The 110,228-nt window shown below is 33.2% G+C and overlaps 9 protein-coding genes and 1 long non-coding RNA gene across 24 annotated transcripts; 3 read left to right on the forward strand and 7 right to left on the reverse strand.

The window, feature by feature from the left end:
* Positions 1-310: 310 nt before the first annotated feature.
* LOC108453463 (alanine aminotransferase 1, mitochondrial) lies at positions 311-5,947 on the reverse strand. The gene is made up of 15 exons (XM_017751576.2): positions 5,551-5,947; positions 4,674-4,724; positions 4,340-4,390; positions 3,837-3,902; positions 3,691-3,752; positions 3,316-3,394; positions 3,129-3,233; positions 2,939-3,049; positions 2,529-2,666; positions 2,362-2,436; positions 2,138-2,258; positions 1,872-2,026; positions 1,405-1,479; positions 880-1,083; positions 311-656 (listed from the first exon to the last, which is right to left on the reverse strand). The coding sequence occupies exons 1-15, from the start codon at positions 5,740-5,742 to the stop codon at positions 540-542; spliced, it is 1,602 nt and encodes a 533-aa protein (XP_017607065.1). The 5' UTR covers positions 5,743-5,947; the 3' UTR covers positions 311-539.
* An 11,826-nt stretch (positions 5,948-17,773) lies between these two features.
* On the reverse strand, positions 17,774-20,616 carry LOC108450121 (pectinesterase 3-like). The gene is made up of 2 exons (XM_017747598.2): positions 19,250-20,616; positions 17,774-18,614 (listed from the first exon to the last, which is right to left on the reverse strand). Exons 1-2 carry the CDS (start codon positions 20,331-20,333, stop codon positions 17,935-17,937), a joined length of 1,764 nt encoding a protein of 587 aa, XP_017603087.1. The 5' UTR covers positions 20,334-20,616; the 3' UTR covers positions 17,774-17,934.
* Positions 20,617-23,837: 3,221 nt separating this feature from the next.
* LOC108453119 (pectinesterase-like) lies at positions 23,838-27,760 on the reverse strand. Its single transcript, XM_053028971.1, has 2 exons — positions 26,590-27,760; positions 23,838-24,668 (listed from the first exon to the last, which is right to left on the reverse strand). The coding sequence occupies exons 1-2, from the start codon at positions 27,644-27,646 to the stop codon at positions 23,977-23,979; spliced, it is 1,749 nt and encodes a 582-aa protein (XP_052884931.1). The 5' UTR covers positions 27,647-27,760; the 3' UTR covers positions 23,838-23,976.
* Positions 27,761-34,046: 6,286 nt separating this feature from the next.
* On the forward strand, positions 34,047-41,173 carry LOC108453191 (pumilio homolog 23). 8 transcript variants are annotated; one of them, XM_053028966.1, is made up of 13 exons: positions 34,052-34,144; positions 34,257-34,361; positions 34,917-35,205; positions 35,573-35,740; positions 35,823-36,186; positions 36,407-36,713; positions 37,229-37,389; positions 38,128-38,271; positions 38,515-38,634; positions 38,808-38,993; positions 39,628-39,776; positions 40,028-40,210; positions 40,533-41,173. In XM_053028966.1, exons 4-13 carry the CDS (start codon positions 35,586-35,588, stop codon positions 40,909-40,911), a joined length of 2,148 nt encoding a protein of 715 aa, XP_052884926.1. In that variant the 5' UTR covers positions 34,052-34,144; positions 34,257-34,361; positions 34,917-35,205; positions 35,573-35,585; the 3' UTR covers positions 40,912-41,173. The 8 variants fall into 8 exon arrangements, with proteins under 8 accessions (XP_052884930.1, XP_052884928.1, XP_052884929.1 ...); XM_053028970.1 differs by having other exon boundaries at positions 34,047-34,361; positions 35,830-36,186; XM_053028968.1 differs by having other exon boundaries at positions 34,048-34,361; positions 36,407-36,709; positions 37,225-37,389.
* Positions 41,174-44,285: 3,112 nt separating this feature from the next.
* On the reverse strand, positions 44,286-46,237 carry LOC108450794 (RING-H2 finger protein ATL3). The gene has a single exon (XM_017748565.2). The coding sequence runs from the start codon at positions 45,508-45,510 to the stop codon at positions 44,620-44,622; it is 891 nt and encodes a 296-aa protein (XP_017604054.1). The 5' UTR covers positions 45,511-46,237; the 3' UTR covers positions 44,286-44,619.
* Positions 46,238-58,060: 11,823 nt separating this feature from the next.
* Positions 58,061-62,216, forward strand: LOC108453776 (uncharacterized). Of its 3 annotated transcripts, none has more exons than XM_053028972.1 (7): positions 58,061-58,184; positions 58,768-59,160; positions 59,253-59,305; positions 60,013-60,050; positions 60,243-60,561; positions 60,895-61,208; positions 61,328-62,216. In XM_053028972.1, the coding sequence occupies exons 2-7, from the start codon at positions 59,097-59,099 to the stop codon at positions 61,914-61,916; spliced, it is 1,377 nt and encodes a 458-aa protein (XP_052884932.1). In that variant the 5' UTR covers positions 58,061-58,184; positions 58,768-59,096; the 3' UTR covers positions 61,917-62,216. The 3 variants fall into 3 exon arrangements, with proteins under 3 accessions (XP_052884932.1, XP_017607556.1, XP_052884933.1); XM_017752067.2 differs by having other exon boundaries at positions 58,180-58,459; XM_053028973.1 differs by lacking the exon at positions 58,061-58,184 and adding an exon at positions 58,191-58,459 and having other exon boundaries at positions 58,713-59,160.
* A 5,357-nt stretch (positions 62,217-67,573) lies between these two features.
* On the reverse strand, positions 67,574-71,311 carry LOC108489927 (26S proteasome regulatory subunit 7A). Its single transcript, XM_017794674.2, has 10 exons — positions 71,082-71,311; positions 70,728-70,809; positions 70,058-70,149; positions 69,903-69,980; positions 69,698-69,759; positions 69,022-69,166; positions 68,678-68,896; positions 68,394-68,575; positions 68,019-68,194; positions 67,574-67,915 (listed from the first exon to the last, which is right to left on the reverse strand). Exons 1-10 carry the CDS (start codon positions 71,166-71,168, stop codon positions 67,758-67,760), a joined length of 1,281 nt encoding a protein of 426 aa, XP_017650163.1. The 5' UTR covers positions 71,169-71,311; the 3' UTR covers positions 67,574-67,757.
* Positions 71,312-72,578: 1,267 nt separating this feature from the next.
* Positions 72,579-78,367, reverse strand: LOC108453848 (protein STRUBBELIG-RECEPTOR FAMILY 6-like). Of its 3 annotated transcripts, none has more exons than XM_017752193.2 (16): positions 77,687-78,367; positions 77,061-77,193; positions 76,896-76,967; positions 76,731-76,796; positions 76,563-76,634; positions 76,395-76,466; positions 76,213-76,284; positions 76,065-76,130; positions 75,894-75,956; positions 75,485-75,804; positions 74,660-74,952; positions 74,048-74,319; positions 73,822-73,954; positions 73,508-73,647; positions 73,263-73,419; positions 72,579-73,003 (listed from the first exon to the last, which is right to left on the reverse strand). In XM_017752193.2, the coding sequence occupies exons 1-16, from the start codon at positions 77,784-77,786 to the stop codon at positions 72,848-72,850; spliced, it is 2,187 nt and encodes a 728-aa protein (XP_017607682.1). In that variant the 5' UTR covers positions 77,787-78,367; the 3' UTR covers positions 72,579-72,847. The 3 variants fall into 3 exon arrangements, with proteins under 3 accessions (XP_017607682.1, XP_052884922.1, XP_052884923.1); XM_053028962.1 differs by having other exon boundaries at positions 77,920-78,279; XM_053028963.1 differs by lacking the exon at positions 77,687-78,367 and adding an exon at positions 77,501-77,602.
* Positions 78,368-82,337: 3,970 nt separating this feature from the next.
* On the forward strand, positions 82,338-86,979 carry LOC128293239 (uncharacterized). 4 transcript variants are annotated; one of them, XR_008283384.1, is made up of 4 exons: positions 82,338-82,926; positions 84,526-84,578; positions 85,062-85,150; positions 86,548-86,979. It is a non-coding gene; the product is annotated as an uncharacterized LOC128293239 (long non-coding RNA). The 4 variants fall into 4 exon arrangements; XR_008283385.1 differs by lacking the exon at positions 84,526-84,578; XR_008283386.1 differs by lacking the exons at positions 84,526-84,578; positions 85,062-85,150 and having other exon boundaries at positions 86,548-86,918.
* A 3,121-nt stretch (positions 86,980-90,100) lies between these two features.
* Positions 90,101-93,353, reverse strand: LOC108449951 (4-coumarate--CoA ligase 2-like). The gene is made up of 5 exons (XM_017747349.2): positions 92,247-93,353; positions 91,079-91,277; positions 90,779-90,992; positions 90,572-90,674; positions 90,101-90,457 (listed from the first exon to the last, which is right to left on the reverse strand). Exons 1-5 carry the CDS (start codon positions 93,243-93,245, stop codon positions 90,341-90,343), a joined length of 1,632 nt encoding a protein of 543 aa, XP_017602838.1. The 5' UTR covers positions 93,246-93,353; the 3' UTR covers positions 90,101-90,340.
* Between the last annotated feature and the right edge of the window lie 16,875 nt (positions 93,354-110,228).

The raw sequence follows: 110,228 nt of genomic DNA on the forward strand, positions 1-110,228 counted from the left end.
CTTTTCGACCTTTCGTTTTTTATTTTTACTTAATTTTAATTTAATATTAAACTGTAAAATTTTGTTTAACTAAAATCTAATTAGTTCAAAGGGGTTTTTTTAAAACAAAGTAATGGTACCAATTCTCAATAGCTTTGATGGTTTTGTTAGGGATGTATGTAATGACATACTGAGTTTTATTAGGGATTAAATCTAATAGCCTTGATGTCAGTCCAATCTCATTTATGAGATATCAATGTTATAGGGTCATAATTATGTAGATTCGTTTGATGGTTCAACGGAGTCTCCTACTCAGAATACCTTATTAATGTTTTTATGGCATCAAACATCACCTTTCAGCATTTGCATTAAATTAGAACTTCTACTGTCAGCATGAGCAGCAACAAATAGCATATTTTGACATATTGACCCCTAGATAGCAACAACAGTTCCAGCTACAGTTGAAGACTTGGGTGTACAAGCATTAACACAGGGTCGATTTATTCTGTATGAAAAGGAAAAGAGACACGTCTGATTCAGCTGAATTCTTTCCCTTAGACTCAGCCTCTGAATTCATCCATGAAACTTTTATGGAAATCTGTTAGACGGGTGACGATTGCTGGAATCTTTTCTTCTTGTGGGAGTATTGTGCACCTAAAATGCCAAGTGCCAGGAACCTATGGAAAAAATATACAAAAAGGGCATATCAACTGGCATTAAAATGTAAAATAAAATAAATTCTTGATGAACCAAAGAAATAATGATAATTATCAAGTAATAGAGACGTCGAGGAGCCTTAAAATATTTGCTAACTTCTGAAAGCAGAAAACAACTGCAATTTTAAGTGTCCACAAAGCACCTAACCGGATAAAGGCAATGTAATTGCAATAACCAACTCACCTGCCCAAAGCCAGAACCAGGAACCAAAACAATTCCAGTAGCAGCAAGGAGGCGTTGACAGTAGTATGCATCAGGTGCTTTTTTTGCAGCTTCAGCAGCTTTGATTGCCTTTTCAGGAAGGTCAATTCTGGGGAACAGATACATTGCACCTTCTGCCTTATTGCATGTTACACCTTCCAATTTGTTGAATGCATCTTCCAGTGTCTGCAATTGGAATAACAACCGTTGTAACAAAAACATATCAAGCTGATATGAATGGATGTAATTGAAGAACGGGTGAAAAGGGACAATGAATAGAAAAAATGCCAACTATTTCATTTGAGTATGACTTAATTGAAATAATTTTGCTGGTAATATAATTTAGATCAGACTCTGCTACAACGGCTATCAACTTCAAGTTTCCAAAATTTGTTGGTTAAGCACCATATAAGAATGTGGAATTTTGCATTCACTTTTGCTACAATTAAATATTAAGGCCCCTTTGCTCATATAAATTAAATGAATCAAACCTAAGAGAGGCCTAACCTTTGCACGCCTGGCTAAAGATGAGAGGATTCCATCTCTTTCAGCACTGTATGATTCATAGGATTCATCTCCAACCTGCAAGTGTCATTTTCTTTATTATTGGCTACAAATATCACATGCATATACAAGGTATGCATGACATAGTTCAATCAACATGAGCTTTTACATTCCACCCATCTAAACATAATATTTCACTCCATTATCCAAGGAAAGCCCTTCCCTAAAGCCCAAATTGTGTACCACACAGCCTCCAAATTACCAACCAACCACGATAAAGGACACCAGTTCAAAGACTTAATGTTATTGGCAAGTATGAGTTTCTTCTATAAGAACCAATGCTTACAAGCAGCCAGGCAAAGCTCTCAATTCGTCCTACCAATGGCCTCTTATATTCTTATATTTATATCAAACATCCAATGTTATTAGAATAAACACAGAAAATTGATTTTAAATGGCAAAAGATTGACCTTTGGTGGACTCATGACAAGACTGGCAAGAATTTGACCCGAGATGTTGGAACACAGATTCACAGATGCCACTTTGTATATTTGCTCCCTGACATCAACTCCAAACCCAGTTACCTCCATATAACCTCCCCTTTTTCCACACTCCCCGTAGTAACCTGAAGGCAGTAAAAAATTGTATATTCATTATCTCAAAAGTCCAAATTTTGCATATGCTCTCTTACCTTCTGTAACTGCGATAATAGAAGTAAGACAAAACAGAATTTTACCTTTGGAGACTGACTGAAAAGATACTAAGGCTATATCCTTCTCACCATAACCCATGGACCGGGAAACCTTCTTAAAAGAATGGAATTTCTTTTCAGGTACATAGACATTTTCCTGATAAACCTGTAAAACCATAGGTGGTTAATATCACCCTTGGGACTCAAACCTAGAAAGAAAAGCCATTGGCAAGAAATGGCAAAGCCAGAATATATAGAAATTGATCTACCTCATCTGCCAGCAGAACAAGACCTTCTTGTTTGCAGAACTCCACAATTGCCTTCTGGTTTTCCTCAGCAAGAACCTGCAACCACAATGAGAATAAAATCAAGTAAAAATGAAACTTAGGACTCCTCTTCATCTAAATATAATTTTGAAAAACATGTTAACTGTTACCTGTCCTGTTGGGTTGCCAGGATTTATTACAACCAAGGCCCTAACGGTGATGCCCTTGGACCTAGAAGTCTCAAGTTGTTTCTTTAGCTCAGATACTTCCAAACCCCATCCTGTGGCTTCATCAAGATAGTATGGAACCTGCACAAGCCAAAAGAAAGCTATAAACACAAGAACTTGTCAATCAACAACAAATCTTTGAATAATAAAAGAATTCTCTATTTCCAAGTATTGTACAAGTCCTACAAAGGAAGGCAGATAAAAACTAATCCTCAAGAAACATAAATCAACTTGATTTTGGTCAATTAAAGCTTGGCCAATAACCAGCAAAAAGTACTTCAGTGACAGCTAAATCCAGCTAGCTTATAAATACCTAAAATTCTAAACAATACATGGACATATAAAATGCATACCAAAGTTCCACCATGCAGAGCAATTGAAGCAGAGTATAGAGGATACTGAGGGATGGGACAGAGAATTCCATCCTTCTCAGATCTTATCAGCAGCTGCATCATCATGTGCACCTGTAGATGAGATAAAATCCATTCCGTTATACAAGTTTTCATGAAAAACTCGTCATTCAGCGTTGAGATAGAAACTTACTGCAGGGCTCGCACCATCAGTCAAGAAAATATCATTTGGATCAGCAGGAAAACCATCACGAACCTCAATTCCGGCAGCAATAGTATCTCGTAATCCCTTGATACCCTGACAGCGAAAAAATGGAAAATTAAGAAAAACGTGCAAGCATAAATTGTCAAAGTTCCAAGATGTGAGCAATGATCACAACCTGGCTATGACTGTAGGCACCAGTTGCCCTTCCAGGAATTTGATCAAGAATTTGCCAAGCACGTTCAATGGAGTCAGCACTGCAAAAGGCCACAAGCCAAATTACATGAGGCAAAGGAACAATCGTCAAAGAGAACTTGTAGTCTGCCAAAGTAAAGATTCTACAGTTAGCAAAAGAGACCCTTGCTTTATATTTTGCCTTTTCACCGGGCTCAATGAATAAGCCAAATTAAGAGTAACTAAAGCCACGGATAAGCCAAATTAAACACCCATCACAAACCTGAAATCTTTATCAGGTCAAAGAAAACAAATGAAACAATAATAGAATTTAAAAGAAACAACCACAAAGCTGACGGCCAATAGTAATTCTCTGTACCTGAATAAACCCTGTGTCTCACTTTTGTCCAAAATGGCTGGATGGTCGCATAATGCAAGAACCTATTGCAGAGATGTCCTAGTTAGAATGGCTTCATTAACATGCAACTTTATTGTAATGAATATCACCTACTAACAAAAAACAACCTCTCGGAAAAAAGTTATTGGCTGCTGACCAAGAGATTGTGGATTTCCAATGTTGCAGTACAGTATCTGTAAAAGATGATTAACATTTAATGCCAAATAAATAAAATAATAAAACTAGAAGTGTCAAATAAACATTCTTGTATTACAATCAACCCCCCAAAAAAAAAAAAAATCCACTTCTCTAGAGGACCTTTATTGTTCAGATACACCTAATTACTTCTTTTTGAGAACACCATCCAGCCAACAGAGTTCCACAACCATCTATGTTGGCCAGATGAAATCCAAAACACCAACATAAGAAGTCTCTTTATAGTACTGCAACTGTAGCAAAGCTTTGCAGAATCCATCATTCACAAATGGTAATATGATATCAGCATGACATTGCTATTCAACCATGGAGAACAAAAGTAAAGTGGAGGAGAATATTGTCTCAAAGAAAGTATAAATGAGACTGATTCTCCAAGTGTCCACTACAAAAGTGTCAAGGAATTAAAAAAATATACCTCTTCAAAGGGATGAGCATCTGGCTTAGTCTGTATCTCTTCTTGCAATTTCTGAAAAAGGTATTAAGAAAATATAATTAAAGCACTATGCCATACATTTTACACTAAATACATCCAGCTTATATACAAGACTATATCAGCAGCATTTACATAAAATTCTCTAAAAACGTAATGAAAACAGTCTATCAACATTAACACCAATGGCTAATTACCCAAAAGTCACCTTTTAATCCATTCTCCAATTATACTCGGATGTGAACACAAGCATGAGAATATATCTTTAAAGAAATAAATTGTAAAAATACATCAAAGATGAAGCAGATTAGCAAACTACCTGTGCAAGGGTGACAATCTCACCACGGACAGCATACTCGCACTCTATGACCTGATGATAAAGAGAAAATTAGCCATAAGAAAAGACTGACCATAAAAAAAGTATGAAGCTGGCTCAAACTAGAACGAGAATATTCTATATCCTAAACGAAAACACATAAGTGTTCAGAAACTTGATTCTCCACTTAATGCCATTACTTTTTTTTTCTTAAAATCACAAAAATTAGCAAATCCATTTCTAATAAGCAAATGGTGAGCTTTAACAGAATTGGCGTGCTAAATAGACACTATAAAGATTGATTTGAACTCAAAAGGAGTACATCAGTTCAGTGCATGTACCAAAAATAGATCCCTGCTCATTGTAAAGCGACCATCATATACATGCAAGAGAAAGAAAAAAAAAATGAACCATTCCTTTGACAGACAAATACTACAAAAGGAAGAGGAATTAAAGGATACTTGCACATCAATACTCAATAGAAAAGGTAACGAATAAACAAGCACAACATTAATATCATCGTTTGAGTACTAAAAGATGGCTATAAGAAACCAGTGATTAGAAAGGGAAAACTCCCCTGACTCCTTAAGCAACTCGATTGCTGCCTCTTAGTTAACAGATAACAAAAAGAACGAAGAGCTGAGAATGGGATAGGAATGAAACAAATAGTCAAAGATATAGACTTTTAGAAATAACAAGATAAACACAATACACGAAGCATAAAACCCAGATTCGGAAACACGAAAAGAAGAAAAAAAAATCAATACCCAACATCAATCAAATCAAACCCAACATCAATCAAATCAAACAAAAGAAAGAAAGAAACCCAGATTCAGAAACGCTCCAAATGAAATAAAAAAAGGTTAAAAAGAGAGTATACCTTGGGGTTAATAGTACTAAGAGAAACTAGATGAGCCATTGTTGAAGAGGAAGAAGAAGAAGAGGGGGAATCAGCAGCAGGAGAGGAGGATAAGAAACGATATGAAGAAGAGAGTATAGACCGTTCAAACTGATACTTTTGACGCGAACTTTCAATGAGGTTTCTAGCACTGCCAATCACAAATCTCCGCATATCTGTCTATTTATATAGACAAATCCACACTCGTCAACAAAATCAGAGACGAGGCAATTTGGAAGTAGGGAAAGAGATATAGAGATTTTATGCTGTCCTTTTATGAGCAATTTGGGGCAACTTTTTTCGAAAGAATCGAAACTATAGTTAAACCTTAGAATTTTGATTCTCCCTGAGCCCAAGTAGCTTGTTCGAGTTGGCTTATTTTTTTTACCATTTACCAAATTTAATGAGAACTGATAGTACGTGGTAAATTTGACCCTACATATTTATTTAGCATAGAATTAAAGTAACGAAGGCTGATGATCTGTTTTATTGAGTTAGAATAAGAATGCAAGTCCAAGGCATTTATTTTATCCGGCCTAATCCTTAACTTCCCATTGTGAATCAGAAGAAATAATCCGTGAATTTGTGGTGTGGAATATTGCAGTGCATCAATTTTATCAACACGACCAAAAACTGAGCAAGCTTTTCTTTGGTCCCTGCAGCCAATCTTTTTGACAAGTCCAATATCATTATTACAAATGGCTAGGAAATGCATTAAACTTGTGGACGATGAACTAGAGATTTAAGGGTCGTTTTTATTTTTCCTTTTTTTATTCAATAAATGCAAAGACCTTTCACCCAAGTTGTAAAGCTCGTCACTCTTGACATGCCTAACATCTTAGCTTTGACAGATTAAAGATATAAAATGGATGAAATTGATTTAGCCATAGTTGGAAACGGATTAGGATGTATTTCTTTGCCAGATCCACATAAGAAGATAAACTCTTAATTAAAAAAACAAACTAAGGAATGAGATAAGAACAAAGTGAATAAACAACTAAATTCTTTTAGGACAATTCTATCTTTTGCCCGAGTCATTCTTGAGAATTTATGATATGGTGTCCAAATATTAATCTACTCAGCTTTATAACCTTATCTGATGTCACAGCCTTTTTGTATAGATTACAAAGGAGGAGGGATTATCAATGTTGGGATTGGGTTCCAAACATGCTGTATTCTGATTTTGCAGCTTCGATATCAAATAAATGAAGCATCAATTAGAGTTGATGCATCTGTTTAAGGGAAATGCTTCTTCTTTCTTGGTCATGAATTAGGATGTATTCGTTTGCTCTTCACCAGATGCATAATAAAAGCATTATTTAAGAACACATTAACAATTAGGTTAAACTATCAAAATAGTCATTTTTGTTTAACTCAAGTTACATTTTAGTCACTTATGTTTGAAATGTTACGTTTTAATCACTTACGTTAACGTGTTGTAGCATTTTAGTCACTGAACTATTAATTGCCGTTAACAGTATAACGGTAGGCTGACGTTGCACATTAAATCCTCATTCAAACAAAAATTTTAAGTTAAATTATACAATTGGTCCCCATATTTTTTTAATTTTGAGCAAATTTTTTTCTTTTATGTTCCTTTAAATTTTTTTTTTTTTATTTTTCATTCACTTCTCTCTCTGTTTTCCTCTTTCTCTATCTCTTTTAATGTAATTTTTCTATATTTTTCTTTTGTTAAAACTAAAAGGGAGAAGAAAAGGAAAATAAATAAATAAAAAGAAACAATTAAATTGTTCAAAAATAAAAGTATAGGGATTGGTTTTCACAAATGGAAAACATAGAAAAATTACGTTAAAAAAGACGGAGAAGAGAGGAAAACAAAGGGAGAAACAAAAGAGAATGAAAAATAAAGAGAAAATAAAGAAAAAAAATTAAAAGGATATAAAAGTAAAAAATTAAATTGCTCGAAACGAAAAAATATGGGGACCAATTGTAAAACCTAAAATTTTTGTTTAAAATGATAATTTAACGTATTATATCAGCTTACCGTTACACTGTTAACAGTAATTAAAGGCTCAATGACTAAAATATTAGAACACGTTGATGTAAGTGATTAAAACATAACATTTCAAACATAAACATAAGTGACTAAAATATAATTTGAGGTAAACAAAAATGACTATTTTAATAGTTTACCCTAACAATTAACTACTGTAACGCCCCTTACCCGAGACCGTTGCCGGAGTCGAGCACAAGGCACTACTAAACTTATTTGAGCACTTAACCAAATTTAGATAATTTATATAATACTTTTTAGACAAGTTGTCCAACTGTGTCATAGTTGCTAAATAATTCATATCTCGAGTTATAAAACTCGAAATCCAAATCCGTAAATTTTCTCTGAATTTATACTCATATATCTACTTACCAATTTTTTTCTAGAATTTTTGATCAAGCCAATTAGTACAGTTTATTATTTAAAATCTCCCCTGTTTCAGGGTTTGACTACTCTGACCTTTGTGTATTACGAATCAGATATCTCTCTGTACAGAGCTTCAATGACTATGCCGTTTGTCTCTAATAAAACTAGACTCAATAAAGAATCTGTACATATAAAGTATGACTTCTAATTATCTTTGTAAAATTTATGGTGAATTTCCAAAGTCAGAACAGGGGATCCAGAAATCGCTCTAGCCCTGTTTCACAAAAATTTAAACATCTCATAAAATATAGCTCATATACCTGTTTTGCTTCTTCCATATGAAAATAGACTCATCAATATTCGATTCCATAATTTATTCATTATTTAATTCCATTTCTACTATTTTTAGTGATTTTTCAAAGTCAAACTACTGCTACTTACCGAAAACTGTTTTAGTACAAATATTGTTAACTAGTTTATAACATCTTTACTTCAATTCATTCAAACTCTATACATGCCATATAAATTGTTAAACATAAAACAAAAAATACCGGAATTGATCTGAATAGTGTGCCTTGTTGTGTTGATCCGATCTACCCACTTCACTTCAAGTCAATCTACATAAAAATATTAAACACACACAAGTAAGCTTATTGAAGCTTAGTAAGCTCATAGGCATATAAACACAAATCATATCAAATATCGTACACAATCATATATCTATTAGTTTAACTATTTCATCCTCCAAATCACAATTTCATTAATAACTCATTGGAATAATTTCCATATGGCAACTCACAATTTAACTCCCTTAGGCCCATTTCTCATTTACTTCATTGTCAAATTAGGGAACAATAAGGAATTGAGTGCTTCATTATCACATTGCCATAGTAAACCATGGACTTTCACATTGATACGCATCACACACGAAGCCATAGCCTTGCCATAGTCTTACACGGTTCACATATCATACGAAGCCATATCCTGCATATGGTCTTATACGGAATCACATTATCACATTATACCGATGCCATAGCCCACTATGGTCTTATCTGAGTCACATTATCACATTTCACCGATGCCATAGCCCAACTATGGTCTTAAACGGGCACACTTGTCATATATGTTTCAATCAACTCTTCGTGGTCACGAATAGAAGCACTCAAATCCATTGTTCCTACTAATTTGTACTTTTAGTTACACATTATTCATTAGTTAATGCAAATTGATAGTATTCATCAACAATAAAATACTTTAACAATCATAATATTTTCATATCAAAACATTGAACTTTGCCATATGAACTTACCTGGACTAATTTGTAAAAGTCGAGAAATTGGGACTATTCTTGAATTTTCTCCTTTCCACGATTCATTCGTTTTCTTGATCTATAATTATAAAATCATTCCTTCATTAGCATCCATTTCAATTCTATTTCACTTCACAATTTATGCTGTTCAAATTTCGAAATTGCTCTTTTACCCCAAAATTTACAATTTTCACAATTTAGTCCCTTCTCAATTCACCCATCAATTGAACTAATTTTTCTCAATTAACACTTTATTTTATCATTATAAACTATTTCAAAACCTTTTATATTCTTAATTTCAACAGAAACCTTCAATTCACAACTTTTTCACAATTAGGTCCTAAATATCATTTCCTATCAAAATCACTTAATAAAACCACCTTAATATAAAATTAGAACTTAAATTTCATAATAATTCATCATAAAATTCCTTATCCATCTAGGGTAACTTCCAATTTCACCCATAAAATCAAAAACTAATGAATTCTACAAGTGGACCTAATTGTAAAAGTCATAAAAACATAAAATTATCAAGAAAAGTAAGAATTAAACTCACATGATGTAAAATATGAAAAATCAGCTTTCTCCAGACCTTCTATGGCGTTTTATCTGAGAAAATATGAAGAAATGTCTAGATTTTTCAATTACATCATTATTTAACTATTAACTTTTATGCTATTTCCAATTTTGCCCTTGTTCACATTGTTTTCTTGCTTATTTCATACCCAAACCGTCCAGCCATTAACCTTTGGGTCTAATTGCTCTTTAAATCCATCTTTTAAATACTTAAGCTATTTACTCACAATTTAACAAATTTTGCGCTATTTTCAATTTAGTCCTTTTTAATTAATTAGCCATCCAAACGTTAAAATTTTCTAACGAAACTTTAATACTAACTCAATGACACTCCATAAATATTTATAAAAATATTTATAGCTCGATTTTCAACTTTGAGGTCTCGATACCTCATTTTTGACCCGCTTGACCTAATAAATTCTTTTAATTCACTAATTTCACCATTTCACAAATTCTTCTAAATTCTTACTTGACTCATAAATATTAAATTACTATCTTGTTCAATCTTATTTGTCGAATTTAGTGATCTCAAATCACCATTTCCGACACCACTTGAAAATTAGGTAGTTATAACTCTCCCCTTTAAAAATTTCGTCCTCGAAATTTGTTACACAACAATTTTGGATATTGTGATCTCATTGACTCCTCTGTTTCCCAGGTTGCCTCCTCCAATCCATGTCGATGCCATAACACTTTTACTAACGGTTTTCGTTTATTCCGTAGTTCTTTAACTTCCCGAGCTAATACTTTCACCGGTTCCTCCAAATAAGTCATATCGATTGTAGCTCTATCTCAAGATGAGAGGAATCACATGTGAAGGGTCTGATCTATATCGTCTCAACATAGATACATGAAATACATTATGGATTTTCTCAAGTTCGGAGGCAAGGCCAATCTATAAGCTACCGGACCGATCCTCTTAATGATTTCAGATGGTCCGATAAATCGTGGACTAAGCTTTCCTTTTCTACCAAACCGTAAAACTTTCTTCCACGGAGAAACTTTCAAGAACACACGATCACCCACATTGAACTCTATATCTCTTCTTTTCAAATCAGCATACGACTTTTGACGATCGGAAGCGACTTTCAAGCTTTCCGAATAATCTGAACTTTCTCTTTAGTTTCCGAATTAAATCCACTCAGACTAATTTCGATTCACTTAGTTCGACCAATACAACGGGTTCTCGCACTTCCTTCCATACTGAGCTTCAAACGGTGCCATTTTGATACTAGCTTGATAACTGTTATTATAAGCAAATTCAATTTAAAGGTAAGTACCTTTCCCACCGCCATCGAACTCAGTATACAACACCTTAACATATCTTCCAAAATCTGAATCACTTGCTCTGATTGTCCATTTGTCTGAGGGTAAAAAGCTGTACTAAATTTTAACTTAGTACCTAAAGCTTCCTGTAGTTTATTCCAAAATCTCGAAGTAAACCTCGGATCTCGATCAGAAATAATTGATGTCGGCACCCTATGTAATCTCACAATTTCTGACACATATAATTCCGCTAACTTATCAAGTGAAAAATCTGCTCGACCGGAATAAAATGCTACCGATTTAGTTAATCATCTACTATCACCCAAATCGAATCTTTTTCTTGAGTCACCGGCAATCCAGATACAAAATCCATCGTCACATGTTCCCACTTACATTCTGGAATCATTACGGGTTGTAACAAACCTGTAGGCACTTGATGTTTAGCTTTTACCTGCTGATGATTAAACATTTTGCCACAAATTCACAAATTTCCCGTTTCATACCAGGCCACCAATACAATTTTTCAAATCACAATACATCTTCGTACTACCCGGATGAATCGAGTACATACTACTATGAGCCTCTGATAAGATATCCTTCTTCAATTCTAGATTATTCGGGACACAAATTCTATTACGATGGTATAACATACCACTATTATCAATAGAGTAATCTAAGTTCAAATTATCCCGAACCATTTGTCGTTTCAACACCAACTTCGGATCTTCATCTTGCAATTCCCGAATTCGTTGAAAGAATACTGGTTTTGTCTTTAATTCAACTAATATAGAACCATTTTCATTAATAGACAAATGAGCATTTAACGCCCGAAGAGCAAATAATGATGATTTCCGACTAAGTGCATCTGCCACTACATTTGCCTTACCCGGATGATAATCAATGATAAGATCGTAATCTTTCAACAGCTCTAACCATCGCCTCTGTCTCAAATTCAGCTCTTTCTGCGACATTAAATATTTCAAACTTTTATGGTCTGTATACACATAACATTTCTCTCCATATAGGTAGTGTCTCCAAATTTTTAAAGCAAATACTATGGCAGCTAACTCAAGATCATGTGTAGGGTAGTTCCTCTCATGTGGTTTCAACTGTCGAGAAGCATATGCTACAACTTTTCCTAACTGCATCAATACACAACCTAAACCATTCAGAGACGCATCACTATATACTACATATGGCACACCTGATTCAGGCTGAGTTAACACCGGAGCCTCTGTCAACATTTTCTTTAATTGATCAAAACTTTGTTGGCACTCATCAGACCATACAAACTCAACATTCTTCTGTAATAATTTAGTTATCGGTGAAGCAATCAGTGAAAAATCTTTCACAAATCGACGATAGTAACCAGCTAATCCAAGGAAACTTCGCACTTCCGTAACATTCTTTGGAGTTTTCCAATTAATCACCGCTGACACCTTACTCGGATCTACCCGTATACCATCAACCCGACACAATGTGACCCAAGAATCCCACTTCATGAAGCCAAAATTCACATTTACTAAATTTTGCATATAACTGTTTTTCCTTAATATCGTAGTACAATTCTCAAGTGCTGAGCATGCTCAGATTCTGTCTTTGAATAGATCAGTATATCGTCAATAAACACAACCACAAATCTATCTAGGTAAGACTGGAAAATTCGATTCATTAAATCCATAAAAGCAGCAGGAGCATTTGTCAAATCGAATGGCATAACTAAGAACTCATAATGACCATACCGAGTTCTAAAAGCTGTTTTCGGTACATCACATTCCTTTACCTTTAACTGATAATACCCAGATCTGAGATCTATTTTTGAAAACACTGTAGCATCCTTGTTGATCGAATAAATCATCAATACGAGGCAAAGGATATTTATTTTTAATTGTTACCTTATTCAGCTGCCTGTAATCTATGCACAGCCTCAATGAACCATCCTTCTTTTTCACAAATAAGACAGGTGCACCCCACGGCGACATACTCGGTCTGATAAACCCTTTGTCTAACAGCTCTTGCAACTGCGTTTTTAACTCTCTTAATTCTGCTGGAGCCATTCTATACGGTGTCACCGATATGGGAGCTATTCCCGGAAGCACATCTATCACGAACTCAACTTCTCTATCGGGTGGTAACCCTGGTAATTCAGCAATTACATCTGGAGCTGTTGCTTCTTCTCTCGCTCGAATGGCATAAGTACGAGCAGGAGCCCTAACTTCTGATCAGCTAGCAGTATCTTTCATACCCGAACGAGTAGGCCTCAGAAGCATCTTTCTCCGACGAGCGTCTTCCTTTTTGAGGAAGAATTTTCGGTTTCTCCCTCTGTTCCACTTCTTCTACTTGTAATTGGGGACAATCACGAATAAAGTGATCAGTGGCCCCACATTTATAACAAGCCCCTAATTTACTTCTACATTCACCGGGGTGACTTCTTCCACAATGTTGACACTTGGGCCTTTGGGTATTTTGTACACTACCCACACTAATAGCAGGTCTGTCAGATGCTTTGTAATCAGATTGTCTTGGCCTACTTTTTCCTGATCTTTCTGGTACTGAAGTGGCTCGACTGAATTCCTCTTTAGATTTCTTCACTGGTAAAGCCGAAAATGACTTAGATGCACTTCTTTTGAAAGATTCTTTACTTCTTCTATCTCGTTGCATCTTTTTATTATATACTTCTTCAAGCTTCTGAGCACGATCTGATAGAACAACAAATTCTCGTATCTCAATGCCCCCTATCATCATTTTAATCTCATCATTAAGCCCTTCTTCAAATCTGATACACATTTCTTCTTCAGTGGGTACTATATCTCGAGCATATTTGCTCAGATAAACAAATTCTCTTTCATATTCAGCCACTGACTTGTTTCCCTGTCGCAAGTCGAGAAATTCTCTTTTCTTCTTATCCAGATATCTTCTACCGACATATTTCTTCTTAAATTCATTTTGAAAAATTCCCAAGTGATCTTCTCAACCGCATAAATGACTTCTATTGTTTCCCACCGTTATAAGCTTCTTCTTTCAATAATGACACAAGACATATTAAGTAATCATCTGGTGAGCACGCCATTTGCTTAAAACCCTCATTATACTTTGTAACCAATATTCACTTTAACGAGGTCATCGTCTGTTCTTCCCAAAATTCTTCATTTCATGTTTTCGAGCTTTTCAAATGGAGAACGCTTGCGATTCAGTTGTCGGAGGAGGTGGAGGAGCAACCGGGGGTACTACAGATGTTGAGATAGGGGGAGGAGGTTGCGGAGTCTGATTTCTTTCTCGCACATTCTCATTATACCACTGATTCATGAATCCATAAATCATATTTTTGAGTTCTTGTTCTCGCATCAATGAAATCGAGCTTCACTACTTGTTCCTTGTTCGAGATTTGTACTCGCTATTAACTTCTTCTTGCTCAGTTTGTTCGGTCTATCTAATATCTTTTCAAATCGAAGATAATCTATAATAAAACAATGATTAGATCGGATCATACACAAGACACTATCACGATTTATATGGCATGTAATTCTAGACACTTTTCACATCATACATATTCCGAGAATCAGCTAAACCGAAGCTCTGATACCAATAAATGTAACGCCCCTTACCCGAGACCGTTGCCGGAGTCGAGCACAAGGCACTACTAAACTTATTTGAGCACTTAACCAAATTTAGATAATTTATATAATACTTTTCAGACAAGCTGTCCAACTGTGTCATAGTTGCTAAATAATTCATATCTCGAGTTATAAAACTCGAAATCCAAATCCGTAAATTTTTTCTGAATTTATACTCATATATCTAATTATCAATTTTTTTCTAGAATTTTTGGTCAAGCCAATTAGTACAGTTTATTATTTAAAATCTCCCCTGTTTCAGGGTTTGACTACTCTGACCTTTGTGTATTACGAATCAGATATCTCTCTGTACAGAGCTTCAATGACTATGCCGTTTGTCTCTAATAAAACTAGACTCAATAAATAATCTGTACATATAAAGTATGACTTCTAATTATCTTTGTAAAATTTATGGTGAATTTCCAAAGTCAGAACAGGGGATCCAGAAATCGCTCTAGCCCTGTTTCACAAAAATTTAAACATGTCATAAAATATAGCTCATATACCTGTTTTGCTTCTTCCATATGAAAATAGACTCATCGATATTCGATTCCATAATTTATTCATTATTTAATTCCATTTCTACTATTTTTAGTGATTTTTCAAAGTCAAACTACTGCTACTTACCGAAAACTGTTTTAGTACAAATATTGTTAACTAGTTTATAACATCTTTACTTCAATTCATTCAAACTCTATACATGCCATATAAATATTTAAACATAAAACAAAAACTACCGAATTGATCTGAATAGTGTGCCCTGTTGTGTTGATCCGATCTACCCACTTCACTTCAAGTCAATCTACATAAAAATATTAAACACACACAAGTAAGCTTATTGAAGCTTAGTAAGCTCATAGGCATATAAACACAAATCATATCAAATATCGTACACAATCATATATCTATTAGTTTAACTATTTCATCCTCCAAATCACAATTTCATTAATAACTCATTGGAATAATTTCCATATGGCAACTCACAATTTAACTCCCTTAGGCCCGCTTCTCATTTACTTCATTGTCAAATTAGGGAACAATAAGGGAATTGAGTGCTTCATTATCACATTGCCATAGTAAACCATGGACTTTCACATTGATACGCATCACACACCGAAGCCATAGCCTTGCCATGGTCTTACACGGTTCACATATCATACCGAAGCCATATCCTGCATATGGTCTTATACTAATCACATTATCACATTATACTGATGCCATAGCCCACTATGGTCTTATACTGAGTCACATTATCACATTGCACCGATGCCATAGCCCAGCTATGGTCTTAAACGGGCACACTTGTCATATATGTTTCATCAACTCATCGAGGTCACGTAATAGAAGCACTCAAATCCATTGTTCCTACTAATTTGTACTTTTAGTTACACATTATTCATTAGTTAATGCAAATTGATAGTATTCATCAACAATAAAATACTTTAACAATCATAATATTTTCATATCAAAACATTGAACTTTTCCATATGAACTTACCTGGACTAATTTGTAAAAGTCGTAGAAATTGGGGACTATTCTTGAATTTTCTCCTTTCCACGATTCGATTCGTTTTCTTGATCTATAATTATAAAATCATTCCTTCATTAGCATCCATTTCAATTCTATTTCACTTCACAATTTATGCTGTTCAAATTTCAAAATTGCACTTTTACCCCAAAATTTACAATTTTCACAATTTAGTCCCTTCTCAATTCACCCATCAATTGAACTAATTTTTCTCAATTAACACTTTATTTTATCATTATAAACTATTTCAAAACCTTTTATATTCTTAATTTCAACAGAAACCTTCAATTCACAACTTTTTCACAATTAGGTCCTAAATATCATTTCCTATCAAAATCACTTAATAAAACCACCTTAATATAAAATTAGAACTTAAATTTCATAATAATTCATCATAAAATTCCCTTATCCATCCAGGGTAACTTCCAATTTCACCCATAAAATCAAAAACTAATGAATTCTACAAGTGGACCTAATTGTAAAAGTCATAAAAACATAAAATTATCAAGAAAAGTAAGAATTAAACTCACATGATGTAAAATATGAAAAACAGCTTTCTCCAGACCTTCTATGGCGTTTTAGCTGAGAAAATATGAAGAAATGTCTAGATTTTTCAATTACATCATTATTTAACTATTAACTTTTATGCTATTTCTAATTTTGCCCTTGTTCACATTGTTTTCTTGCTTATTTCATACCCAAACCGTCCAGCCATTAACCTTTGGGTCTAATTGCTCTTTAAATCCATCTTTTAAATACTTAAGCTATTTACTCACAATTTAACAAATTTTGCGCTATTTTCAATTTAGTCCTTTTAATTAATTAGCCATCCAAACGTTAAAATTTTCTAACGAAACTTTAATACTAACTCAATGACACTCCATAAATATTTATAAAAATATTTATAGCTCGATTTTCAACTTTGAGGTCTCGATACCTCATTTTTGACCCGTTTGACCTAATAAATTCTTTTAATTCACTAATTTCACCATTTCACAAATTCTTCTAAATTCTTACTTGACTCATAAATATTAAATTACTATCTTGTTCAATCTTATTTGTCGAATTTAGTGATCTCAAATCACCATTTCCGAAACCACTGAAAATTAGGCCGTTACAACTACTTTCTCTAAGGAAAATTTATTATTTTCTGGTAATTGCAGACGGATACAATTTTTATTGGTTTGACAAAATCATTCCACTCTCCTTCCTACGTATGCACATTATGCCAATTGCATCTCAGAGAGGAATTTCATTCTATCACGTAGCTTTTAACCTTCCACCTCATCCCCAAACTACAACCCTCATTTGGCTTTGCTTCCTTTTTCCACAAAGAAAGTTTACAGAGTGGGCATTGATTTTGCAGTTTTGGGGACCAAAATTTTCATCATCCATTTTCATAGTTAAATATGAAAGTTGTTATTACTTGGTTCAGTATAATGAACAAAGGCTGCTAACTCAGCTAGCTCATCCATCCATGTATCCTTATCACAAAATGCTTTGTTCAATCTTTATGGTTCAATATATTGCAAATTTATGGTATGTAAACCTCCTCTTTGTGTCATTTGAGTTAAACATATAATATATAGGTCTACAGAGCAATTTTAATGTCAAAAAAAGGGTAAATAAAAACACCATCTTAATATTTGATCTTCGACCTTTTCACAACCCTACCCTTGAATCTATTATGAAAATCATAAAGCTGGTTCATACGCTACAGTGGCAGCAGGCAGCCAATCTTCACCTTGTATAAAGTTAGCCACTGTGAACTTTCCAGCATCAGCTTCTGAGAGAGTGGACCTATAACCAGCCCATTTTACCCTTTGATCCACGGTTGATCCAGGTCCAGTGTTTTGATATTCTGCATACAAAATTGTGCTGGGTGGATCAACATTAGTGACCCATTCTCTCCAGCCCACAGGGTTCAAGAACGCCCCAATGTTGGACTGCATAATAACGGTGGTGGAGAATTCTTTCCAGGGCCTGCCGAGGTAAGTATTGGCAGTAAGGTTGCCAAATGGAGTTATTGTACACTTCTGAATTGAGATGCCAGTATTTTGGTTAGGGTCTTTTTTGCCTTGAGCTGTGATGGTGTTGAACTGGTTAGGCAAAGGCTGCCTGGGCTGGATGTTGCAGTTTTGGAAGACAACAGCTGCATTCCCAAAAATGAAGTCAATTGTACCCAAAATGTCACATTCTCTGTAAAACTGACGATTGGAATGAGCATAGAGAGTGTCCTGGTAGGCATCGAATGCACAGCTGTAGAATACCGAGCGGTCAGAACCGGACCGCATAGCCACTGCTTGGTGCTTTGCTGCACCTGCTGTGTTTTCGAACTTTATGTCCTTTGCAATGAATCCCCTTCCTGCCACAGCTGGTGATTCACAGAAGAGCTATCATATTCTTCATTCATCTAATTAAAAGCAAGCTATTCAAACCCTTTTTCAGGCTTCCAATGACATCATGTAAAAGTGAGCAATTGGCTATCAGCATAATACAAATTGATCAGTTTAGATCTTCTATCTAATGGATGGGACTTGAGGGGAGCATTGAAGAAAAATTAACATTAGATACATCAATACCCTAGTCATTTATCTTTAAATACACCAAGACCTAGTCATATGGTAGTATGTATCAGTTGCAGGCCTTTTAAATTATTTAGATCAGTGGGACCACATGGCCAGATCTTTGTAAAGACAGGCACATGGTGGGGTGCAACCAACTTTAAAGTGGGAAAAGCAGAATTCTTTTGGGAAGTATAGCCCAACAATTCCACATGATAACACGCAAGCACAATGTGTGTGTGTGTGTGTGTTTTAAATCTGTATTCATAATCTACCACACATTCTGCTGATTCAAGCTTCATCGTGGTTTATAAAGTTTCAGAAATTGAGGGTTTGCTTTTGGATATCGATTAATGTCTTTCAAGGACAATAACGATTATCAAATCTAATTGAAACTAAAGATCTAAACAGTATCATGGTAAATGAAGATTGAAAAATTACTTACTGAAAGTTGCTGTATCAAAGGTGGCAGTTCCATCAACAAAGTTGCGGCTGCCGGAAATTATAGTCTTAGTTTTGCCATCACCGTAAATCATGACATTCCACCTGTGTTTATCCAGATTCACATTCTCAACATACTTGCCTTCCTTCACATAGATCACGAATCTCGATTGGTTCTTCTTTCCCACCAATTGCACCGCCTCGTTAATGGTCCTGAAATGGCCGGAACCGTCTTTAGCCACAATTACATTTGGGGTAGGCTTGGACTCCTGCAACAGTCTCCTTTCAGTGGGACTAACCCAAGCTGGGAACTCTGAAGGTGCAGCTTTTTGGAACCCAAGCAACCTCCGGTGAATCGGGATACGGAAATTGGTCAACAAACCCAAGATTTTAGCAGCGATGGCCAAACTGTTGCTGGCATACTCACTTGAGTTCTGCATGGCGGCTTTCAGTTCTTCGAACAGTGTGGCGTTGAAGTTCTTTGTGGTGTTCAGTTCCTCCAGGGCGTCTAAACATGTTTCTTGATCGGTTATGACTGTGCTTAACCATGTCTTCAAGTCATCGATCTTGGAATCCGACAACAAACTCTCTCCGTCCCCAACTTCGAGGGAAGTTGCCGAGTCATTCAGTCGATCCAACGCGTCATCAAACACGGTTCCACATACATCTAGAGCGTGTTTCACTTGGGTGTTATTGGTTTCAGCTTGTAACTTCTTGGGATACTGTGACAACCCAGAGAGCTCGTCGATAACTACTTTCAAAGACAGCTTGAAGAGGATCTCTGGGTCAGTTGCGTTCGACGATGCGACAGATGATATGCTGGAGAAGCAGGAAGATGGGTACTGAGTCACTTCGCAAACCGCCTTCAATGAAGCTGCTGGAGTTAACTCGGTTGGGGATGCAGTATCGGGAGACGAGTTGTTTCTCTTGTGTATCAAAGTCCCCGCAACTGCGCCAATGATAACAGCTAACAGCACGATAATGGAGATGACGAGGATAATGAGACGCCTTCGTGTCTTTCGCTTGAAAGCTCGTTCTTCAGCCTCGTCTACTTTGCCATAGCCCTTGAAAGACTTGATTGAATCCATTGCTCAACGAGATGAAAAGATAGGACCTCTCTTCGATGCTTCTTTGTTAAAATATTACAATTATAATCGATCAAGAAAATGAAAAATGGGAAGAGTAATGATCTTTATTTAAATAAATTGTTTATTTTTTTATTTTATTATACAATCAACATCATTATTTTCCTTCAGCCATAAGTACACATCTGGCGTTTATGGCATTTAAATTGCTTCTGCCATCATTATACATCTGGCATTTAATGAGATTAAAAACTGAGTAAACAAGAAAGATCACCATTTCTTGAGGTAAACAGTTAGTTATCAAATGTATTTCATTTTTATAGAGATTCAAACTTTCAATCTCATACTCTACAACATACTTTGTAAATCCAACATGTAATTAATATTTCAAGTTGCAAGTATCCGAATTTTTTTGTTTAATCATCAAAACTGTTGCCACTTGTCATCTTATTACCAACATGTTACTTTGATTCATCATTTTCGAGGGAGAAATGAGGTGGAAAATGTAATTAAATCCATAGTCTAAATTTTGTAATTAAATCCATAGTATAAATTTTGGAATTTGTTAATTAAATTCCCTTTTGATTTGTATTGCTTTTTTTTTCTTTTTGTATTTTGGTACTTAAATTTAGTAACATAATGTGACTAATGTTACTAAAACTGTGTCAAATTAATCGGTTGGAAATTGAATTGATTAATATAATAGTTCAAATAAATGGGTTGAATTGATTGAATCGGAAAATATTTAAAATTGATAAAAAAAATAAAAAAATTTGGTACAAGAAATTGGCAAATGAACAAGCGGTTTAATAGTTTTTATGAAATTTTAATTATCTATTTATTTATTATTAATCTAGCAGTCGAACCGATCACACCCATTGAATTAAGAATTGGTGGTATAACTATCTATCCAATTATTAAAATATTAGATGTGATATTTTAAAATTGTATCATATAATTACTTGAAAATTTATATATAATTTTAATTTTTAAGAAATTATGTGATATAATTTCACATCATCAAACTTTTATTTTTTCTATCAAATTGAACCACTTTACTAAACTTGAGAGCCAAAATCATATTACCCTTGAAAAATAAATATATATAAAGTTAGTTGAATTTTGCAATTTATTATTTAAACTTAAAACCTATAAATAAATACTTAACGATATTTTTAAGATATGTTGATGCGATGTTAAATCAATTTCAAGACAGTAACTACTACTCAAATACTTTAATCATGAGGTAACAGCCCCTCTTTCCTGCTCAAAAGATTTCTTACAAGTTTTGATTAACCTAACAAAATCCCATTGGAAAAGGACAGAAAATTGATATGCAAGGAAGCTTCAGCTGCAAATGTAATGTGAACCACTAATTAGTCAGCCCCCATAATCACCACTTGGAGCATGTGAACTCTCATTATTTTGTTGGATCAAACTAAATAAATTTTCTTTTTCCCTTTCATCAAATTACTATAAATTTATTAGTAGTAGTTGGATAGCACTAATTTCCCCAAGGTCAAACTATATGCAATTTTATGGGTAAATTCCACTAATAGTCATCTAATTATTGATAATTTGTTTAGTCATCTAGCTATAAAAAATAATAAAATGGTTACTCAATTATATAATTTTATCTTTTTAGTCATCAATTGGCTAACAATGACAGCTTCTAAAATTGGAATAATTGCAATTTTAACCTTTGACATTTATATATTTTGTCAATTTAGTATTGATTCTAATAAATCTAACCCCTTAACATTTACACATTGTCTAATGTGATTTTTTTTGTAGTTTTGTTTTTCTTTGTGACCATTTCACCTAAAAAGCTAAAGAAACAAAATTATCAACTAAAATTGATCGAAAATATACAAAAAATAAAAACACCCAAAAATCTAAGATAATAAATTTTATTTTTCTTAATCTTTTAAAATTAACCCTCAGCATCACAAAAAAATTAAAACTATATAGAGAGAGAGACCAATTTACACAATGTGCAAATGTTGAGGGATAATTTTTTTAGAATCAAGATTAAATTTACATAATTTATAAATTTTAGAGTTAAAATTGATATAATGCCAATTTTAAAATTGCCACTGTTAGTCATCTTGTGACAAAATGACAATTGAATAATTAAGTGATCACTTTGTAACTTTTTATAGTTTGGTGATAAAAAAGAAATTTACTAATAGATAGATGATACTAGTGTAGTTTGCCCTAATTTTGTTTAATACAATGAGATAAATTTCAAAACTATCTAAGGACTTTGGTTTAATGTGCAGGTTTATACATAAACTTTAATTTTGTTTAATTTTGTACATGAAATATTGATTTAATCAAATTCTCACAAATATTAACATAATTATTAATATAACATTAATTTATATTTATATATTACATACACAAATAACTATATTTATCTAATATAAAAATAAATTAATGTATTTATTTTTAAAAATTATATGATTAAATTAAAATTAAAATTTAATATATATATAATAGTTTCGTAATCAAAATTATATATATATATAATTACACCAAATCAAAATTTATATATCATATTCATATATTATTTAAACTCAATTGTCCAATCCAAAGAAAAAGAATTTTATTACGTGTTGGGTTCGTCCGTCCGTCCGTCCTGCTCACTTGGACGTATTTAAAGGTGATTACCATGTGCTATACAATGTGAAACAGCATGACGCGTTGCTATGCCATTGATAGCGCCAACATTTCTTCTCAATAATATTTTTTTCTTTGGCCAAAAGGAATATTCTTTTCTCATGATAAGTAATTTTTAAAAATGGCGTTATTAGTTTTTTTACTTAATTTTTGTTTGAATAAGGTCTGTAAAATGTATGAACATGAGCTCACTCTTCCAAGCGAATATTAAAAAAATTAAAATGTGTTTTTTCTGGCATGATTTTCGGAATGTTGATGTTGGCAGCATTTCAACGTTCCATTGTCAATATGATTAAGCGTTTTAGATAAAATTTTTTGAGTTATTCAAAACTCCAAAGCTGGAAAATAGCCCCGACCAATGAAAGTGCTCCACAACCTGCAAACAGTGTGATGAACATATGGACTTTTGAATAAAGTCTATCTCGAGGGATGCTTTGTACTTTGATTTATGGGCAACTGTGGGGCATCAATTCCTTTGACAAATTGTTGGTTTTATGAAAATAATAGCCAATTGGGATTTAACATTTTGTCCTTCCAAGTGTCGTTTCCATCTTAAATTAGCTTTTGATTCCCTTGAATTTTATTTGGAAATCCCATACTGAAAACCAGGTGCCAGCATTGGGCCAAGTGTCGACATCGAACCAGACACCTCGGGTATTCGATATCTCTTTCTGACAAAGGCCGAATTGGCAGCCAGCCCATTTGCGAACTTAACGTCAAGCCCTTAACTCATTGCCGACATTCCCAAGGGCTGATGATCTATTGATTTCTTTTTTGGACGACGATTATTTATTGACATGAAACCAAACTGTCTCACCAGATAAATTTGAAGAAAGCCTTGGCATTCGCTTATTACTACTATTAATTTAGTAATAATTTAACAGATACACGGCCGCAAAGCAAATCTCAAACCAAACAATGAAGTAGGTAGGTGGCTACATTGACAATACAATCTTTAAAATTATTACAACCCAAGAGCGAAAGGAAAGCCTGTAGAGCTTAACCAACTTCCTCCAGCAATGAACCTGCCAGGAGTAAAAGCCTGAGCTTCACTTGCACTAGTGATCACCTTGTACCCTCCCCATTTCACTCTCGCAGAAGTTGAGGCACCGGCCCCAGTGTTCTGGTACTCGGCATAAAACAGTGTTTTCAGGGCGAAACTCCCGCTCCACTCGTGCCAGCCAGCAGGTTGAATCACGTCACTGATTGTTGATTGCATTACCACAGTCCTCGAGTATTCCTTCCAGGGCCTCCCAAGATATGTTGGGAAGTTTTTACGAACAGGCTGTAAATCAGAGGTGGCACCTATCCTACATTTCTGGATCACAATGCCTGTGTTTTGGTTAGGATCGGTCCTGCCTTGGGCTGTCACCATGTTTTTCTGCCCTGAGTTTGGTTTCCGAGCATGGATATCGCAGTTTTGGAACACGGCTGCGGCATTTCCGAAGATGAAGTCAACTGTTCCTGCTACGAGGCAGTTAACGTAAAATTGACGATTGGAGTGGACGTAGAGAGTGTCTTGGTATGCTAGCATGTCACAATTGTAGAATGCTGAGAGATCAGAGCCAACACGGAGGGCAACAGCTTGATGCTTGGAGGGACCTGCTGTGTTTTGGAACGTTATGTCTCGGGCAAGGAACTTTTCACCAACCGCAGCTGCAACCAACCACATGGGAACATGTATTATATTATGCATGTTCAGCATAATGTTCAAACTTCAAATATATAACATTAAACTACCAATGTAATAATTCAACGTTTTATCTGGCGTATAGCACCTAATAAGCACCCATGTGATTCTGCATTATGTAATGTACAACTATAAATTGGCTCAACAACACTTGTTTCTGTTATTTAATGACGCTAGCTGCCTAATAAAGAAAATATTGTTAAGCATCAAATCAATTTTTTGAACTTTATGATTTCAGCGGCAACAGGACTACGAGGGGAACGAAGCTAGCTACTCCTATGAAGGCTTGAACTATTCCAATTTGCAACGAAAGTAAAACTATTTGGTATCTTTTGGAGAAGGCAGCTACTTTATGTAAACCAACACCGACCCTTACGCATCAGCAAAGGACGGCACTATTTAGTCGGGGACCAATCAAAAGGAATTTAGAAAAGGTATTGCTATGATGCTGTACGGAGCTGCTCAACTGTGCACAATAAATGTACCGTCCGTAACATCGCCAAAAACTGGAAATCGGTTGGTCGATTCCCTTCGTCCAAGCATGTGTTGGGCCCTTCAAACATCAGTCATTGGAGCTCAACACCCCTTACTAGGATGGGTTAAAATTGTATAATAAAATAATCAAATTTATTTGTTCGTTGGGTTGGCGTGCCTGGTGCGATGTTGAATGCATGATAATTAGTCAAAACAATAGGTACCATCCACGAAAGGAAACTGGAAAAAGTTGTTATATGACCCAATGAGACAAGTAGATGAAACAAGAGGGAAGCCACCAAGTCCCCACAATCAAATTTCATTGAACATGATAATAGATGAAAAGCTTATCTAGAAAAAGAAAAATCCAGGGTCAGCTGTAAAGTAACCTCCCTGTTGTTGTTTTGGGTGAAAACAGGAAGTAGAGTGTTCAATTAACTCAATGCCTCTCTATTTATCTATCTATCTACAAAACTAAGGAGAAAGGATTTATTTGAAAAATGTCATGGCGGGGTTGATTATGATCTATTCCAATAATAGTGGGCAAAACGAGGAGCACACATTGTAACCTGACAACTAGTCAATCGTAGGATTATTTGTCCATTTTGCGTATGATATCTTTCATATTCAAATATTGTATATAAAAAAGAATATCCTGTTTGAATAATTGACCTTTAGTGAACCAGGCCATGTGCTCCCCAAATCTAATGAGATAACGTAGGAAAGTTTAACCAATATGATTTGACAACATGAATCACTGAGAAGAGATAAGCAGGGGCCCAAGCTTCGGCTCCAGTGTGATCAGGGACTGACTCGAGATATTTCGTAATTAACGGAGTTGATTATCAATTTTTTAGGTTAAAATCTGCATATAATCCCTATACTTTTTAAAAATTAGGAATTTAGTCCATGTATTTATATTTTTAGAAATTAAATTTCTTTAATTTTCATATTTTAAAATTTAAGTTTAACTGTTAACACGAATAATTTTTATTAAATTTGTTGATAAAATATTTTAAATTTTTTTAAAAATAAACTACTCATTTAATAGTTATATAATTAAAAAATATTATAATTAACATAAATTTAACAAAAAATAATTTAAAAATATTAATAGTTTGACCTAAATTTTAAAATCTCAAAAGTAGAAATTTTAGAAATATAAATACATGGACTAAATTCTAGTTTTTGAAAAGTACAGGAACTACAGGCACATTTTAACCATTTTTAAAAAGAAAACAAATATAATCTGAGGCCAGTAAATGATCGGTTTGGCCAGTAGTAGTTCAACTTACGATCTATTAATGGTGGCCGGGAACTTTAGAGAATTTATTGAAAAATTAATATAATGAAATTTAATTGAAAAAGAAAAGGTAAATTCATGTAAAATATAGGAAATGAAAATAGACTTACCAACTGTGGCAGAGTGGAAAGTGGTGCTTCCGTCGACCACATTCCTGCTGCCGGTGATGATTGTTTTAGTTCTCCCGTCTCCGATGAACATTATGTTGCTCTTCTTCTTTGGGACTTCCACGTTTTCTATGTAGACGCCTGCTTTGATTCTAATAATATACCTTTTGCTGCTTTTCTCCGGTGCTTTGGCGACCGCTTCCGACACCGTTTTGAAGTTCCCGCTACCATCGGCCGCCACAACCACGTTGGGGGTCACCGAAGACGACTGAAGCAGGCGCCTGTCGCCAGCGGACAACCACTCTGGCCAGGCAATGCCGCTTTCGTCCTCCTTCAGCTTCCTGTTCGATGACTTGAGCATCATCTCGTTTGCAATATCAGTGTCCGTCATGTTCTTGATCATGGCAAGCGCATTACTGCACATCTTTTCGACGTACTTCTCGCCATCGATCAGGACCTCACGGATTTTCTTGTCGGCACCCTCGTGAGAAAACCCGTCCAAGCAAGTTTCCTGGTTGGTCATTGCGGCACTCATCAGGGTCTTGAGGTCATCGGCGTGCTGGGTCAAAGATTTCTTGTTGGGGTACTCATGAAGATCCTCAACAGCTTCGTGGAGCTCGTCGAGGGTCTCGTCAATAGTCTCCAAACAATCATGGAGAGCCGTCTTTTCACGCGTCGTCAAGTCCTTTCGAGCCAAAAGCTTCTTAATCTTGAAGTAATTGTGTTCGACAGCAGTGGTGGTGATGTTAAGAGACAATTCGATAACATCCTTTTGGCTCCTCACCTTTTTGGCAGTACCAGCAGGGACGGTAGCAACAGCCGAGAAACATAAATCAGGGTAGAATGTACCACTACAAGCTGATTTCACAATGGCATGATGGGAAGTATCGGACTCATCGGAGTTATTCCGTGAGCTCACTCCAGCAACAATGCCGATTATAGCAGCGACAATGACTAAAGATGCAAATAGTGCCAAGAAAATTTTCTTGTGTTTCTTGGTGAAGGAAATGTGTTTGGCAGAATCAGAAATGTTGGATAAAGTTTCTTTAATTCGGCTCATTGTTCCTTTTTGGCTACAAAGAAGAGAAGTTGGAAGGGTGAAGAGAAGCGGCTGCTTGGTTGGAGGATTTAAAGAGCTTTGAGTGCGGACTCAGCACAGGTAATTCGCATATTCTTTTTTGCATTTCAATTATTTGCAATTTTCAATGATTAATAAGTCCACATGTCTTTTATTTTTCTTTTTTACTTTTTCACTCTCTTTTTTTCACTCCTAAAGCTTCAGACACACATGATGCAACTTGAATTTTTTTTACAATATTTACAACTTGCAAAATTTTTAAAACAACTAGGAGGGGATCAGGGGATGTCTTAGACATATATTGTTTATAAATGCATATTATACAGGGATAATGTAACTTTGTGAACATCGTGAAAAATAAAAAATAAATAATTATGGTCTTTAAATTTCACATCTAATCTTAACATAAGTTAATTTTGATATTTGTATTTTTTATTTTAACACTTGAAGTTAATAATTACGTCTATTTTGATACTTAAATTTAGAAAAATTTAAAAGTTTGATGACATAACACTTTAAGTTTGATACAATCTTAGAGTGTCATATTTAGTGTTTTAATAACTAAACTCATGGTTGAACAAGTTAGATCAACCATTAGTTATCAATTCAACTAGTTCGATTGTCGAACCAACAATAATTAAAAATTCTTAAAAATCTAAAAAAAGTAAAAATATATATAAATTCAGTTTTACTTATCTTTTTAGATTTTTATAAAATTTTAATTAATTAAGTAATTATTATTGGTCTAGCGGTCGAACTGGTGGTCTAACATGTTCAACAATCGGTTCAGTTATTAAGACACTGAATATATGACACTCTGAGATTGTATCACATCATCATCTAAAAAAATTTATTTTTCGAACTTAGAGTGCCACATCATCAAACTTTTAGAATTTTCAAATTATAACGGACCTAATTGTCAAGTTCGAATATCAAAGTGAACAAAAAAATTACAAATATCAAAGTGAATCTAATTGTCAAGTTCAAGGGATTGATATGGGCCTACATGCTAAATTTAATGGCCAAAAGTTATATCATTCCAATTTTTTTTCATTGTCATTAACAAAATATACTTAAATAAATAATAGACTTAATAAATAGTGATTTTCAAGTTCAGAGATTAAATAAATAAAAAAAATTAAGAACAAATTTGAACGTATTTACCGAATTCAATGGCCGAAAGTTACGTTATCCTTGTTATATAATATTGGTTGGAAATTATAAATAGTTTCCTTGTATTAAAAATGAGATTTGTTTAAAATAATGATTAAATTTTTTATCTCACACGTAAATAAAATGCATTCAAATCCGAACATATGTTTTTTCACTCCAAAATAACCACCGGAACAAAATCTTAAAAACCTAACTGAGATAATTTCTCTTCTTATTAATGATTAGTTTTATTGGTTTTCTTTTTCATTACATTTATTTATTTATCTTTTGGATAGGCTGCTATATATATATATATATATATATATATATATATTGCTATTATTGAATAGGCTGCTGTAAGGTATTAGAAAACTTGTCATTTTTCTGGGAATCTCTGAGAAAAAAAAATTATACATTGCACATTTTCGGTCATAAAGAAAGATGAAGAAATTTCTTCTACATTCCTTTACTCATTTCACTCCAAAGAGTTAAATGCATCTCTTGTCTTCTTCAATTATTGAAGATTGATGAGACACTTGCCTTCCAATTACTTGATTAATTGACCATTAAGTTCTCTTGGAAAGAAACGTAGGATTCTCCTTTTTTACTACTTTATAAGTCTCTTCTTCTACATTCCTCTTTGTCCGAAATTTTTAACTATCGACTTCATAGTAATCTATTATTATTGTTGTGAAATTAAAAGGCCATATTATTAATTTCGGTACTCTATCTTTTACTTTTTTCACTTTTTTCCTTAAACTACTAATTTCTTTTTTTTTTCCAATAATAAAGTCTCGGACACACATGTTACAACTTGCGATTGTTTTATACCGTCAACTTGCAATTATGATTTTATTTACAAAAAAACAAACAAACCGATGCCTGAAATATTATCGTGAAAAATTCATTGGTACTTTGGTTTGATGTCCCTTTTTTTTTTTTTTCCTTGCATTACATTCACGTGGTTTCTTTCCTTTTTTAACGTGATTTTTATGGGTTACTGGAATGTCAGAGAACTTTGATTTTCCTTGGATTCTTGGATAAGTAGTATATGATTTCTCGCCCATTTCCTCGCTTCATTCCCAGAAAAAAAATGAAAAATATTTTATTTACTAATTTCACTCAGGCTCAAAAACCCTTTTAGATTTCTAATTTAACCCTTGAATTACATGATTTCCGTTCTATGTTGTCTTGCAAAGAAACCAATATGTTACCAGATTAGGTTTCATGTATGCCTCTTTCAAGAGTGTCGGTGCTAATAACTATTTGTACGATTCTTAACTTTCAAAAAAAATAATAATAATCCACTTGTCTCTTTTTCTCCACTTGTCTCTTTCACTCTCATTTTAACATGAACCACCTAATCACCCTTGCATCTTATCCTACTTTCTATATTGGTGATAAAAAAAAGTTTTTTAACATCTTCAATTATGTATATTCGATTCTCTTAATTAGGCTTTTATTATGTCACAATGCTGTGTTAAGGTTTTAATTAATATCGTATTCCATTAAGATTATACGTTAATGTCAACAAAAAGAAGATTATAGTAATAATTTAAATCCGAAAATGCTTAGCGCCTGAATTGATTATTTGATTGAATGAACCAACTTTATATATATATATATATATATATATAGCAAAACAGCCTTAAATTTCCGAACGAGTCAAACAAAAGCAGCGCAGCCATGGATTCTGGGAGAAATAAAACTACAACACAACTTGCCCTAAAGAGATCAGAACAACGTAGACAAAGGAAACGTGGCCAGCCGTTTGCAGTTTTAAATAAATAGATTTCATATTCGTTGGGTTTGCCATCATCGTGTTACTGATCTCGATTAAATAAATCAAAACATTAATTTTAAATAATCTACTCTTCATTTATTTTTTCCTAAAGTAGTAGGTAGAATGGCTTTTGTTTTTATATACCACGACAGATAATCTCGTTCCGTTGCCAATTCAAGCATTGAATTAAATACGTCAAACCCATATTACTTTAAGTTAATTAATCACCCTCTTTTTTTTTTTACCTTTTAATAAAATCTATGCATCATCATTTGTTTCCCTACCAAAAATCATTTCATATATTGTAACAATATTAAATGAGTGATACATATCATTTTAAGGTGACAGAAAACAATAAAAATATTTTTAAAATAATTAATGGAATATATAATAGTATTTAAATTTTTATTTGTGAAATTAAAATTAAAATCTTAAAATCACTTACTCTTTTAGGTTATTGATCATATTTAGATATTGTGATGTGTAATTAAAAATTGTGGAGTGAGAAAATTCTATTGGATAGAATAATAACCCAAAATATTATCCAAAACTTTGTTATAATCATGCCTTATTGGATGCGAAACAAGAAAACGTTTTTAAAAGAAAATCCCACGTCGGTTTGTGCCAGAGAAGGGGACAAAAGCTAAAAGACACGAAACCACTCCATGAACTGGATATTTCATTCTTGTCCGTATAAATAATTCATAAAAAAGAAAAAAAGGTTACCACCACAAGTAGGGTTCTTAAATTCCATAAACCACACTAATATCATGATGTAAAATTTTAAAATATTAAAATAAATGAAAAAAAAACTAATCAAAACATAAGAAAGATACATGCTAATGTTTAAATTTCATTACAGAAATTTTAAAGTGTAATAAAAATGAATTCATGTGTGTATATATTCTCTGCTTCGTATAATTAAAAAGATAACTGGGAAAAAGACTTGTCTCGGCTAAAAGAAAGAGGAATTTTAGCATCTTGCTTTTCAGCTAATTTTATGTATGCTCTCTCTGAGTTTAGACATAAGTGTTATCTAAGCTGTAGTTGACACTTTTACGTAATGAAGGGTCAAGTCCGAAGTAAACATTATAATAAGTTAATAAACATGAGTCCACTTATTTCATATCAAGATTAATTAATACAATATAATAAAATATTTATATTTATATTTTAAATATTTTTACAAATATTAAATTATTTATATAGTTTTATTATATATTTAAATTTTAAAATTTGTATTTTTATTATTTTAATATTTTTAGTCAATTTTAACTATAACTTCTTAAAAATATAAATAAAAGAGTTATGTACAGAATTAAATAATTTAAATTATAAATAAAATTATTTATATTTATATTTAATTATAAAATATATAAATATTAATATAAAATATTTTAAATGCAAGAAACCTTTTCGAGTCATTAAGCATAATTTTAAAGACATTTAAAAAATCAAAATCAATAGACAGTTAAGCGTGGATTGCCTGCTTCATTGTTAACTAAATAGACGCCATTCATATTCTCATCGCAAATCACGCTTTGTTTTTTTCTTCTTAATAGTCTTTGGTCCGAATTAGCAAATAATACGGAACACAAGGTTTTAAGTTTTTTTTTTTTAAAAATCAACAAATAAGTATATTTTAGGGTAAATTCACTTTTAGTCATTAAACTGTGGATAAAATTTCATATCAATCACTTAATTAAAAAAGTTATAATTTGGTTAGTAAATTTTTTAAAAGTTTTCATTTAAGTTACTCAGCTATTTAAAAGTTTTTATTTAAATCACTGGGTTGTTAAGTTTTTTTTTTCTTTTAAGTTTTTCCAATGAGCACCAATTGAAAACTCGCATTCCCCTTCTTTTTCTACAACTTATTTTTTCCATGAAACACCTTTTAACGTCACAAATCTACAAATCAAAATCGAAATAGTTTTTTTCTTTGAGTTCGGACACTAATCGTTATATCAACTTATATCTAAATTATGTTATTCTATTCATCAATGGATATTGATCCACCGTATCAATTGTTGAATTGATACTTGGAGCTTACTAACCATACTTAAAAAAGAAATCAATAATCTAATAACTTAAATAAAACTTTTCGAATAATTTCGTTATTTAAATGAAAATTTTGAATAATTCAATGACCATTTTATAATTTTTAAAATTAAATAATTAAAATATAAATTTACTTTAGTGATATTAAATGTAATTCTACCAAAAGAAAGTATACTAGCATTCATGTAGATAATTTTAAAGCTTTTATTTCTCTCCCTTTTTTTTTCCCCTCAAATAAAAAAGTATGTTGCTTTTTCTTTAACCAGTTGGATCATCATCATTACAGTGTCCCATTTTCATTTTCTTTATATTTTATTTTAATAACTAATGTTCTAATAATAGCAATTATTGAGATGTCTGGAGGGGCGGTAAGGATTTTTTTTTCTAGAAAAGCAACTGCTTTATTGTGTATTAATAGTCAAAAAGATATATCTATTGTGGATTTTTTTTAACACCTTTTTTACCCGATAGTAGTTTTAATTTAAGTGAATTAGAGGATTATTATTTATAATATGTAGAGAACTACTAACTGATTAATTGCTACTAATGAACATATGTTAATATAAATTCCCTCAAGTTGGACTGTTGGAGGATGTCCTTCACTCTAAATTTGTCTGTACTCCAAGTGCTGTCTTCATAATTTCGGCCAAGTGTTTGTTGAAGCGGACATGATGTGTCCGAGTAAGGCCTTCTTCAACTTTCTCCCTTATCAAATATGTCAGTCAATCTTGTTGTGCTTTCTTCTCTCGTACATGCGAATAGTTTTGTAGTTTTGAGTGTCAAAATGCAATTTGACAAGTCTCATCTTCTTAACTCCAATTTACTTTAGTGGTCCCAAAAACCAAACAATCTCTGCAATAGTTAATGTCATTCAGCTTTGTAGACAGGAAAAATAATTTCAGATGACTTACAAAATATTATCTGTCAAGTTAAAAATATTATGGATAAAATTTACTTTATGATCTTATTCAATCAACAGAAAAGAGAATAATTTTGTTCTTCATCATTAAGCTTAGAAAATCTTTGAAACGGAATTATCGTTTTAATATCAAGTTAAAATAGCTGTTAGATCAAAATTCTTCGATTTCATCACAAAAAAAAAAGAATCATTTTAAATAAACTAACTATTTAATCTTTAAGTCATAATGTATGACGAAATTCTTCCCAAATAAATTCAATTTGAATATCACATAAAACTCTAAATACATCAACACAATAACTATTTTATTTTTTAAAATCACATGAAAATTACGTATAATTTTTTTTTTTGAAAATATTCTAAATTGGGCTCATATTAAAAAATAAACCAAACTACAAAGTCTAAAAACGAGCTTATTATACTAAGAACCGGCCCACTATTTCAGCAGGCCCCTAAATAACTCAAAAATTTTGAAATACCGATCCTAAAGAATTCAAATGACCAGAACAAAACTCTAGATAGAATAGTCTGGAATAGCATTTAGTACGCCGAACCAGTGCCCAATCAGGTTCTCTGAAATCTGTCATCCCATCATTCCATCATTTCATTGTTTTTTTGACGATTTCACTCCATCAGAAAGCTTTTCCTCTCAGAACCTTTCATTTTCTTTTGTTTTGAAGCTTCCTCTTCTTCTCTCTTTTCCACCGAGAAACTCCCTAATCTGGTTCACATTCCCATTCGCTTCTCATTTGTTCTTCAGCGTACTCAGGGACTTCCCTTTCCAGGTATATTTCTTCCTTTCTTCTTAGAGTTTCTGTTGCATATTCAAATTTATAGAAGCCAATTAACAATGTTATCAATTGAACTTTAATTTTTAACAAATAGAGGGACTTGATTCTTAAAACTAAAAGCAAGTAAAATGACTGAATTATAAAAGTTAAAAAAGTATAGGGAGTGGCGGGTAATTATACTTTTTCTCCTCCCCTACTTTCCGAAAAGAAGAAAAAAGAAGGTGAAAATGTGTCAGCATTTAGAAGCCTAAATTTTACGGCACGCTTTGTATCTTGGTTTAATTAATAAATAGTTATAGATTATGGATATGAGTGAAATTGAGTAAAGGATATGGAAACCATAGCTGGGCTTTGTGTAGTAATGTAGCTACCTTTGTTTATAACAATGTCGCATATGTATTCTTTAGCTAACATTACTTACATCCGTGTATTCATTTACTATCTTGTTGGAAAATTTAAATTATCAATAATGTCTTAATATACTTTAATTACTGAGTAATTGGAGCTAAAAGTTGGATGAAATGTTAACGCTCTATTTATGGAGAACAGGAGCAGTTGTTAATTAAAAATATATTTGAATTGAGAGTTGAGAATGCACCGAGGCAATATGGGCTTAAAGATCTGGCCTATTAGAACCCATAGGAAATCGTTATTCCAAAGCCTGATCCAGCCATTGGGTGTTGCAACATCTTTTATCCAAAAGGCCGGAAACAACATATCAAAACCGACCAACTATATATTATAGTTTTTGGAGCACGACTAAGGTCTTCCTCTCTCGCTCGCTCTCTATAGCTGTTAGGTTTCAGCACCGAAAATTAGCCTCTCACTGTAAGTCGAAGTAAGCTATGCTAAATAATTCTCCTCGTTTTTTTTTTGAACCTTTCGATCTTTTGATTATTTTTTTTGTAGTCCGTTGTTATTAATGTTAGCGTACACGTAAAATGATATAGCTGAGAAAGTTCCAACTTGCGTTGGACAGTGTTTGCTTTTTTTTTTTTTTGGTTATCTTTTATATATGAAGTGAATTAACAGTGAATTTAGTTATTAAAACTATTGATTATGTTGAAAATTTCCTAGTACTTTTTTTTTTCATTAGAAAAGCATTGAGGAAAGCATAGTTTTTTTTTTTTTTTTGGTTTGGACTTTGGATAGCTTTACTGGCTAGAGGACCTGAAAAGTCCCTAAATATTATATAACTATTATAGGCTTTGGAAGCAAATGAAAATGGGGAAAAAAGCAAAGAAAGGAAATAGTGGTTTTGATGATAATGGTTATAAAAAGAATGTAACGAGCCAGGTGACTGATGGGACTGGGAAATTTAAGAAATCTTTCAAGCATCACCAGAATTCGGACTCACAAGCACCGGTTATCAGGTATCATTACTTTGTGATCCAAGTTGTTAAAAATTTTGAAGTTGTGTTTTGGAATGTTTAACTGATATGATTACCCTTTTAGGAAACAGGTTGAGCCTGAAACAGCAAAGTACTTTTCGGAGATTGCAAACCTTTTTGAAAGCCAAGGAGTGGATGTGGAGGAGCGATCAGTTATATGTGGTAATGCTCTTGAAGAAGCTAGGGGGAAGGAATTTGAATTAGCAACAGATTATATCATAAGCAATACTCTTCAGACTCTACTCGACGGCTGTAATTTGGACAATCTATGCAGTTTCCTTCGAGGCTGTGCAAATATCTTTCCTGCTATTGCAATGGACAGGTCTGGTTCTCATGTAGCTGAGACAGCTTTTAAGTCATTAGCCAGGCATGTTCAGGACACAGAAGCCTACACCATTATTGAAGATACTCTGAAAATGATATGCAAGGTATCAAGTATTTGATTTGTACTCTAATGGTAAATGAAACAAACTCTGTCGCATATTCTTGTTATAGGACTTCTGGAGGCCTTGCCTGCCTGACATACCCTTCTTTTCAGTGTATTAGCAGATACAACTAAATATTTCAAGAGACTTTATTTGGAGGCAAACTAAGATAATGTGCTAAATTTTGCTACTTAACTCTGAATCTTTCTTTGATCCATTTCAGGTTATTGTTGTCAATCCCCTTGATTTAATATGCAATTGCTATGGATCTCACGTTCTTCGAAGTCTTCTTTGTCTCTGTAAAGGAGTACCACTGGACTCCCCAGAGTTTCATGGAGCAAAGGGATCGAAAGTTCTAGCAGAGCGGTTAAATTTAAAAGTATCTCACCTGGATGGGAATGATTCCCAGCACCTCCAGCAAGGATTTCCAAGTTTATTGAAATTTCTTGTATCAGGGATGATGAACTGTACAAAAGAAGATATGAAGACCCTACAAGTTGATCAGTATAGCAGTTTGGTTCTGCAGGCATGTTTTTCTTTTCTCCTGTTATTTTATATTATTTAATTTTGTCACTGTTATATAGTGTCAGGTATGCAAAAGCAATCTGTAAGTGTAGACTCCCTTGCCTTATGGCTTTTTGCACTGTTGACGAGCACAGGCAGATAAGTATTAAGATATTCCATCTGTTATTGGATCATGCAACCATGTATTGAGTTGCAGAAGATGATAACTAATTCCTGGATTAATTGGTTTATTGAAACTTCATTATTTGCATTCTACTTAATTACACTTCTCATTTTTGGGGTAATTTCTCATTTAATATGTCTACTTCTTTTGATTGTGCTTGTAGATTCTGACAAACATTGTCTATCGCATATGACTAATTTGTTTATTCTCTTTTTATGCGATGTGGAGTGTTGTAGCTTTCCATGAGTTTTCAAGTTCTTATCCTCGTCCATGAAGGGTTTTTTTTTTCTAAATGAGGTTTTAATGTAATGAATTGACGTGCCACTGAACTTTTAGTTCTTCTCACTTGGCAGACAGCTTTGAAGTTATTAGCCGGGAATGATCAAGAATTGCTGCACATAATTCCAGTTCTTCTTGGCTGCAACAAGGAAAATTTAGCTGAAGGAAAGTTTGACATGATCGTTGCTGGTGAAACTGTAGAATCAATGAAAGAACCCGCATTTAGCCATTTAATGGAAGTAAGCAACTTCTAATAGATTATAGTTTATTTATGCAGTACTTTATATTTTATCCTATGAGACATTTTCTTTTTCTGTATCATAATATTGTTTGTATCTCTATATGTTTGAGGTGTTACTGCATTTGAATTGAACCATTGTCATAAAAATGCAATTTGGAAGGCAGCCATTTGATTAGCTCCTCAAGGATATGAACCCAAAGAACAATGTTATCTTAGACTTAATCTTAAAAAAACAAGAGATAAACATAAAATTTTGAACCTAATTTCCTTTGTAGCCTCATAATTATATTATTCATAAGCCTCTGGTTGTCATTAATGTTGTCGCTTGTTATAAAGTACACTCCAAGATATGTCTTCTGCTCGTAATTGCGAGGCTACAGGTTAACTCTTGTAGTTAGAACTGTCTGGACACTGTTCTAGATGAGTCAAATTTTCCTTTTCTTTTAGTTAAATCCCCTTAATCGATGATTAAAGTTGGCAGTGAAGTGGGATATTTTCATTATTCCTGCTATACTAGTTTCACATAAGATTCAAGAGCTGCTACCACTGTGATATCTGTTCTCCAAACCGTCTTGTTCTTTTGGAAGCACAACTGGATAAAAGATGAAGCAGAGAAAAAAGCAGTTGATTCCTCCACTTCATCATTTCATTTGCATGTTGCTGTTAAATAATCTGCTTTATGCTTTTTCTTTTTTGTTTATTTCATGGTCTTAGCTCCTTTTTCTGCAAAATGCAGGTAATTCTGGAGGTTGCACCTGAAAGCCTGTATAATGATATGTTGACAAAGCTTTTGAAGAATTCATTGTTTGACCTTTCATCCCATCCTTGTGGAAACTTTGTTGTTCAAGCATTAATTTCCCATGCAAGAACAAAAGATCAAGTACGTATTCTTTATTTGCATTGCAAGATTCTAGGTTAATGCTTATTTGTTGAAATAAGGCACTGCAATTGATGCTAGTGTTCCATCTATGAAATTCTGTTATTGGTATATATTTACTCCTCATTGTTTTACCCCTTGACTGCTGTTTAATTCTTCAGTTTGTGGAGGTTATTCTGGTGCTAGATGTGTTGCTAAGCTCTGTTCTGACATTTGAAAGAAACCTCCCTTGATTTTGTCTATTAGATGGACCTGATCTGGGAAGAGCTTGGGTTGAAATTTGCAGATCTTTTCGGAATGGGGAGATCAGGAGTTATTGCTTCCCTTATTGCTGCTTGTCAAAGGCTTCAAACTCATGAATATAAGGTTTGGTAGTTAGATTCATTCCTTTAATGCTTGCTGTTTAGTAATTCTGTACATGTGAGTCTGAAACAGCTGGGCAAGAACTCTTAAATGGAAATTATATCATACTAAAACTTCCCTTTGATGTAGATGTCTTGTCCTAACCCTTGTTGACTTTTCCCTTTTTTTTTTTTCAGTGTTGCGAGGCACTTGCTACCGCTGTTGGTTCAAAAAATGAGACTTCCAAGTTCATTGTTCCTCGGATACTGTTTCTTGAGAGTTACTTCAGCTATGAAGATAAGTCTAGTTGGAGCTGGCCTGGCGGAGCTAAGATGCATGTTATGGGTTCTTTGATTCTGCAGGCTATTTTTAAATTCCAAAGTGTATGTTTCTTTTCTTGAATATGTTGTATCATTCTGTTTCTATCCAATTAAGTTATTGGCCTCAGATATATCACGCGCTATCAGTAAGTTTCTGCCACTTTTGCTTGCATTAACTAAACTAAAGTTGTGAGCTTCAAGCTTCTGATTAAGATGTGTGCATATGGTAATATTACTGCAAAATTTAAGCTGAATTTTTTTTATTAGTGTAGCAATATATAAACAGTAAGTGCAGGAAATTATTTACGTAGCTTATAGCCTGATACTCAAGCAGATTTGATCATCTTTAAATGAAATTTTCTGAAAGGTGAAATGCCGGATGATTGACTGATTAGAGGTTGTAGTTTGAATTCTTGAATTGAATGGATATTACTCACTAAAACTTCGCAGTTCTAAACCAATGTCTTATATGTTGGTGTTTTTAGTTTGATCATAAATGACGAACAAGGTATTCTAGTGAGAAATATGATCTGGCATTACAGAGGAGAGCTATGATACTTTAGTTATGATCAGTTCATCTGTATCTTGATTGTTTTTGGAACTTGAGAACTCTTTATGATGTTGGGGTTACTTAAAACAAAAGTGTGAATAGCTGGCTTCTAACTTTAGTATGCTATCTCTTGTTTCTTGTTTACAGGAATGGATACAGCCTTATATTCTGAGTATTACATCCATGGACGCTGAGCATGTTCTTGAGGCAGCTCAAGATGCTCGAGGAGCGCGGGTTATTGAAGCGTTTCTTGCTTCAGATGCTTCAACAAAGCAGAAGCGCAGATTAGTTGTGAAGTATGTCAAGCTACTGCTTCGGCTGTTTTATTTTTTTTTCTGGAAGTTCTTCTCTGTGTTTGTTTCATTTGGTCCATTGGTTTAATGTGATATCAATAGAACTTGTCTGCACAAAAAAAAAAAAAAAAAAACCTGGTCTTCTGGCCCTTTTTTTTTCTAATGGAATAATATTCTACTCTCCTGAGATTCCAACTGGTATTTTGTTGCATGATCAAATATAAATGACCCCAGTGCTTCTGTTAACTATGAAGGTTACGTGGACATTTTGGGGAGCTTGCAATTAACCTATCTGGTTCTTTTACTGTTGAAAGATGCTTCAATGCTGGTAACTTGTCACTAAGGGAAGCCATAGCTTCTGAACTATTAGCTGTACGAACTGAACTCTCCAAGACCAAACAAGGCCCGCATCTGCTTAGGACATTAGATATTGACAGGTAAGTAAATTTCAGTTTGCTGGTCTGGTAATCTGAGATTAATTCTTTTGTCATATAACAGGCTAAAATGTAATGCATGCTGAAGCTTAGACTAGTTTGGGTTCAATTTTGATAGGAAAAACAAAATAAATTTCAATTGTTTGTTCATGTTTTAATTTGTCTATTTAGATTACTGAATTAGAGGTTTGATTCATCTGTGTCACATTTTTGTTTGCTCCATGGTAAAATGTTGTCCCATCTATATGCTACATTCTTAAAGAAATGTTGCCGTTTGTGTTTTATTTTTATCATACGTTTCTTTATCTTTGCTCCATCATGACAGATATGCTACCAAACCTGATCAGTGGAGGTCAAAACAAGCATCAAAACAATTAGCCTATAATGAATTCTTTGTTGCCTTTGGCTCTAGCGAATCTAAATCAACAAAACGTAACAAACTCCTTTATAATGCTTCTATGGACACATCAGAGCATGAAGAATTGAACATAAAGAAAGATATAGACGGGTCTCTCATTTCCACTTCCGTGGTTGATGATACCTCTTCAGAGAAGAAAGGAAGAAAGAAGAGAAAAAGAGATGTGGCCTCTGAGGATGCAGTTGGTTCTAACAAGGCAATAGAGAAGGCTGTAAAAAATTTTCTCTCATCCAGTACACCAGATAAGAAACGGCACAATGCTTCAAAACAGAGACTGAACATTTGAACGTTTAGGATACAATGCGTTTTGCTGACGGTTTCTGATAGCGGACTTGAGCTGCATCATGTTACAGGCTAAGACTGAAAGTTATTTTGCTTCTGTTTACATTCTTCACATTGGGATAAATTTTGGGTGTGCCAAGCATTTTGGTTAGGATAGAAAACATAAACCTTCCTGGGAAAGTGGGAACCTTTCTTGTTGTATCCTACCATTTTATACCAAGTTATGGCAGTTTGGCAATAGAAATTGACAGATTACGGTACCAAAACTGTTTTTTTTTTTTTTTTTGGGAGTCAATACATGTTTCTCTTAAGCTATGACTCTTATTAGTAGACAATGTAACAAGAAAAAAAAAATTATATTTAAATGTAGTATCTTTTTATCTTCTTCATTTTTCTCCTTAAAAGCGGAGGGTTGGACCTAGTGGGAAAAAAAAATTATATTTAAATAATCAATCTATAGAGGGAAGCTGCGATCGGTACGAAGGCATGAACTGTTTACGTGAATTATAGAATTGACTTGTTCTGTATAGGGTCTGAGTAGCTTGGGAGGTCTCTCCCAAGTTGGAAGACAGAGTTGTCTCGTTTAATCATTTTTAAAATGTAGTATCTTTCTCTGGACTCAGTTTACATATTCCATTTTCCATTTTCTCCATTACATGATTCTTTAAGTTCCGTTTTGGATGGTTTTTCAGCTAAAATGGTGACTAAAACCCTTAAAAAGAAAGTAGCCGATCTTTGGGGTTTCAAGTTTAGATTCTGTAAATAAATCTTTCACGTAATGGTCTGTTTCAGGTGCAATGAAATGTAAATATCCCCTCTTCAAATGTACCTGAAAACCAATTTACCTCGCCCTTGATGAGTAGGTTCAATTAGGGGCAAGACCTTATGGTTTCATTCCTTTCATTAGATCTGTTTTTCCTCTTTGGTTAAAAAGTTGGTTAGCACAGCTGACTGGCGAGCTACCTGCCTTTTTGCAGCATCGTTTTAAGATTTTGGTATTACCTAACAGGTTACAAAATTTAATACAGGGGGTAAACCTACCCCACTGCTGTACTTTACCTGGCAAACGTATGTAAATGCTTCTGACTTTTCTTTTTAGAGATTGACATATAGTAAATTAGTTCTCTCTGCTGAATTTGATCCTTGAACAATGTAACTAAGAATTCAGCATTTTACCAACAAATCACATGGTTGTTGGCGGGCATATTATACCATTTCACCTTTCCTTGTTTTCTAGCCTTCATAAATTGTTCATTTATGCTTTTATATTATTCAACCAAATAACAGGTTTGATATGATCTAAATGGATTAATCCCTTTAAACTTAGGTAACCATAAGCAAATCTCCAGTACATGTGATACATAAATGCTTGCTGTGAATTCGATCCTCCTGCTGATTTTTTCACAGGTAAAAAAACACAACAGCTTTCTTTGGCAATAAAAAAACTACCCTGATTTTGACAGAAGAAGAATCTTTCACTTCTTACTGAAAGAAGGAACAAAAAAAACATATTTGTTCTGAATTAAGATGCTTCAGAATCACAACTCCTATATAATGATCTTTATAGGATTTGTTGTCTGCTAGTAGAAGTTGTCATATGTGTTTGTCGGTTATCTTACTTTTATCTGGTTTTAGCTTCCTTTGACCTCATTGATCAGTTTCTAAAAGAGAACACAACATTCAAAGAATGGATAAACTTCCAGCGGTCATCTTCATGATCCGAGGATTTAAGCAAAGGAGATCATGGAAAACTAGTGTCTTGCCATGGTGGGACTGGGGACAAGACAAGTTCCCATCCTGTGGATGGTCATAATATTTCCAAGCCAACTAAAGGTTGTGGTTCCACCAGGGGAGCCGATACACCGCCCCCGGCGTCCATCATCAGGGCCACTCTCCATCTTTCTCAAACCCCACAAGTGGAGACTGAGGTAACTTACCAACCTAAACCATCTTTTATCATATCAACGACCATGGACTTTGTCTATTTGGTGACATTGTGTATCAATCACACAAGATTTGACCTAGGGGCTTCCGCTTTAGATTCGCCAACAAAATCTCGCCCCACCTGCCTAAACTGGTTCTTGTATACGTTTCTGTGTTTGGTAATTTAGAACTTGCCAGGGAGGTCCCTTTGTTATTGGAACCTGATCAAATTAGTCCTCTATTATTAAATCTATCAATTTAGTCCATGTAATATTAGAAAGAATCAAATAAGTCCAATTTTAATAGAGTTATTATTCTCTGTTTTAAAAATAACATAAAGAATTATTTTTTCAATTGCAATTCAACTCTAAACAAAATATTTCATTTATAAAACTATAAAAATTAAAAACATTTACTCTGTTGATCAATAAATGACATTTTTCAGAACAATAATGGTTCACTATTTTAAAATTTGATATTATTTGATTCTTTTTAATATTATACAGACTAAATTTATCGATTTAATAGTGGAATGACTAATTTGATTAGCTCACTATGATAGAGGACCTCTCAATTACTTTCACCTAACTTACACCATCCTCCAAGTAGTGGCGTATCTAGGGTGTGGGCGGACTTGGCCATCCTAAAATGAAAAATTATTCATTTAGGTCTTTTCGAAATTTTAAAATTTTAAATTAAAAAAGGTAAAATTTCCTTTGACCGCCCCTAAAAATAATAAAAATTTAATTTAACCTTTTAAAAATTATAAAAATATAGGCTATTAAAAATTACAATTTAATTTCGGCCTCTAAAAAAAAATTTTCTTACTTCGTCCCTACCTCTAAACTACGTATTAAACATAGTCACATTTTCTATTATTAAAAAGGATAATCATAAAGCTCGAAACAAAAAAGATACCTTAATTATAATATAATATGCTTCAAACTTCATTTTTACTCTGCCTTCATGCAGACTGTTCATCAAAAACTAATAAAAGGTAATACTATAAAAAGAAAGGGTGTCTTAAACCAGAGCATATGATAATGTAGGAATGTAAAAGGGAAAGTTTGAGTTGGTGTTGTGACTGAAAACAGCCTTAAAAAAAATGTCGGTATATGTCTACCAGAATGAGACATTAGAGCCTTTAACTTAATTGAGTCGCTACACTGGTTTTCAAACCTTATCCCATGAAACCAGGCATCCGTTTATTTTATAAGCCTTTGTCCATCACATAAGTCAATTGCACTACTCCATACCCAAACTTGAGATCTCTAAGACCTTCAGCAACTCAGCTGATCATGTAAAACCATTGACGCCTCTCTCCTATTTCCTTTCTTTTCTATTTACTCAATTAATCGATTGAGCTGAACTTCCAGTTCCTACCTCATTTTTATATTAACATTCTATCCAATAGTCGGTAAATCTTAAAAAGAAAATCAATAATAGGACAATAAATAAGCAACAAAAAAATATATTGAGAAATTGGATTAATAGCTTTACAGTAGAAGAATTCAAACTGAAAACAAAGTCTTCACCAACAGAAGAAATTGTTTTTTGACCGGAGAAGATCAATTCTTTCACCTTCAAATGCAGAAAAAGCCCCCCACTCTTTTCTTCGGTAACACCCACCACCTATTCTAAACATTAAGTAACAAAAATTATCAACATTTTGTACACTAATTTCAATGCTTCAAAATGCACATCATTGAGCAAAGCCATTGGTTCCCTAGAGACCTCCAACACTCTCAAGGGATGCTCGATTCCATTCTGATCATCTAATTTTGTGAATTTAAACATCAATGGAACTGCTTCCTGAACTGCTAGGGATCGTCCTTTTCTCCCTGCTTAAAAGCCTTTTTAAAGACCTCAATCTTGTTGGCATTGGTGACTTTGATTCCTCCTCTGGGAAATTCTCGTTCACATTCGTTGGAATGTCAATCACCAGCATGCCTTCTTGCCTGCCACTACCCGATGCCACTGAAGACGAAGCGAAAGCACCAGAAGCTGATGCTGATGCTGATGCTGATGCCGATGAACCCTCTTCCACGTTGGCACCGCCGCTGCTGACCTGACCTTGATGATCACCCCAAAACAACACATTTGTCGGAAAACTAGGAGAATCTGTCGAATACCCAGAACCCAAACCATCATGGGAAGGAGACTGAAGATGGTGAACATTAACAGCTTCATCTCTCGACATGACAGAACTAGAATTCTCAGCCTCAGCATTAACAACAGAGTTTCTACAAAGAGGACAAGTGGCGTGCGATTTGAACCACATATCAATGCACTCAACATGGAAGCCATGGTTGCATTTAGGGAGCAGCCTTGCTTTCTCTCCTTCTACAACCTCACACAAGCAGACCGCGCATTCGAGTCCGTCTTTGAAGTCTTCTTGGCGGAACATTAAAACGGGAAGGGAAGCAAGGATTGTGGGATCAAGGCCTTTTGTTGCTCGCAGAGGATGAGCAGTATCTTGCCCCGGAGCAAAAACGAAACGACGTCGGCGGCGTGAAGCCGAAGGAGGAGTTGGTTCCTCGATGCGCCACCAAAACCATTTAGCATAAAGGTGAAGGAAGAGCACGAAAACCACCACTATGAAGAGAATTATTATGGCTATGATCATGATTTTCCCTGTTATTGCCACCGCTGCTGATTCATTAAACCCGGTTTTATCCATAACTTGAAAAAAAAAGGAAAAAGCTTTTAACTTTCCAGGAAATGAGAGTATTTAAGATGAGAATTTGAGTGAAATTCTGCAAAAAAGAAAAAAAATTGGTTTTTCTACTTCTAATAAGCAAACGAATAAGATCCAACTATAACAGAACCAGTAAAGAATTGAAGAATCGAAGTGAGGTTTTTGTTTCCTGGGGAAAATGAGAGATACCCAAACGAGAGTTTTAAGTAAAATTTTTCCTAAAAAAGAAAGATGAGAGTCCAAAACTGCAGAACTCAACTGAGATTTTGTTTTCTGAGCAAAGGAAAAGAAACCCAGATGGGAAAAGGTATAAACTTTCTTAATCAAACTGGGATTAAACAAGTAATCAAAGTAATCAAATATGTAATAGAGAAATGGAAGAAAGATAAAGGAAACTACAGATCAGAAAAAAAAATGGGCTCAAATTCTGAAACCAATAGAGGCAATGGAGAGCAACTTGGAGAAGTGGGGTTTTAAAAGAGGGTTAAGGAAAATGTAGATACAAGTTGGAAGAGAATTCAAAGAAGGGATCCCCAAAAGAAAACGTCCACTTTGGGAACTAGTTGATGCTGAAAGAATCAAAGAAGAAGAGAAAAAAAAAAGTTTGCCTTTGAAAGAGAAGTTGGGCAGAGGGCGTTGAGCTGCAACAAGTGAAGAAGATGACGCTTCTTCGGTCCAACTTTATGACTCTTGTTAATGACCTTTAAACATGATTGGCTTCGTATGAGGCACTTGTATTCTACCATTTCCTCTTTTTTTATTTTTTTCCTTTTCGGGTTAAACAATAAAGTATTCCCTAAATTACTGTAATCCTGTCTTTATCAAAGCTTTGATCATTTTAAAGAAATTTCTTGCCATTACATGACAACCCAAGTTTCAAAGTTTCAAAAATCCCTGTTCTAGTTGTGAATTAAAATATTTTTCAAACTTTTGGTGTTGAGAAAGGTGATCAAACTACTACTCATTTGTTTTGGGGAATAATCCGAAACAAGAAGAAACTTCACCACAATTACTGTTTCTTTTGACAATGGATCACCAACAAAATTTCCATTTCTATTTACATCTTACTTTTCTCTCATTCTTTTCAACTTTACTAGTATCATATGTCAATTCCATACATCAAAGTCAATTTCTGGGAAACAGCCTCTCCATCATCTCTTCACTCTCTCATCTCACATTCTTCATTTTCTCAAGTATAGTTAATGCTCAATTAAAAGGGTACCATTTTTTCCTTCACCTTAATACTATTTAGTTTATATATAGAATCAAATTCCATTTTACGATTCGTCTAAGCAAATCCATTTTACGTGAGTCATGGCGGACATAAAAAGTGGGGAAGACTCAAAGTCAAATTTATGCGCACCAACCATTGATTTTTACAATGGAGAAAGCAAAAAGTAATTTGTTTATGTGATTTTAAACAAATAACGTCCATAAGTTTTACAAGAAAAGCCACGGTAAGCATTTTCTTCTTCTTCTTCTTCTTCCTGTTTTTTGTCTATGAACAAAGAAATTTTGACTTTGGCTGTGCCATTGACTAGTAAAACAATACAGTCTTTTGTCAAATCTAAATATAATCTATTTGTTTTGTAAACCCAAATTTAAAAAATAATATCGGAAGTTAATCAATTTATTTATCCTCCAATTACAATCTCTTTTTATTTTATTTTATTTTATTTATAAAAGAAAAAAACTTAATAATTGGAGCATTGGTGAACGAACAGTTAACAACCTTAAAGTCTTAAACCCCAACTTGAAGTGCAAGACTTGACTCACGACTATGACTGGGACGACCGTTCTCAGGGGCAGCGCCGACGCTCAACCTATGGCTTCACCAGTTGAATCAGTCAATTTTAGGGCAACAATGTTAACTCGGTCAACTATCACTCAAAATTATTGCATTTTTGAACCCTATTTTTTCGGAGCAATTAGTTCGCCAACAAAATATCTTATCCCACATGTCAACATAAGTTCGTTCAACAGAAAAAAAAAAAAAAACCATAAAAGGGCAGTTCTTATCTGTTTAATGTCCAACTTTAGATTTGGGATGAAATAGTAAGTTAGGTTAAACCGTATTTTAATTTTAAAATGACATTATTAACAGGAATAATTATAAATCTTTAAATAATAGATATGAAAATATTAAAAAATTGAGGCTTCCTAGAATTTTAAAATTTTAAGTGCAAAATTCGTTTTGAGTAAATCATGTATGGATTAACTTTTTCGGATTTTATTTTATGTCAAGTCTCAATAAATATATAGATTGTATTAAATTTTATACCATATTTGATAATGTTTTCTTCTAGTATTAGTGATTTGAATGTATTATTGATGTACAGTTACAATTATAACTTGTTTTAAAGATTTGTTAACTCAAAATCCAGCAGTAAATTAATAGAATTCTACTCCGGTGCATGGGCCTAAACAAAAAAAGAGTAAATGGTGAACTTATATAGCACAGTACACTGACTAATAAAATAACTACCCTGAAACTTGGTTACTCGTATGGTCCACATGGGTTATGAAAATTATGCAGATGAAGTTTCAATTCATTTTCTCCCGGCCAAGGATTTAAATGATGGGGTGGCTTCGACAACCAAAACTGGAAAAAAAAAATCAAAGATGTTCAGCCAACCGAATTTGGCATGCTTAGTTTTAATTTGACTTTTCTAATTCATCACACTTTGAATTCCATTGACTTCAAATACAATTGGTTTGGGTCAGAAGTTAAGCACAATTTTACAACTAAAATCTAGATCTCTAGCCACCCTTCATAAGCTCTGAAAAAGTCGGGATTCAAACTTTACTTTATATTAAATATCGAGTTTGTACATAATTTTATTATGTTGATTAAGCAAGTTAAGTTTTGAATGTTCAACTAATAAATTTGTTGTTGTAATCATTTGAAGATCGTAAATTCAAAAGTATTTAAACGTGTAATATTTCTTAAATTAAAATTTTAAAAACTATAAAACATATCATAAAATTTTCACCTATTATTTAATTATACTAATTGAAATTATTTGATCTTTTAAATTTAAAAGTTAAATTCAAGAGTATACAAAACTTACTTATTTGATTCTTTTATTTATTTATATACATATACATATATCCAAAATGATTTATTTATTTTTTTAATAATCCACCTTCAGAACAGTGTAATAATAGCTAAGGCCATGATGTTGTCTTGGGGGTTAATAAACACTAAACAAATATAGGAATGGGACCTGAAATCAATCAAGTTCCAAAATCATTCAAACATTTAGAAAATTGGATTAGTTTTTTGTTTGTAGAAGAGGAAAGTATTAAGAGCGTTCGGCATGCAATTAACCGCTGTTGCCACATCGAAACAATCTAGTAATCACCATGATTTGTCCACAATTTGGGGCTTTTAAACTTTTAACATTTTGGAATACCCAAAAATAATGAAAATTAAGGCTAGACAATATGATGAACACCCAATGATTTTCCTCCTCATAATGACCAATCGATGACATCAAGTTGTAAAACACAAATACTGACGTGGATAAATGGATCATTTTTAAAATATAATTATGAATTATATGTAAAATAATAAGAATTGGCCTGATATTTTTTAATTCGCTTATAGAATTAAAAAAATTCTATCATATTATCTTATCAAAATTCTATATGTTTATTCTTTATTATAAAATTTCAATTTTAGAATAAAATAGCATGTATGTTTAAAATATTTTTATTTACTTTGTAAAACTAAAACTTACATTATTTTCAATAACAAAAATCTACTATTTACCTTTCATCTTTAGAACCCACCATTTTACATCATGAAAGGAGATCCTAATTTCAAATCTAATCTTTAGGTTTCTAGGTTTGTTCAATTAGAGAGCTATTAGTTGGAAATTAGTAAATAAATAATAGATAAAGAAAAAGAGGTAGAAAACGTTAAAAGCAAATAAAAGTTACCCGGGTCAAAAGTCAAAACCACAGCGGCGCAAAAGACAAATTCAAAAGTTCTTATAAGGATAAATTACACTAAAGCTCACTAGCTTATTAGTAGGTTTATATTTTGATATCATAATTTTAAAAAATTACAAAATGGTCACTAAACGATTTGAAAGTTTTCGTTTAACTCGCTGAATTATTAACACCGCTGTTATATGACATTCTTTCTTTATAATGCCTATACTAATAAAAAACTCTCATTCTCCTTCTCTTATTAGTTTAGTTTTTTTTTTTCATGAAACATTTTTCAATGTCACAAATCTGCGAATTAAAATCCAAACAACTTTCTTTTCTGACTTTTGACACTGATCGTCAAATTGACTCGAATCTAAGGTATGCTCTTCTACTTGTTAATGGGCACTAATCTAATATATTGATTATCAAATTGTCGCTTAGAGCTCGTTAGCTAAACTTTTTAAGAAAAATAACTTAACAACCTAGTGATTTAAATAATAATTTTTAAATAGTTAGTGACTTAAAGGAAACTTTCAAATAATTTAATGAACATTTTATAATTTTTTTTAAGATAAATAATCAAAACGTAAACTTACTAATTGTTTGATGACATTAGATGTAATTAACTTGATGCATTTTGTTGAAGATTTGACAATTCTTACAACGTAATCCAGATTAATTAAGTTATGTTATAGAATGTTATATAAATTTTCATTTTAAATTATATTATATAAATTCTTTACGTGTCATTTAATGGTTAAATTAACGGTTTCAATACATCATCGATAGCTTGAAATATAATTAAATTAATTTAAAATTTAAATTTATAATCAGTAAGAGATATTCAATTTTATATTAAAACGATGATTGTGACATAAATAAGGGTATGCAGTTTTATATTAAAATGATGATTGTGACATAAAATTTAGGTTAAGATCTTAAATATTCAGTTAGATTTTCTTGCAAGTAATATAAAGTTGAGCAGTTAATTGTCAAAATGTTCATTTTATAAAATAAAAAAAATCTATTATTATATTTATCTTTTCGTTTTGGTGTTTATGGATTGAGTTTGGAAATAGATTAAAATATTTTTGAATTCCCATAAAATGAAAGTAAGTTAGAAAATAATAAAATTTATATTTGATAATGCTGTTTAATATTTAAGTCAATGAAATAATTTTATAACAAAATAAGTAAAGAAGTAAGGTTATAAGAAATAAGATGATAGAAAAAACATGGCTCGTGAGTGAAAATTATTGATTAATCTCAATTTGCAACAAATAAGTTAGTAGTGTTGGACAAATAGCTTGAATGGTATTATGAATGGAAAACGAATGATTATTTATTGAATTTACAGAATATTTAATGAATAAATATTATAAAAGATAAAGACATTATGAGAATAAAAATAATATAATTTGTAGAAAAATAAAAGAAATCATTATCGATATATTAAAATTAATTATTTTAATATTTTGACTCAATTCCACGTCACAAGATAAAAGGTGTTTTTTCTTTTGAAGTTTGGCCCATGTGCTAGACATCCCCACACGCCTAAAAAACACGAGCAAGAAAGGATAAACAATGTGGTCCATTGGATTGGAGTCGCTTTGGGCTGGTTAATGCTTATTTGTACATTTCAAAACACAAGCCTTTTTTCTTTTTCGGATATCTCACAAGATTTATTAATTTTAAATACCACAATAAATCAAGTTTGGGATGTAATAACAAAAAGAGAAATAAAATTTTAATTTGCAATCAAATTTCAGTTGTGAGGATTGCGTATGGTTTAGTTTAATGGATTTTTTTTAAATTTTTGAATCCTTGATGATAATTCGATTTAAATTTCAATTTTGTCATACTAATTTATTTGAGTTTTAGATTTTTTTTATGAATTGAAATTTTTAATTTTTTATATTATTTGGTAAGTTTTTAATTTTTAAAATTTTAATTTTTTCCAAAGAATAATAATATTCAATAACTATTATATAATATTAATATTTTAAAAATTTTGTAGCATTTTAAAATAAAATTTTGATATATGAACTTTGATCCAGTGCATACACATAAAGCTTTAATTTTAATTTAATTATACAAATTTAAAGAAATAAAAATATTAATTTATTTTTATATTCGATAAATATAATTATTTGGGCATGCAAAATATAAACATAAAATAATATTATATCAATAATTATGTTAATAATTTGTGAGAATTAAGTCAAATTAAAATTTCACATATAAATTCATACAAAATTAAAAATTTATTTAAAAATATACGTTAAACCAAAATTTATAAATAAATTTAAATTTATAAATTTATAAATTAAATAAAAAATCAAATTCAATATAATCCAAATAACGACAATTTTATAAATTAAAAGAAACATTTTAAGACAGCATTAATTCAAATCAATTTTCGTCTTCTCTTGTCTTTTCTCATCTCTACTTATAAGTTATCACTTTCACTTCCCAAAGAAATAATTAAAATAAGAAATAAAATTTAGCAAAACGTGGGTGGGCGTGTTTCGGAGACGTCAATTCCGTTTATCTACTTCATTGAATTTGTGGGCCCTACCTACAAAAATCTACTTAATTCTATCATTTTCCTTTTCAATTTGTTTTGTGAATTTAAATTAGCGGTAGAATACGAATGCGTTAATATTTAATTTTATTACTACTGTTATTTTTATATTAATTACAATTAAATATATCGTCAATTTAAATTTACCATTAAACTGTTAGAGTTTAAGTAAAATTTATTTATTTATTTAAATCTAAATCAGTCACACTATCAATGGTAACAATTGAACTAATGTTGAATGGATTATGGTTTTCCTTTTTGGGTACAAACTTATATTATGTTATAAAAAACTCCATAAAGCTTTATCGCTGAAAGAAAAAGCAACTATAAACTCGATATAGTAATAGTAGTTTAAGCCCCAGTCCTCTTGGCTGGCATTAATTTGCAATTATATATAACTATTTTAATAGCTTAATTTACGTATTAATACTTAAATTATATTCTTTTCTTCTATTTTAGGACCAATTTTGTTTTAGTAATAACTGGCATTTAAGTTATTTTTTTTTAATAATTTCGTTAGTTAAATTGTTAAGTCTATTTAAAAAAAAGCTTAATTAACAAATTTGTACCTAAATTATGCATTTCCTTATTTTGATACCTAAACATTTTTTTTGTTACAAGTGATATTTAAGTTACTTTTTTCCCTATATTTATTAATTAAGTGTTAGTTAAATCGTTAAGTCAATTTTAAAAAATATATTAAAATTAACATGTGGTAAAAAACAAAAATATTATTTTCTCTTTTATATATATTGTTTTTATTTTTTCTTTATTTAGAACTGGATTGATGGTTGAATCGTTTAGGGTTTGATCAGTTATTCTAGTTTGATTAAATATTATTAAAATTCATAAAAAATTAAAATTAAAAATATATAAAGTTGGTTCAATTAGTTTTTAGCTTAGTTCAAGTGACATGTCTTGGATTACAAGTCAAACGGTTCAATTCCTATCCGAATTGGTTCTGATTGATGAAATTAATTGCTAGCATCTTGACCTTATAAAGGCAAATTTCGAGCATCACTGGTATTGTCATACATTATAAAAAAAAGAGGAAAAATAAAGAGAAAAATAACGTAAAAGAAAAATAAAATAAATTTAAAAATATTTTTTAAAGTTTATATGATGTGATAAATTATTATTGATCAATTTTTTAACAAATATAATATTTTGTATAAAAATAATAATAGAAAAATAGTTTAGGTGCCACTTGTAACAAAAAATATGTTTAGATACAAAAAAATGCATAGCTTAAATACTAATTTAAGCCTATATAAGCCACAGCTAAAGTTGTAAAACTAAAAGCTTGAATCCCACTTGTAAATAATCCAAAGAAACATGACAAGTATTAAGGATGACTAAAGGTACTAAAGAAACAAGAACAACAATTACTAATTTGTCAACTAATATGTTGAAACATTTTTAATATATATATATATATATAATGTTTTAGTAGTTGTAAATAAAAAGTTATAAGTGATTAAAAGTTATGTCACTTGGTTATTATATGTCTAAAATATATATCAAAAGTTTATTTCTATTCTCCAACTATTTATTATATTCCTAGAATGTTTTATAAGCAATTACTGTAGAATTTTATAGAAATTGATATTTTACTATGCTCGCTCAATGCTAAGTAAATTATTTTTCGTAAGTGCAAAACATGACAATCATTAAACTTCATTGTATTCTCAAAGTTTATTTAGAAATAACTTTTTGTATACCATAATATATATGGAGTGAATACAATCTTAAAAAAGTAACATGCATATAAGTCTTGAAGTATTTTTCTTAATTTTTTTATTTTTATCCCCATACACTAATATAATATATTCCTAAAAGATTTAATAATTTAAATAACTTGAGAAAGAAAAACAATTTAAATAACACTTGTTACAAAAAAAATTAAATATCAAATTGAAAAAGAAGAAGTTAGTCGTTAGTTGAGCCTATTTTAAATTTGAGTGAAGGTTATGAATTGAGTATTATACATAAACTAGTAATTTTTGAATAATATGGTGGAATATTCAACTTTAATGTTAAATAAAATGCTTTAGGCTCTGAACAAAACCCTCCTTAAGCCCCTTCCCATTGTAAGCATCGAACATAACGTTTCTTTGAATGAAACAAAACAAAAGGATAAATTTTTAGTGAACTCTTATGATCCTAGTGAAAGAATACTTTTTTTTTTTTTTTTTGGGGGGGGGTCTAGACTCTAGAGTACTCCGAGACACCATTGCAGCTTTTCATCGTTATCAGTTATCAGGTCGAGATTTTTTTAATTACATTCAAAGTCCTTGACCTCCTCTTTCACCTCTTCTTTCTTGATAGTTTGTGCATTTATCTTTTCAAATACCCTTTTCTTTACCAATCTCATCCTTTTTTTTCTCCGATCTAATAAACTGGCTGTTGGATCGATGTCAAATTTTGTCCATAGACCCCTTCTAACAATGATCTTCGTCCCACCGTTGGGATTTTGAAAACGTAATCGGCAACCACTCCGACTAGCCATAGCAGTTTTGTTGGGTTAAAAGGTCCTTCAGCTCTTTTAAAGCTTCCATGGCAATCGATTATTTGGCTGTCGGTTGCCACTCTTACTTTCGCTTTGTTCACCAGACCCTTTTTTTTTTTTCTGCAAGTAGAGACTTGATTCGAAATAATAAAGTCATTGGCCTTGGGTTATGCCTTCCTCTTCCCTGACCCCTATTAGAGGCTATTTCCGAGCGATGCTGACTGGCTTACTTGGGCGGTCTTTATGTTAGTTTGTTTTATTTGGGCCTTGGTCTTCGCTTGAGGGTGAAGACTAGGCATTTTTGCTGAGGCGGTGAAGACTCTTTCCATCAAACTTATGATGGCTCCTTTTTTTAGTATATTATGAGCTTCCTCACAATTGTTGTTTCATATCAGTAGAACGGTTCTGTCGCCACAAGAAAAATGGTGGCTTTGCTCATTTTGGTGGTTTGCCCACCTTGCTTTGATTGTCTACCGATCAAAGTTTCAGCTTGGGTCCTCTTTTGCTTCTTTTTTGTCAACGATAAAAGCTTGATTGAAGTGAAGGTTACCTCTATTCGGTTCAATTCGGGTTTTACGATTACTGGCCTCTAGGCCTTTATTTTACATATTATACGAAAGCTTTGGCTCTTGATTGCTGGTAATCCTCTTTCACTTGTCAAAGTTTTTTTTTGAACAAAATACATATATCTCGAAAAAGGGGCGGAAATTAGAAAAAGCAAATTCAATAAAGGATTGTATATCGGACAAAAGAATAGGATCATATTTCATATCACCTTGTTTGTAAACAAAAGGCAAACCATCTATGATAGAATATGTACAGGGTCCCTCTCCTCTCTAAGAATGAATCAGGGTTAGCATGTTAGGCTAGGCCCTAATCTAAAAGTTGATCAAATATAGCCAAAACTCTCACAAACTGCCGTTCTAAGCTCCAAATAAAGTGGATTCTCGACCCATTTTCCAAGTCTTTTAGCCAAAGAAAGCAAGGAAGCAGTGAGAAAATTCCTTTCAGGCGCTACGCTAATCCTGCAAAGAGGGCAAGTGGGACGAACTCTGAGCCATGAATCGATGCAGTCAAGATGAAAACTATGGTGGCATATTGGTAACGACCGGAGCTTTTCCCCTTTGCAGACCTTGCTGAGGCAAACCACGCATTTAACTTCATGGCCGCTTCCGCTACCTCCAAACCATCGTTTCGACACTTTTTGGTAAACACAGAGGCTGCTGGCAACGAGGGAAGCCATGAAAATCAGCAAGATTATCGGGAGCATCTTGGCTGATCACCAGGGTGATGGAGTTGGAAATTCAATTACCTCTACAAAAGCTTCAAATTCAAGCAAGTTTGCTTCGCTTGCAATAGGAGAAGGAGAATTTATTTGTTGTGGGTCGGAGTCAAATTTTGGCTCCTCCTGTCACTTGGAATGGTAACCAGGCTGACGGTTGACTGCCCCCATATGGTCAATACGTTAAGGAGACTGGCTGGAATATCGTTACCGTGTAAAATATTGTCTGCTATTTACCGGCGGCTAAATATTTAGAGATTTTCAATTATATGACCAAATTATAATAAAAGTTAAAAGTGAAAACGTGCTACTATAATTACTGCCGCAGCTTCCCATGTCTGTCTGAAGCAAGAAGACGTCAAATAATTATAAAGAACCAATCTTTTCTTTTTTGTTGATTTTATTCCTTTAAAAATAATATCTAACAAGTTTAAAATTGCATGCATAAAAGGGAAATAAACCATTCTAGAAGACTTACGTATGTGATTAATATATGACAATTTTAAATTTAATAATAACCTAGGTTTAAAATTATGAAATAAAACTAGATTATTAAGAACTTTGAATGAAAAATCTAGAATATTCAAAATCATCTTATATTACTTATTTATTTGACCTTAGATTTTAGATTTTACTCAGAATTTTCTTGAGGGGTTGGAATGAAAGTTCATATTGTTAATGGTTCATTTGTTTATTAATTTATAAGTTGGAAGGGAAATTTCCTTTCATCTTTTCTTATTAGAACAGAAAATCCATGCTAGACAATAAAAATTTGCTTAGACAATTAAAACTTCTAAGCCTACACTACATAATCAGACCAAAAGGATTAGTCCTTTTTTTATATACAGATATAACTAATAATAACACGCTTCTCAAAAACCAAACTAGCAGTAGCACGAGTTAAATGATCAGAAAAATGCAACTTATGCAGAAGAGTAATAAACACTCAACTTTTTTTTCTTTTCTGGTCACAAAGAAGGATTTGATTTCATAAGATCAAAGATAACAGAAACAAACTCCCAAAGAGGAAGAGAAGAGCCATCAAAGTGGTCTGAAACTACAAGAGGGCATCCCCTAAAACAAAAGATATAAACAGATCAGGGGCGGGTTTCAGCTCATGATCCCGTCTACCCTAAGGTCCTCCAATTTCACTGACCAGGTTGATCAAGAACCCCTTTTTCCACTATATTCTGTTCAGAGCAGGGAGGTAGAGCAATACCTCAGATTTTCCCATCCGCGTTTGCAATTGTCCAATTACCCGGATTGTCTTCTACTATACTAATCATCGGCCCAAAAGGTCTTTAACAACGGGTTTGAATCGGAAAAAAACCGAGGGAAAGGAAAGAGAGTTGAGAATGATTTACTTTTCTTTGTTTTTATTTTAATTTGAGAAAAAAATGAGAGGATATTTAAAATACACTTTTTTTTCTTTCTAGTATTTTACAATTAACTCTTTATTTTTTTTAAATATTAACTCTTTATTGCTTTAAACTGTTAAAAATTTGAACTTTGAAGTTAAAAACAAGTATCAATTTTTTTTTATGGTATAATTAGATTTTATATTTTAGTTATCATCTCTTTATTTTAAAAAAAATTGTAACAATCTTATTTTGATTTTCTATTTTGTAAATTACTAGGAGTATTTAATTTTAAATTTGTTTGATATATATATTGAATTATTAGATCTCAATATTTTAGGTATCATTAGATTATATTTTTAGATTATTATCTCTTTATTTTATTTTTAAATTTTAACAATCTTATTTTATTTTTATTTTGTTAGATTACTATGAATCCTTAATTTGTAATTTGGTTAAAATGGTGTTTGTAATTTAATCAATAAAGTCTGTTTTAAACAAGAATATGTCGATATATTATTGGTTAACATTTTAACTATGAAATTTATGCAGAATATTTGTATTTTTAATTTAATTATATATTATTTATGTAAAAATAAAATTGAAAAATAATTCAATCCCTTTCCTTTCCAAAGTTGAACCAAACAAGATAGATTTTAACTATCCAAACAAACAATAAATATATATTTTCTCTTCTTTTCCTTCCCTTTGCTTATATTTATCCGCACTCTTCCAAAATACTAGCATACAAAAGAGTAAGATGATCAGAAACATTGACCTGTAATAAACTTATTTAAGGGCCTTACGACTGGTTTAGTATGAAATCGAACCAAAACTCTGGGCTCAAGAAATGGTGGGTGCGGGTGTAACTTAACCCACCAATTTCCAAGGCCCTTTAATATCAATCCCGGCCTTTCATTTGAAAATAGAGGCTGAACCTGAAGACGTTATCCAAACCCAGTACCTGCAAATATCAAACAAATTGTATGTAGTAGAGAATTCTACGACTATCTCTTCTTAATTAACTTCTGTGTGGCTCTCTCTGCTTCTCGTTCTTTTGTTTTTCTCTTTTGTGTGTGCTCTTCCTCCGCATCCAAGTTTCTCTCTGAGCCACGCTCTTTACACTTATGTTATTCTGATAGTATCACCACTTTTGGTTACTGAAATGCGGGCATCTCAAGTGTGCTATTATTTTTTGTTAAGTTTATAAGTCCCGAGTCTGATTCTTTGGGCTGAATGAACCTCCATGCCTTTACTAGGTACACTTTTTTTATTTTCCCCATTGTTTTGCTTTGGTTTCCATAGATTTTATTGCTTCTGAAAGTTTATAAGAAGAAAAATTTCAGATTTTTTTGTCGTGTTCAGCTTCAATTTGAATTTTTGGAATTTGTGTGGATTTTGTGTGGTTAGGGTGTTAATGATTTTTCTTGTTATTATTTGCCCCTGTTCTGGTTCACTTCATCTGAATAAATATGGACTGTTTTTCTTGTGTTTATGATTTTTTTTCACCAGCTTTCTGCTGAGAATTAACTACGAGCATCTTTATTGTGCTTGACTGCGTGAATAGATATTGCCAGCGCTCAACCTTCCTTGCAAGGTCCTCTGGTTCCAGTGAGGGTTCAAACCCTTTTTTATGGGCAGCTGTTATCAAATCCATGGAAATCCTCTAAATTGCCAAAAAGGGTCAATTTTAGTGTGGGACACCTGGAGAATCCAAGTGGAAGACTTCAGATTAGGGCTGTTGCTACCCTTGAACCCAAGTGCTCTGTTCCAAAAGAAGACCAACCTAATAAATCACAGCTTGGTGGTGATTCAAGTCGTCCGTCAACTCGGCTTGAGTCCTTGAAGTCCGGAGACTCAGATGAAGAACCGGACGAAAGAGAAAAGTTAAGACGGATGAGAATTTCTAAAGCAAATAAAGGAAACACACCATGGAATAAAGGCAGGAAGCACAGTGCCGGTAAATGACCTGGGTTCTTTAATCAGTCCCTTTCTATTTTAATTAGTGCATTCTTGACTTGTTACCATAAATGCATATATATTTGTCTGCAGAGACCCTTCAGCGGATAAGGGAGAGAACAAGGCTTGCAATGCAGAATCCTAAGGTGATGTCATGTAAGAATTTTTTATGTTATCACAGGGATTGAACTTTGTATGTTTTATTTGCATAGCATGAAACCAAATATATCGGGAAACCCTTTTCCAGCAATTAAGTTATTATCTGGTACTTGTTAATTAACTGGTCCAAGCAATTCCTTTTACCATCATAATCCCATTATGGATGGATGATGGACTAATATCCATTTGGTTTGTGGACGCTAGTTAAGCATAGAAACCAAAAGTAAACAATTGAATTTGAATCTGAAGTTCATTTTGGTTAGATCTATACTCCTAGAAGGTCCCTTCCATCTTTTTATTTTGTATGTTCTATGACTGCAATATTTCATTATAGATTTAAGAAGTGACATGAAACCTCCATAGCATAAAAGGGCTAGTTGCTGTAATTTTTCATCTTCCTTTAGCAGCTAAGTTGTTTGAAAAGTCGGTTGCTTGTTTACATTGTGGAATTGGGAATGTTTCTTTCTAATGACTTTATCATTTAGATCGTTTCTCGGGCAATATTTTCTGGTAAAACAAGGTAACCTTTGAGGAGAAAGCATTTCAAATAACTTTTCATTTTCTATGAAGAAAGGGAAACGAGCTACTTGAATGGGAGATTAATTGTGCTATATTTTCTTGATCGTATATCATCATATATAGTTGCTTCAGAGTTTCTTACATTTCTTACTCTAATGTAAATTTCACAATGCAGGTCAGAATGAAGTTGGTTAACCTTGGACATACTCAGAGGTGGGTACTTTGTTACTATGGTTTCGCTTTTTTTTTATCTTCCTCTATTATTTCTTGTCACTCCAGTCATTCAGAGTTCTGATATATGTTCTGAACCTTGTATTTCAGTTTTCAATTACCATATATCAAACTTCTAAAAGTTCTTTATGGATTTTTCTACCTTGTTAATATTTCATCATGATGATCCTACAGCAAAGAGACGAGAGAAAAAATTGGAACTGGAGTACGAATGGGATGGGAAAAGCGCCGTGAGAAGTTGATGGTGCAGGAAACCTGCCATTTTGAGTGGATGAACTTGATTGCTGAAGCTTCCAGGAAAGGCTATCTTGGTGAGGAAGAGCTACAGTGGGATTCATACAAGGTGCTAGATGAGCAATTGGCAAAGGAGTGGTTGGAAAGTGTTGAGCAAAGGAAAACGATGCCTAGACCAAAAGGTAGCAAGAGAGCACCAAAATCACTTGAACAAAGAAGGAAAATTGCAGCAGCCATTGCAGCCAAATGGGCTGATCCTGTAAGTGCCTTGCATAGCTTTTTTGCCTTCAGCAGTGAAATTATGGCATTGATAAAGATCAGAATTTTTTGGAGTTGAGTGTAAAATTGATATAATTGACACCCAAGTCTCAACCTTCGTTGGATTCATTATGAACTCCATTGTTTAGCTAATCTTGGTTCCCTGCACCACCATGTAGCCACCTTCAGTTAACTGAATTGTTATGGACTGTAAGAATACCTAAAATCGACTCAATACAGCTGATGCAGTTCATACTGATTTTAATGCTGACAAGATATCCTTATAGCTTTGCATCTGAATGTTGGTTTTCATTTACTGCTATTTCCCGAATAGGATTACCGTGAGAGAGTTTGCTCTGGCTTGGCAAAATTTCATGGCATATCAGATGGAGCTGAAAGAAAACCGAAGAGGAAGCCAACAACTAGTTCCCAGTTTAGGCAGAGTCATTCAAAGAAGAAAGCTAATGAAACTAACTATTCTACTACTAGTGTGACTATAAGCCCAATCGAGCGGTTAAGGATGTGTAGAAGAAATAAACCACTTTATAAGGATCCTATGGCAAGTTCCAAGCTTGAGATGTTAAAGAACATCAGAGCACAAAGAGCTGCTGAAGAATTGAAGAAAACTGAAGCTGTTGAAGGAGCAAGGTTAGTCTTTGCTTATATTCTTCAAGTATATAACATGAGGACTAGCTACGTTACCATGCATCATTCTATAGGTTGCTAAGTCACTGCATAACTTAATGATCACATGTGTGACACTGCAGACTTTTAATTGCTGAAGCTGAGAAGGCTGCAAAAGCCCTTGAGATTGCTGCAATGAAGAGCCCTGTTGCTCAAGCTTCACTCATTGAAACCAGAAAGCTTATAGCAGAAGCAATTCAATCAATCGAATCGATAGAGGGAGGATTTGTTACATCCAATGAGAATGGTGGATATATTTCTGTTGATTCAGCTGAACCAGTTGGTCAGGTTGATAAGAAAATGCAGTCAGAAAAAAGTACTTTGAGTCAATCCGACCAGAAGGAAGTGAATGGGAACCAATTCCTTTCATTAAGTAAGAACGAGGATTTCAATTTCCATAACTTCATGTTCCCAAGGATAGTGAACGGTGACAGTGATGAGCAACTTACTTCTCCAAGCTTGAATAATTATAGCTTATCAACGCTCGACTTTCAAAGTTTGATTAAGGAGTCTGATTCACCAAAGCAATTCAACCAGTTGGAAACAAATAGGATTATCAATGGAACCAAAGTTGAGCTGAAGGACAGTAACGTGGCTTCTAAAGCAGTTGCTGCTGTAACCAAGAAATGGGTTCATGGTAGGTTTGTTGAAGTGACTGAAGAAGCTTCATAAATATCATAAACTAAGACAGGGATCTTCATCTGAGCATCTTAAATATATTGAGCGATATATTGCAAATGTATTATTACGCGAGAGAGTCCAACAAGCTTTCAAGAATCGGCTTAGGTAATTCCACTGCCTTAGTGGAGTGGATACCCTATTATCAGCTATATATATATTTAATGTTTGAAATTTACTCTGTTGTCAGCCTATATTTGACATTTGCGTTTATTACTGCGGCACTTGAAGCACAGATGTATATTTCAGTACTTCATTCAAATTCTAATATTAAATTAGTCGTAGAAAAGGTAATACTGCCTAATTTGTTACAATTATGAGTGTTGTGAACTTGAATCTGTAGGTTTCGAGTTTCTACGGCAATCTGTACCGTTTATATGCACATTCTCAAAGGCTACCTGTTATGCAGGATTTATTGCATGGGAACACGGACCAGGAAAATGAAATTACAACTTATAAAGGGGATGATATAACCCTTTTTTTCCCCCCTAAATTTCAACCATGGTAGTGTTTGTTTTTTAATACAAGCGCAGCTTCACTTGTTACAGTCAAGTTGGGTCTTCACTCGGGAATCGATCTTTTTCTCCACCTCGTTCTTCCTGATCTTTTTTAACTTTTTTCCCTTTCTTGATATCCCGTTCTACTTCCTCCTCCTACCAAAATTTCGGCGCCTTGTCATAAATACGTTCCACAACTAACGACTGTTATTTAACAAGGTTTGGTAGATTAATAAAAGCATAAATAGAATAAAGGGACTTACCCGGATCTTTTCACTAATAGGCCGCCATGGACAGCAGCTCGGTCTGATCTTTTGACGGTAAAGAAGCGTAATCCACCTTGTTCCTGCTTCTGCTTCCACACCTCTCTCCACCATCTACAATTAGCCCCAAGCCTGCCTTCATTTACTATAATGACAAATTTCCTTAACCTCAAAACTTGTTTCCTCCTACCCCTGCCATATTTGCATCTTTTTAACCCTTCATGTTCCAATAACTCATTGCCCCACGTGCAAAGACAGACGTTATGTCACGTTTTATGCTTTGCTACGCGGCTCTCTCTCTCCCTCTTTCCGAGGTGGTGCGGGGCGGTGGAAAATATTTTGAAATGTCGTTGATAAAAACTATTAATATGGTTAATCAAGAATAAGGTAGTATTGCTGAAGCACTAACTGAATTAATGAAAAGAAAAGAAATCAATAATTAACATGCGTTGATCCAAAGACGTGGATGGAGTATTATAGAAGGCTTGGGAGAAGGAAGTAGGGTCGACAGAGAATGTGTTAGACGATGTACCGGTGCATGTGTATGGGGTTTGGAGAGATATTCAAGGGGAATACTTGTATCTTCATTTGATTTGAGAGGTTTATACTTGTATCTTCATTTGATTTGAGAGGTTTTCATTTAATGGAAATCGTTCTTTAGGCTTACTATGTGACTTGATGTGATATGGATGAAGACATGATCTCTCTGGATCCCATTGAATTTCAGTCTGAAGAAGAGCTTTATAAAGATCGTATTGATTTTATCAAAGAAAGACAGGATTAACTGAGGCTATTCAAACAGGCACGGGTCAACTAAACGGTATTCCTATAGCAATCGGGGTTATGGATTTTCAGTTTATGGGGGAGAGTATGGGATTCGTAGTAGGCGAGAAAATCACCCTTTTGATCGAATAGGCTACCAATAATTTTTTACCTCTTATTCTAGTGTGTGCTTCCGGAGGAGCACGCATGCAAGAAGGAAGTTTGAGCTTGATGCAAATGGCTAAAATATCTTCCACTTTATATGATTATCAATCAAATAAAAAGTTATTTTATGTATCAATTCTTACATCTCCTACTACTGGTGGAGTGACTGCGAGTTTTGGTATGTTGGGGAATATCATTATTGCTGAACCCAATGCCTATATTGCATTTGCGGGTAAAAGAGTAATTGAGCAACAACCCAACAAAAAGATGGATTATAATAGAACAAAGGATGTCGAGCAAAAAGCACCTTCATTTCTACATAACGAAAAGTGGTGAGTTTTGACATCCACAGCTGATCATGTCCTTCAAGTCGCACGTTGCTTTCTACCACATCGTTTCAAACGAAGTTTTACCATAACATTCCTCTAGTTTGGAGCATTGATTCAATTATGGAATCATGAATAGTCATTGGTTCAGTCGATACATAGTAATCTATCTATACTTTCTATATGAAATCAATTTCCTTCTATATGCTATATGAAATAAATAAATAATTTAGGAAGAAAAAGATATTACTAATGAGTAAACCTCTAGCAACAAGATAAAAAGCGAATTTTTCCTTCGTGAAATGAAATTGAATTTGGAGAGACAAATAAAACGAATTTTATCTTCCTCTATTATGTATGTATATAGAATTTAAATAGAGAAAAATAGAATAGAAATATAGAGTTTTGCATCTTTCTATATCTCCGGAAATTCAATTTTACTAATAATCCTCGTTCTTGGATCGGATTCTAACGAATCGAATCTTTCGACAATTTGTAATAAACTCTTTCTTTATTAAATTCAAAACTGCAAAATCCGATCCAATTTATCGTAATCGATTAGTTAACATGTTGGTTAACCGTATTCAAACACGAAAAAAAATCATTGGCTTATCAAATTATCTATCGAGCCTTGAAAAGATTCAACAAAAGATGAAACAAATCCACTATCTGCTTTTACGTCCAAGCAATATGTGGAGTAACTCCGATATAGCAAAGAAAAGCAAGACGTAGGCGGATCGACTCATCAAGTTCCTATTGAAATAGGATCCACACAAGGAAAAGCATTTGCCATTCGTTGGTTATTAGGGCATCCCGAAAACCCCGGTCGAAATATGGCTTTCAAATTAAGTTCGAATTAGTGGATGCACCGCCATGTCAAGGCGGAAGCTGCGGTTCGAGCCCGTCAATCCCGACGGATAAAATTTTTAAATACATCAATTGATCCTCCGTTTTTCACAAAGGGATACAAATGATGAAATTTCATTCCCAACGATATCTTTATCTTTTTTTTTATTTTTCCTTTCTCTTTTTGTTGGGGTTTATTTGGAAACTATTTGTAAACGGTGAAAGTGGAAAAGCGATGATGATACATCATCGATGATTGTACAAAGAAGGCGGTAGATTTTCGAAAAGAAAGGGTGGAAAAGAATATATAGAAATAAAGGAAAGGAATTCTTTTGATTGGACCAGCATCACTTTTTGTATTCGTGTGGATAAAAGATCTTCCTATGTTATACTATTCAATTCTCGACGGTGAATCGATTTGATAGCCTAGATATTGTTATTCATGATATTGATCCGATTCGATGTCATTGAAATGTAAGTCATTGCATTGAATTTACAAGCGACAAATTTATCATCTCTATGGGATTAAATCCGAGTTATTATGTAAGTAAAAAAACAATGAAATTATGGAAGTAAATATTCTCGCATTTATTGCTACAAATATTGTTCATTGGGTTTTTCTAAACGAACTGGATGCTTCATTTTTCGGTCCAACCAAGCCAACCATAAATCATTCTAATTGAAAATATTAATCTGGATACCCCCAAAAAATGAAATGGATCTCTAATTGCACTTCACGCTACAAATTTTGATAATTCAATGAATCTTTTTGGTAAACAGAGGATATCTCGATCGGGCGAGAGAACGGGGAATCCCATATGACCCAATATATTTGACAAGTCGCACTATACGTCAACCCAAATCGCATCTTCCTCTCTCGGATTTGAAAAGGAACTTTTGGAACACCAATAGGCATTAAAGGAAAGAAAAGAATTAAATACTATATTTCACTTTGATCCGAAGCGTAATAATGGTCTTAATAATATTGGCCTCATATTTTATACATAGATAGAATAAGGCCATAAAATAAAGAAAGACAGAATGAATGAAAGAGAATTCTTACCAATAGGTCCTTTGAATGATGAACAAATTGGGATGCGTTCATTCATAAAAATAGGATCAACCCCATTGCGTATTGATACTTATCGGTATAGAATAGATCCGCTTCTCTTTTTCTTCGAGTAATTCTTCCCTTAATTACTAATGGAATAGAACAAATATTAATCCTTTCTCCGAAAGAATCCACCCAAAAGGGAGGTATTCCAATGCAATAAAGTTACATAGTGTCTATTTTTCGTTGATAAAGGGTATTTCCATGGGTTTGCCTTGGTATCGTGTTCATACTTGTCGTATTGAATGATCCCGCCGCTTGCTTTCTGCTCATATAATGCATACGGCTTTGGTTGTTTGGTTGGGCGGTTCAATGGCTCTATATGAATTAGCCGCTTTTGATCCCTCCGATCCAATTTAATAAAGAAAGAGTTCGTGTCCAAAATCATGATATTTTTTTTTAATTGATTCAATTTAAAAAGACCTAAAGTTAGGATTTATCAATCGGTAATGTTGCTCCAATACCCAACCAAAGGGCTACTGCAGTACCAATCAAAAAAGCGGTTGTCGCCATCGACGACGAAATGGATTTTGGAATTTATTAACATTTTTCAAAACGGTATCATTAATAATCCTGCAGTCTTGAAACCATTAAAAGAACACCCAATAACTTGTTAGGTAATGTGACGAAGTATTTGAAATACAGGAAAGAAATACCATTCAGGTAATATTTCCAAAGGAGTTGCAAAGAGTAATAGGGTATACTATTTGACAGGAGCCACAATCTTTTGTTAGGGGGTTTTGCTTGGTGCAGCCATGGTCTCATAGGTATGGTGTTCGGTGATGCTCACTTCCTGGTGAAGATTTACCTAATGGAGTATGCGTAAGTCAAGTGGCTGTGTAATTACTAAAAAGGTATATTTGTTATAGGGTCTAGGTTCAATCCCATCAATAGTAACCATATATGTTTAAATAGTTCATCTAAATCTCACATTCTCGCGTGCAGTCGCTATCTTTTTAATTTGCGCTTCTTCAAACACAAACTTTTGATAAAATCGAAAAATAAAATTCTCCATCGAAATAATAAAATTCTCCATCTGATATGCTGGCTGGCATTTTACAAACTCCTACCAAAGAGTTGACCTTAGACACTAAACCGTCATCAAAATTGACAGATAAAACTCCATAAAAAATAATACCAACTCATTGAAAGATTCACCAGCTTTCAAATGAAACACGTGGCATACGCTTCCCTCAACAAGGAGGAAACACTCCGCCCAAATAATGGGTGGGCAAGGCAGTATTTGAACGTTCTCTAGTTCCTTTGTTGTTGGATCATTTAATATGTAACCTCTTTGGCTGTTGAAATCTTTTCCTGACAAGAAAAAGACTATTTTGTCCATTAGCAAGGTTAAAACCTCTGTCAAACATCTCATTCTTTTGGAACTTGTCTCGCTCATTGCAGGCTTTCCAGGCGGATCCAATGTTTCCTAGAGTTGGATGCTTTTTTAGAAGAGACGCTAGTATCTGTATACTACATTTCTAATGTTCGAATCCAACAGTTTAGCATAAGCCTTTATAAAGATTGGTTCCTTACGGTATTTAGGAAATTTAAATTCAAGTTAGCTTTACTTCATTCAGCTACCTGCTGAGTACGTTCTTACCTGTGATCAGTTTTCCACTGGTAACAGTATTTATAGTTTAATTAATTGATAAAAGTATTTTTAGTTAATTAGTTGATGTTTTAGTAAAGTAAAAATCAATGTCTATATATTGAACATTAGTGTATATATAGGGAAGTGTAAAATCCACATTAAAGCAACTCAAATTCATAAAAAGAAACAGCATTGAATATCTATTCCAATACATTGAAAAATGTATAAATGTTTTGGTTTGAATGTAGAACATGTCTTTAGGAGAACCTGGTTAATTGTAAACCATGTATTTGGGAGTTGCACTGAACTTTTGATAACCTTTGATCACTTTGTTCACAGCATCAAGGAAGTCTTTCTCTGTCACAGTTTTTCTCCGAGCCCGAATGGCATACATTCCAGCCTCTGTGCACACGCTTCTTATGTCAGCTCCTGCAGGAGGACAAAAACCATAAAATCTCAAGACCACTACGAGTAAAACAAAAGTTGGTAAGTAAAATCAAATAACACAAGGAACACCAAAAGATGACCCTACCAGTGGAATTAGGACACAGCCTGGCTAAAAGCTCAAATCTAATGTCACGCTCACAATTCATCGTTCTTGTGTGAATTTTGAATATTTGTGTCCGACTCTCCAAATCAGGAAGACCAAACTCGACCTTGCGATCCAAACGTCCAGGACGTAATAATGCAGGATCTAGTGTGTCTGGCCTGAAAAAAGAAAAAAAAAAGACCAAAATGGAAAAAAAATCATATTCTCTATATATTCAAACACTTGTACAATTAATCAAATAAAACCTTCAGCGAACATTATTAGCTTAAAGAATGGCGTAAAAATGCAAATATTTCTGAATGTTTCACAAAACAAAAAGATGCGAAGAGAGGTGAAATTATAGGTTGCAACTTTAACCTGTTTGTTGCCATCAGGACTTTGATGTTTCCACGAGCATCAAAGCCATCAAGCTGGTTCACAATCTCAAGCATAGTACGCTGAACCTCATTGTCTCCCCCCACACCATCATCAAAGCGTGCACCCCCGATGGCATCAACTTCATCAAAGAACACAATGCACGCTTTCTTTGAACGTGCCATCTGCAGCAGATATCATCTTTGTTTACTATTGGCAAAAGGGAAAGGTAATCTATAATAACTTCAACGGATAACTTAAACAATGAAAACTTAGCAGGTTAAAACCTGAAACAACTCTCGAACCATTCTAGCTCCTTCACCAACATACTTCTGAACCAGCTCACTTCCAATAACACGAATGAAGCAAGCATCAGTTCTGTTTGCAACAGCTCTAGCAAGAAGTGTCTTGCCAGTTCCAGGAGGACCATAGCAAAGAACACCCTTAGGAGGATCGATTCCAAGCTTCACAAATTTCTCTGGATGAAGCATGGGTAATTCAACAACCTAAAAGAACCAAGCTCATCTATCAATACATGTTGGACCTTAATTCTAACTTACAATAAAAGTACAAATAATAGTTTTCTATGTGTGCTTCTTGTATATATTAACATAAAGAAGACCATACATACTTCTCGCATCTTTTCAATCTGTTCCTTACATCCACCAACATCATTATATGTCACATCTGGTTTCTCTTCCACTGTCATCATGGTCACACTTGGGTCAATTTTAGGAGGCAAGGGAATCTGTATCTGATATTTATTGCGATCAACCCTGCGAAGGCACAAGAACAGTCAACTAATCGGTAATGAGAAGCAAAGATAAACACATACATGTACATAAAAAAAACAGAGTTCTCTTCCAGAAAGAAAATTGAAGGCAAAAGTGAAATATCATAAAAGCATGACAATTAAAATGTTACTGCTATTTTTTTAGGAAAAAAGAAACTTATTTGCACTACAAAATGAGGTGAGGATATGTAAAATAAACTAGGTGGCAATGACTGTATGATTATCACTCCTGGTTACAGCACTTGGCACCATGAAATCTAGAAAAAGGTTGGTTCAAAATAAATCAAATCCGGTGTTGGAGTTGTCTTGGTGTTTTCTATGTGCACCCTAATAGTGGAAACAAACAAATAACCCAGAAAGCTAAAAAGGTTACAAAAAGAGGCAACAAGAAAAGGCAGAGGTGAAATAAATTTACAGGATGGAAAACCTTAGGTAACATGTAAACTGTGAAATACACATGCACAGTAACAAGAATTCATGCCTGAAATCTTTTAGTACCAACTAGAAAACTTACCCAACACGCATGCCTTCTTCTATATCAGTGGGGGAAACTTTGTCGCCCAGCCCAACAACAAACTGCATTAGACACCATATGAATATCGGACAAAGAAAAATCAAGTCAATGTCCATCTTCTGACAATGAAGCAATTTAACTTAGAATATATAAGTTCAATCACCCAAATTGGTAAACATGAAACTTGGAGTCTTAAATTACATACCTTGGCAATTTGCTTAACATTGATAACATACTTGGCATCTTCTGTGTTTGGATTAATTATCTTTGTGCATCTCGCCACCTAGATGAAAAATGCAAAATGACTCAAAACAAGTAACATAAATACACAATTTTTTCCCTTTTAGTAAAAATAAAAACCTGAAGTGGTTGCTCCTCCTGCATCATTTGCTTGTCAGAGACAAGGTCCCACTGGCTGGGTGCAGCTAACCCAGTGTCTGACTCCTTGATGCCTATTTTACAATGTATACAAGCATCAACTTAGTTAATAGTGGCAAATAAATAATATTTTGAAATTTGACATTTGGGTGACTGACTAAATAATTTAAGTTTAGGATAACTCAATAGCTTAGTGTGACAATAACAGCTAATGCTATAGACAGAAAGCATAACAAAAGGCAGAGAGATTGTACAAATGTGCCAATGGCATAAGGGAAGCTTTTCCAATTCAAAACTGATTAGATACTGCAAATTATGGAATTTAGAGACAAGAAGGTTGTATATTTCCCAGGCAGCTAGCTTATGCTTGATCTACATTAACCGTTTGCGCAGATTATTACATGGAAATATAAACTACTATAACATTTATAGACCCCCCCCTTTTTTTTTCTTTTCGGGCAAAGATGCATATAGTACACAGAAATGTATCTAATTGCATTCAAGATGCTGGAAAGAAAAACATCAAAAACAAGCCAAAATATATGCCTAAACATAATCCTATGTCTAACTCCAAATAATACGTGAAAACAGAAAAATAAAGCCAGCAAATGGCTTCGTAAACATAAGCACTAGAATAAGTAGAAACACATACCACATAAATCGTTTACTTTCTTTGCCATCTCCTTGATCTCCTTTTCAACTTTCTTTATGCTGGTTGAATAAGGCCCTAATCCCTGCCAGGAAAAAAAAAAGGAGTTTCTATTATTGCTGCCCAAAAATCAATACAGATAAAAACTAAAAAAGAAGAAGAAGGAAAGATCAAAGATGTCTTATTTATAAACCCTAGAAATTGAGGTTAATGTTGGGAGAATATCTCAAAACAACAGGCAAAATACTAAATTAAATGATCAAACGCCACTAAGCAAAGTTCAACAACTGAAATAGATCTAACAGGTGAATTAAAGAAGAAAAATGATAGAAGGGGGGGGGGGATAGAGGTAATCACATAGGTTTTGAGAAGGGCGATATCATCTTCGTCGAGAGGTCGTGGGTTTTTCTCGTCCTTGATCTCGTCTTCTGGTTCTGGTGCCATCTTTGGATCTCTCTTTTTCTTCTACCTCTTTGCTTCACCAGAGAAATCAGAAACTGAGAAAAAAGGAAGTAGACAAAAAATACCACTCAAATACTTGCGGTTCTATTTCTGAATTTAAGTTTTAAGTTGTATGTATAATAATATATATAATATATTTATATATGAGAAATTATTTTAAGTACCTATTTTGAATACTATCCTTTCTTTTTAATTGTTTAATGTCATTTTAATAATTTTATATGTCATTAATACATAATTTTAATAAATTTTTATCATCTAAATCTCGAATCTTAAATATTAAATCCTAAACAGATTTAAGTTTCGTTTGGGGGCGGCGGTGCGGTGCGTTTAGCTTACTTTTTGTCTCACGCTATAGTATCTAATCTCACCGCCACCGCTATTTTTACACTAAGCGCAGATAAACGCACCACCCATCCAAAATCACCCTTAAAGTTTAAAGTTTAGAGTTTAAGTAAAAAAATTATAAATATTATGTGACAATAACATAAAAATTATTAAAATATTATTAAATAATTAAGAATGGACCATGAATAATATAATAGGAGGGTCCATAAAATAAATTTTATTTATATATATAATTCACTTTATACATATATAAATTTACTTTTAAAATTCTTAAAAAATTCACTTTTAAAATTACGATAGTGATAATGATATATAAAATGGACTGTGTATTTTTAGTTAAAAATGCTATATCATTCAGTTAAAACATCGTTAAAATTTTTATTTAAAATTAATAAATTTTGTTTTAATATATTTGTCTTTTTCACATTTTTATAAAATTTATAAAAATAATATAAAACTAGAAATAAATTCATAAATAGTGAGACTCAATTTTATCATTTAATATACATAATTTTTATAAATATATTTTTATATAATTTTTCCAATGTAACAGTGAGGACGAAAAATTTAGTTTAGATTTAAAGTATTGGTTAAAAAATATTTAAATTGTTTGGTAATATTTAAAAGTGTTAGCAAAAGTTAAAATATTGTTTTAGACAATAATGGGTTCACTATACCGTAAAGTTCAACATGAATAAAAGGTTTATTCAGATTTAAATTATTCATGCGCAGATCTTTTTTATTACTACGATTTTTTATAATTATTTTGATATATTTCAATTACTAATGTGATTCTACTTAGTAATATTTTATTTTACTTATAGTGTATTTGAGTGCATATCATTTATGATTGTAAGTGTAATTTGAAAAAAGAAAAAAAAAAAGATAAAAAGGATTTCGATTCATGGGTGCCACTTGATTTGTCCATGAGCCGAGAACTTATAAAAGGAGTTTGCTCCATGGGGCGACCTCGCCCGATGAATAAAATGATTAAAAAATATTTTTATTTAAATTTGATTATAAAATTATATAAATACATATAAATTATATAATGTGTTATTTTATTATTTTCAACAATAATATGTGCTTTTTGAGCAGACCTGGCCTGGCTGAGTCTCAGGCCTGGAATTTTTTAAAATCGGGCCGGGCACTTAACTGCCCCCGGTAGTACTGTATTGCAACATATTACAAAATGCAGGGCTAGCTTGAAACTGGAGCTACAGCTAGGGGGAATTTATATAGTAATCTTGCAATCAAATAAAAACATTCAACATGATTACATTCAAAATGCAAGGCTACTACAGTACAGCAATTTAAGACATGTAGTCATGTTGTTCATCAGTGTTGTTGGTTCGTGGAGATGCGCCTTGGTCCGTCCCTATTGTTCTCTTGCTCATGTTAGCTCGCTGCACTAGTCGAACCAATGCTTGAACCACTTCCGACATAGGTGGCCGAAACTCAGGTTCCGACTGTCCCAAAGAAGATCATTAAAAGGATCAGTTCAGTACTACAGCAGTGCATTTGTTTTACAAGTTGTTTTCAGTTTCCATACAGTTTAGAATCTGGACATTTATGTTCGAGTTCGTGTTTTGGCAGTATATCTTTTCTCTTTCTATATGTTATAAAATTTTGACTGCTTCATGAACACCACGCCGATGCACACACTTCATCAAAGATTCAACATGGTGAAACAAGAAAAAGGAGACAAGTCTTAAACCGAGATATTACCTGGACACAAAGAGCAATCACATCGGCAAAACGAGACAGAGATTTAATCGGGTAAAGCCCTTTAAGTGCCGGGTCAACCATCTTAGACAGAGCGTCGATATCATGGAGCTGAGGTGTTGCCCATCGAACCAAAGACTGCTCTAGTCTTGGCCTTGTGCTGTTAAGAACACCCGCATGTTGGTAAGAATCATGGCGGATTAACAGGATGTTAATACATTAAATGACAAAATACCCGGTTCCCTCACCTATCAAATGGCTTACGTCCGGTGAGAAGTTCTAACATAACCACTCCAAAACTATAAACATCGCTCTTGAGAGAGTACTGACTAGACATAGTAACCTCTGGTGCACAGTATCCGGATCCCACGTCATCATGATTCAGTAACTGCATATCAAAAGCAGAGAGTCTCATTATTCCATTAAGTGTGCCAGTGAAGACTTATGCACTTGAGCATACATTGTTTGTCTCGTATCCAGAGACATAAATGATAATGTTCAATGAAAATGAAACTTATCAGTTCATACAACAGTAGTAAATCCTACAATACACAAAAATCACCTGATCTGCATTGGGAATAAAGGTTGCCAAGCCCGAGTCTGAAAGGTGAGGATTGAGCTCAGCATCAAGTAAGATGTTGGCTGACTTGATATTTTTATGAACGACAGACGATGAGCAAACTTCATGAAGGTACCTGGAAAAGAAAATATCCTTTTATGAATTTGAAGTGATAGATTGCAACTCCTTCCATTTGCAGTTATGATCCCCATTCTTGATAATAACTTACTCTAGTGCACGTGCAGTCCCCAGTGCAATTTTGACACGGGAGTTCCAAATCAATGGCTTGCTGAACTCATCTGATATATGCAGGAAGTCATGAAGAGAGCCATTTTTGTGGAACTCGTAGACAAGCAGGTGCTGTCCATGCACGGAACAATAGCCAACCAGCTCTGTTACATTTGTGTGATGCAGCTGGGAGATATTTGAAACCATCTCTATAAATTCATCAGACATTTCACTGGAAAGCACTGTAGAATCTATTTTCTTCACGGCAAGAACCTATGGCAGTATATAAACACAAGTTGGCATATAGGTGAGTACTGAGTAGAGCATTTTTAAAGTGATTAAGTAAAATGTTGCAGTATGGAGATCAACAACAATGGCATCTGTAGCATTAACGGTGGTAAGGGGATATGTCTTACCGAAGATAATCATATACAACACTCAAAGGACACAGCTAGACAACAGAAGTGAGACAGACAAGATTAATGTGTGCTGATGGAAAAAGAATTTCTCAGGTCGGAGAATGAAGTGAAACAGAAGCCACCATAAAAAAATTTAAGCAAGGATTATGCCCATTTATGTTGACTTAAATATAGATTTTCTAGTAAGATTCTACCTCGCCATCATCAAATTGAGCTCGATAAATGCGTCCAAAAGTCCCTTCACCAAGAAGATTTTCAAAACTGAAACTGCCCGTAGCCATCTGGAGGTCTGCTATTGAATATGTCGTAACATTTGTGGGAGCTGTGACAGCTTTCTTAACCTCAACGGGTTTTACAGAAATGTCGTCTTCATCAAATGATTTGTGACGGTCAACAGGTGGGGGTCGAAGGTTTATTGAAGCAGGTATTTCAAACGACTTGGTGTCAAGTGAAGCAGAAGAGTGAGAAGACCGAATGGATTTAATTTCTGCAATACAACTTTAAGCATAAGAAACAGATCAAAAGAACTAAACAAGTGTTTTTTTTTTTAAATCACAAAGTTCGTAATATATTTCTTGCTGTCTGAAGTAGCATTTCAATGTGACAAAATAAAAAACATTTTGCCAACATCGAGTACCATCAAATCATGGAGTCAAGAAGAGAATTTTCGTTGATGCATATGTTCTTATAAAATAGCAATTGTTTTATGTTATAGGTTCCCCATTTTTCTATTATCTTGGGTGCACACGCTGCATATTTCATGCTTCATATGGAGTCTAAAGTTACAACACCAAGGTCATAAGTTCTGAAATGAAACCCTTATATGTTCTTAAGTGATTAATAACTACAAAAACAAAGGTTATATCTGTCTCAGCCAAAATGAAACACTCACAAAACCTATTCCTTAAGAAATCCAAAGCAGTAGCATTATTTCCAACACGGACAAAACTGTAAAAACAGGTATATGGTGACACTCAACTGGCCAACATGTGGAATTGCAGATGAATTATGAATGTTACCTTGCACTTCCTTAGAAGCTAGAGGAGCAAAAAATTGATTATCGGGCTTTTCAACATCTGAGGATGACCTCCTGGATCTTCTCTTCACCAGAAAGAATGCTAGTATAGCACCAACAATGAGGATAGATATAACTATTCCTGCTATGCCTCCACCTCCAATCCCTGATTTGCTGCTACTCCCGCTAGGGCTGCTACTGGAACCACCATCTGGTGGTGAATTATTGCCGTTAGATTCGTGCTTTCTGTTGTTTCTAGTGGCTGGAGGGGTACCAGGTGGAGGTGGGGGTGCAGGCCCCGAGCTCCATGAATTACCGTCCGATCTGTCATGGGGATTATTCAGATTGAAACTGCAAAGAACTTTTGACACAAAAATAGAAATACAGCACTTGATAATGAAACCAATACTTACTGCAAGTCGATACTTTTCAATTGATCAGGTATCCAGCCAGTAAAATGGTTATTGGAAACATACCTGACAGACATAAAAACAACCATCACCGACAGCAGCATTACAAGGTCAATAATATTATAAAGAAAAGAATACAATGTGCTAGCACATCTAAACCGATGTATTACTCACAGATTATCAAGGGGAAGATTGGCAAGGACATCAATAGTGCCAGTGAACTGGTTGTTTTGCAAGTACCTACAAAAGGGTAGATAATACATATTCAAGAAAATCCACCAGATATACTTGTTCCATAAAAGATGATTCCTCTAATACTTACATAGACTTCATACTAGTAAGATTCTTAAAACTTTGAGGGAGAGCATCAGTTAGAGAATTGAAAGAGAGATCCCTGAAGCAAATAATAACGATAACTGTTAACTTGGTCCTTCAGTTAAATTAGCTTAAAGACAGGCATCTATTAAAAACTATATAATCAGACCGGTGGTAGGAACATCTTACAGTGTGGAGAGAGAAGAGAGTGGTCCAAACATGTCATTTAATTGGTACTGTAACTGGTTATGGCTAAGATTTCTGCATTTCCAGAAATAGAAAAGAAAAAAGACAGTGTAAGAGTATAAATGTATAGGGACCTTGTGTGAAGAAATGAACAATTGGAACATTACTTACAAATATTGAAGAGAATGCATCTGATTGATGGAATAAGGGACACTTCCAGTAAATTGATTATATGCAAGATTGCTGCAGACAAATGAATATATAAGATAAAAATCACTAAAATATCACAAATGAAACATCAATAAGGGTAAAGGAACTAAATGCACATATGAAACATACAATCGCGTCAAGTTCAAAGGAATATTATATGGTATACCGCCTGCAAGATTGTTATGGCTCAAGTCCCTGCAGGTTTTGTCAAATATCAGTTTGAAGACAATATGCATATTTTGTCATATATATATATATATATATATATAAACAACCCACTATTGATGATCTTACAGTTCCTTCAGTGACGTTAAACTTTGAAGGCTGTAACCCATTGACCCTGAAAGCCCAAGATTTGACAGTTTACTGATAAACAGGACAGTAGAAGAACATACTATAGTTAGCACCAGCATGGAGGGCAAAATATCTTAAAGGAAAACAGGGAATACAGAAGATCACATTTCAGTGACACGCTGGCCTGAGCAAGTAACACCTTTCCACGGCTGCCCGCATGGATCACCATTGTTAGCAGTCCACCCTGTCAGCTGCTGTGGTGAATTTAAACTGCTGAACATAACCCCCAGCGCAGAAGCTGCACATCAAATATCGGACTAACAGGATGAGTAACCCATGGAAAGAATTTCTAATTACAAATCTTAAATTCTTCCACACTCTACTGTAAAAGCTCAACGAAAACAACACATATACCATAATCACTCGTAAGTTTATTTTAACATTGTTACTAATCCACCAAGTGAAGTACATAGCAGTTCCACAAAGAATAACCAAAAAGAGCATAAATTTTTCTAGAAACCTATCAAGTTATGAATTGAAGTGACAAATGAAAAACGAAACTTTCCTCATCTCCTAACTTATCTCCATATTCTACAAGAACCCACCTTTGAAAAGCAATATCAAAATTTTATAAACCGCACTAACAAAGTTAAAAAGGAAATGCAATCAAGGAAGTCTATTTGAAGCTACAAGCAGCTCAAATCAGAAATTTACCAGGAAACTGTAAGCATATGCAGAATCTATAAATATAAGCAGAATAAGACAAAAAAGCAAAGCAAAGCAACACTAACCATCTCCTTGATCTGTTGCACCATCGGAACATCTGGGCTTAAACCCCAAAATGCAGACTGTAAACAGTGCCAAAACTAAACCTTTTCTCCACTTCATCATCTCTCCCTAAACTGGCTACTTCCCAGAAACCAGAAATGGTTTTGGTCTAAGACCCTTTTTCCTTATCCTTCCTATTTTATTAAAAAATTTATCATTTTTTTATGCTACAGATTTTATACTCATTTAGCCATACCTATAAGAACAAGTTGCAAGCACGATTTGCCAGAAGAATCCCAAGCCACAGCGACGCTTATGCGTTTACGTTGCCTAAACCAATACCATTAATAATAAATTAAACATGCACAACACAGATTTCCATTTTTTGTAAATTGGGTTTTTTTTTTTGTTCTTTCTTACGTGACTGACACTGTTGAGAAAACGAAAAAGCAAAAAGAGATGATCACGCTTTGGTAGGTGTAAACGGCTTAGCTAAATACTCTGTTCTTTCATCACCTAATAATAAAATAACAGCCGTAGCTTTCACTAGGCATACACGTGTTTGGCTTTAGAATTTATTTTATTTGTGTTATCATACTTATACAGTAGTTGGGATCAAAGAGATGACCCCAGCACACATTCTATTTCTAAGAACCAGAAATAAAAACCCATAATAATAAATTGCTGTATTGATTGAATGTGTGATAAAATAATTAAATAAACACGTTTGGTTTTAATAATAGTTGAAAGTGGAAAGTATAGTGCATGATTTGTCTATGCCATTACCATCCCATTTTGACAAAATAATATATCATGGGTTCACAAATTTCTCAGTTTTGGGTTTGGTTTTAATAGATTTCTGAGAGAGTTTTCAAGTTTAGGCAGAGATTCTTGAATGATTAAGATTTGGTTTGAAGATGAGCGAATGTTGCCAAAACTGTTTGACATTATTGGATTGTGTTTGTGTGACAGTCACTGTCAGATGAGGTAAAAAGGTAGCAGATTCTAATCCACACTGTTAGCATTTGCAAATTCCTTTTCTTCTTTTTTCCCCTAAATAAAAGACAATGTAGTGGTGTTTATTAGGACTGAACTGTGAATCTAAAAAAAAAAAAACAAGTTGGAGTTAGTTTATATCTACGTATCAGGGTAGTTAAACTAAATATGGTTGAAAGAACAATATTGAAGAATTATTAATATTATTTTTTAAAGAGGTCCATGGATAGTAGAATATTTAATATTTAATATTTTAGATATTGTTTTAATTAATTTGATTATTATATTTATTTTATTCAAAATATTAAAAGCGGATTCAAATAGAAATTTTAGATATCTCATATTTTGATTGGAATTTAAATTTAAATAATAAGTAGATAATAAATGAAGTTTAATATTTTAGGGATAATTGATTAGTTAAGTGAAGTGTTTTTAAATAAAAAAATGTGTTTCTAGCTCTAATAGAGGGATGTAATTCGATTTGAATTTAAGTAGATAATCAAAATTTAAAAAAAAAAAAAAAAAGAGTAAGAAACCTGGACTCCCCACGTAAGACAACAAATTCCCTAAACTGCCGACACATGAGAGAAATATGCAAAGGAAAAAACAAAACTTTGCTATTACACATGGCCCAACCCAATAAAATAAAAGACAACGGTATGTCACCTTTTATTTTATTTTTTCTATAAAAGTTTGACACTTTTTAAAATTTATTTTCTAACTTAAAAAATTCATAATTTTGTTATCTGATTTGATGGGATAGATTTAAAGTTTTTTAATCTTTTTCTTTTTTTTTTAATTTAAAAAGAAACATATGTTGAAAAATAACCCTGAAAGATTTATAAGGAAAATGAAACCCTTTGTTGTATTTGAAAGGCAATAAAAAAAATTAAGTAAGAACATTTCCTTCTTCTCATTTTAGCTTTGTTTTTATCTAAAATTAAACATGAATTTAAAGGGTGATATGGAATTAACAACTAACGGAACTAAATAATTTTTTATGGAAAAAAAAATAAAAAAAGAAAGGGTTTTGAGGTTGCTACTCTATCATTAATCTCAACCATTTCTATGGTTGCATTTTAACTTGCCTAATTTACATAAATGCTTTAATGAAAACATTATTTCATCAACCTTCTAATTTGGTGACACATTGAAAATGTTTGCACTAACATCCCAATATCCTAATATCGTCATACCACCTTTAAACAGGTAATTATTGGTGGGGACTGAGGGGTTTTATAGATTTCTTTTTTTTACAAAGAACTATAGATCATTAAAAGTAAAAAAAAAAAAAAGTCCCTTTTTTTCTGCTTTATACACCCCAAGTTGCAATTGTTTACAGTATAATTTAAGGAATTCTAGGTTTTATTAGTGATAATTAAAGGGGAAAGCCCAAACGTGTTTGTTTAATGGTGCATATTTATAAAAATAATAATAATTGACTAATTTGAAAATATGAATTAAAATATTAGTTACTGATTAAAGTATACTTTATAATATTTTTGGATTTAGTAATATCATTGCATTAAATATGTAGGGAAAGGAAAGAACGATTCAATAGGTCAGTCTGATTGCACCCATAAATAAACTAACAAAGGGAGATCTCCATTTACATCATTAATTATTTCCACCCTTTTATATAAATTTTTTATTAATCTTTTTAAAATCACAGAAAGCACTAATTTTCTTTTACATTACATAAAAACAATCAATCCTAGAAAATTTAAAAAGTTTCAATTTAACATTAACCAAGCTCACAAGTACAGCTTAGCAATATTAAAGAAAACATATTAATTAATTGAGCGGAAATGCGGGATATAATACGATAATAAAATAGAAATGCAGACAAAAACGGTAGGAGATATGGAGTTGTCAGAAAAAAGAGACAACCCGCAGAGATGTTGCGGTCCACGCCATGTGGCGTTGTTGATAGCAACCTTGTCTTTCAGATGCTGAGTTTCTAAATCCTCCGCTTACTCTACTCTCAACTTCTGTCGGCGACTGTTGCCATTTCCTTTATTATTATTATTTTGTTAAAATAAAATTTAATTTTGTATAACCATTTACTAGTATTAAAAAAAATTAAAAAATTTAGGTTTGTTAAAAGTTTTTTTTATTATAGGATTAGAAGTGTTTATGGATTGGGCCAGTTTTGAGCCAATAAAAATTTTAGCCTGTTTGTTAGGCTTAGGTCTAGCCCAATTCAAAAAATAAGTCTAAAATTATGTTCAAACTCAACTTGAATAAAAATATAAAATTTGAGCCCACCCATATTATTATTTTTATAATATAGAAAAATATTAAAAAATTAAAATAAATACTTCTTAACAAATTAAAAATAAATTAAAAATAGATATGTGTACTTAAATAATATTAAGATAAATGTAACTCAACAAAAAATGTGAAAAATAGTAACAAAATTAATAATAAAATAATAATTATACAATATCCAAAGAATAATAACAAAATAATAATATAACTGTGAAATGGGGGCAAAATAGTAAAAAAATAAGAAAATAATAAAAAAAAGTTAAAAAAAACAACAGTTTTTTTTTTTTCATAATTGGCCAGGCCGAGCCAGGTCATGAAAGCCTTACTCGAGGCCCAACCCGTTTTCTAAGCAGGCTTTATTTTTTTACCCAAGCCTATTTTTTATGCCTATATTTTTACCCAAACCCTCCCATTTTTCGGGTAGGCCTTTGAGCCGGGCCTTGTAACTCGACTCATGGACAGGTCTATAGAGGACTATGAATTGAACTTATTTTTATATCACATCATTGAATTTAATAAAAATTAATTATTTTAATAATTTAATTTAAAATTTAAAAGACAAATAATATAAATTCTTAAAAGTAAAAGTAAACAAATTACATTTCAAATGTACCTTGGAGTATATTTTAACCTAGAAAAATATTACACACAAGAAGTAAATAATATATTAAAATCTATATCAAATTTTATATAAATAATATTTTAAGTAAGGTTTAATTGTGAGTTTAGCCCTTTACTTTATGAAACTTGATAAATTAGTTCATTTGTTGGTAAATACATGAATTTGAACTATTGATTTTTGTTTTGCTGCATATAAGTTGTTGAATTGTTGATTTTTGGTATGCAATGGATATATGTTGTTAAACTAGTGATTTAATAAGTTCTAATAGTGTTAAACTAGTGATTTAATAAGTTCTAATAGTGTTATCCCGAACTAAAATAGACAAAGTTTCTAATTTTCTTAATGATAAAGATACAAATTTTAATAACTAGAATAAAAAAAGATAGTATCTTCAATTTTTGTAAAATAAAAGATAAAAGAAACGTAATTTCTTTAGGGATTTGACTAAATGTTACAAGAAAACTCTACAAGTGACAAAAAAAGTTGAAATTCAATAAACCTATACAAGTACTCTCTAATGTTTTGGAGTAGTAACAGTACACAATTTTATTGAATTAAAAGACAACGTTATCAAAAGTTTTTACAAATAAATGCAAGTAACTTAATTCTTTTTATGGTTATATATATATATATATATATATATATATATATATATTGCTTTTATGCATTTTTCATAAACATGTGTGGAAAGAAATCTATGTCATTCAATACTTATCTTTGTACTCGGTTTTAGAAGATTGAGAAATCATTGCCTTTAATTTCACTCAAGTTACAACAACACCACATGCATTGCACATAGATGATGAAATGGAAATCAAACTTGTAAACAAAGGCATTTGAGATAATAAAGGACATTAAATTTCCTCCAACAAAGGGTCAACGCTCACCCGTGATTGCTTTTTTTTATTTTTCTTTTTTTTGGTGGTTGATATCCTTTGTTTCTCAATCTCTACTGAAGCACTTTTTTTTTTTTTTTGTTTACTTTGTATCATATTCTTAACAAGCAAAAGCATCGATTTGATATATTGCATATAGAGCTTCGATTACCCTCTCGAGGTCTTAAATCTCTCGTGATTGAAGGCCTACCAAGACACAGGACGTTGGTATACCTGGACGTGCTCGCCAAGTTAGCATTTTCCATCAGTAGATAAGCATTTTCCATCTGTGCTATTATAGTTGTTAAAAGATACAGATTATGTTATTACCATAAGAAATGAGACTCGAGTTCAAGTCTCTTTCTAATGGAGTTTTTCTATGATTTTCTCATGGTGATAGAGTGAGAAATCATGCCATATCTGCATCAAGGATTTGAGGGGGAAACACAAAATAATCTTTGAAGATAAAAATGTCTGCATATTGTGATACACAGAAAAGGTAAAAGATTTCCATATCCAAATTGTTGAAAAGAATGTATAATAATATATACTTTAGAAAATATTAGTGATATTGTGCTTAATTACTTTTGGATTTTATTGATTTTGACACTTTATTGATAATTTTCTATGTATATATAATATTATTTAGTCCGTTTTTATGGACTAAAATAAAGATTTTGTATGAAGGTTGAAATGAAGCACAATATTCTTTAAGAGTTCAATTAGGGACTAGACTTATATTGAGGGATAAAAAAAAGACCCAAGTGTTATATTTTAGAGTTTATTATATTTTAGGATATCATATGTATTATTATAATTATATTATATATATTATATACATATTGATTAAACACCATTTTAGTATCAAAATTGAGAAGGCCTTTGGATTTGGTGTTCTGCGCATACAGTTGGTACGATTCGTAATTGTCGTGTTTGGTCCACTGAAGAATAAATTAACGCGACCAATTGAGTAAGTGATTAGATCTGTTAAGAGAATTAATGATCAAGTTTGAACGACCCACGCAATTGAGGTTGTTGATTTGAGTCAGGTTATTCTAGTTTGCAAAGTTGTAGAGGAATTAAATCGTGGAAGCTAATTTCAAGGTTATTCGCTTGGTAAGGGTTAGTTGTCGAGTTATTCTTGCAATTAATTTACATACAAAAGGGCTAGTGGTTTGAGGATCAGATTAACCAACCAAAGTTAGCTTTAGTCATTATGTATTGAACAGAAGCAAAAACCTTAGTAACAGTTAGACGATAGTAAAAAGTCATAGCAAATCCTATAACTACTTATACCAAAAAAACAAGCGTAATATCTCCTAGACAATAGAATATGTTAATGTAATATCCTGAATTAGGGCCTAATCGGAATAGTGATTTCGTGACTACAAATCCGAGATAGAAATAATTATTTTATAATTATTTTGAGGTTTATGATATGATTGAATGATTGTGTGAAAATTTCGTGATGAAATTCTATGCATAAAGTGCTTAAGTTGAGATTAGGGACTAAATCGAATAATTTGCAAAACTTGCATTCTAGAAGTTTTTAGTATGAAATTGCTTTAGAATATTAATGAGGAGGTCTTAAATAGCAATTTGACCAATTTCTAAGTCTATGGAAAAAAAATTTGGACATGGATGGAATTTTGGAAAGTTTAGTAGTAAGGGCATTTTGGTCATTTGGATATTAAATGAAATTATGTAGTATAGGAAGTTGTAGATAAACGGAATAAAAATGAGGTATCGAGACCTCAAATTCATAAACCGAGCCATAAATATTTTTAGAAATATTTATGGAGTGTAAATAAGTTAGTATTAAAGTTTCACAAGAAATTTTAAGATTTGATGAGTTAATTAGGTGAAAAGGACTAAATTGAACTAAGTGCAAAATTGTAAGATGTGATTAAATAGCTTAAGTATTTAAAAAGATGGATTTAAAGAGAAATTAGACCCAAAGGTTAATGGCTGGACGGTTTGGGTATGAAATAAGCAAGAAAACAATGTGAACAAGGGACAAAATTGGAATTAGCATAAAAGTTAATAGTTAAAAAAAATGATGTAATTGAAAATCTAGACATTTCTTCATCTTTCTCAGCCAAAAACGCCGTAGCAGGTCTCCTATGCTGGTTTTTCATATTTTTGCACCATGTAAGTTCAATTTTTACTATTTCTTAGTAATTTTTATGTTTTTGTGACTTTTACAATTAGGTCCAATCATCTAATTCATTAGTTTTTTATTTGGTGGGTGAAATTGGAAGTTACCCTGGCTGAGTAAGGGCAGTATATGATGAATTATTATGAAATTGAAGTTCTAATTTCATATTAAGGTTGTTTTATTAAGTCATTTTGATAGAAAATGGTATTTAGGACCTAATTGTGAAAAAAGTTGTGAATTAGATGTTGGTGTTGAAATTGAGAATATCAAGGGTTGTGAAATAATTTATAATGATAAAATAAAGTGTTAATTAAGAAAAAAAATAGTTCAATTGATGGGTGAATTGAGCAGGGACTAAATTGTAAAAACTGTAAACTTTAGGGTAAAAGTGTAATTTCGAAATTTGAACAGCATAAATTGTGAAGTGAAATAGAAATCAAATAAATGCTAATGAGTAGAAATAATTTATATTATAGATCAAGAGAAACGAGATTCAAGTCGTGATCGAGGAAAAAAAAATAAAGTTTACGAGGAATAGGCTCGATTGCTAATATTTTATATCGAGGTAAGTTCATATGATTTTTAATAATGCAATGTGTAATTTAATGTTTTGAAATGAAAATTTCATGAATGATATAGTATTTATTGCATATAAAATGTCATTAAATTGTGATAATTGTAAAATGATATTTGAATAAAAGTATAAATTAAATGGAACAACGGACTTGAGTACTTTCATTCAGTGGCTAAGACGAATTGACGGAAAAGACCATGGTTGGACCATGGCAGCATGTGAAATGTGATTTCCGTATAAGACCATAGCTGGGCTATGGCTTCGGAGAAATGTGATATGTGCTTCCGTATAAGACCATATCCGGGATATGGCATCGGTGTGATATGTGCTACTGTATAAGACCATATATGGGATATGGCATCAGTGTGATATGTGATCCGTGTAAGACCATGGCTGGGCTATGGCCTCGGTATGTGATATGTGACTATGTGCAAGACCATAGTTTTACTATGGCATTGTGATAATGAGGTACTCAATTCGTAATCGTTCCTAATTTGATTATGAACGAAAATGTAAAATGGCCCGAAAAGATTAAGAATTGGTGAATACTATGAAAATGACACGATTTGGAATAAGTTCTTGATACTTGATGACATTGAGATTATGGATCTATGCTTATGAAGCATAATTATGTGTTCTTACCATGATGGATGAAATGATATTGTATGGATTTAGTGAATAATAGTGGTGAATGAATAAATGTGGCATTGGCAGTTTTAGGTTACTGCAGTAGTGTAACTTTTGAAATTCACGATAAATTGTGGAAATTGAGTTAAGGGCTGAATAAAATATGAGATTAAAGCCTGATGAGTCTAGTTTCATATAGAGGAAACGGTACATGCAATTGGACTTTATGTTATGAGATATTTAAATTGTTGTGAGACAGAGTCTGAATGACTTCGAGATCCCCTGTTCTGATTTTAGAAAATCATTAGAAATTGTACAAAAATAATTATGAGTTTTAATTTATATATTTAAAATCCTTATCGAGTATATTTTCAATATGGATAGACGGGAACATCATCCAAGTCCCGAATTATGAGATAAATAATTTTTAGTGAAGAGAGGTCAGAACTGTTGGACAGCGAAACAGGGGAAATTTTAATGAATAAACTGTACTAAATGGATAAACCAAAAATTATGGAAATTTTATGGAAGAAAGGTATATGAATCTAGTTTCAAGGAAAATTAACGGAACTTAATTTGGAGTTTCGTAGCTCCAGAAATAAATTATTTAGTAAATATATCTCGATAAAACAGTTTAAGCTGAGTATGTATAATTGTACAATTGTGGTGTTTTATCTTAAAAGCATGTTGGTAGTTGCTTATTAATTTCATATGGACTTACTAAGCATTTATGCTTACTCCCTCCTTTTCATTCCTTGTAGTTTTGACAAGCCAGCTCAGAAATCGGGAACGGTCGGAGGCCCACTCACACTATCCGTATACCATCTTGGCATAATGGCTTGTATGTTTTGAGTATGGCATGTATAGCATTATAATCATTTTGTATATATGGTCTTATGATATGGATATTGAGTGGTATGGAAATGCTTGGTAATGATTAGCCATTGGAATGGCTAATCATGATCATATTTGGTGTTATGTATGCTAAATTGCTAGCTAATCCATGGAAACTATGAAATAGGCAAAATTTACCATAAAATAGATTCAGACAGCAGCAGTGACGTGAGTTTGAAAAATCATTAAAAATAGTAGAGATATAATTAGTTGATGAATAAAATATGTAATTGAAGAATTATGAGTCTATTTTCATATGGATGGAACAAAACAGGTATATGAGTTATATTTTATGAGAAGTTAAATTTTTTGTGAAACAGGGCCAGAGCTATTTCTGGATCCCCTGTTCTGACTTTGGAAATTCACCATAAATTGTACAAAGATAATTAGAAGTCATGCTTTATATTTACAGATTCCTTATTAAGTCTAGTTTTATTAGTAACAAACGGAATAGTCATTGAAACTCTGTACAGGGAGATATCTGATTCGTAATACACAGAGGTCAGAGCAGTCGAACCCTAAAATAGGGGAGACTTTAACTAATAAACTGTACTAATTGGCCCAACCAAAAATTCTAGAAAAAAATTTAATAGATAGATATATGAGTCTAGTTTAAGAAAAAATTTACGGAATTTGATTTCAAGTTTCGGAACTCGAGATATGAATTTTTAAGCAACTATGACGCAGTTGGACAGCTTGTTCGAATTTGTTTAAGTGCTCAAATAAGTTTAGTAATGCCTCGTGCTCGACTCCAACGACGGTCTCGGGTAAGGGGGCGTTATAAGGGGGCGTTACAGTTAACATGAGGAGGAACATATTTATTAGTTATATCATCTGCAATCGCCTAAATTTCAAGGCGCTCTTCATAGAAAGTTTGAAACTTATTAATATTTTCATTCAATTTTATTTGAAGACACAAAAGATTGAAAATTCGAAAGTTCTTTTTTGTAGTTGTAATTATAATGCCAAAAAATTAAGTCGGCACAGTCATCTTTATGTTGATCATTACAGACCTCTTGAATCTTCTATTTACCTACTTATTCGTATCTAAAGCTTGAGCTTTCGTTATATCAGTTTACTCAATTTTAATTTTGTTTGTTTATTTATATTGCATTCAATTTATTTCTAGTATCTTTTATTTAATTTCTAATTATTTAATTTATATTTAATCTCCCTTTATTTTTGTAGTTTCATATAAATTTTGTCATAAAAATAATTAAAATTAATCAGTCTAGTCTATGTGAGATTTATCCTACTCACCAATCATTATGCTGCAAATTTAATTTAATTTCAGTTTAGGTGTAAGGAATTTATTTGTGGTCCTCCAATTAATAAATTAACTTCAGTTGTCTAGCATGCATCATTGAATGGTCAAATGATAGTCTGATCACTTCTGGTTAAGAAACAGTTAGAATCTTTCACTTAAAAGCAAACTCAGCTGTACAATCTGCGAGTCAAGAATATATCCATGGAAAATGATAAAAGAATCAGCTAGCTAATGCAAAATCTTGGGTGAGGATCATATTACCAATTTAAAAAGATATGGGATACCTCATATGCTGACGCATTGAATCGAAAATTGTTTTTAAGTCTTTTGATTCTTTCCCCTCTTATAACATACTATAATTCTGGGATTTTGACAGCTTGATTTTTACATGTTTCACTCACTGGCATTTCCATGAATTAGAGGACACAAACATTGCTCGGAAGATTTTATTCTCTCAAGTGGGAAAAAATCTGTTAATTTTGCCCATACAGAGCAGATAGTGTGTGTGTTGGGAGTATGAGCCACGGTGTAGAAAATCCAAGTAATCCAACCAAACCAACGTCCTGCCTCAAAACTGAGGCCAGCTTGCCGGGGCATTGTTCCCATAACCCAAATCCTTTGCCTTGTCTTCATTAAACAGCTCTCCACTTTTCATGCTCATCCTTTCACTTCTCTAACCCCCATTACTTAATAAAATATTTTTTTTTTGAGTTAACTAAATAATTATTCATCATCCTCATCGTTTCCAACTAATAAAGATTAGTATAAAGGAGAAGGCAGAGAAATAGTCATTTGTTGTGTGAGGGTATTAAGTATATTCAATTATTAATCAATAAAAGCCTCAAAAACTACGTCCACTCGGACCATTCCCCTTTTTGTACAGAAAACTATGCTGCATCTTCCATGCAAATCCCTTAGTTTTTGAACCTGACCATGTTCACTTGCTTCCTACGTATTTCATTTAGCCTTTCTTGGATTTCGGAATTGTAATCGTATATATGTACTTTACCCTCAACCCACACGGCCTCAAGCTCTAGGTTGAGCTTTTTTCCCCCCCTAGCAAATCTAGTTAAAAAAAACACAATTTCGTATTAGCCATGGGTGAGTTTCAGTCCCACCAATTCAATCTTGGAGTTAAGGCCACCGCTGCTGAGAGAAAGGGTAATGGCTTCTCCACCAAGTGTGCCTCCTTGGTAAAACAGCAACGAGCTCGACTCTACATCATGCGCCGCTGTGCCACCATGCTCCTTTGCTGGTATATTCACGGAGATGACTAGCAAGCAGCAAAACCAGCCGTACCCTTCCACGCAAACCATGTTTTTTTCTCGATGACTTTGATCAATTAGGCTTTCATCAATCATGCTAAAATCCTGGTTGGTTCTATAGAGCTACAGTGTGGTGTATATGTCTACAAAATTTTCTCCTACATTTTTCCTTTTGTGTTTTTGACCTGGTTGGAGTAATCCCGTTGGGTTTTGAGGAGAACAGGGGAAGCTTACTGCATAGCCGCACTCTTGATCTCGGCGGAGTTGGTAAACTGTATAAATGTATCAGAAAAGTTGCTTTGCTTGTTGTTATTAAGATTAAATGTAACTTTGTATTAGGCCCTTTTTAAAGATTACTTGTTTCTTTTTTTCCTTTTTCCTTCACTTACCCAGTCCTGGGTAATTGGAGAAGTGCTTTAGAAAGTAATAACAACCCTGTAGAAACAATGGAGGAAACTTCTTACAGCTGTAATGGTTGATTAGCTGTTTAATGTAGTTTATGTTTGAACTGTCATATTAATAACATGATCTGATAAATCTTATGTAAGAGTCTGTTTGATTCGACACCTTCGTCTGCATGTGGAATTTGAATGTTAGGAAACCAAGCATGAAGTTTCAGATTGAAAATTAAATGTTTGGACTTTGCACAATTTGAGGACAATATGATCTTCAATCCTAGTAATTTTGCTAAGATTAAGGCATTGTTAACGCATCTTGTATCCTTTACAAATATATTAGTGAACAACTTGTGTCTCGAATGTTTGATTCGCCTGTCGGAAAATAAAGACATCAAGCAAGCTTAACAGTGAACGGTTTTCTTTGTTTTAATATATTAGAAATGTTATAATCAAGAAGGAAAAATACATGAGAATTTGGAATTTAGATTGCTTTATCAGTAAACAATATATAAAGACATAAGGAATTATATTACCGTTGTTTTTGTGGTCTCAATTATGCAATTTGCCATGAGACAATCTTCTTACAAAGGAGAAAAAAGGGAAAAAAGAAACAGGGTATTAATCAATTATATTTCCTCTAACAAGTAATTTACACCTTTCCAGACCCGCTTATAACAGGGATCGGTTGTATATTATTTCAAACTTCCAGGGCAGGCTTTGAAACCAGGTTTCAATGTTTTTTAGTGGCCAATTTAGCTCTCAATTCCTTTCTCAGAATTTTTCCCGACGGAGCCTTTGGAATGGCTTCAATGAAGAACACACGGCTTATTCTCTTGTAGTACACCACCTGCACCATCAACGCAGTACATATGTGTCAGTCGCATTTTTCAGGACCACCAATCATCATCGGGTCAAATTGATCATTAGCAACAAGTTCAACTACTGATAAAATTATTATTACCTGTTTGGAAATATACTGTTTGATTTCATCCTCACTGATTTCTGATTTGCCTGATTTCACCACAAACGCAACAGGAACTTCGCCAACCGCCTCGTCTTTCATGCTGAAAATTGCAGGCATTTATTTATCTTAAGTAAGCCATTAAACCAAGAAACTACATATTATACGAATATGGATTAAATAATTTTTTATTATTATTTCACTTACCCGACCACAGCAGCATCGATGATATCAGGATGTGCAATGAGCATGGCTTCAAGCTCAGCAGGGGCAACCTGAAAGCCTTTGTATTTGATCAATTCCTTCAATCGGTCGACAATGAAGAGCTCATCGTCATCATCAATGTAACCGATGTCCCCGGTGTGTAACCAACCATCTTTGTCAATGGTCCTAGCTGTGGCCTCAGGGTCATTAAGGTACCCTGCATTCAATGTTCAGCAACAGGGTTCATAGTTTGTTTCCAAGCTTTCGAATTTGGTGTGATTTATTTATTTTTGACTGATTTACCTTTCATGATCTGATCTCCTCTAATAAAGATCTCTCCAGCTTGATTTCTTGGCAGGGAAGAACCAGTGTCGGGATCAACAATTTTCATCTCTGCGTTCCTTACTACAGTCCCACAAGCCCCGGATTTTATTTCGAATGGTTCCTTGGCAAATCCTAAGCACATTGCTAGAACTGGTCCTGCCTCGGTCATACCGTACCCCTGCACCACGTTTTCAATATGTTAATAAAATCTGCTCCATAATGTCGACTCGTCACATTCGCATTCAATTGAAGTAGGTGAAAATCCAAGGTGGTGGTTGCGGGCTGAAAAAAGCTGACGGTTCCAAACCGGACGGTAACAATGGGACAAAGGAGGCTGGCCAACCGCGGCCACAATCAAAGGGAAAATTCAAATGACAACTTGAACTGTAAAGTTGACTAGATGTGTTAGGCAAGAGGATTGGGTCAACGATGATTGTCTAAGAGATATATCCATTATCATGGAACACATGTTTAGAGTATTTTATTTGAACGAAGGGGTTGGTGAAGAAACCAAGGAATGATGAAATAGAAAACTTATGGGAGACCATCATTTATTTTTCTTTTTTGTTCTTTTTTTCAAGAAATTGTGGGGTAAGGGAGACATATTGATGAGTGTAACAAAGCTAACAAAGCTAAATGAAGGAAAAGCAAGCAGAAATTCATCCTAATTATTATATAAATGATATTGTCAGAACAAATATTTATTTGAAGTTATAATTAAATAATTAATTAACTATAATAATAGTACTATAATAAGGTCTGACAAAGAAAACGTGTCATTTCTTCTTTGGAAAAGAAGTAATACATTTATTATCTTACCCAACAAAAAATTTCCCAGAAAAGGAAAATTAATGAATGTTCTTCTATTTTTAACAAGAAAATTAAACCTGTGATTAATTAGTCAGGGAAGTTCATATTTACTTGGACAAAAGTATTTCTCTCTATCCCAATAAAAATGATACAGCTGACTTTTTTTTATCAAAATTTGACTGCAATTATTGTAAATATTTTAATTAATTAATTTTAAAAAATATTTTTTAAATTACTCCATTAATTTTAAAAAATAAGAGATAAAAGTTAAAATTTTAATTTACCATTAAAAGTCAAAGAGTAGACGGAGGGAGAACAAATGGTTTGACTTTCGTACCTGCCCGAGTTTGGCACCAGGGAACTTGGCTCTTACAGCGTCCTCAAGCTCTTTACCCAAAGGTGCACCCCCGGACTTCACCATCCTTACGGAAGACAAGTCGTATTTATCAGTTTCCGATGACTTAGCAATGGTGAACATTATAGGCGGCACAATCGGAGCAATCGTCACTTTGTATTTCTGTATCAGCTCCAACGCCAACCCAATCTCGAACTTCTGCATGATCAAAATTGCAGCCCCAACACGTAGCCCGCAAAGCATGATTGAATTCAGAGCGTAAATATGGAACATGGGAAGAAGACATAAGATCACATCTTCGCTGTAGAAATACAAGTTCGGGTTTTCTCCGTCGACCTGTTGCGCCACGCTGGTGACCAAACCTTTGTGCGTTAACATCACCCCTTTGGGAAGCCCCGTCGTTCCCGACGAATAGGGCAGTGCTATGACATCCTCAGGGGCTATATCGACTTCGGGGAGATCGTTGTCGTCGGCTTGAGTCAACTCGGAGAAATGTAAACAGCCCTCTGGGGCTGAGTCAATGCACATGACCATGACATCGTTGTCTTGGGCGAATTCTTTTACTTTGTCAACGTAACTGGCTTGCGTGATAATGAGCCTCGCGTTGGAGCCTTTCGCATGCTTTGAAACTTCCGCCCGAGTGAAAAAAGGATTGGCAGCCGTGGCAATGGCGCCACGGAAGGAAGCGCCGAGGAACGACAAGACGAACTCCGGGGTGTTGGGTAACAAGAGCATGATCACTTGGCGTTGTTGGATGCCGAGCTTGTTGAGCCCAGAGGCAATTCTTCGAGCGGTGAGCTCAACTTCAGCGTAAGTATAAACTTTACCTGTGGTCCCATTAATCAAACAGGGCCTGGAGGCGACGTTCGCTATGTTCTGGAAACAATACGAATGTAAAGGGAGGTGGTTGGGGATATAAATATCAGGAAGCTTTGAACGATAAATGATTTCTTCTTGTTGCAATTCAGCTTGGGGTGCCATTTTGGAGATTGAAATTGAGACGCAAAGAAAAAAAAATATACTAAAAACTTTAAAATTTTAGGCTTTGTATGTAAGTGGGGAAGCCTGAGAATAAATGATAGCTAGCGATATGGATATATACTCAGTTGAGTTGGTGAGGGGAGTTGGTAGAAGGGTAGAATGGAGATTTAAGAGGATGGGTTGATGGTTAAAGCAGGGAAGGGTGTGAAGAGGAAAATCACATATGGCGTTCGTTAATTGGAGAAGGGGTTGTGTATAGATATGCTGGAAATGACGTGGTTATACGATATGTATATAAAATACAAAAATAATTAAACCATGGAACAAAATTAATGATGTAATGTAAACGTAACATGTGAAGAATTTTATAGATAAAAATAAATATAACATGCACTACGAAGATGTATATTGGCAGAACAGAGGAAAAAGAGAGGGTTGGTGAAGGGTGGGTTTTGGGAGAAAATGGGGTGCAAATTTTTGGGTTGTTAAAGATGGCAACTTGACTAAAGAGGTGGGGCCTTTACAAGGACGGTTTTTTACCTACCACGACCAGTGCCACCGTACGTCGGAGAAATTTGCCAGACCATTTCCCCTCTTCACCTACCGCAACCGTGATTCCCGCCGGAAAGCCTTTATTATCAATTACTTAAATCCCGTCTAGTTGATTTGTTTTGGATGTTTTTTTTGTTATTTTACGTCTTGATTCCGATTCATTTCTTTTTAATTTCTTATAATTTAAAAATTAGTTAGAAAACAAAGGATAAAGCATTAATAAAATTTAACCTTAATTTATTGAATTAGATTAAGTTAACCTTTATTTTTATTTGAAAAAATAGTGTATTAGCTTATATCTAGATGAAAATTAAGTTTATTCGAGATATTTTCTTTGGAAGATTTTAGAATATATATAAAATAAAGAAATAGGAAATTCTAGAAGATTAGATATTATACACGAACATTCTAATTATTAAATTTTTATGAAATTAATTTTAAAGATGTTGACATATGTCAACAATCTAATTGTCACTAAATTCTATAAATAAGAGTGGGAGCTTTCATTCATGTGATGATGAAAAAAAAGAGAAGTGTGTGTCGTATTATAATTGTATTGTGTATTAATAAAAATGTTTCATTCTCTTATAATTGTAAGTCTCATTAAGCCTTAAGTTTTTAAACATTTAGTGCATTTGGGTTAGTTTTTATATATGGTTGGCTTTGCTGCCTGAATGATATATGGTAGGCTCTGCCGCCTGAGTATTACAGTGCATTAAGAGGTTAGAAAGTAAAAAGTTAACCGATTTCAGAGAGTTAGTGTAATATTAGTCGTAAATCCTAGGTCCTCTGTAGTGGGTGTATTGCACTCATCGAGTTTCCAATAGCTTACTGATTATTGGTTTACGCGTAAATCATAAACATAACATACAAGATGCATTGATATATATTTGATAGGAAACGAACTAGAAACCTGAAAGATGAAAGAAAAATAAGGGAAGAAGAAGAAGAGAGCAAGGAGAGAGAGAGAGAGCTATAGCAGTTACTGTATATTCTTCGTATCATTTCTATTCCTTTACATGCATAGATACATAGAAAATCATAATAGCAAAATAACAAAAAGAACAACAAACTGTACAATAAACTGTACAATACGATTGCCATGCAGAAAACGAACCGTTTTATTAATTGAATGTGCACCGTTTTGATTAATTCTCTTCGACACAATTGTCTCAGCTTAATTGGTTTATGATTTGGTCCATAACAATATTTAATATAGTGCTAATAATCTTTTTACTTAAAAAAGCAAATTTAAATTTTGAGAAAGATATTTGTTTAATAAAATTTTAACCTACAAATCATGTCAAATGCCTAAAATGTTTTTGGACGGTGCCATTTTCTCATACCCAAACAGTCAATAATTGCTTTTGCCCATCCTTGATCCACAGTCTAGAAAGGACAAATATTTGAGAATCTAATTAGTGGGTTAGATTTGAGACTAAATCACATGTTCTTCAATTATGAATAAATCAAAATTGGACGGAGGATTTAATAAAAATATTAGACATTAAAAATAGATTTAAATAATAAAATAGGTTTATTTAAAAATTAAATGTATAATAGTATAATTTAAATATAGAAATAAGTCTATGTTTAAATTTTGAATAAAAATATTCTTTTCTATTTGTCATCAAGTACAGAATTTTTTTATTAAATATGAATTAAAAATAATTTATTTTTTATAAAATAATATAAACAAATTTAAAATGGATTTAAGTTTATCATCTATAAATATACGCAGAATTGAATTTGAGAAGAAAACAAAAAAGGAGTACATTAAAAAAAAAACTATTTAAAAAAAAAAGAAGAAGAAAAAACACCATAAAAGAAGCCCAACTGGAATCTAGTGCAGTATGACCCTACCTGACCCCGGTAAATCAAAGCAGTCGTGGTTTAGAATTCTCCGGGATGAGGAAAATTAGGTGGACTTGTAAATTTCGATTTTATTTAATTTGGTCGTTCGACTTTAGTATATTTATTGACACTTTTGAATTTTCTTTTAAAATAAATTGATCTTTACTTCAACATAAAAATATTTTTCAAATTTTAGTTTTTAGAATTTTAATATCAGTTTACTCTAATTTAATTATGTGAGTGATTAATACAGTTGTACAGGTGACTATTCTAAGTGCGTTCCCCTGTCAACAAATGTATGCTGATGCTCTCTCTGTTACACCCACCAAGTTTCCTCGCTTTTCGCTAATCAAATAAATAAATAAATATTGGTGTAATTAAGACAAAAGTATCTCTTTTTCTTTTTAAGAAATCGGCATCATTAACCTTTTCATCTCATTTTTTTTATTTTAAGTTTTAAAATTGAGTCAATTTTGATATTTATTTTAAAAATTTTATAGATACATAAAAGAATAAATAGTATTTTGTAACTTTTATCATATTTACAAAGGCATATGTCATTCAAGCTAAACCTATGTACTAATCAAAATTTTAAATTACACTATCAAAATATTAAATAACTTCTTCTTCTTCTTTTTTTTCGCAAGTACTATGTTAAATAGTCAAACGACCAAAAATAAAACAATTAATTGTCCATCATACTTCCACATATGCCTGCTCTTATCCCGCCCCAGATTCAAATGTTTACTAAAAAAATAAAGGGTTTAAGTAAAAATATAAACTTTAGAATTAAGTTTGGATTAAAAATAAGATCTGTTTGAAAAACGAGCTGAGCCTCGGATAAGACTTTTTCATTAGGGCTTAGCCTGAATATGTAAAAAACGATGTTTTTTACTCTCTCTTTTTTTTTATTTTGCTATTTTCTTTTTTTTTACTATTTTACTACCATTTTGTTATTATGTTGCTACTATTTTGTTGTTATTTTATAATTCTTACTTTATTGTTAATTTTGTTACTATTTTAGAGGTATTTGCTTGTTAATTAATTGTATTTATCTTAGTGTTTTTAAGTATACATATTTTTTTAAATTTATTTTCAATTTGTTGAGAAACATTTATTTAAATGTTTTAGTATTTTGATGTATTTTATTTTTAAAAGAATTATATAAAATAATGTAAAAATTTAATACTGGCTTGGGTCAAGATCAGGTTTTAACATTTTTATCTAGACTAAATTTAGGCAAAATTTTAGGCCCATTTTTCGGGCTAGACCGGGCATAACAAACGAACCTAAAATTTTAGTTGCACCCGACCCGACCCGACCTGACCCATGGGCATCTCTACTTCTCACATATGCTAATTTCCATGGCATGCATTTATATATATATTCACTTATATTCCTTTGAGTTTTGCGTGACATATTCTAACTCAAATTATTCAGAGCTCTTGTAACGCCCCTTACCCGAGACCGTTGCCGGAGTCGAGCACAAGGCACTACTAAACTTATTTGAGCACTTAACCAAATTTAGATAATTTATATAATACTTTTCAGACAAGCTGTCCAACTGTGTCATAGTTGCTAAATAATTCATATCTCGAGTTATAAAACTCGAAATCCAAATCCGTAAATTTTCTATGAATTTATACTCATATATCTACTTACCAATTTTTTCTAGAATTTTGGTCAAGCCAATTAGTACAGTTTATTATTTAAAATCTCCCTGTTTCAGGGTTTGACTACTCTGACCTTTGTGTATTACGAATCAGATATCTCTCTGTACAGAGCTTCAATGACTATGCCGTTTGTCTCTAATAAAACTAGACTCAATAAGGAATCTGTACATATAAAGTATGACTTCTAATTATCTTTGTAAAATTTATGGTGAATTTCCAAAGTCAGAACAGGGATCCAGAAATCGCTCTGGCCCTGTTTCACAAAAATTTAAACATCTCATAAAATATAGCTCATATACCTGTTTTGCTTCTTCCATATGAAAATAGACTCATCAAGATTCGATTCCATAATTTATTCATTATTTAATTCCATTTCTACTATTTTTAGTGATTTTTCAAAGTCAAACTACTGCTACTTACGAAAACTGTTTTAGTACAAATATTGTTAACTAGATTATAACATCTTTACTTCAATTCATTCAAACTCTATACATGCCATATAAATCTTTAAACATAAAACAAAAACTACCAGAATTGATCTGAATAGTGTGCCCTGTTGTGTTGATCCGATCTACCCACTTCACTTCAAGTCAATCTACATAAAAATATTAAACACACACAAGTAAGCTTATTGAAGCTTAGTAAGCTCATAGGCATATAAACACAAATCATATCAAATATCGTACACAATCATATATCTATTAGTTTAACTATTTCATCCTCCAAATCACAATTTCATTAATAACTCATTGGAATAATTTCCATATGGCAACTCACAATTTAACTCCCTTAGGCCCATTTCTCATTTACTTCATTGTCAAATTAGGGAACAATAAGGAATTGAGTGCTTCATTATCACATTGCCATAGTAAACCATGGACTTTCACATTGATACGCATCACACACGAAGCCATAGCCTTGCCATGGTCTTACACGGTTCACATATCATACCGAAGCCATATCCTGACATGGTCTTATACGGAATCACATTATCACATTATACCGATGCCATAGCCCGACTATGGTCTTATCTGAGTCACATTATCACATTGCACCGATGCCATAGCCCAGCTATGGTCTTAAACGGGCACACTTGTCACATATGTTTCAATCAACTCATCGTGGTCACGTAATAGAAGTACTCAAATCCATTGTTCCTACTAATTTGTACTTTTAGTTACACATTATTCATTAGTTAATGCAAATTGATAGTATTCATCAACAATAAAATACTTTAACAATCATAATATTTTCATATCAAAACATTGAACTTTGCCATATGAACTTACCTGGACTAATTTGTAAAAGTCGTAGAAATTGTGGACTATTCTTGAATTTTCTCCTTTCCACGATTCATTCGTTTTCTTGATCTATAATTATAAAATCATTCCTTCATTAGCATCCATTTCAATTCTATTTCACTTCACAATTTATGCTGTTCAAATTTCGAAATTGCACTTTTACCCCAAAATTTACAATTTTCACAATTTAGTCCCTTCTCAATTCACCCATCAATTGAACTAATTTTTCTCAATTAACACTTTATTTTATCATTATAAACTATTTCAAAACCTTATATATTCTTAATTTCAACAGAAACCTTCAATTCACAACTTTTTCACAATTAGGTCCTAAATATCATTTCCTATCAAAATCACTTAATAAAACCACCTTAATATAAAATTAGAACTTAAATTTCATAATAATTCATCATAAAGTTCCCTTATCCATCCAGGGTAACTTCCAATTTCACCCATAAAATCAAAAACTAATGAATTCTACAAGTGGACCTAATTGTAAAAGTCATAAAAACATAAAATTATCAAGAAAAGTAAGAATTAAACTCACATGATGTAAAATATGAAAACCAGCTTTCTCCAGACCTTCTATGGCGTCTTAGCTGAGAAAATATGAAGAAATGTCTAGATTTTTAATTACATCATTATTTAACTATTAACTTTTATGCTATTTCCAATTTTGCCCTTGTTCACATTGTTTTCTTGCTTATTTCATACCCAAACCGTCCAGCCATTAACCTTTGGGTCTAATTGCTCTTTAAATCCATCTTTTTAAATACTTAAGCTATTTACTCACAATTTAACAAATTTTGCGCTATTTTCAATTTAGTCCTTTTTAATTAATTAGCCATCCAAACGTTAAAATTTTCTAACGGAACTTTAATACTAACTCAATGACACTCCATAAATATTTATAAAAATATTTATAGCTTGATTTTCAACTTTGAGGTCTCGATACCTCATTTTTGACCCGTTTGACCTAATAAATTCTTTTAATTCACTAATTTCATCATTTCACAAATTCTTCTAAATTCTTACTTGACTCATAAATATTAAATTACTATCTTGTTCAATCTTATTTGTCGAATTTAGTGATCTCAAATCACCATTTCGACACCACTTGAAAATTAAGTAATTACAACTCTCCCCTTTAAAAATTTCGTCCTCGAAATTTGTTACCCAACATGATTTGGATATTGTGATCTCATTGACTCCTCTGTTTCCCAGGTTGCCTCCTCCAATCCATGTCGATGCCATAACACTTTTACTAACGGTACTCGTTTATTCCGTAGTTCTTTAACTTCCCGAGCTAATACTTTCACTGGTTCCTCCGAATAAGTCATATCTGATTGTAGCTCTATCTCAGTATGAGGAATCACATGTGAAGGGTCTGATCTATATCGTCTCAACATAGATACATGAAATACATTATGGATCTTCTCAAGTTCTGGAGGCAAGGCCAATCTATAAGCTACCGGACCGATCCTCTCAATGATTTCGTATGGTCCGATAAATCGTAGACTAAGCTTTCCTTTTCTACCAAACCGTAAAACTTTCTTCCACGGAGAAACTTTCAAGAACACACGATCACCCACATTGAACTCTATATCTCTTCTTTCAAATCTGCATCGACTTTTGACGATCGGAAGCGACTTTCAAACTTTCCCGAATAATCAACTTTCTCTTTAGTTTTCCGAATTAAATCCACTCAGACTAATTTCGATTCACTTAATTCTAACCAATAAACGGGGTTCGCACTTCCTTCCATCTGAGCTTCAAGCGGTGCCATTTTGATACTAGCTTGATAAGCTGTTATTATAAGCAAATTCAATAAAGGTAAGTACCTTTCCCAACCGCCATTGAACTCGAGTATACAACACTTTAACATATCTTCCAAAATCTGAATCACTCGCTCGATTGTCCATCATGCGAGGGTGAAAAGTCATACTAAATTTTAACTTAGTACCTAAAGCTTCCTGTAGTTTATTCCAAAATCTCAAGTAAACCTCGGATCTCGATCGAAATAATTGATGTCGGCACCCCATGTAATCTCACAATTTCGACACATATAATTCGCTAACTTATCAAGTGAAAATCTGTTCGACCGGAATAAAATCGCCGATTTAGTTAATCATCTACCATCACCCAAATCGAATCTTTTTCTTGAGTCACCGGCAATCCAGATACAAAATCCATCATCACATGTTCCCACTTCCATTCGGAATCATTACAGTTGTAACAAACACCGTAGGCACTTGATGTTCAACTTTTACTGTTGATGATTAAACATTTTGCCACAAATTCACAAATTTCCGTTTCATACCAGGCCACCAATACATTTTTTCAAATCACAATACATCTTCGTACTACCGGATGAATCGAGTACATACTACTATGAGCCTCGATAAGATATCCTTCTTCAATTCTAGATTATTCGGGACACAAATTCTATTACGATGGTATAACATACCACTATTATCAATAGAGTAATCTAAGTTCAAATTATCCGAACCATTTGTCGTTTCAACACCAACTTCGGATCTTCATCTTGCAATTCCCGAATTCGTTGAAAGAATCTGGTTTTGTCTTTAATTCAACTAATATAGAACTATTTTCATTAACAGACAAATGAGCATTTAACGCCCGAAGAGCAAATAATGATGATTTCCGACTAAGTGCATCTGCCACTACATTTGCCTTACCCGGATGATAATCAATGATAAGATCGTAATCTTTCAACAGCTCTAACCATCGCCTCTGTCTCAAATTCAGCTCTTTCTGAGACATTAAATATTTCAAACTTTTATGGTCTGTATACACATAACATTTCTCTCCATATAGGTAGTGTCTCCAAATTTTAAAGCAAATACTATGGCATTAACTCAAGATCATGTGTAGGGTAGTTCCTCTCATGTGGTTTCAACTGTCGAGAAGCATATGCTACAACTTTTCTGATTGCATCAATACACAACCTAAACCATTCGAGACGCATCACTATATACTACATATGGCACACCTGATTCAGGCTGAGTTAACACCGGAGCCTCTGTCAACATTTTCTTTAATTGATCAAAACTTTGTTGGCACTCATCAGACCATACAAACTCAACATTCTTCTGTAATAATTTAGTTATCGGTGAAGCAATCAGTGAAAAATCTTTCACAAATCGACGATAGTAACCAGCTAATCCAAGGAAACTTCGCACTTCCGTAACATTCTTTGGAGTTTTCCAATTAATCACCACTGACACCTTACTCGGATCTACTCGTATACCATCAACTGACACAATGTGACCCAAGAATCCCACTTCATGAAGCCAAAATTCACATTTACTAAATTTTGCATATAACTGTTTTTCCTTAATATCGTAGTACAATTCTCAAGTCTTTGAGCATACTCGGATTCGTCTTTGAATAGATCAAGATATCGTCAATAAACACAACCACAAATCTATCTAGGTAAGATGGAAAATTCGATTCATTAAATCCATAAAAGCAAGCGGGAGCATTTGTCAAACCGAATGGCATAACTAATAACTCATAATGACCATACCGAGTTCTAAAAGTCATTTTCGGTACATCACATTCCTTTACCTTTAATCGATAATACCCAGATCTGAGATCTATTTTTGAAAACATTGTAGCATCCTTAAGTGATCGAATAAATCATCAATACGAGGCAAAGGATATTTATTTTAATTGTTACCTTATTCAATTTTGTAATCTATGCACACCTCAATGAACCATCCTTCTTTTCACAAATAAGACAGTGCACCCACGGCGACATACTCGGTTCGATAAACCCTTTGTCTAACAGCTCTTGCAACCGGGTTTTAACTCTCTTAATTCTCTGGAGCCATTCTATACGGTGTCACCGATATGGGAGTTGTTCCCGGAAGCACATCTATCACGAACTCAACTTCTCTATCGGGTGGTAACCCTGGTAATTCTTCAGGAAATACATCCATGAATTCATTTACAATAGATAGTTGCTCTAACTTTGATTCAGAACTTCGAGTATCAAGAATATAGGCTAAATAAGCCTCATTTCCTTTACGCAACAATTTCTGAGCAGACATAAAGGAAATCATTCTAACCATGTCATCCAAATTTCTAGACTCAACCAAAATAATGTCTCCTGTTTGACATTTCAAGTTAATTCGTTTTTCTCGACAATTCACTATTGCGTCATGTTTCATTAACCAGTCCATGCCCAAGATAACATCAAATTCCCGAAAGGGTAGCAGCATCAAATCAGCGGGGAAATCACAGCCCTTAACTTTCAGTGGACAGTTATGACATATTAAATTAACTACCACACTTTGACCTAACGGATTTGTAACTTGTACATCATAATCAGTAGGCTCAACAAATAAGTTCTTTTCAGATGCTAACATAGTGCAAATATATGAATGAGTAGACCGGGGTCTATTAAAGCATACAGGAACATCATAAAGATAGAAAGTACCAGCAATTACATCCGAGTCTGTTGCTTCTTCTCTCGCTCGAATGGCATAAGTACGGCGAGGAGCCCTAACTTCGATCGGCTAGTAGTATCTTTCATACCCGAACGAGTAGCCCTGTAACCTTTGCTTCGACGAGGCGTCTTCCTTTGAGGAAGAATTTTGGTTTCTCCTCTGTTCCACTTCTTCTACTTGTAATTGGGGACAATCACGAATAAAGTGATCGGTGGCCCCACATTTATAACAAGCCCCTAATTTACTTCTACATTCACCGGGGTGACTTCTTCTACAATGTTGACACTTGGGCCTTTGGGTATTTTGTACACTACCCACACTAACAGCAGGTCTGTCAGATGCTTTGTAATCAGATTGTCTTGGCCTACTTTTTCCTGATCTTTCCGGTACTGAAGTGGCTCGACTGAATTCCTCTTTAGATTTCTTCACTGGTAAAGCCGAAAATGACTTAGATGCACTTCTTTTGAAAGATTCTTTACTTCTTCTATCTCGTTGCATCTTTTTATTATATACTTCTTCAAGCTTCTGAGCACGATCTGATAGAACAACAAATTCTCGTATCTCAATGCCCCCTATCATCATTTTAATCTCATCATTAAGCCCTTATTCAAATCTGATACACATTTCTTCTTCAGTGGGTACTATATCTCGAGCATATTTGCTTAGATAAACAAATTCTTCATATTCAGCCACTGACTTGTTTCCCTGTCGCAAGTCGAGAAATTCTCTTTTCTTCTTATCCGGATATCTTCTACCGACATATTTCTTCTTAAATTCATTTTGAAAAAATTCCCAAGTGATCTTCTCGGTAAATTTATAACAATGCTTCTATTGTTTCCCACCGCTTATAAGCTTCTTCTTTCAATAATGACACGGCACATATTAAGTAATCATCTGGTGAGCACGCCATTTGCTTAAAACCCTCATTATACTTTGTAACCAATATTCAACTTTAACGGGGTCATCGTAACTACTAATTTTCGATGGTGTCGAAATGGTGATTTGAGATCACTAAATTCGACAAATAAGATTGAACAAGATAGTAATTTAATATTTATGAGTCAAGTAAGAATTTAGAAGAATTTGTGAAATGGTGAAATTAGTGAATTAAAAGAATTTATTAGGTCAAGCGGGTCAAAAATGAGGTATCGAGACCTCAAAGTTGAAAATCGAGCTATAAATATTTTTATAAATATTTATGGAGTGTCATTGAGTTAGTATTAAAGTTTAGTTAGAAAATTTTAACGTTTGGATGGCTAATTAATTGAAAAGGATTAAATTGAAAATAGCACAAAATTTGTTAAATTGTGAGTAAATAGCTTAAGTATTTAAAAGATGGATTTAAAGAGCAATTAGACCCAAAGGTTAATGGCTGGACGGTTTGGGTATGAAATAAGCAAGAAAACAATGTGAACAAGGGCAAAATTGGAAATAGATAAAAGTTAATAGTTAAATAATGATGTAATTGAAAAATCTAGACATTTTCTTCATAATTTCTCAGCCAAAACGCCATAGAAGGTCTGAAGAAAGCTGGTTTTCATATTTTTACATCATGTGAGTCTAATTCTTGCTTTTTCTTGATAATTTTTATGTTTTATGACTTTTACAATTAGGTCCACTTGTAGAATTCATTAGTTTTTGATTTTATGGGTGAAATTGGAAGTTACCCTGGATGGATAAGGGAATTTTATGATGAATTATTATGAAATTTAAGTTCTAATTTCATATTAAGGTGGTTTTATTAAGTGATTTTGATAGGAAATGATATTTAGGACCTAATTGTGAAAAGTTGTGAATTGAAGGTTGCTGTTGAAATTCAGAATATAAAAGGTTTTGAAATAGTTTATAATGATAAAATAAAGTGTTAATTGAGAAAAATTAGTTCAATTGATGGGTGAATTGAGTAGGGACTAAATTGTGAAAACTGTAAATTTTGGGGTAAAAGTGCAATTTCGAAATTTGAACAGCATAAATTGTGAAGTGAAATAGAAATCAAATAAATGCTAATGAGTAGAAATATTTTATATTATAGATCAAGAATCCAAAGAAGAACGAGGAAAAGAAAAAGTTGCGGAATAGTCCCAAAATTTCAATATCTTCTACAAATTAGCCGGGTAAGTTCATATGGTTGAATTTAGATGTTTATTTGTGAATGATTGAAGTTTATAATGTGTTATTATATACTAATTTGTTGTGGGATTGTGTAGATTTTGTTAATGAAAGAATAAATGTGGAAATGCAAATTAGGAAAAAGCAGGATTGAGTACGTTAAGTATCGTGGCGTGTGATGAATTGACGGATAAGACCATGGTTGTTCCATGGCAAAGTGTGAAATGTAGGTATGGTATTATCCATCTTGAAATGTGAAATGTAGGTATGGTATTATCCATCTTGAGTATGTGAAATGTAGGTATGGTATTATCAAATCCATCTTGAGTTAAGAAATGTAGGTATGGCATTTCCCATACCGAGTTGAAAAATATAGGTATGGTATTTCAATGAGGAAAACCATACTGAGTTGTGAATCGTGGCATTGAGCAACGACGTACTCAATTTAAAAGCCGTTTCCTAATTTGATTATAAGAAATAAAGAGAAGTGATCCAAATGAAAGAGATTGAGTAGTTATTCTTGTTGAGCTCAACTATGTGAATTATTATAACAATGGTTGTGAATCGCAGGAAACTTTAGTAAATGTTTTGGTATTGTTTGGAAATATTATGTTTGGTAAGCATTACTTTTAACCTATGAACTTACTAAGCTTCAATAAGCTTACTTGTGTGTGTTTAATATTTTTATGTAGATTGACTTGAAGTGAAGTGGGTAGATCGGATCAACACAACAGGGCACACTATTCAGATCAATTCTGGTAGTTTTGTTTTATGTTTAAAGATTTATATGGCATGTATAGAGTTTGAATGAATTGAAGTAAAGATGTTATAAACTAGTTAACAATATTTGTACTAAAACAGTTTTCGGTAAGTAGTAGTAGTTTGACTTTGAAAAATCACTAAAATAGTAGAAATGGAATTAAATAATGAATAAATTATGGAATCGAATCTTGATGAGTCTATTTTCATATGGAAGAAGCAAAACAGGTATATGAGCTATATTTTATGAGATGTTTAAATTTTTGTGAAACAGGGCCAGAGCGATTTCTGGATCCCTGTTCTGACTTTGAAATTCACCATAAATTTTACAAAGATAATTAGAAGTCATAATTTATATGTACAGATTCCTTATTGAGTCTAGTTTTATTAGAGACAAACGGTATAGTCATTGAAGCTCTGTACAGAGAGATATCTGATTCGTAATACACAAAGGTCAGAGTAGTCAAACCCTGAAACAGGGAGATTTTAAATAATAAACTGTACTAATTGGCTTGACCAAAATTCTAGAAAAAATTGGTAAGTAGATATATGAGTATAAATTCAGAGAAAATTTACGGATTTGGATTTCGAGTTTTATAACTCGAGATATGAATTATTTAGCAACTATGACACAGTTGGACAGCTTGTCTGAAAAGTATTATATAAATTATCTAAATTTGGTTAAGTGCTCAAATAAGTTTAGTAGTGCCTTGTGCTCGACTCGCAACGGTCTCGGTAAGGGCTGTTACATTTATTGGTATCAGAGCTTCGATTTAGCCGATTCTCGGAATATGTATGATGTGAAAAGTGTCTAGAATTACATGCCATATAAATCTGTGATAGTGTGCTGTGTATGATCCGATCTAATCCTTGTTTTTATTATAGATTATCTTGATTTGAAAAGATGTCGATAGACCGAACAAACCGAGCAAGAAGAAGTTAATAGCAGTACAAATCTCTGAACAAGGAACAAGTAGTGAAGCTCCGATTTCATTGATGCGAGAACAAGAACTCAAAAATATGATTTATGGATTCATGAATCAGTGGTATAATGAGAATGTGCGAGAAAGAAATCAGACTCCGCAACCTCCTCCCCCTATCTCAACATCTGTAGTACCCCCGGTTGCTCCTCCACCTCCTCCGACAACTGAATCTGGCAAACGTTCTCCATTTGAAAAGCTCAGAAAACATGGGGCTGAAGAATTTCGGGGAAGAACAGACGATGTGTAACGCCCCCTTTACCCGAGACCGTCGCCGGAGTCGAGCACGAGGCATTACTAAACTTATTTGAGCACTTAAACAAATTCAAACAATTTATATCACACTTTCCAGACAAGCTGTCCAACTGTGTCATAGTTGCTAAATAATTCATATCTCGAGTTATAAAACTCGAAATCCAAAGCCGTGAATTTTCTCTGAATTTATATTCATATATCTACTTACCAATTTTTTTCTAGAATTTTTGGTCAAGCCAATTAGTACAGTTTATTATTTAAAATCTCCCCTGTTTCAGGGTTTGACTACTCTGACCTTTGTGTATTACGAATCAGATATCTCTCTGTACAAAGCTTCAATGACTATGCCGTTTGTCTCTAATAAAACTAGACTCAATAAGGAATCTGTACATATAAAGTATGACTTCTAATTATCTTTGTAAAATTTATGGTGAATTTCCAAAGTCAGAACAGGGATCCAGAAATTGCTCTGGCCCTGTTTCACAAAAATTTAAACATCTCATAAAATATAGCTCATATACCTGTTTTGCTTCTTCCATATGAAAATAGACTCATCGAGATTCGATTCCATAATTTATTCATTATTTAATTCCATTTCTACTATTTTTAGTGATTTTTCAAAGTCAAACTACTGCTACTTACCGAAAACTATTTTAGTACAAATATTGTTAACTAGTTTATAACATCTTTACTTCAATTCATTCAAACTCTATACATGCCATATAAATCTTCAAACATAAAACAAAAGCTACCGAATTGATCTGGATAGTGTGCTTTGTTGTGTTAATCCGATCTACCCACTTCACTTCAAGTCAATCTACATAAAAATATTAAACACACACAAGTAAGCTTATTGAAGCTTAGTAAGTTCATAGGTTAAAAGTAATGCTTACCAAACATAATATTTCCAAACAATACCAAAACATTTACTAAAGTTTCTGCGATTCACAACCATTGTTATAATAATTCACATAGTTGAGCTCAACAGTAACAACTACTCAATCTCTTTCATTTGGATCACTTCTCTTTATTTCTTATAATCAAATTAGGAAACGGCTTACGAAATTGAGTACGTCGTTGCTCAATGCCACGATTCACAACTCAAGATGGTTTTCCTCATTGAAATACCATACCTACATTTTCAACTCGGTATGGGAAATGCCATACCTACATTTCTTAACTCAGTATGGATTTGATAATACCATACCTACATTTCACAGCTCAGTATGGATAATACCATACCTACATTTCATAGCTCAGTATGGATAATACCATACCTACATTTCACACTTTGCCATGGAACAACCATGGTCTTATCCGTCAATTCATCACACGTCACGATACGAACGTACTCAATCCTGCGTTTTTCCTAATTTGCATTTCCACATTTATTCTTTCATTAACAAAATCTAGGCTCATATATCTACTTACTAATTTTTTTCTAGAATTTTTGATTGGGCCAATTAGTACAGTTTATTAGTTGAAGTCTCCCTGCTTTGTGGTTCGGCTGCTCGACCCTGTTCACTACGAACCAAATTTCTCCATGTACAGAATTCAAATAACCAATACGTTTATTTCTATTAAAATAGACTCAATAAGGAATCCATACATATATAGTATGACTCCTAATTAATTGTTTACAATTTTAATGATTTTTACAAATCAGAACAGGGAGTTCAAAATCACTCGACCTTGTCTCACAAAATTCAAATATCTCCCGATATGAAAGCCTTTTGATTACACCGTTTCTTCTATGTGAAACTAGATTCAATAAGATTTAATTTCATATTTTACTTAACCTATAATTAGATTTTCATGATTTATGGTAAATTTTCAAACTCAAACTACTGCTACTAACCAAAAACTGCTTTAGTACAAAATGTTGTTAACTAGTTTATAACATCTTTACTTCATTTCATTTAAACTCTATACATGCCATATAAATCTTTAAACATAAAACAAAAACTACGGAATTGATCTGAATAGTGTGCCTGTTGTGTTGATCCGATCTACCCACTTCACTTCAAGTCAATCTACATAAAATATTAAACACACACAAGTAAGCTTATTGAAGCTTAGTAAGCTCATAGGCATATAAACACAAATCATATCAAATATCGTACACAATCATATATCTATTAGTTTAACTATTACATCCTCCAAATCACAATTTCATTAATAACTCATTGGAATAATTTCCATATGGCAACTCACAATTTAACTCCCTTAGGCCCATTTCTCATTTACTTCATTGTCAAATTAGGGAACAATAAGGAATTGAGTGCTTCATTATCACATTGCCATAGTAAATCATGGACTTTCACATTGATACACATCACACACGAAGCCATAGCCTTGCCATGGTCTTACACGGTTCACATATCATACCGAAGCCATATCCCGACATGGTCTTATACTAATCACATTATCACATTATACCGATGCCATAGCCCACTATGGTCTTATCTGAGTCACATTATCACATTGCACCGATGCCATAACCCAGCTATGGTCTTAAACGGCGCACTTATCACATATTTTTCGTCAATTCATCGTGGTCACACATAGAAGCACTCAAATCCATTGTTCCTACTAATTTGTACTTTTAGTTACACATTATTTATTAGTTAATGCAAATTGATAGTATTCATCAACAATAAAATACTTTAACAATCATAAGATTTTCATAACAAAACATTGAACTTTGCCATATGAACTTACTCGGACTAATTTGTAAAAGTCGTAGAAATTGTGGACTATTCTTGAATTTTCTCCTTTCCACGATTCGATTCGTTTTCTTGATCTATAATTATAAAATCATTCCTTCATTAGCATCCATTTCAATTCTATTTCACTTCACAATTTATGCTGTTCAAATTTCGAAATTGCACTTTTACCCCAAAATTTACAATTTTCACAATTTAGTCCCTTCTCAATTCACCCATCAATTGAACTAATTTTTCTCAATTAACACTTTATTTTATCATTATAAACTATTTCAAAACCTTTTATATTCTTAATTTCA

Source organism: Gossypium arboreum, chromosome 5, assembly GCF_025698485.1.
Source record: "Gossypium arboreum isolate Shixiya-1 chromosome 5, ASM2569848v2, whole genome shotgun sequence".
NCBI lineage: Eukaryota > Viridiplantae > Streptophyta > Magnoliopsida > Malvales > Malvaceae > Gossypium > Gossypium arboreum.

What these genes read in the sequence shown, in the direction of transcription:
- LOC108453463 (XM_017751576.2), bottom strand. Translation starts at nt 5,742, where the DNA reads ATGCGGAGATTTGTGATTGGCAGTGCTAGAAACCTCATTGAAAGTTCG. An exon ending in CAATAACTTTTTTCCGAGAG is followed by an intron (nt 3,753 to 3,836) that starts GTTGTTTTTTGT and finishes TCTCTGCAATAG; the next exon opens with GTTCTTGCATTATGCGACCA. An exon ending in GTGCCTACAGTCATAGCCAG is followed by an intron (nt 3,234 to 3,315) that starts GTTGTGATCATT and finishes TTTCGCTGTCAG; the next exon opens with GGTATCAAGGGATTACGAGA.
- LOC108450121 (XM_017747598.2), bottom strand. Translation starts at nt 20,333, where the DNA reads ATGGATTCAATCAAGTCTTTCAAGGGCTATGGCAAAGTAGACGAGGCT. An exon ending in CTTTGATACAGCAACTTTCA is followed by an intron (nt 18,615 to 19,249) that starts GTAAGTAATTTT and finishes GTGAATCACCAG; the next exon opens with CTGTGGCAGGAAGGGGATTC.
- LOC108453119 (XM_053028971.1), bottom strand. Translation starts at nt 27,646, where the DNA reads ATGAGCCGAATTAAAGAAACTTTATCCAACATTTCTGATTCTGCCAAA. An exon ending in TTTCCACTCTGCCACAGTTG is followed by an intron (nt 24,669 to 26,589) that starts GTAAGTCTATTT and finishes GGTTGGTTGCAG; the next exon opens with CTGCGGTTGGTGAAAAGTTC.
- LOC108453191 (XM_053028968.1), top strand. Translation starts at nt 35,586, where the DNA reads ATGAAAATGGGGAAAAAAGCAAAGAAAGGAAATAGTGGTTTTGATGAT. An exon ending in CTCTGAAAATGATATGCAAG is followed by an intron (nt 36,187 to 36,406) that starts GTATCAAGTATT and finishes GATCCATTTCAG; the next exon opens with GTTATTGTTGTCAATCCCCT. An exon ending in ATGCAAGAACAAAAGATCAA is followed by an intron (nt 38,272 to 38,514) that starts GTACGTATTCTT and finishes TTTGTCTATTAG; the next exon opens with ATGGACCTGATCTGGGAAGA.
- LOC108450794 (XM_017748565.2), bottom strand. Translation starts at nt 45,510, where the DNA reads ATGGATAAAACCGGGTTTAATGAATCAGCAGCGGTGGCAATAACAGGG.
- LOC108453776 (XM_017752067.2), top strand. An exon ending in AACCTTGGACATACTCAGAG is followed by an intron (nt 60,051 to 60,242) that starts GTGGGTACTTTG and finishes ATGATCCTACAG; the next exon opens with CAAAGAGACGAGAGAAAAAA. An exon ending in GAAGCTGTTGAAGGAGCAAG is followed by an intron (nt 61,209 to 61,327) that starts GTTAGTCTTTGC and finishes GTGACACTGCAG; the next exon opens with ACTTTTAATTGCTGAAGCTG.
- LOC108489927 (XM_017794674.2), bottom strand. Translation starts at nt 71,168, where the DNA reads ATGGCACCAGAACCAGAAGACGAGATCAAGGACGAGAAAAACCCACGA. An exon ending in TCGCCCTTCTCAAAACCTAT is followed by an intron (nt 70,810 to 71,081) that starts GTGATTACCTCT and finishes TTTTCCTGGCAG; the next exon opens with GGATTAGGGCCTTATTCAAC. An exon ending in TGGTTCGAGAGTTGTTTCAG is followed by an intron (nt 68,576 to 68,677) that starts GTTTTAACCTGC and finishes TATCTGCTGCAG; the next exon opens with ATGGCACGTTCAAAGAAAGC.
- LOC108453848 (XM_017752193.2), bottom strand. Translation starts at nt 77,786, where the DNA reads ATGATGAAGTGGAGAAAAGGTTTAGTTTTGGCACTGTTTACAGTCTGC. An exon ending in ATGCATTCTCTTCAATATTT is followed by an intron (nt 76,467 to 76,562) that starts GTAAGTAATGTT and finishes CTGGAAATGCAG; the next exon opens with AAATCTTAGCCATAACCAGT. An exon ending in GGACGTAAGCCATTTGATAG is followed by an intron (nt 73,420 to 73,507) that starts GTGAGGGAACCG and finishes TGTTCTTAACAG; the next exon opens with CACAAGGCCAAGACTAGAGC.
- LOC108449951 (XM_017747349.2), bottom strand. Translation starts at nt 93,245, where the DNA reads ATGGCACCCCAAGCTGAATTGCAACAAGAAGAAATCATTTATCGTTCA. An exon ending in ATCGATGCTGCTGTGGTCGG is followed by an intron (nt 90,675 to 90,778) that starts GTAAGTGAAATA and finishes TGCAATTTTCAG; the next exon opens with CATGAAAGACGAGGCGGTTG. An exon ending in AACAGTATATTTCCAAACAG is followed by an intron (nt 90,458 to 90,571) that starts GTAATAATAATT and finishes TTGATGGTGCAG; the next exon opens with GTGGTGTACTACAAGAGAAT.